Source organism: Cupressus sempervirens, chromosome 8 (genome assembly GCF_028749045.1).
Source record: "Cupressus sempervirens isolate cs-2001-9-10 chromosome 8, ASM2874904v1, whole genome shotgun sequence".
NCBI classification, from domain to species: Eukaryota; Viridiplantae; Streptophyta; class Pinopsida; order Cupressales; family Cupressaceae; genus Cupressus; species Cupressus sempervirens.
The window spans coordinates 14,113,780-14,257,958 of record NC_143125.1 but is presented as its reverse complement, the minus strand read 5'-3'; the positions used below and the strand labels follow the sequence as shown (position 1 = coordinate 14,257,958).

The 144,179-nt window shown below is 34.8% G+C and overlaps 1 pseudogene; it reads left to right on the top strand.

Annotated features, from left to right (window-relative positions):
* The first annotated feature begins 47,653 nt into the window (after positions 1–47,653).
* Positions 47,654–114,373, top strand: LOC149541340 (uncharacterized; annotated as a pseudogene).
* The last annotated feature ends 29,806 nt before the right edge of the window (positions 114,374–144,179 follow it).

Below are 144,179 nucleotides of genomic sequence, written 5' to 3'. Positions count from 1 at the left end.
TAATTATATTGCATTATTTTATTATTTTTATTTGTGAGACACTTAGGAGTTTGTGCAACCTTGTGATTTGTCATGTTGACAACACAGGAGTATGCACCTCTATTTGAGCACATGGTGTCTACAACACTATTTTGCGTGTCCCACCCTTGTAGGCTTATCCTCTCATCATCGCACTTACTTTTGTGCTTAATGGAGGATAATCCATATCTGGTGGACATGTGCTTGGTTGTATGACACATCATGATGCTAACTTCTATGCATTCTAGAAGCTCTCATGTAGCCTTTATATTCAAGAACTCCTAGTGTACTCTAAGCATCAATTATTGAATACATTGTTATTCTAATCATACTCTCTCCATTTTTGGTCTACAGTTGTGTTTGTGTTTGAGTTCTTAGTTCTTGGGTGAATTTTTCCCTTAGGAAAATTCTTACACTTTGCCTTAGGTGAATTCCTATTATGAAGAATAAGTTGTTTTCATTTGAGTCGATTGAAAGTCTAGCTAGTCTAACTAGCTATTTTCCCTCATTGATTACTCACTAGAAAAGTGAAAAAGTATTGAAGAAGGGATTTGTTTTCTCACTTTTCAAATTTTGCAATTTAGAAATTGGAGAGCTTTTCTGAAATCCTATTTCTGAAGGATTGGTTTTCTGTTTCTTGTGAGAGTTGTGAGCGTGGGATCTTTGTGAGGTCAGTCTTGTTGGATCTGGCTTAGGAACTATAGAACTTTCTGTTTCATGACTTCTAACAGTTTCAGTGGGTGATTTATTTTATTGTGCTGATTTTAGTTTCTACCCCTTTTGCTATCAGGTAGGGCTTTCCTATTTTCTTGTTTTTGCTTTATTTCAGCTTCTATTTTTGGTAGCAATTTGTTAGGAGGCTGAGAACTAGTCTTTCCCTCTATTTCTATTTTTTGGTTATGCATAGTTGGTTGGATATGAATATTTTCCCTATTTTTGGGATGGGGGTTTGGGGTTTCACATCATTCTACTGGCAGTCTTTGCATACAGTGTCTGAACCTAAATATTATTGGATTTTTAGGGTTTCTGTTGTAGACACCTAAAAACCTTTAGAAAATAAAGTATTTTTATTTTCTGAAAAAGTCCTGATGACATCATCATTTATTAATTAATTAATTTTTATGCCATTAAATCCCTTTATCTTAATTAAAAATATTTAATTAAGGAATCCCTCCCAAAAATGTTTAAATCTTATTTAAACATTATTTCTTTATTTATTAATTATTTAATTAATAAATTGACCAAAAAACCCAAAATAAATAAAAAATTTATTTTTTGCCCAAAACTTGGCCAATTTCCTTAAGACCACTAACCTCTTCCAAAATCTTCTAATCCTTCTTTAATTTTAATTAAAGGCTAATCCCATCATTTCCTACCCCTAATCCCAACTCAAAATATTTAATTAAGATTAAATATTAATCCTCATGTTTATTAAAAAAGTTTTAATAAATATCTCCTCAACCCAAACCCTTGAAATAAATAAAACTTTATTTATTTCCTAAAAATCTAATTTATCTTCATCCTAAGAAGTTCTAGACTCTTCTAGAAAGTCTTCATCCTCATCCTAGGAAATTCTAGACTATTCTAGAAAGTCTTTATCCTCATCCAAAGTCTAGACTCTTCTAGAAGATGTCTTTAAACCTAATCCTAATCCCCTCCTAACCTTGTCACATTCCCTAAACATGGGTTAAGAATTACTAACCCAAGCCAAAGTTAACAAATATCTCCTCCTTCACCCACCCTCATTAAATGCCATCCACTTGCCTATCCCTAAGCTAATCCTAAACCATCCTAATCCATCCTCTAATCATTTGCACAAGCCTAAGCAAGATTAAAACCCTCCTAATCAAGTCCAAGTCAAAATTGCTCTCATCACCCTCAAAATATCTCAACCATAAAACTTTATGAAGCCCACTAGGGCATAAATGACTCTTCCAAGCCCTTTTATTGCTCTTACAAGTAATTATGAGGGTCTTTATGAAGATTTTATCCCTTGAGCCTCCTTTTTTGACTCATCCTTCCCCTTTCCTCCATCCTCTCACCATGTGACATGTGTCACTCCTTGATTGGCTGTAAGGAAGCACAATCCATGTGCTCTCCTCTCATGCAATCTGAGCCCTCCATGAGCTTTTTCCCATCCTTGCATCTTAGCCCTCAATCCTTCAAGCCTCTTGCCTATATATTGATCCTTCCCCTTTGCAAAATAACACAATCCATGAAGTAAAGTCATAATGCCATTTTAAGAAGCCATTTTACATCAAAACCATACACTCACACCCAAATTCCAACTCCATTTAAAGCCATTTTTGAAGCATAAAGCTTGAGCATACATCCTATCTATTTAGACAAAGCTACTCAACAAGAGAGCTTCTTATTGAGAGAGTCCATTAATGGCTCATATTCTCAATTAAGAGCTCATCTTAGTCTATCTTGAAGTTTATGAATTTTGTTTAGTTTGTAGAAGCTTTATTTAAATTTGGTTTCTATTAGCATACTAACATTGCTCATATACATTTGTACTGAGAGACCAAATGGGTTTTAATTTCAAAGTTTTCCAATTTTTGGGGTTTTTACCTCATTTTGCATACCACCCTATTTTCTTGAGTTTTCTCGGCATGAGTTTGGTCATGGACCTGGATCATCCATTTGGATGTCAGTTAGACCTTTGCTACACTTTTATGTTGCATTGGGATGCATGTCACATCCATCCTCCTGAGACTATATTTGGTGGAGTGATTTTCTGTATTGTGTTCTCATCTAGTCCTTGTGTTATGATCTTCATGATGGTACTGTGCCACACACAAGTACGTGGGTGTACAATTGTCAGGTGACTTGCAAGGCCCAATATTCCATGGTATTTCCAAAATTTATGATCATTGGGGTTAGGTTGGGAATTTGCATGCCTACAGGCATTTATCAATGGATGAGCATGGCTAGGGTAGGGTAGAATATGGAGGGGGCTTCTATCTCACAGCCTAGTGATCATTGTGCCTAGAGGGTTGGCAGAGGAAGTTGCTAATCAAGTGATAACTAAATAAAATACTAGATGGTAATAAAACTTAAGATAATAAAATATGTGTGCGAGAGCCTTCCATTGAGAATATGAATTACATGACCCTAGCTTGGGCTTTTAGATGCCAAGCAACTCTCCATGATGTCATCCCCCACTTAGTAGCCTATTGAGTGTCTGACCAAGACCTGTAGTTTATGCATTATCTATGTTCTTGGTTTTAGTCATCATACTATTTGGCATGTGTGTTAGTCATGGACATTGTGCTTTATTTGTGTTTGTGATTGGATCATTATCTCCATTAGCATGGCGGGAGTGGACCTACAGGTTCCACATGGTTCGGACGTGTAGCTACCTATACCACTATTGGGGACCGGTGTACAGAGACAATCTACTATCCTAGTGTGCCCATTGTTGGATGTTTTTACATGGTACTTCGGGTTCTAGAGTATGCCTTCTTGTGATTTATGCTTTCATTGGAATGCTTGTATTTCATATTTAGATGATATTAGTTTATTGACACATTTCCTCTTTATGATGATTAGCATATGATAGATGATGTTATTTGTTTTGTAGGATTATCTTATGCTTTACTTCTAGCATGTTAGATTTCCTTATTCTTATGTTGTAGCATGTTTTAGTAGTGATGTCCTCATAAGATAGTACCAATGATCTATTTGATAGTTTGGGATGTTACATGCGAGGGATGGCTAAGGCCCATGATAGTCTTGTGATGCTATTATGTTTGGGAGGAACCATGTACTTAGTTTAGTGGTTTAGTTCATTACGATGTTGTTTTAGTTTATTACAATGTTATTTTAGTACACTGTGATGTTTCCTTTTGTACTTCCCCTTCACTGCTTGTTAGATGGTTAGATGTAGTTTTCATCTTTCAGTATTGTGTTCGAGTGTTTACACCTTGAATTGTGGATTTGGTACTCCCTGGTATGGAGGTTTTGAACTCTCTTTTACTCTCTAGTTTTTCCTTAGAGTTTTTCTTGTATTCCTAGGTGACCATGTGTTAGCATTAGGTGATACTATAAAGTGTCGCACACCCAAAAGAGATATGTTGTGCAATACCTAATTGTATTGCACGTCTCTTAGAGAAATGTCGTGCAATACTTTCCAATATCACACTCCCTTTGAAGAAGTGTCACACGATACTTGTAAAGTATCACATGCCCTTTATATAAGTATCATCCAAACCTTGAAAGTGTCACCCCCCTTCTTGAGAAAGGTTGTACAAATTGGAAAGTATCACATAGGGCTGATTTAAAGTATCACCTAGTATTTGCAAAAACCTATCTGAGTGAACAGTGGGCACTTTTCAGTTTGACCCAAACTTTTTAGGAAGTATTTTGGCTATCATCTTAGGTGCTCTTCAATCCTTTGGCATTGCATTTTGAATTTAGAATGTTTAGATTCGAATTTAACTGTGTGTTTTTCGTAGTTAGTTGTTTTGGTCAGTAGTGGCATTTGGAGATTCGTTGGTGTTGGGATGTTTGGTTAGTTTTCTATTGCGATCTTTGTGATCCTCATATGTTATATGTCATGTGCATCCATACTTTTGAAGAAAACATATTTGATGATAGACTCAATCTAATGACAGTAGCTACAAAGACCTTGATGATCAAGATGGATAAAGTGAGACTTTTGAAGAAAACATATTTGATGATTGAGATTATGAGATTCTTCAACATTAAGAGGGAGTATGACACTTTTTCTAAGGCAACACGAGAGCTTAAAAGATCAATACTCAAAGGGAGTCTAGAAATACATATTTATGACTGCATGATTTTGATGTGCCTACTCTTGAGTGCATCATGAGGAAGTATTGACTTATCAGTACAAAATCAAAAGTTTGATATCATACTTAGAGTGAGTTTGATAGGCATCCTTGGGTGAAGAGAGCTTCTAAGGAAGTAACTAAAGGACCTGACTTCCTAGGATCGATGTTTAAAGGGGAATTTTTGAGGTGCAATCTTTTGTAAATGATATCTTTTCTATGAGGAGAAGTTCTAAGTGAAATTCCTTTTAATGCATTCATTTTTGTGAGAAAGAATTGAGGTGAAAGCCTTTGTACCACTCTTTGACTTGGTTCATGATGGTTACTATTTTGTATATGATATGTAATGAAGGTGACAATCTTTTATTGACATATATAAACAGAAGGGAATCATTTTAAGATGACAATCTTATAAATGGTAGACTTGCTATCATGAAAGACTTCATTAAGTTGTTGTCCTAGAATGTTCAAAGTCATGATAACAAATGTATCATAATAGACTTCATTAATTTGTTATTACATAAATATTGAATTTTTGAAATTGTGTGTTATGAAAGGTGATGATCTTTCATATGTGTGAGATCACTATTGTAAGGTGATGACTTTATCAATAGTTGATCTATCTTCTAACACCAAAATGTGTTGGAGCAAGTGTTACATGGTTCTTTGGGCTAGATTTTGTCAGGCATCTTGATAACCAACTTATCATGGTTCTTTAGGCCAGGTTTTTCCAAACGCCTTGATAACCAAATCATCATGGTTCTTCCGACCAGATTTTTTCGGATACTATGAAAATAAATTGTTATGGTTCTTTAGGTCATATCTTGCCAAACACCATAACTTAAATCTTTCATAGACCACACTTAAAGTGGTATTTAAATCTTGTATTCTAATTGCTTCAATTCTTTTTTGCTAAAGAGGGAGTGTTGAGAATTTTATCCTTATAGTGAATTGAATATCATACTAAGATGATATCTCTACATATACTTGAGAGCATAATGTGTTCTATTACAAATCCTCCCTAGCTAAGAGGGAGTGTTAAGATTATAGCTACAGTTAGATTGATTTAATCATAAAAAACAATGTTGATATAATACATAATATATAATAATATTATAATAATTATATATATGTATGAATGCATGTATGTATGTATGTATAAAGTGGTATTTAAATCTTGCATTCAAATTGCTTCAATTCTTTTTTGCTAAAGAGGGAGTGTTGAGAATTTTATCCTTATAGTGAATTGAATATCATACTAAGATGATATCTCTGCATATACTTGAGAGCATAATGTGTTCCATTAAAAATCCTCCCTAGCTAAGAGGGAGTGTTAAGATTATAGCTACAGTTAGATTGATTTAATCATAAAAAAAAATGTTGATATAATACATAATATATAATAATATATAATAATATATATATATATATATATATATATATATATATATATATATATATATATATATATATATATATATATATATAGTATAATATAATACATATGTTATATTGTGATTTATATTGTTAAATAACAATGATTAATCATAGAGACATGTCTCCTACTCTTATATTTATAAGAAGTTGGGATCTGCATTTGTAACAAACCAATAACCATGGCAGTGTAATTACATTTGTAGAAATTGATCCATGTTACTTAACAAACTCTTGATTCTAGATTAGAGAGTTCACATGATATAGGATCTCTTGATAGGTTTCACTCTTTGGAGCATGAAGTTTGATTTGTGGAGTTGAAGCTATCATGTTTTTTTCCCAAGTTATGTAGATGGGAGTTTTGACATTTGGAGTGGTTAGTGCTCTTGGTATCAGGTACTTTGGTAGACTAACCATGGAGGTGCTGTTGAAAACTAAGAGGCTTGAGTGAGGCTATAGTTCTCATGGTTTAGATAATATTTTTAAAGAGATAGTTTCTCTTTGGAGGTTTCAACATGAAGTCTGAGGAGCCTATACCTATGGTTGGACATGAGTTCATTATAGACTAGTGGATATTGTTATTGGAGAAGAGTCATTGTGACTTGGTGTATCCTGGAGGAAAATTCTCACTTCCCACTCTTGGTCTAATTGAAAGATTTATCTCCTTGTGCATTTGCATTTAGGAGATGGTTGATATTGTTCTTAGTTTTGGAAATTTTTTACTTTGATCTTGTTTTTATAAGGGTTTTCATTGATGTTGTTTGGGTCTTGTAAATGCTCTCATATGGGGAGGTAAAGGGGATTATAATTGACATAGCTAAACACTTGGTGGTGTTGGTCGAAAGATGAGTTATGATATACATAGGTGTTTCTTCCAAGAAAGGAATTGGAAGAGGTCATGATATTTTGCAACACGCTGGTTGCAATTTGGAGATCAACTCAAGTTATTGCCACAACTATTTATATGTTTATTGGTAGATTGAGTCAACTTTTGGTTGACATTGCTCATACAATTTGAGTGGTAGTCTGAGCTCAATATTTTAGCATAGATATACCGATATTTTATAGTTGGTTGGATGTGATTAGACAATGGTTGTGGTTGCTATTATAAATGTGATGATTGTTGATTGATAACTTTCTTACCATGGGATTTGGTAAGGGAAAGCCGAGTTTGAGTGGGAGGTTGTTTAGATATGAGGTTACAACATGAGTTGAAATTCAAGAGGGAGGTTGTTGGATGTGAAGTCCAACTCTTCATTTCATGTTCCTTGACTTTTTTAATTTCCTATTTAACTCTTCATCTTATGTTGAAGACTATAGAATAAATACAAGGGCAAATCCATGTGTATGTAACTTGCACTGATTGAAGAAATAATTAGCTTTTCTCTCAGTGTGGGTGTAGCCACAACTTGTGGTGAACCATGACAAATCTTGTCTCTTGTCTCTATTTGTGTGTTCTCAATTTGTCTCTTAAAAATTAATTAACACTATTTGCAGGGGATACTTAAAGACAGAAAAAAGATTATTGTTAAGAATCTCTTTGTAACACAATCAACAAAAGCTATGGAAGAATTCCTTTCAAAAATTGAGATTGTTAGTGGCTCTCTGCATAGAAATCTCATTTTTTTGCTTGGGTGTTGTAGTGAGGGGCAGGAACAATTTCTAGATTACGAGTTTACTCCAAGAAGGAGTCTTGACAAGCATTTGTTTGGTAATGATTAATGAGTTCAACTCACTTCTTTAAAAAAATGATATCCAATTATAATATTTCACGCTTTCATTCCATGGTGACTGAAACTCTGGGAGTAAGTAGGAGAGGGGGGAATTTGTCTCAAATGGATAAATTATTTCAAAATATTAACAAACACAACTCATGGTCTTGTACCTTTGCATGAACATTCTCACTTTCCAATTGTACATAGAGATATCAAAACTCCCAACATTCTTCTTGATGAAAACCTGCAACCTAAAATAATAGATTTTGGACTAACCAAATATTTCCCAGAAGGCAAGACACATCTTACAACCACTGTTAGTAGAACCATGTAAGTCATTAACCAATTTACTTGTCCTTTGAAAATGCATTAAGTTTTCCTCTTGTCTAATTTAAGCTTGCTATATTTTAACCATCCTTTAAGATTGTTTTGCAATTTATGAAAAATAGTGTATCTTTAGGAACTACTAAAAGAAGCTAGCATTACAACACTCAACTATTATATAATCTCATAAACTCACATTAAATATAGTGGATATACTACTCCTAAATATTTGTGCATGGCCAATTAACAAAAAAAATAGATTTTTATAGATACGGAGTTGTTGTCCTAGATATCATGAGTGGAAAGGAGTGCAACAATATTGACTTCACATCCCTTGGACCTTCTTTTGCAATTGGTATGTATGCTTCTTAAATTTATACCCCAACATATGAAATGAAATGATATTCATTGTTCACAACCAGTCTAGTAGATATTTTGTAGAATCTATTGGAGTTGAAATCAAACATAAAAATATATAAATTATAAAGTTACTTTCTATAATATAAAAACTTATATATGCATCGACAAATAACTAAAATAGGCCAGAATGATCATACAAGAAGACCCACATTAGTATAGACAAATAGATCTTTAATCTGATTGTAGTGACCCATATTGAAAGAAATATAAGATTACCAATTTATTTTTGCCTACAATTTGATGCTGATCATGAAGGGGTAAGAGACATGTCCCTATGACCAAATCTACCAATGTCATTTAGAAAATGATTTGACATGAAAGCAAATGTTGATGTTATCCATTTGCATGAAACATTCTACGTTGATGTTAATATTTTTGGTTTCCTTGGTTCTCTTGCATCTTAATGATGAACCATGTAGTATGATCTCAAACGTTGATGGTAAAAAATTATTACACAATCGAACCTAGAAACAAGAATTCATTCTATTTGGAGTCAACACGAAAAGTTGCTGGCCTAATGAGCTTCAAGAGGGAAGCTAGCAAATAATGTTGTGTTTATTCTTTGAGATCAATTGAGTTCTTTAGTTATATTAATATTAAGTATCTAACATTATATTGAGCCCTGATCCTATTTCTCGTTTTGGTTCTATTTTTTTAAAACTATAGTAAACCCACATCTTTAGCTTCTCTACCTTTGTTCTTATTAATCCCAAAACTATTATTTTGTGATGGATTTGTTTCCTAGAAAAAGGGTGGGATTATGGAAAAATTCCCAAATACATGACAGTCCCAAGTGACTTTTCTGAGCTGAAATCAACTAATTTACCATTGACATTCATGGGAACAAGAAAATTCATCAACTAGTACGCCTATTGGATGTTGTGAAGAATGTATCATGATTGGATGTTGTGAAGAATGTATCATGGGTGACTGCCAACATAAATTAGCAAAAAGGTCTTCTTACAAATCTTGAAAATGAATTTTTCAGTATCATTAGTTTAAAGTGGATATGAAAATATTATCAAATAAGAAAAAGCAAAAATGGGAATAGGAATAGCTATTCCAATAATAGGTTTTTTTTGAATGGACGTATGCTCATTTTAGGGGCAAAATGAGAATATGTATTCCTATTCCTAGTTTTGATTGGGTGCACTGAACAAAGAATAGAAATCATATTCTAATTTCCTATTCCTATTATGGTTTTATTCCAACAACCAAACGAGACTTTAGTTTAGGATTTAGGATTTGGGGTTGGTATTTTAGATTAGGGCTTTCTATTTTAAAATTATGATTTAGTTTGAGATTTATGATTTTAGATTTAGTATTTGTGATTAGGTTTAATATTGGGCTTTAAGAATTATGGTTAGGATAGTTGTAGTATCTAGCTTCAAGTTTTTGAATTCTATATACCATTTTTTCCATCAATGTGATATGTCAAATAAATTATATAACTTATTTTCTTAACCTTGAAAATAACTTTCAACAAATCTGTCCTTCTACTAAAATTTGATGAATTTAATTAACTCATGTACCCAAATGGTCAGGTGCAAAAAATTACCTTTTTAACATATTACATTAAAAAAATGTATTCTCATAGAAAATTATTTTATTATCACTTTCTTAAATTATTTTATAAAATAAAATAAAGAAATTATTATTCTATACTCTATAAAAGAAAAATACATTTTTAAGATAAAATTATTTTACTATGGCATCCAACTTTTTAAATTTCATATGAAATTAATTTAAACTATTTTCTTGCTATTCCTACTATTGTGTGCAAATAAAATATGAAACATGACAAATTTTCTTCTATTCTATTTAAGAAATTTATTTTATTATTCATTCTAATTATGCAATCAAAATAAATCCATTCGCTTATAAAATAGGCAAATATGTTTTGTATCATGAAAATTATGAAATTTTATTCTATTAAACAATATAATAAGAATATTTTCATTTTATATTTGATTAAATAATGATACTTTCTAAATTAATTTTTTACCACTTCTAACTATTTTATTAGGTAAAGTAACTATATTATAAAATTAAAAAAATGTATTTAAAAAAATACTATTACAGATAACTGATCAAAGACATCTTTCATGTGATAAATTCTATAGTTCTCGACCATATACAATTGTGCGGTTTCGAGAATTCTTGGGTGAACAAAAATATTGTGCAATTTTGTGCATCGAAGGAACTACATTGAATGAGTCAAATATTGAATGAATATCTTTCTTCTCATTCGACACTTGCAAGTCAAAAAGTGTGGTGCATTTTCGTGCCTGCATAGGATTGTAGGATTGTTTGAAGCAAAGGGACTCCTTGTTACAATCTCGCAATGTTGTATATTTTTGTGCATTGAAGGAACTACATCAAATGAGTCAATTATAAAATGAATATCTTTCTTCTCATTTGACATTCATAGGTTGAAAACTATGGTGCATTTTCGTGCCTGTGTAGGATCGCAAGATAGTTTGAAGCAAAGGGACTCCTTGTTGCAATCTCACGATGTTGTCTACATCAAATGAGTCAAATATCAAATGAATATATTTCTTCTGATTTGACATTCATAGATCAAAAACTATGGTGCATTTTTGTGCTTGTGTAGGATTGCAGGATTTTTTGAAGCAAAGAGACTCCTTGTTGTGATCTCATGATGTTGTGCAGTTTCATACATTAAAGGAGCTACATAAAATGAGTCAAATATGGAATGAATATCTTTCTTCTCATTCAACATTCAAAGGTCAAAAAATGTGTTACATTTTTGTGCCTGTGTAGGATTGCAACATTGTTTGAAGTGAAGGGACTCCTTATTGCGATCTCGCTTCATGATGTTGTTCAATTTTTTGAGTTGAAGGGACTACACTAAATGAGTCAAATATCAAATGAATATCTTTCTGCTCATTTTCCATTCACAGGTCAAAAATTGTGGTGCATTTTTGTGCTTATGTAGGATTATAGGATTGTTTGAAGTGAAGGGACTTCTTGTTGTGATCTCATGATGTTGTGCATCAAAGGAACGATAAAATCTTCATACGATAAGCTACTCCTTCAATGTTGAAACACACAATTTAGTATAATAATTTTAAAATGAGAAAATAATAATAATATAAAATAATAATAAGTGAAAAAATTTAAAAATAATATAATTATAAAAGAAGGATTATCTTTTAGAACTAAATTATGCATTCTGCATGTGATGAATTTCAATCAGTCAAATTGGATAGATGAAGTTAGGTATGGTTAAATCGTGACAAAGAATTCTTTATTTACTCCATTTGTTATGTCAAAGATGGATGGTATGTATGTATATTTCTAGTTTTTTAGTACGGATGGACATGAGGATATTCATGTCCTTTTAAATAATACTACCTCCTTTCTTTTTATTATAAATTACTTTCTCCATGTGCCATGCTTTTACTCATCATTCTTGTAGCTATGTGATTATTATCGCTCCCAAAACTACTTTAGCCTTGGAGTGATGCTTCTTCTATATGCCCAAATATATTGTAATGTCACTTTTCAATCAAAATTCAACAAAAGCAAATTGTCACTTCTTCAACAATGATTTTGCCTAAGCTATTCTCCGCAAAGAACTCTGATTGCATTGTTGTATTTGAATAGTCTTTTTGTAAGAACTAGCCTTACAACAATATAGTCAAAGATAAAAAAATTTCTTAAAATGCAAAAAAACAATTCCACATCATTAAATGATGACATAAGATAAATCAAGCATCTAGTATATAAAAATGATTAATCAAAGTTAACAACTGTTAGCTCAAAGTACAACTCTTAATATAGTGTTGTTCATAAATAAGAGTACAATTAGACAATAAATAACTCATCATAAAATGAAGTGGCTGATTTTGATGAAAGAATCATTACATCATAAGAAGTGAGGTGCTAAAACACCATAATTATAAATCACATATTCTTCACAGATTTGAAGAATGATACATTACTAACTTAAGCAAGGAAACATAGAAGATGCTATGAATGTGGGCTAAAGTAGGCAACATAGCAAGCCAATAAATAATTGGGTTGATAACTTCTAGAACCTTGAATGGGCCAAAAAATCTTAGAGCAAGCTTAGAGCTCTTGCCTAATGAGATTGAACTTTTATGCGGTCTAACCCTTAGAAACACCTTATCTCTAATCTGGAACTATCAAAAAGTAAATTTCTTGTTTGCATAACTTTTCTATCGATCTGTTTCCTCTTTCAATTGAATGCGGATTAAGATCACCTCCTCTTCCATCTCCTTTATCATCTTAGAGCCCACAATAACCTTGTCCTCTACCTTATCCCAACTAATAAGAGTTTGATACTTCCATTTGTAAAGAGCTTCAAATGGAGCCATACCCAAAGAAGAATGATAAGAATTGTTATAGGAAAACTCCACTAATGGAAAATACTCCTCCCATTTGTACTACTGATCCATGTAGTACGTGCATAAAAAATCTTCAAGCACCTAATTCAACCTCTTAGTTTGCCCATCAGTCTCAAGGCAGTAAGCTATGCTAAAGTTCAGGCGTGTACCGAAAGAAGAGTTCAATGTTGTCCAAAACCTTGAAGTTATTTGGGTATCCCTATTAGAGATGATGGTTTCTAGAATACCATGCAGTCAAAAAATCTCTTGGGCAAACTTTCTTTCCAAAACTAGAGATCTATCCTTCAGATTGCTAGGAATGAAGTGGGAAACTTTAGTTAATTTGTTGACTACGACCAAGATGACATCATGCTTGCATCGAGTCGTGGGTAAACCTTTAACAAAGTCCATGCTAATAACCTACCATTTATACTATGGAATCTCATGTGGGTACAAAAGACCTAAAGGATGGACATGCTCAGCCTTAACATGCTGACATTTTAAACACTGGGCAACAAACTCTACCACATCCCATTTGAGTCCCAACCAGAAGTATAAAGGTCTCAAATCAGCCATCATCTTGTTTATCCCTAGGTGCCCTAAAAATGGAGTGCAATGCATCTCCTCAAGAACAACTTTCCACAACCCTTTCAATAGGGAACATAAATCTTGTTCTAGTACTTAAGCACACCATCATCATCAAAATAATAGTCATGAAAACAAGAATCAGAGGCATTAGTGTCCAAAACTGACTTCACTTATTCATAATGAGTATCTCTAGGAAGGTACTAAAGAATATACTCTCTCATACAAGTTCAAGATGAAGTGATTATGGTGATATGCCTCTTGTGTCTAAGTGCATCTGCTACCCCATTCTCTTTGCCTTTAATATACTCTATGCCAAAATTATACTCACTGAGGAATTCAAGCCACTGCCTCTATCTAGCATTTAGATTAGGTTGAGTGAAAATATATCTCAACCCCATATAATTAGTCTTAAGCTCAAATGGCTTTCCCAACAAGTAATGCCACCACATCTACAAAGCATGTACTATCATAGCAAATTCTAAATCACGAGGAGCATAATTTACTTCATGCAATTTGAGCTTCTTGGACTTATAAGAAACAACATTACTGTCCTGCATCAATACACCCCGAGCCCATCTCTAGAAGCATCTGTTGTGACAAAAAAATGTCCATTCGGTTCAAGTATAACCAAAATAGGAGCGGTAATTGTATATGTGAAAATGCGGCCTATGCTATCACACACACTTCAACACGGTCATTGCATGCAGATTCATCTCGAAATGAACATTGGATTGTTCTTCTGAAAATTGACTAGCAAAGCAACCTGTTGCCTTCTATCTAGAGGGAATTGCTTATCAAATATCCTCAGATCTGAGGTATTTAAGCAACCAGACCCTGTAAGAATGAAGGATTTAAGAAATGAAATTAATCTATATGAGTATGCAAATTAATCTAGAATGAAAGATGCATTGTAATCTAAGAACAAATAAAGCAAGCTAGATTAAGCATATGCATGATTAAACTAAAATGAGATTAAACTAAGAATGAGAATGTATGCAAGAAATGTAAGCAAACGTTAGCATGAATTTCAACAGCGATTCGATGCAAATTCTCCAAATTCATCCTCTCAAAATGAAGAGATGAGGGTCTCTTAAATAGACTCTCCTGGAATCCATCAACGGTTGAGATCGATTTAGATCAACGGTCAGGATTGAAGATGAGGTTCAGGCATAAAGGGAGATTCCCAAATTAAAGGGAGTTAACAGACTTAATTTGAGTAAAATAAGGAGTTAACTGTTTTAATTTGAGTAGAAAAAGGAGTTAACTGATTTAACTCATTTTTGATCAATAGTGAACTGGAAATTTCCCTTCTTGAACTGAAGAGAGATTTTGTTGAGATATTTAATTTAATAAAATGAGATATGCTGTCATAATTACTTTTTCTATTTAATTAAATAATCTTTAATTAATTAGAGACACTTTTATTTAATTAAATAACTTCATTTAATTAATTAGGAATGGCTTCCCATTTAATTAAATAACTTTGTTTAATTATTTAGAAGTAAGTACTCCATTTAATTAAATAATTTCTTTTAATTAATTAGAAATACATTTCCCATTTAATTAAATAATTACATTTAATTAATTAAAATAGTCGTATTTATTAAATTAAATAAATTTAATTCCATAGTACATTAGCCTTAGGATATAATTTAATTTAATTAAAGTATAAATACTTAATAATTAAATTAAATATTAATCAATAGGTTTAATGTGACTAATATGAGTAAATACTATAGGAATTAAATAATAAGCATGATGAATGTAGATTTAGGTTTTCTGCATTTGACAATTAAGTCAAGTAGTGAATAGCAGAATGGGAATTGCCTATTAGAATAGGACTTTGAAATTATCAGAAATAGACCAGAATTGGTATAATGGCAATGAGCCAATTTTGGGGTATTACAATAGTAAGCCTTTGTTTAAGAAATTGAAAGGATTTTTCACATGCTTCTGACCACTCAAATCTTTTACCCTTGTGCTGAAAAGATGTGATTGGTGTTGCTATGCTAGAAAATCGCTTAACGAATTTCCTATAATACCTAGCAAGACCCATAAAAATCCTAACTTCGCTTATGTTCTACAAAGTTGGCCATTCAAGGATGACTTTAATCTTTGCAGGGTTCACTGCTATGCTTTCAATTGATAAAGTATGCCCTAAGTAGTGGATCTCCTTCTGGTAAAATGGACACTTAGAGAGTTTCCCATACAACTTCCTCTCTCTCAAATGCTACAAGACTATGCATAAGTGCTCTTCGTACTCTTCTAAATTCTTGGAGTATATTAAAATATCATCAATAAATATCTCCATGAATTTATCAAGATAATCTCTAAATATGTTGTTCATCATGTTCATGAAAGAGACAAGTGCATCTTTCATTCCGATAGGTAAGAATAAAAATTCATAATGCCCATAACTTGATCTAAAATTTTTCTTATGTATGTCTTCCTCCTGAATTTGGAGTTGGTGATATCTAGATCTCAAATGAATTTTTGAGAATATAGTAGCTCCCTTCATTTGATCAAAAAGTTCATCAATTCTTGGAAGAGGATACTAATTCTTTATGGTATCAGAGTTGTGTTTTAACCCTAGGCCCTTCGACTACTGTGCTAACATGCACTAATGTGATCCAAGTGTTTGAGTTACCATCATGGCCACAAGAGCTAACTGTAGAGGTAGGTCCAAGAGTAGTGCACAAACTAAGGAACCTAATGAGAGGCTAGATCAGATTATGGGACTATTGACCCAATAGGGGGCTTTTTTGCAGTAACAAGGTTAAAGGATGGATAACTTAGAGCATGGGAAGCATGAACAAGATCAGTGCACTTGTTGGAAATAATCAAGACTAACAAGGTTACTAAGAGGGGAGGGGTGAATCAGTAACCCTAAAACTTTAATTCAATTCTGCATAATATCATATTTACCTTTCATTCATCTAATCTACTATATGCATGAAAAAATAAACATTTGTAACACATGAACACACTAATTTGGTGACCCAGAAACCTTCCAATTAGAAAGTAAAACTGGGGTGGGGATGATGCTCACAAAACTTCAATATTGCAATATAAAGTTGGCCGGTTAAGGCTTACAATGATCACTTCTAATGATCTTACCTATTAGGAGCAAGTAGGATTGCTAGATCCACCTTGTTAGTGTTAGAGTAAATAATTAATTATTAATTATTTATTCTATTACTTAAGCTTACTTAGGTTAATGCATATTTAGTATTTAATGCATGTAGTGGTTGTTGTTGACAACTCGGGAGTTTTCTCCTTTTTTAGCATATTCCACTTTTTGAGGATATGTGCTGAGTTGTCGTTTTTGTCCTCTACCTCCTTCCAGCTTGTTCTACAAGCTTCCATGAGGCCTTTTTAAACGGTCTCTCTCTCATTGTAAATCATTCCATTCACATAGCAATCTCATTTTCCTATTGTGAAATATTTTTCTCTTGCATTGTTTGCTTCATACTCTTGCTCTTTCGGTTTCTCTTCAGCAAGCTATTTGCATGCAGGTGATCTTGGCGACTGCGGAGTTGGATTTCATCAACTCCTACATGGTATCAGAGCCTCCCTGCTGCTTCTTGTTTGAAGGATTTGTGAAGCCGTGATTCGAAGTCACAAACCCTAGTTTGTTTGTGCATTTTTTCTTCAAATCAGGGCTAGAGCGAATTTTTGGAGCACTTTCAGCCCAAACGGGCATCACCATTGGATCCGGAAGGCCATTTATAGTCAAAATTCATATAAAACTTTCCATTTTTGGAGATAGAGCTCCGGAAGGCAAAAATTTTTTACATCGAAGCTTCTGTACGGACTGTACGGACGACTTGCGATTTTAAAATTTAAAAAAAAGAGGAGGCGCTCCGCCAGGGCACCACCGGCGGGCCAACCCGACACCGCCAGCACTCCGCCACCAGCACAGCACCACCGGCGGGCCAACCTGTTTTCGGCCGCCGCAGCGCCTCCGACAGGCCGCTCCGCCAGCGGCCCCTGCCGCGGTGCCACCCCCTCCTGTCCGCCGCCCGGGCGCAACAGCCTCCGCAGACAGCGGCGCCGCCGGGTTTTCCTCCCGGGCACCACCACCGGCGGGTGATATTCCTCCGACGCCGTCTCCAACTTTTCTGACCATGACGTCACTTTTCTGACGCTGACGTCTTTTCCAGTCAATGACGTCATTTTTCGGACAGTGACGTCTTTTTTCGGTAATCAGATTTTTTTTGCCGGCGACTGGTCTGTGACGGGCATACGGCCGTCAAATTTATGCCAGTGTCTGTAATTTTCCAGCAAGTGCATTTTTGGAGCAGCAGTCGGTTTTTTGGCTATAACTTGAGCATACGGAGGTCTTTTTCTGATCCGAAAGAAGCGTCGGAAAGCTGACTCAGAGACAGACACATTGGTGCTAGTTTCGCACGACTTTGAGTTCGTTTGAGCTTCCATTTTTTGTGTCAAAGTAGAGGCTTCTGTTTCCTATTCTGCATCAACAAATCCAGGTTCCTTTCCAGTTTTTGCTTTCCTTAGTTGTTTTTTTGTGGTATTTGAGAGATATTTTTGTATGTTTGTGGGGGGGTGTCTTTCTTTTCTGTAATTTACTTCAGTTAAGACCCTTCTACTTCCGTCTTCTTCTTTCTCTCAATGGCGGATCCATCTATATCCCGTCTCACACCACACAACTACCACACATGGAAGGCACAAATGACTAGACTTCTAATGTCAAGAGGTCTATGGTCTTGTCTGGATGAGCATCAGCGTAATCTCCAACGACCTTTTGAGATTCTACAACACAGGAACAAGATGGATGAAGCCATGGGGCTTATTGCACTCAACATTTCAGACAGCTTGTTGTTTCACTTGGATGGTTTGACTACTCCACGAGCTTATTGGCTAAGATTTCAAACTTTGTTTGGACAAGTAAATGAGTTTCGAGCACTTCAGCTAGATGCAGAATTGACTTCTTTGACACCTGATCACTTTCCCACCATTGAGGACTTCTTGATGAAGTTCAAATCTCTACGTACACTTTTGCAGGGATGTGGGAAGAACAAAACAGATGATGAGTGTATCTTTTTGGTACTCTCAAAGTTAAAGGGACAGTATCAGATCTTCTCTTCCACTTTCTACTCCACTATGGATGCCTTGGGTGATAGACATAGGATGCCTTCATTTGAGATATTTTGTAATCGGTTAACCCGTGAATAATCGAAGATTACTCAAATGGATTCACTTTCAAGTTCTCAGTCACAGGTATTGCTTTCCAAGGTTACACAGGAACAGAAGTTGAAGCAGCTATCAGATCCCTCTTCTACTAGTTCATCATCTTCTAACAAGAAGGAGAAAAAGAAGACCGCAACTCCTACCTGTTCCTATTGTGGGAAAGGATCTCATGATGAGGCACGTTGTTTTCAGAAGAGATGTGATGGCTATGAGAAACAGATTGCTGATTTGCACGCTCTCCTTCAGAAGAGCACTATTTCCTCTCCATCCTCTTCTACCTCACAAGGGTCTTCTTTTCAGGCTTCTTCCACCTCTTCAACATCTACATCAAATCTTGGAAAGGGTCATGCATTACAGGCTTCTATTGCATCTTCTTCACAGGTTCCTTGGATACTGGATTCAGGTGCTTCTCACCATATGACATCTTCTCAAGGTGTCTTCTCCACTCTTGAGGCTTCTCCTATTCCTCACATTCTCATGGGGAATAACACTGCATTACCAGTTTGTGGGAAAGGTTCAGTTCACATCCAAGATGGTATATTCAATGATGTATTGTATGTTCCATCTTTGTCTGCCAACCTTCTCTCAATTTCTCAGATTACACGCAGTGGATCAGGGAAGACAGTTGAGTTCACTACTGATTCAGTCTTCATTCGAGATCGTGCTACAGGAGATCTTATTGCTACAGGGGCAGTTGATCCTTCCACTCATCTCTATACCTTCTCACACTTTGGTCCACCATCTCCTTCGCAGGAGCATTGTGTGGTGCAGTCAGGACACTTGAACCTTTGTACTGTTCCTGAGATCCCTACTTTGACTGCCACACCACAACCAGATGAGGGCTTTTCCTCTCTACAAGATTCTCCTTCCGCTCTACCTGATCTTCCAGCTTCATTTATTGAGACTCCAGGTACACTTGTGGCCGACACTTCAGTGGACATTCATGACAATGTCATCGCACCTGCCTTGGGGATTCCCTTTTCGGTTCCTCATACATTCTCTTCTGGACATCAACTAGGCTTTCCAATTGCTCCTCTCACGCAGGGATTTCCTTGTTACATGCCTTTGTTCCTTCTGAATTGGATTTTCATTGGTTCGATCATTTCTACAGGAGCTCCATCATTATGGGGGGGGCTTGGTGTCTATTCTCTTGGGGGGGCTGGTTATACTTATGGTTTTGAGAGAGTCTCTTGAAACATTTCTGGCGGAAGTTGTCCTTGGGGGGATTGGTTGAGGCCTTCCTTCCTTCACTTCATGTTTTTTTAGCATGTTGTTTTTACCTCTTTTTTGGAGGAGGGTTTTTCCCACAGGGTTTTCCCTCTTTCTCCGTTTTACAGAGGTTGCATTGTACATGGGTACCTAACATGGCCTCGTTGCCGGGACCCATTATGCATTTCATCTTAGTTTTAGGAGCTTAAGGCATTCCCCTAAGTTGCACTTAAGGGGGGGTGTTAGAGTAAATAATTAATTATTAATTATTTATTCTATTACTTAAGCTTACTTAGGTTAATGCATATTTAGTATTTAATGCATGTAGTGGTTGTTGTTGACAACTCGGGAGTTTTCTCCTTTTTTAGCATATTCCACTTTTTGAGGATATGTGCTGAGTTGTCGTTTTTGTCCTCTACCTCCTTCCAGCTTGTTCTACAAGCTTCCATGAGGCCTTTTTAAACGGTCTCTCTCTCATTGTAAATCATTCCATTCACATAGCAATCTCATTTTCCTATTGTGAAATATTTTTCTCTTGCATTGTTTGCTTCATGCTCTTGCTCTTTCGATTTCTCTTCAGCAAGCTATTTGCATGCAGGTGATCTCGGCGACTGCGGAGTTGGATTTCATCAACTCCTACAGTTAGATGATTTACAAACATACAATGAAGTATGCACTCTGTTAGGAGATTTACAAAAGACTGTTAAGTCTACCCTGTTAAAGGATTTACAAACTAGTTCACCTATTAGGATGAAGCAGTGGATCTAGTTACAACTAATTGCTGATAAGATCCCTTGTGCTCTGATCACCTGATGTGATGGATATAGCTTTTCTGCATCAATTGTTGACCTTACTGTATTCCTCTGTTCTGTTGGTGATTCACTTTTCCTCTTCTCAAAATATTACAATATAACACCAACGATGATCAATATTTCATTATTTCAAATGATATATATCATTCCAATATTTACACTGGCAAGGTCAGCCAATCACAAGTGAAAAAACATTACTAAGTCGGCCAGATAGTAGAAAACTCAAGTTCCTCAAACTGACTTGGTGACCTTCTGATACTCAACATCCACTACAATACACTGCATTGTCATGCACTCGGTAAGAGTAGAGGCATGGTCCATACTAATCATTCTAAGTAGCTTGGAACTTGGTAACCATTGGTGACTCGGTGAATATTGTGTCACTTGGTAAAAACTGAATCCATTGATAACCTTCTTCACTTGGTAAACACTAATTCTTTCATTTACCTTGTTTACTCGATAAACACTGATTCCTTCATTTACCTTGTTTACATGGTAAACACTAAGTTCTTTTTTTACCTTGATCACTCGGTAAACACTAAGTTCTTTGTTTACCTTGATCACTTGGTAAATACTAAGTTCTTTGTTTACCTTGATCACTCGGTAAACACTAAGTTCTTTGTTTACCTTGATCACTCGGTAAATACTAAGTTCTTTGTTTACCTTGATCACTCAGTAAACACTAAGTTCTACTAATGACTCGATGAGCACTGACTGCTTGGTAAACACTGTGAAGCTTGGTAACCACTAACTGCTTGGAGAACACTGTTCTGCTTGGTAACCATTATGAACTCGGTAAATACTGCTGAACTACCCATATGCTCAGTTTCTAAAGGAATGCTCGGTATAAACTATAGACTGAGTGATGAGCTTGGTAAGCATTCAAAATTGAATAAGTGTTGTACCTAATGACAAATACATCATAATTCCAACAATCTCCCCCTTTCGCATTAGTGACAAAAACACTTATGAGCCAAAACTTATATACAATATCTGACATACTGATGACTGATTCTACTGAATATACATGACTTCCTTACATATAACTCCCCCATACAATATACACAAGGTATGAGTTATATGACTTTTATTCACAGTCTCTCTTTGTCCCTTTGTACATTTATCTCACCAATATTTCTTCCTGAGTATCTCTTTCTCCCCCTTTTTGAGAATAACGCCAAAGAATAAAATAATGTATTTACATAGAGACTCCAAAATGTGAGATAAACTCTGAATGTACTTGGAGAATGAGTTGCAGAGTCTTATCCTAGTTCTCTTGCAAGATTTTACATGTGGATAGATCTATTTGAACTTTTGCAGAGAGTTCAATCACATGGTCTACAACGGAGAAATTGTTGTCATGGATCAATGTTTTTGAATGGGCAATGTGCTTCTGCATTGTGTCCATGATGGGAAAGATCATATTCTGAATATCTAACAATGTAGATCGGATGCTTGACTCTTCTCTCAGCAATTCTGCTTGCTTCTCTGACAAAAATTTGATCCTGAGGTGATGAGATGAGGTTGAACAGGGGTCAAGCTTTAGGTGTTGTGTGCTTGCCTTCAGATCCTCATCTATCTTATTCAATTTCTCTCTTATTTTCTTAGTATACTTGGTAACATCACAAAGCTTAGCAAAAAGAGATGTTACATTATTAAAATAATTTTCAATGTTGGCCAAAACTGTGGTTAATTCAACCTGTTTTATTGCTATATGATGAGCAATGTGCTCAAGCACCTTATTATCAAACTTCTTTTCTGCCTTCTCTATCAACTTTTCTTGACCGGAAGTATCCTCATGGAATTTATTGACTGCCTCTTCTAATTGTAGCAAAATGTGTTGAGAAGTATCAACATCAACACCTATAGCCTTAGTAATTATATTTTTTGCTTCATCAATAATTTTAAACTCTCTATCTCTCTCATTCCCTAGTTGTTTCTGCTTTGCCTTCAGTTCTATGCGCTGACTGAGCAGTCTTAGTTCATCAATTGAAGCAGTATCTGTATCTATCTTGGGAATGACAATTTTAGTATCTAGGTCTACATCCTTATCAATTGTCTTGCCTATAAGTAGAAGTTTTAATGGAGTCTTTGGTTTTTCTACTGTACTAACATCTTTGTCTTTGAAAACAAAGACAATGGTTGATGAGGTTGGACTGGCTGTCAAAACTGGAATAGGACCAACTAAAGAAAGACTAAGAGAGGGGCTAAATGTATCCAAAATTAATATACTTCCTAGAATTGATGTGCATACTGGAATATTTACAATTGAAGAGCTTATTGGTGCAAAAATTGGTGCTAATGTAGCTAAAGTTGACAAAATTGGAGAGCAAATTGGAAAACTTACTGTACATACTATAGGAGGAATTGATACTTCTGATGTAGTGACTGCTGTAGTTGATGACTCAATAACTGAAGAATTTTCCTACATCTCAGTAGATGAAGTGCTTGGCACTTGCATTTGGAATACCTTTAGCTGGGAGGAGATTGGTGAAGATTGAGAAATTGATGTGGCAGTAGTGCTCACAATCTCACTAGTGGAAGCTGTCTCTATAGTAACAGATTTTGGTGGAGAGTGAGGAAGGGATGCAATAACTGCTATTGCAATTTTCACCAAATCATCTTCCTCCTTATCTTCCTCTTTAGCTTCTTCCTCCTTTTCTTCTTCCTCTTTATCTTCCATCAGTGCATGCAGTTCTCCTGGTGAGACTGTGATGGATGGAGTGCTATCAAGCTCATCATCATTTCTGCTGTCATCATCTTTAATTTCTACTCGGTCTTCACTGGGCTTATGTAGATGATAGATATTTTTCCACATGTTTGTAGCATCATTTACAACATGTTCAATGTCTTTAATCAAAATGAAATAGGTGTGGAATCTGATTATCATTTTACCTTCATGGCTTTTCATTTCAGTTTTTACTTCTGCTCCAATGAGACTTGGTCAGAGATTCTTTAGAGATTGCTCATAAGTATCTTTTACCATTTGGGTAGCTGACTCCCATCTTGGTTTCAATCTCTCCAGTAGTTCTTTTGATATTTGAGGGGCAATCTAGTTTGGGGATTATTTCCATTTACCCATCTTATTGAGTACCAGCTCCTCAATCTGCATTTTCTTAGCATTAGTTCTACTTTCAAATTTCAATGCTTTGAAATTTGTGATGCCAGCTCCTTCCTCCAATTGTTTGAGCCTTTTCTCGAATGAGGGTGCAGGCCTGACTAGTATAGGTTCCTACTTACCTTTCCTGGTTCTTCTGGAAAACACTGCAGTAGGCTTCTTCTTAGGTTTGGTAATGATTACCTTACCTTTCTTCTTTGGCTGTTCTTCTGCAGATTTTTCTTCTCCTTCTTCTTCTCCTCCTCCTTCTTCTCGTCCTTCTTCTTCACCTTCTTCATCTTCACCTTTTCCCTCAGTGAGCATAAGAGGACCTAGAAGTTTTTAATTTGGCTATTTTCCTCTTGCCCTTGCTTATGGCCCGTGGTAGCTTGATTTCAAGCTCAATTCTGGCCTTAGCTTCATCATAGGTTCCAAAAATTTGTTGCCTTGGGTCTACTGGCTCATTTACCAGTGATTCTATGATATCTCTGGTTTCATCAATATTTACCTCATAGGGAAGAGGTTTCACCCATGTAACTCGAGGTCTGACTGCCTGAATGTATACCTTGTCATAGTCAACCATGAAGCATACATCATCCTTATAATCTTCAACAAGCTTTGGAGGAATTTTGAATCTGTTATTCATTCTTTCCTTGAAGTCTTCAAAATAATTATCCATAATACTATCAAAATTTTCACCCATTTCTGCTACAAATTCATTTATTTGATACAAAACCGGAATATCTTTTCTCCATACAACTGTACCTTTTGAAGGGAAAACCTTTTTTACATAGAAAAATAAACAAACTAACAAAGAACAAAATTTACAAGAGTTGGTTTTGGAGGTCCTTATACTATCCATGTTCTTATTAAGTTGTTTCAACAACACATCTGCTAGGTCAAACTCCATGCTTTTCTTAACGACCTTATAGGCTAAGTCTACAGCCTCACAGGGAACGCTATTCAATTTGCTGGAAATATACATCTTATATGCAATTAAATAAATTCCAAATCTTAGCTCTGCATCAGATACATTGTTAGGTTTCAATCCTTTGCCATCCCATTTAGCTAGGGTTAGCTTCTGAAGTTCATCCCGACTTAGGGTTTTAGTGGTTTTGGATTTGCTTAACATAGGTAAACTCATGATCTTATGAATCATCTTCTTTATTATTAGGATGGGTTGCTCTAACCACATTTGACCATTATGCACATGGCTTAAAATGTATCTTATCCATTTCATTTGAAAGTTCCTTGGCAAGTGCGGGATATGGGTCAAACCTTTGGTTTCTAGATGTTTGAAGTCGGGTTTGAGGATTCCATCCACGCATAACTCGGCTAGGGAATTATCCATATCTAGTGTCCCTATCTCTTGAACAGTGCATTTAAAATGAGTATGAATGTCATTTATAAGTAGTACCTTTGGTGGAATCTTCGATTGGGCTCCATGTGGATCAAGCGATTCAGCTATGGCAGGAACGAGCTTGAAGCTAGGTGCTTTCCATTCTACTCCCTTTACAAGCATTTCAGAGCCTCTCTTTGCCTTGTTGTTGTTGGTGCGCAGATGCCATTGCTGCTCGGTGAGTGAATGATTTTGTTAAAGAAATTCTTCGCTAGAAAATCACTTCAAATCGCTTGAACTCACTTTTGCACTCTTGAAAACTTCTTGGCTCTGAATATTCTAAATTCGTGGTGAAAAATGAGATCAAATTCTACCTTTTTGATGAAAAATTTTCCATTAATGCTCAAGTACGAAGGTAGCTGGGATGAGCTAGGGTTTGTCACATAGTCACTGACTTACTTAGTAAACCTTGCAACTCAGTGAACAAGAAAAACCTTTCACATTACCGACCTAGCTCAGTTAAGTCTAAAACCAACCTAACTCGATAAATACATCACAGTGAACTATGTCTTATATCTGAAATACTGATTTGTCTTTTGCACTCCTTTATTCTAGAACTGCTTAGGATATTGCTTGAAGATGCAGTCCCTAATCCCCTTTTGATGAGTCTAATTAGAAGTGGAGTCACCCACTTCTTGAGTGACATTGCCATTATTTGAATTTTTTAGCTCGGTAGATTTTGGAATCCACTATTGTCTCATCTATTTTTGAATGTTGTCAGCTCTGGCTTTCTTTTCATCTTTAATTCTTCTTATATTCATGCAATTCTTGGATATATGATCAAGTTCGATACATGTATAACATCTTATAGTAGTATTCTTTTTTCTTAGGTGATGCCTTGCACAGTTTATTCTAATGTGTCCATATTCTCCACAATAGTGGCATCTGCACCAAGTATTGTAGTCCCAACCAAATATTGCTTTGATAACCTATTCTGCTGGATTGAATGCTTTTGATCTACACTCAGATGCCTTGTGACTTTGTTTCTTGCATTTGTGACATTTTCCCTCAAACTTTGGTTTCTCTTTGCATTCATTTGCTTTGTGACCATGTTGATTGCAATTGTAGCATTTACCATTGAATTTTCCTTTACCATTGCTCCAACATCTATTAGATGTATGACCTAACTTACCACAGTGATTGCAAGTAGGTCTTTGATACTTTTGGGTACCCTGTTTGGAAGATTCACCTTCTTCATTGTATCCAAGGCCTGCTTTACCTTTTTGTCTATGAAGATTCTGCTCATTTTGCAGATTCAATTGATCAATATCTACTTGAGATTTTATCATCCTTTCATTGACTTGTTTTTCAACATTTAAGTCATTTTTCAAACTTTCATTGATTTGTCTTTCAAATCTGAGATCACTTTGTAAGCTTGCATTGATTTGTCTTTCAGTGATTAAATCATTTCTCAATATTTCATTCTCAGATCTTAGATTCATAATTTCTTCATTTGCATCAGATAGTTGTCCTACAAGATCTTCATGCTGAAGGGATTGATTATTTCTTACCTCTAAGTCTTCATTTGCCTTGTTTCTCTATTCCAAAACTTCACATAGCCTGATGGATTGGATTTCTTGTTCTTTTTTTGGCTTTCTTACTTCTTCCTGCAGAGAACCATTCTTTGCTAGGAGTTCCTTGATTGCTTCAGTAGCTTCATTTGAACTGCTTGATGGTAAAAGGTCTTCAATCCTTTCTTCAATATACTGATGATCATTCATTTATCTTGCAAGTTCCTTCCTTCTTTTTAGAGATTGAGAAAGATGCTCCTTTGCTTCATTGAGTTGAGTCATGGCCATTTCTAGATCTAGCTTTTCATTCTCAATAGATTTGTCAAGTTTGGATATCTCCATTGTCCTTGATCTTTGATCAAGCTGTCAAACTTTATCCTAAGAACCACAAGGTTCTGATACCAATTGTTGGAAATAATCAAGACTAAAAAGGTTACTGAGAGGGGAGGGGTGAATCAGTAACCCTAAAACTTTAATTCAATTCTGCATAATGTCATATTTACCTTTCATTCATCTAATCTACTATATGCATGAAAAGATAAACATTTGTAACACATGAACACACTGATTTGGTGACCTAGAAACCTTCCAGTTAGAAAGTAAAATTGGGGTGGGGATGATGCCCACAAAACTTCAATATTGTAGTATAAATTGGTCGGTTAAGGCTTACAATGATCACTTCTGATGATCTGCCCTGTTAGGAGCAAGTAGGATTACTAGATCCACCTTGTTAGAGGATTTACAAACATACAATGAAGTATGCACTCTGTTAGGAGATTTACAAAAGACTGTTAAGTCTACCCTGTTAAAGGATTTACAAACTAGTTCACCTGTTAGGATGAAGCAGTGGATCTGGTTACAACTAATTGCTAATAAGATCCCTTGTGCTCTAATCACCTAATGTGATGGATATAGCTTTTCTACACCAATTGCTGACCTTACTGTATTCCTCTGTTTTGCTAGTGATTCACTTTTCCTCTTCTCAAAATATTGCAATACAACACCAACGATGATCAATATTTCATTATTTCAAATGATATATACCATTCCAATATTTACACTGGCAAGGTCAGCCAATCACAAGTGAACAAACATTACTGAGTCAACCAGATAGTAGAAAACTCGGGTTCCTCAAACTGACTTGGTGACCTTCTGATACTCAGCATCCACTACAATACACTGCATTGTCATGCACTCAGTAAGAGTAGAGGCACGATCCATACTAATCATTCTAAGTAGCTTGAAACTCGGTAACCATTGGTGACTCAGTGAATATTGTGTCACTTGGTAAAAACTGAATCCATTGATAACCTTCTTCACTCGGTAAACGCTGATTCCTTCATTTATCTTGATTACTTGGTAAACACTGATTCTTTCATTTACCTTGTTTACGTGGTAAACACTGATTCCTTCATTTACCTTGTTTACACGATAAACACTAAGTTCTTTGTTTACCTTGATCACTCGGTAAACACTAAGTTCTTTTTTTACCTTGATCACTCGATAAACACTAAGTTCTTTTTTTACCTTGATCACTCGGTAAACACTAAGTTCTTTGTTTACCTTGATCACTCAGTAAACACTAAGTTCTTTGTTTACCTTGATCACTCGGTAAACACTAAGTTCTACTAATGACTCGATGAGCATTGACTACTTGGTAAACACTGCGAAGGTCGGTAACCATTAACTACTTGGAGAACACTCTTCTGCTCGGTAACCATTATGAACTCAGTAAATACTGCTGAATTGCCCATATGCTCAGTTTCCAAAGGAATGCTCAGTATAAACTATAGACTGAGTGATGAGCTCAGTAAGCATTCAGAATCGAATAAGTGTTGTAACTAATGACAAATATATCATAATTCTGAAAACACTAAGGCCTTGGGTAATTAGGAAGAAGAACTAAGGAAGAAATGTAAGGATGAGTAGCTGGTTGAGGCTCTTAGGAGATTTAAAGTAGAGCAGAAGGCAAAAGCTAGCCATTGGTTTGCTCTCATTAATACTGACAGAGTATAGATAGCAACTGACTTGAGCAAAGATCTTAAGTTACACCATGCATGTTTCATAGCAGAGTTTCTAGGGAAGATGTTGAGGCATGGATTACTAGCATGGAGAAGTATTTCGTAGTTTGGAACTATATAGGGAAATCTAGAGCAGTTTCGGCCACATTTTAGCTGATGGGTGAGGTAGCTACTTGGTGGAAAAACATGATGGATAAAAAGCAATTTCAGCATGGGGAAGTAACATGGGAAGCATTTTTGCATCTTTTTCGCAAATGATGGTTACCACAACTATTCTATGACAAGAAATCATCAAATTTCTACAAGATAGTTTAGGGGAACATGAACATCACACAATATCATGAGCACTTTTTTCATTTGGTGAAGTATGTTCTATAGTACCAACATGATGAGCTATTCAGATACCAAAAATTTGTGATGGGTTTGAAACTTGAGATTTATAGTGAGGTTGAAATGTAGGAGCCTAAAACCATGGAATTTGCATTGCATAAGGCCCTTAAGCAAGAACATAGGTTGAAGGATATTTACTCATCTAAATCCTCCAACTAGAAATATAAAATAAAGTTCTAGGATAACAGGTCTTATCAAGATAATAGGGGATATAAGGATGACAGACGAAAGGGAAATAGAAAGAAACAAATCAGGAACATGAAGGATAAGGATTAGGCAAATTGTGACAGAAATAAGAACAAGGGAAATTGGAACAACAACAAAATCCAAAACAACATAAATGGAAATGGAAGGAATGTAAACAATAGGGGTGATTAGAACAAAAATGATGACAAGAGAGGCCCTAGGATAAGATACTTTGTATGTGGCAGTAACCACTTTGCCACCGAGGGTCTACAATAATCTTATAGGAAGGACTTTCCAACTCAGCACTACATTCATGCTGTAGTTGATCACAAACAAGAAAATTATCAAGCCACTCCTATATAGATGTATGGTACACTTTTTGGGTACCTTGTTTCCATTCTTAAAGATACTAGTGGTATTGAAAGCTTTGTAGATCCTAAGATAGTTGCTAAGATACCTATTAAAGCTGGTTTTATGGCTGAACCTTGGACTGTCGAATATGGTAACATGGCTAAATGTAGGGTAGAACAATGCTTATTTTGTAGTGAGTTGGAACTCCCTAGTTTTCAAATAGAGGTCAACCTGTATGTAGCGCCTTTGGGTTCATACAATATTATCCTAGGAATCAATTGGTTAAGTCATCATAAAGCTTTAGTAAACTGTTAGGACAAGATGATTGGATGCCTTGATGAAATAGGTCACTCCATGATTATAAATGGTGTCAAATGACCATTTGAATTGTGAAAAATTTTAGAAATGCAATTGAACAAAGCTAAGAGGAAGGGTTGCGAGTTATATGTTGCCCATGTCAAGCATCTGGAAGAGATTCCACCTCAATTTGAAGATCACCAAATATTATAGGAATTTAGAGATGGGTTTCCTGATGATTTTTCCAAACTACCCCCTAAGAGGGAGTTCAATTTTTCCATAGACCTTGTGCCAAGAGCAGAACCACAATCTAAGGTTCCCTATCGCATGAATTCCATGGAGATGTATGATTTCAACACTCAACTTTAGGAACTCTTGGATAAAGGCTTCATTTGACCTAGTGTATCAATGTGGAGAGCTCCTATAATCTTCGTCAAGAATAAGGATGGTACCTTAAGGTTTTGCATTGATTATTGCATGCTAAAGAAGGTGACCATAAAGAATTGGTATCCTCTTCCAAGAATTGATGAATTTTTTGATCAAATGAAGGGAGCTACCGTATTCTCAAAAATTGATTTGAGATCTAGATATCACCAAATTCAAATTTAGGATGAAGACATACCTAAGACAACTTTTAGATCAAGGTATGGGCATTATGAGTTTGTAGTCTTACCTTTTGGACTAACAAACACATTTTCACTTTCATGAACTTGACGAACATCGTATTCAAAGATTGTCTTGATAAATTTATGGAGATATTTATTGATGATATTTTAATATACTCCAAGAATTTAGAAGAGCATGAAGAGAACTTGTGCATAGTCTTGTAGTGTTTGAGAGAGAGGAAGTTGTATGTGAAACTCTCTAAGTGTTCATTTTATCAGAAGGAGATCCACTACTTGGGGCATATTTTATCAGCTGATGGCATAGCAGTGGACCTTGCAAAGATTAAAGCCATCCTTGAATGGCCAACTCCATAGAATGTAAGTGAAGTTAGAAGTTTTATGGGTCTTTTTGGGCATTACAAGAAATTCACTAAGGGATTTTCTAGCATAGCAACATCGATCGCATCTCTTCAGTGCAAGGGTAAAAGATTTGAGTGGTCAGAAGCATGTGAAAAAGCCTTTTAGCTGCTTAAGAAAAGGCTTACCACTCCTATTTTGGTTATACTAGAACCTAATGGACATTTTTTTGTCAAAACAAATGCTTTCAGAGATGGGCTTGGGGATGTATTGATGTAGGATGGTAAGGTTTTTACTTACGAGTCCAAGAAGCTCAAATTGCATGAGTGAATTATGCTTCAAATTCTTCAACAATACTGGGAATGAAACAAAACATAATGTATCCTATACTCAAAGTTTTGACAGGTTGAGAGAAGCACAACAAAATGCATCCATCCCCACCCTCCCTATTTGCCACATTATACCCTTCCATAAGGAATTAAACAACAAGACTTAGCCCATCATTTAGTTACAACTATCTATCTCAGAATCTACTTGTTCACATACAAGATAAGTAAATTATGATTTAAGATATCATTTATAGTAGAAACTTAAACATGTAAAGAATGTCAAACATCAAGTAAAATAAGGTATAGGAAACATCAAGTAACACAAAGCATAGGATCAACCTTCGATGCCACGTTAGTTCTAATAAGTAATAGAACTTATATTCTTATTCAGCCATTTACATAAGATAGAAAAATCTGCATAAATACTTTCACATTTCTAAGTTTATGAGAAAAAATAACTAACAATCAAGGAGCTTATGTACCGTGTAATCAGTAAATAACATAAATTGACTTTGTTAAAGTTCAATTACAATTCAACACCTATATATATATATAGATAGATAGAATAAATACAAATTTTCTATTACTCCATTGTGAAGTTTTGAATGTCTTCATATAAATAGACAACATGCACTGGTGAGATCTACACCATGCTTACTAAGAGTTCTACCCTGTTTAGACTTATGACAAGCATTTGCACACATTTGCATTTGGAGTCTTTGGTAGATATACATAAGGGTATACATTTCTCAAATTGGTAATTACAATAGATATAAAAAAATCAATTTAATATTAACAATCTAATTCATGCCTAATATGTAGAGGATGTTCATTAATAGTCTGATTGTAAGGACACCATTCATGACCTTTCCATGCACCCACTTGTTTAGATTCAAGAAAATTTTGAAGTCTAATACTTACCTTAAAATATTCTTAATGTTTTTTTACGACTTAGTAATAATGAAAAAGTTCCAACTAACCACATCAACTTCTTTTAAGTAGAGATGATAGTCTAATTTAAGGAGATCTACATATCTTCTTCAAGACAATAGCAGGCTTTTGTACGACTAAGAAATTCACCCAAATTCTATTCCTTACTAGCCCAAAATCCATCTTGGAAAGTTAATAAAATGAAATGTCCCTTTTCTGATTTTTCATGATATTTCAAGCCTCAAATCAGATCTTTAAAATCAAACAACTAATATCCCAAAGATCCACCAAATTCCTCAAGAAACCCCAAATCGAGTATGCTGAAAATAGTACTAAAAGCTTCACAACTTCACAAATTATTAATAAATCTGAAAATGGAAATTTTTACAAAAATTTCAGCAGCATAAAAGCCTACAAATTGACATTTCCAGATCCGTATAGCCTTTACACAACATCTCAAAAATGTAGGACAAAAACTATGCTCATCGGGCTCCCGAAATAGCACAAAATATGCTCGAAAACACCACAAAAAAACTATTAATCTATCTCAAAAGTTTAATCACATCCCAATACATATATTCAGCTCTATTTTAACATTTAAAATTCTGATATACAGCAGCAACCCAAACTGAGATGAAATACTCAACTGAAAATACCAAACTCATACAAAAAACACACCCAAAAACCCACAAATCTGCACTGTTTAGCACAAAGGCAAACTCTGTATGAGCATGCACATGGAATGGCTTCAAACTCCCATTATTAGCCTTCTTGGAAACCTACAAGATCCCATTCTTGGGTTTCCTTCTCCACAGGTTTGGCAGCCTCTGAAGAACAACAAAGAAATGAGCAAAAATCAAGTTCTGGAATGAGCCCAAAATGCCTCCAAACCCCCTTAAAAGAGGGCATAACCCTAACTCACATCCAAGAGGGGTTAATAAAATATAATTTAATAATAATTTTTATTTATTAGTCCATTTTTTCCCAAAGATTAGCCCCTTTTTTTTGAAACTTCACCTTTTTGGGGCCTGCCTGCCTTAGCAAAGTTTATTATTTTTTTGAATTATTTGAAAAGGGGACATGACAAGTCCTCCCCTCCCAAATATTGCTTGTCCTCAAGCAATGAAGGTTGGAATTCTCAAGAATATGTGCTCCTTCCCAAGTTGCATCCTCTAGTGGTAATCCTTTCCATTTGACCAAATGCTCTATGACGCTCCTGTTTCTCAATGTTTTCTCTCTTGTATCCAAAATCTCTTCTGGTATCAAAACTAATTTCCCTTCATCATCAAGAGGTGGTAATTCTGTAGATACTATGGTTTTCTGGCCTAGAACCTTCTTTAGGCAAGATACATGGAAAATATTATGTATTTTTCTGTTTGGTGGGAGCTCCAATTCATAAGCTACCTCTCCTACCTTCTTGATGATTTTATAAGGCCCATAGAACCTTGGCTTGAGTTTCTCTGCCCCACTCCTCTTCAAGGTTCTTTGCTTGTATGGCTGCAACATAACAAATACCAAATCTCCTACCTCAAAAGATCTTTCAATCCTTTTCCTATCAGCATATATCTTTTGTTGGTTCTGTGCGTGTTGTAGGTTATCCTTGAGGGACCTTATTATGTCTTGGCTTTGCTTGATGAAATCACTTGCTGCGAGTACTCTGCTATCGGAAAGTATTAGATCAACAAAAGAAAGGGCATCATAACCATAAAGAGTAAGAAAAGGAGGTATACCAATAGACATGTGATGAGATGTATTGTAACAATACTCCCCTAGGTGTAACCATTTCACCCAAGCATGTTGTTGATTTGAAACATAGTTCCTCAAATATCCCTCTATCCATTTATTAACTATCTCTGTTTGTCCATCTATTTGAGGGTGATAGCTAGTACTGGGAGTGAGTGTTGGAAATATTCAAGATATAACAGTTTACTGAGAGGGGAGGGGTGAATCAGTAAACATAAAATCTTAAATCAATTCATATTAACCAGTAAAATATTTAATCACCTAATCTGCAGTATGTAGACATTCATAACACATAAGCACAGAGATTTTGGTGACCCAGAAACCTTCCAAAATAGAAAGTAAAATTGGGGTGGGGATGAAACCCACAAATCTTCTTTACTGCAGTAGGAAGTTAGCCGGTTAAGGCATACAATGATCACTTCTGGTGATCTGCCCTGTTAGGAGCATAAAGGATTGTTATATCCACCTTGTTAAAGGATTTGAAACATACTTCATAAGTATGCACTCTGTTAGGAGATTTAGTACAAAGACTGTTAAGTCTACCCTGTTAAAGGATTTATAAAAACTGATTCACCTATTAGAATGAAATAGTGGATCTGAATACAACTGATTGCTGATAAGATCCGCTATGCTCAGATTGTCCTTGATATGACAGATAAAACATTTCTGCTCCAATGCTGACCTTGCTGAAAACCTTCAAAATTCAGCTTACATGCTTTCGCACACATTCTTCACATTACATTTAGAATGATACAATACATTACATATATATACCATCCAAGTTAAAATTACATGCAATGGTCGGCTGAATAAAAGTAGACAAAATTTAACTGAGTCAGCCAAATAGCAAAACAAACTCAGTAGAACAAACTTCTTTGTTTATCGACTGAGCTCGGTTAACACTGAGTCCTATGTTAACTGACCGAACTCGGTTAACACTGCATCCGTCTTTACTCGGTTAATATTGAGTTCTTAATTAACCGACCGAACTCGGTTAATGCTGAGTTCTTAGTTAACTGACTGAACTCGGTTAATACTAAGTTCTATGTTAACCGATCGAACTCGGTTAATACTATGAGAAAAGTGTTGTCACTAATGGCAAATAACTTTATGCCAACAATCTCCCCCTTTGGCATTAGTGACAAAAACAATTATGTATCAAAGTTTATGTATAGAAATTGACATACATTTCAAAAAGTTTCCAAAATTGTAGATCTTATTAGATGTATGTCTCCCCCATACAATATGCACAGTATTTACAGATCAATACATATATCTTTGCACGGATAGCTCTGAAGTTCTGAAGTTCTATCTCCCCCTTTTTGACAATAATGCCAAATAACATATATTTACACTGGGATTTCAAAATGAGAGAGAAATTCTAAATGTACCTTGAGAATAAGAGCCAAAGTCTTATCCCAATTTTCTTGCAAAATTTTGCTGGAGGAGAGTGCAATTTGAATTTCTGCAGAAAGTTCAATCATATGATCTGCAACTGAGAAATTGTTGTCATGAATCAATGTTCTGGAATGAGCAATATGCTTTTGCATTGAAGTCATGACAGGAAGAATCATATTCTGGATATCTATGAGAGTAGACCTGATTCTTGCTTCCTCTCTCAGCAATTCTGCCTGTTTCTCTGACAAAAATCTTATTTTATGATGATGGGATGAACTTGTACTGAGGTCAGATTGCAGCACTTGGGCACTGACCTTCATATCCTCATCAATTTTATTCAACTTTTCTTTTATATCCTTGGTATACTTAGTAACATCACAGAGTTTTCCAAAAAGTGAAGTTACATTATTAAAAGAATTCTCAAAATTATTCAAAATTGTAGACAATTCTACCTAATTTAATGCAATATGCTGAGCAATGTGCTCAAGCACCTTATTGTCAAATTTCTTCTCTGCCTTTTCAATCAACTTTTCTTGGCCGGAGGTATCCTCATTGAATTTGTTTACAGCCTCTTCCAACTGAATCAAAATGTGTTGATTAGAATCTACTTCAACACCTATAGCCTCTGTTATAATATTTTTAGCACTCTTAATGATGCTATATTCTAGATCTCTTTCATGCTGTAGCTGTTTCTGCCTAGCCTTCTGCTCTAATAGCTGACTGAGCATTCTCATTTCATCAACTGATGCTGTATCAAGATCTATTTTAGGAAGGATAATGTCCTTATCCAAATCAATTTCCTCATCCAGTGTCTTGCTGGAAAACATGTATCTTTTTGCTTTTCCAGCAAAGACTTCATCTTGACCCCTGTGAACTGAGACTATAGTTGATGAGGCAGGGCTGGCTGATAAGACTGGAATAGGACTATGTAAAGGAAGACTAAGAGATGTGCAAATGGTATCAAAAATTGATGTTGCTGTACAGGATGGAGTGGAAGAGCTAATAGTTGCCAAAACTTGATTAAGAGAAGTCAAAATTGTAGTATCTGTAGGTACACTTATTATACATTCTGCAGTAGAGGTTGATGTGCATGATGAACTTACTGCAGAGACTGATGGAGACTCGGTTAATGAAGGTGGCTGCAGCTCGGTTAATGAAGTGATTGGCACTTGCATAGATGGTACACGGAGCTGAGAGGACTTACCAGTAGAAGCTATTTCCATAGTTGATGTAACTATTTTGGATGGAGAGTGTGGAAGAGATGCAATGACTTCAGCTACAATTTGTACTGGATCTTCTTCCACCTTTGCTTGTTCATCTTCTTTCTCCTCCATTTCTTTTTCAGCTTCTTCTTCCTCTAATTCTTTCTCAGCCTCTTCTTCCACTTCTAACATGATTGAATGAAGATCCCCTCGAATATCTTCAATATCATCATCATCTTCATCATCATCACTGTTGTCAATGTCCTTGATTTCAACAGTATCATCACTGGATTTGTGTAGATGATAGATGTTTTTCCACATGTTTGTTGCATCATTTACCACATGCTCAATGTCTTTGACAAGTATCAAACAGGTGTGGAATCTAATCATCATATTGCCTTCATGATCTTTTAGTGATGCTTTCACTTCAGCATTAGTGAAGCTCGGCAGGAGATTCTTTAGTGTCTGCTCATAGATGTCTTTTACAGTCTTGGTTGCAGCTTCCCATCTGATTTGCAACCTCTCCAATAGTTCTTTGGAGATCTGGGAGGCTATCTGGTCTAATGAGTATTTCCATTTACCCATCTTGTTCAGTACCAGTTCCTCAATCTGCATCTTTTCTTGTTTTGTTCTGGTTTCAAACTTCAATGCTTTGAAGTTTGTGAAGCTAGCACCTGCTTCTAATTGCTTCAATCTATCCTCAAATGTGAGTGGAGGCTTAACAAGTATAGGTTCTTTCTTTGCTTATCTTGTTCTCCTGGAGAAGATTGTAGAGGCTTGCCTTTTAGGTTTTGTGATGATCACCTTGCCTTTCTTTTGTTGAGGCTCCTTTTCCTTGTCTGACTCAGTTTCCTCTTCTTCTTCTTCGTCTTCTCCTTTGCCTTCTGTTATCATAAGAGAGCCAACTTCTGTCTTCAGTTGGGCTATCCTTCTCTTTCCTTTGCTAATGGCCTGAGGGATTTTAATTTGGAGCTCAATTCTGGCCTTAGCTTGATCATATGTTCCAAAAATTGGTTGCCTTGGGTCTACTGGTTCATTCACCAGTGCTTCTATGATATCCCTGGCTTCGTCAATTTTTACCTCATAGGGAAGAGGTTTCACCCATGCTACTCGAGGCCTGGCTGCCTGAATGTATACCTTGTCGCAATCTGCCATGAAGCATATGTCTTCCTTGTATTCTTCAACCAGTTTGGGTGGAATTCGGAACCTATGATTCATCTTTTCCTTAAATTCTTCAAAATAGTTATCCAAAATACTATCAAAATTTTCACCTAGTTCTGCAATGAACTCGTTTATCTGATAAAGAATTGGTATATCTTTTCTCCATACTACTGATCCCTTTGATGGAAAAGATTTCTGAATATAGAAGAATAAACAAATCAAAAGCGAACCGAATTTGCAGGGATTGTTCTTGGAGGTTCTAATGCTTTCCATATTCTTATTGAATTGGGATAAAAGTAATTCTGATAAATCAAATTCTAAATTCTTCTTCACTATTTTGTACGCCAGATCCACAGCTTCACAGGGTACACTGTTTGGACGGCTTGAACTATAGATTTTGTGAGCAATGATGTGAATTCCAAATCTCAATTCGACGTCAGCTACAGTATTCAACTTAAGTCCCCTACCATCCCATTCTGCTTGGGTCAGTTTCTGCAATTCCTCCCGACCTAGGGTTTTGGTAGACTTGGCTTTGCTCAGCATGGGGAGTCCAGTAATTTTGTTAATCATTTTCTTTGTGATGAGCACTGGTTGCTCTAACCACAATTGGCCATTGTGAACTCGACTGAGTACATACCTAACCCATTTAACTTGAAATTTCCTTGGCAAGTGCGAAATGTGGGTTAACCCTTTTGTTTCAAGATGCTTATGTTCGGGTTTTAGGTTTCCATCTATGCTCATTTCACCTAGGGCATTATCAATTTCTAGGTTTCCAAGTTCTTGAATAGAGCATTTAAAATGAGATCTTATATCATTGACAAGAAGTACCTTTGAAGGAATTTGAGATTGGGCACCATTAGGGTCCAGTGATTCTACAATAGCTGGTGCTAATTTGAAGTTCGGCGCCTTCCATTCCTCTCCTCTAACCAGCATTTTTGAGCCTTTCTTAGTCTTAGAGCTTCCACTTCCGAATGCCATTGTTACTTGGTAGGTGTAGAAAATTTTTGAATTGATTCTTTCGCTCTTTTGAAAAATTCGCTCGGAAATGTCTTAAGCTCGCTCTGAAATTGCAGAAAATACCTTAGCTCTTTGTTCGCAGTAAAAATTTAGATCAAATTTTGCCCCTTTTGATAGCAAATTTGCCATAAATGTTTTGGTACGATGGCAGAAGAAATGACAGGTTGTCATCCACTAGCTCGGTAGATATTATCAACTCGGCGATCGAAAGAAAATATTGAAGTACCGACCTTACTTGGTTAGGTCACGAACCGACCTTGCTCGGTTGACACAACATGGTCAATGAAACTTAGTTGTGACTGACCGAACTCGGCAAAGTCTCTTACCGACTCAACTCGGTAACTGCTACTCGGTTAATGAAGCTTTGTTACATCCAACCAAACTTGGTAAAGTATTGAACCGTCCTGGAGTCAGAGTGTATCTACAATACTAATTTGATCCATCTTCTTCCTTTGGAGCTGCATAGGATAAATTTTGGAAGATGCAGTTCCAATGTTTCTTATATGAATACTAATTGGAAATGGTAGAGTCACCCACCTCTTGAGTGACACTCCTATCTGACTTATCTTGTTCGGTAGATTTTGGAATCCATTGCTGCTTCATTTGCTTTCGAATGTTATCTGCTTTGATTTTCTTTTCATCTTCAATTCTTTTGATATTCATGCAATTTTTGGCTATATGACTGAGTTCTGTACATGTATAGCACCTTACAGTTGTGTCCTTTTTCCTTAGGTGATGTCTGGCACAATTCATGCAAGTATGTCCATACTCTCCATAATAGTGACATCTGCACCAGGTGTTGTAGTCCCATCCGAATATGGCTTTGACAAGTTGTTCAGCTGGATTGAATGATTTGGATTTGCACTGGAATGCCTTGTGACCATGCTTTTTGCATTTGTAACAATTGCCTTCAAATTTTGGTTTTTCTTTACACTCATTTGCCTTGTGACCATGCTGATTGCAGTTGAAGCACTTACCATTGAATTTTGCTTTCCCATTGCTCTAGCATTTGTTTGATGTATGACCTATCTTGCCACAATGATTACAAGTGGATCTTTTATTCCTTTGTTCACCTTGCTTGGAGGATTCACCAGCTTCTTTGTATCCAAGACCAGCTTTGCTTGTTTATTTTTGAAGATTCTGCTCATTCAATTGATTTACGTCTACCTGAGATTTCATCATCCTTTCATTGACTTGCCTTTCAGAGATTAGGTCATTTTCCAAGCTTTCATTGATTTGTCTTTCTGATCTCAAGTCATTCTGTAGACTTTCATTGATTTGCTTTTCAATGTTCAAATCATTCCTTATTCTTTCATTTTGTGCTCTGAGAATCCTGATTTCTTCATTTGCATTGGTGAGTTGGTCTATGAGATCTTCATACTGATGAGTTTGATTGCGGATTTCATGACTTCTATCTTCCAGTTCTTCTTGTGCTTTGTTTCTTTGATCCAAAGCTTCACATAGCTTGATTGACTGTATTTCTTGTTCTCTCTTAAGCTTTCTTACCTCTTCTTGCAGAGATCCATTCTTTTCTAGAAGTTCTTTGATTGCTTGGTCAGCTTCTTCTGAATTGCTTGATGGTAACAGGTCTTCAATCTTCACTTCAACATACTGATGATCATTCATTTGTTATGCAAGATCCTTTCTTCTTTTTAGGGATTGAGAAAGATGTTCCTTTGCTTCTTTAAGTTGAACCATGGCCATTTCAAGATCTAACTTTTCATTTTCTATAACTTTCTCCAATCTGAATATCTCCATTGACTTTGATCTTTGCTCAAGCTGTCAAGCTTTGTCCTGAGAACCAAGTTAGCTCTGATACCAATTGTTGGAAATATTCAAGATATAACAGTTTACTGAGAGGGGAGGGGTGAATCAGTAAACATAAAATCTTAAATCAATTCATATTAACCAGTAAAATATTTAATCACCTAATCTGCAGTATGTAGACATTCATAACACATAAGCACAGAGATTTTGGTGACCCAAAAACCTTCCAAAATAGAAAGTAAAACTGGGGTGGGGATGAAACCCACAAATCTTCTTTACTGCAGTAGGAAGTTAGCCGGTTAAGGCATACAATGATCACTTCTAGTGATCTGCCCTGTTAGGAGCATAAAGGATTGTTATATCCACCTTGTTAAAGGATTTGAAACATACTTCATAAGTATGCACTCTGTTAGGAGATTTAGTACAAAGACTGTTAAGTCTACCCTGTTAAAGGATTTATAAAAACTGATTCACCTGTTAGAATGAAACAGTGGATCTAAATACAACTGATTGCTGATAAGATCCGCTATGCTCAGATTGTCCTTGATATGACAGATAAAACATTTCTGCTCCAATGCTGACCTTGCTGAAAACCTTCAAAATTCAGCTTACATGCTTTCGCACACATTCTTCACATTACATTTAGAATGATACAATACATTACATATATATATCATCCAAGTTAAAATTACATGCAATGGTCGGCTGAATAAAAGTAGACAAAATTTAACTGAGTCGGCCAAATAGCAAAACAATCTCGGTAGAACAAACTTCTTTGTTTATCGACTGAGCTCGGTTAACACTGAGTCCTATGTTAACTGACTGAACTCGGTTAACACTGCATCCATCTTTACTCGGTTAATATTGAGTTCTTAATTAACTGACCAAACTTGATTAATGCTGAGTTCTTAGTTAACCGACTGAACTCGGTTAATACTAAGTTCTATGTTAACCGACCGAACTCGGTTAATACTGTGAGAAAAGTGTTGTCACTAATGGCAAATAACTTTATGCCAACAGTGAGTTTAGTTCCTGCCAAATGAAAGAGCTCCTTCCAAAAAGAGCTGAGGAATCTACTGTCCCGGTCACTAACAATGTTTCTAGGCAAACCATGTAATCTAAAAATTTCCTTGAAGAACAATTCGGCCACTTGTGATGCCTTGAAATCAGATGTGATAGGAAAGAAATGTGCATACTTAGTTAGTCTATCTACCACCACATATATGCAATCCTTACCTTGAACCTTGGGCAAACCAGTGATGAAGTCCATGGAAATACTTTCCCATTTTTGTTCAGGAATAGGAAGTGGCTGCAACAACCCTGCAGGAAAATTTTGCTCACTCTTGCTTTGTTGGCATACCATACATTCGTTAATGTGTTTAAGAACATCCTCCTTCATACCCTTCCATGAAAATTGCTCTCGAATTTGCCTGTATGTCTTGAAGTATCCATGATGACCAGTCAAAGGTGTGTCATGAAAGGCCCTCAATATCCTCTCCTTAGTTTTTGATCCTGGCACTAAGAAGATCCTGTTCTTGTAATAAATCAATTCATCAAAAACCCGAGGCTATTATGGTCTGTCTTTACAATGAATCTCCCACATACCAAATATTGTCTAAACTTATGAAGTGCATGCATGATTGCCAACATTTCCTTATCATAGATGGAGTAAACTTTCTCTGATTGATTTAATTTTCTACTCTCAAATGCTATTGGATGTCCCCTTTGAGTTAGGACAACCCCTATACCTTCTCCAAAAGCATCACATTCAACAACAAAAGGTAAAGAGAAATATGGAATTGCAAGCACAGGGCATGAACTCATTACCTCCTTAAGCTTATCAAATGTTTTTTGTGCCTCTTCTGTCCAAACAAAAGCTCCTTTCTTTGTCAAATCAGTCAAGGGGGAAGCAAGTTGAGAAAATCCCTTGACAAATCTCCTATAGTAGCTACACAACCTAAAGAAACCTCTCAACTGTGTAAGATTAGTTTGTGGAGGCCAATCCAAAATTGCCTGGATTTTTTGTTGATCAACCTGTACTCCTTTAGAACTTATAATATGTCCCAAATATAGGATCTCTGTCAAACCAAACTCACATTTAGATAGCTTAGCATAGAAGGATTGCTGCTCCAAGATTCCCAAAACAGTGTCTATGTGCTTTAGATGCTCTTCCCATGTTTTACAGTATATCAAGATATCATCAAAAAATACCAAAACAAATTTTTAAAGATGCTGGTTGAATACCTTATTTGTACAAGATTGGAATGTTGTAGGTGCATTAGTGAGTCCAAATGGCATAACAAGAAATTCAAAGTGCCCATAGTGACATCTGAAAGCAGTCTTTTCCACATCTTCACTCCTCATTCGGATTTGATGGTACCCTGATCTTAAGTCAATTTTTGAGAAATATACAGCACCATGTAACTCATCAATGAGTTCATCTATGCATGGTATAGGATACCTATTTTTTATGGTCTTCTTGTTTAGAGCCCTGTAGTCTATACACATTCTCATTGTACCATCCTTTTTCTTGACAAGTACCACAGATGATGCAAATGGACTAGAGCTAGGCCTTATGAATCCCATGTCCAAGAGTTCTTTAATAGTTTTTTCAATTTCTTCCTTATAACCTCTTGGATGGCGGTATGGGGTTGTTATAACTGGTTTGGCACCCTGTTCTAACTCTATAACATGCTCAAAACCTCTATCTGGTGGTAATCCTGGAGGCAAATCATTGAAAACTATACTATGCTTATCAAGAATATTTTGAATTTCAAAATGGAAATTACCTTGATTCTTTGGAGAGCTTGTTGGTTGGATTATGACTCCTGCTGCCCATGTTTCTTGTCCTCGTTGAAAAGTCCTCTCCATCCTCTTTGCAGAGACCGCCTTAGGTGCTCCATTCGATAAACCTCTCAATATGACTTCTTTCCCATTGGAATGAAATTTAAACTCCATAGTTTGATGGTTCATGTAATAACCTCCGATAGAGTGCAACCATTGAACACCCAATACAAGATCTATCTCCCCAATACCAACCACATAGAAGTCATCACATAACTCATAATCTCCTAAGGTCATCTTGAGTTGTTTCACCACCCGTGTGCAAGGCATAGTGAATCCATCAGCTACCATAACATTGAATCCCTCAAAATCTTCTGCTTTAAGCCCTCTTTTCATGACAAATCCCTCATCAATAAAATTGTGAGTTGCCCCACTATCAAGAAGAACTGTCAACCTTTGCCCTGCTAGTACCCCTCGAATTCGAAAGGGATGGTATCTTGGGACTCCTGATAATGCTGCTAAAGTGCCACCCTTGCTGGTTTCTTTTTCTTTATCTTCTTTTACCTCCTCCTTAGTATCATGAAATTCCTCATGCTCATCTGAATCAGATTCTGAAGCAACTTCAATATAGTGCACTTGACCTTTTCCCAAACATCTGTGTCCTGGAGCCCATGGTTCTCTACAAGTAAAACAAAGCTTTTTCCTTCGTAATTCACTCCTAGTCTCTTCATCTACCTTATTTTTTACCACATTTATCACATCTTTTGGTGGTAGTGTTGGGAAAGTCTTTTTTTGAAAATTTCCCTTATGTTGCCAAAGATTTGGGGGTTTTTGATTAGTGATTGATTTCATAGGCACACAAGTTTCAAGTTGCAAGCTTCTTTTGATAGCTTCCTGTAAGGTTGAGGGTGAGAAAGCCTTAACCAAAACCTTAATAGAATATTCTAAACCATCAAGAAAAAGATAAAAAATCCTCTTTTCACTCATATCAGGTACCATAATAGACACTTTTTGAAACTCTTCTATATACTCATTAACTGATTTGGTTTGCTTCAACTTTGACAATTCTTTAAAGTACTCTTCATCATCCTTGAGGTCAAATTTGTCTATCACTCTTTGACTAAAATCATCAAATGTAGATACTTGATCATGACCTTGAGTAGTCATTCCATGATACCACCAATCAGAGGCTGCATCTTCCAAGTGTAGACTTGCAAATTGAACAACATCACTCTCCTTCATGGGGTTAAGTGTGAAGAAAGTCTGTAATTTTTGTAGCCATGCTCTGGCTGAAATTTTGTTTGTTCCATCAAAGGTAGGTGCTGTAAACTTGCTTATTTTATTTTTGAGCTCTCTTCCACTTATGTCATTCTCCCTCCTATTCTCTTTCTTGGACATCAAAGTGTTCATCATATCCACATATTCTCTAAAAGGAACCGAACTACGAAAGTCATCATCTAAGCCATTATAAGTAGCTTTTAATGTAATCAAGTTACCTGTAACCTCTTCCATGGGATTAATGGCTGGATTTGGTACTGGTGGCTCGTCTGTAGGCAAGAAAATAGTTTTAGTTGATTTAGATGGTGTGGATTTCAGATTTCTTGGCTCCTCTGAAGTGCTCCCTTTCTCATTAATAGATGCAACTCCTTGTAGTTTTTCTGTCAATATTCGCAAGGCCTCTCTAGTTTCTGCTAAACTATCTGCTGTTTGTTTCTGAGTATTTTGGATCTCTTGGAAAAATTTCTTTGCCATCTCATTTGGATCAGCCATACTTTTCCCTTCCTTGGATTTTGTACTTTTACTTCCAATTGGAGGTTTGATCAAAATTTTTTTATTCTTTTCTCGCTGCAAATATCTTTTTTCTCTTTCACTTAGTTGCATGCGACCATAAATTTTGACATGCAACTGATTAGAAGCAACATGCAACCATAGAATATGACATGCAAGATCTGGGTAGTTGTCAAAACTGACATGCAAGATCTGGGTAGTTGTCAAAACTGACATGCAAGATCTGGGTAGTTGTTAAAGCTGACATGCAAACTTCTACAAACCCTCAGGCTGGCAAGATCATGGCTCTGATACCACTAAAATGTCCCTTTTCTGATTTTTCATGATATTTCAAGCCTCAAATCAGATCTTTAAAATCAAACAACTAATATCCCAAAGATCCACCAAATTCCTCAAGAAACCCCAAATCGGGTATGCTGAAAATAGTGCTAAAAGCTTCACAACTTCACAAATTATTAATAAATCTGAAAATGGAAATTTTTACAGCAATTTCAGCAGTATAACAGCCTACAAATTGAAATTTCCAGATCTGTATAGCCTTTACACAACAACTCAAAAATGTAGGACAAAAACTATGCTCATCGAGCTCCCGAAATAGCACAAAATATGCCGAAAACACCACAAAAAAACTAATAATCTATCTCAAAAGTTTAATCACATCCCAATACATATATTCAACTCTATTTTAACATTTAAAAGTCTGATATACAGCAGCAACCCAAACTGAGATGAAATACTCAACTGAAAACACCAAACTCATACAAAAAACACACCCAAAAACCCACAAATCTACACTGTTTAGCACAAAGGCAAACTCTGTATGAGCATGCACATGGAATGGATTCAAACTCCTGTTCTTAGCCTTCTTGGAAATCTACAAACTCCCATTCTTGGGTCTCCTTCTCCACAGGTTTGGCAGCCTCTGAAGAACAACAAAGAAATGAGCAAAAATCAAGTTCTGGAATGAGCCCAAAATGCCTCCAAACCCCCTTAAAAGAGGGCATAACCCTAACTCACGTCTAAGAGGGGTTAATAAAATATAATTTAATAATAATTTTTATTTATTAGTCCATTGTTTTCCAAATATTAGCCCCTTTTTGCTGAAACTTCACCTTTTTAGGGCCTGCCTGCCTTAGCAAAGTTTATTATTTTTTTAATTATTTGAAAAGGGGACATGACATAAAAATGAAAAAAGACAAGAACATTCCACTCATAGTTTGAAAAGAGAGAGAATTGAAAAATAAGTTATCGATTATCAAGTAAGTCAATAGTTGCACTCAGCCTCCTACTCTCTTAATTAAATCCAAAGTATGTTAATTAAGGAGAATGTCTTAGTTTAGTCTAAAGAAAACCAAAAACTTTGAGATAGAATATACAGATGGTAGACTCAATAAATAACTCTTTGCTTTCAAAAAAACCAAATTTGAATTAGGAAGCAAACACTACATTCTTTAAAATTTCCTAAGCAAAACAGAGTTTTGAAAAAAAGGAGTGATTGAATATGGATAGAGAGCTTGGTACTCGTTATGTAAAAATCTAAGCTCTTTAGTTACTTATCCAGCCACCATTGGTCTCCTTTTTCCTCCCTTCTTGCCGTCAATCTCCAACTCATTCTTCTAATTCCCTTTTTAACAAAGCATGGTTCACACAAAGTGATGGTTTGTGTTTCCCCACTCCCCCTCTACTACCATCTTTTCCTCCAACTCCCATTCTCGCTCCCCTCTCTTTTAGAATTCAGGTTGAATGTTTAATAAATATCCTCTTCACTCCCTTCATGCTTCTCCCATAACATTAATTGTACTCAATGTCATTCTGGAAATATAAAAGAATCCCATATATATATATATATATTAGCACAAAAATATATACCACTATCTTGTTAAAATTTATGAACAACATTTAAGTAAAATAGGTTTTGTACATCTGCATAATTATTTATGGAACATTATATATAAAAGAAAAAGAATACTTAAAACACTGACATTCTCTTTCATTTTTTTAACATAACATTATTGAATTAAAAAAAAAAACATTAACATTTCCTTAAAAAAATCTTTTAAAACTTCTACATGGTGTGTGGGTCGCTAAGGATGATCCATCCATCCCCTTCTGAGAGGCTAAACCTCAATCAAACTCTCATCTCATCGATCCTACATTCCCTCAAACACTCGCAAATAAAATTGAGTCAATTTTTGATAAAGATAACTAATCAAAATCTTAAGCATCGTAATAAAAAAATGTAATAATTTATGCATGAATACCCATAATGCATCATAATCACGAAACGTAACTTATAACATCATCATCTAAAAGTCCATTTCATCATCATAATTTTTTTTTAATAAGCCTAATCATGTTTAACATTAATAACATCATGATAAAATTTCAATGGATTAATTCAAGACCTAAGTTGCGAAAGAATGGGGAGTGGAGCGTGCGGAGGAAGGGGGTATGGGTCTTTGAATCAGCAGCTAGGTGGGAATTGGGAGAACACGGGCGTTGGGGGGCAATCTGTAGCTACAAGGCAGGAATCAGAGGTGAATGATGCAGACGCCTCAAAGGATGGGGACCCACGGGAGTTGCTGCCTCACCCAGGTGAGAAGATTCCTCCCCTTCACTCGGGTGGTAGGCCAGCTGGGGCCTGGGGATGCTGGTCAAACCTTTTTGGAGTAAAACCATCAGGTAAGTTGACTTTCTCGAAAGTCATTGATAAATCAGACAAGGAGAAGGGTATCTTTGCTCTGGAAGTTCCTTGAGAAATTATAGACCACAATATCCTCAGTATGGAAAATACTCTGGTGGGAAAATTTATAGGGCCAAGGCCCAACATAGATGTTGTGAGGGTTTTTTCTAGAAACAAATGGGATTTAAAGGGGCATGTAGAGGTGACAACAATGGCTAAAGGTTTCATGACTTTTGAGTTTTCTTGCTCGGAAGACTTTTCTAGAATCATGTGCACAGGGAACTGCTCTTTGGGGAGATCTACCTTAATCTTGCAGAAATGGTCTTCCAATCTGGACTTGAATAATGATTTCTTATCCTAGGCTCTAGTTTGGATTAGACTCCCAGAATTGCCCATGGAATACTGGCATGAGGATTTCTTTGATGGCATCGCCAGGTCTTTTGGAGAGCTTCTTTCCATTGATCCTATAACGACAGCTAAGAAGAGACTCACCTATGCAAGGATATGTGTAGGAGTGACTGAAGGACAGGATATGCCTCAAGTTATAGAATTTCAATCTTGATTGGGAAGCAGAATCCAAAAGATTGACTATGAAAGTGTGCCTTTTGCGTGCTTCCATTGTAAGAAGGCAAACCACAAGGCTGGATTCTGCCCACTATTCAAAGGAAAGGGAATGGGGGGAAAGCCCTGCCCTCAAGGTGGGAAGAAAGCTGCTCATGTTCCCAAAAAGATTTGGAAGAAGAAAGAAATACAAGTCAAGAAAAATAGAGAGGCTGAAGGAAAAGCTAATCACCAAGCTGAACCCCGGGACCTCCAGGTTGTAGTGGAAGCACTAGAAGGAGAAGGGAATGAGACAACTGAGGACAAAAATAACCCTTCCCATGTGAAGAAAACCAAGGATAATCTCGAAGAGGCAAGTATTATGGAGTCTCAAATCCCTGACAGATCTGAGGAGGTAGATCCGAACCTTTCCTCTGTCCCGAACTCTGTGGAGGAACAAAAGGAAGGGGAACCAATGTCTCAAAACTCCACAAACATGGTTAGTAGGGAACCCCCTATGATAGTGAATAGAATCTTAGAATGGCCATCTGCTTCCACATCAGAACAATTGGCCAGGATAGATACTTTGTTTGATCTATGTAAAGATGAAGAAGAGCCACCCTGGATAGAAGTCAGAAGGAGAAAGAAGAAGAATAGCTGGGACCCCTCTCCTGCCTCTCCTACTTCAACTAGAAGCAAGGCCAAGGCAGATCTTGGTCATAAAACCAACCCAGTGGGAAGGAAAAATGAGAATGAAATTAGGAAGGAGGAAGCAAGAAGAAACATCATGGATGGAACACAACGCACCATCCAGGAAGCTTGCTCATCAATTAAAGCATGAAGATCCTCTCATGGAATATTCATGGACTCCATGGAATCCACAATCAAGAAGTTGTAAGGAATATGATAAGGGATCAAAGGCCTAATATATTTCTTATTTAGGAAACGAAAATGAAGAAAGAAAATCTGGAAAATATTAGATTCAACAGCAACATGAATGGAATTGCGTCAAATTCAAAAGGAGCATCTGGAGGGCTGCTGCTATTATTCAATAACAAACATTTCAATATTGTGCCTGAGTATGATGAGGATAACATCCTCTTTTGTAGAGTTCAACATTTGCAAACTAATGATTGCTGGTTTTTAGTGAACATTTATGCTCCCAACAACAAGAGAGATAGAAAAAATTACTGGGTCAAAGTTGGAAAGTTGGTGCATACCAATGACATTAAGAAAGGCATAATCCTAGGAGACTTCAACTCTCCACTGGAGGACAAGGAGAAGATGGGAGGATTGCCCCCGGATTAGGAAAGTAAGTAGGATCTTTCTAATTTCATCAATGACCTAGCCCTAATGGATTTGGAGCTCTCGGGGGGTACCTTTACTTGGTCTAACAAGAGAGTTGGTCAGGACTGCATTCAAGTCAGATTGGACAGAGCTTTAATCTCCCTCGATTGGTTGCACTCTTTTAGCTGTAGATTATCTCTGCTTCCTAGAGTGGGTTCTGACCACTCCCCCATTTCTCTTGCGATGTCCCCTCTTGAGCCTAGGAGAAATTTCCCTTTTAGGTTCGAGAAAATGTGGACTACTCACCCCAACTTATTTGATAATGTCAAAAGATGGTGGGGGATTGGTGTTGATGGCTCAGCCATGTTCAGAGTCACCAGAAAGCTCAGCAATGTGAAGAAGATGGTAAAAATTTGGAACAAGTCTAATTTTGGCCATATTTTCCATGATAAGGAGGAGTTGTCAGACAATCTATCTGTTATCCAAGATAGTATACAAAAGGAAGGATATAATGAGAGTAATAGGGAGGCTGAGCTATTGATCCTGTCAGATCTTCACAACTTAATCAATAGGGAGGAAAATTTTTGGAGGCAAAAATCTCGAATCACATGGCTTAAGGATGGAGATCGAAACAGGAAGTTCATCTCTCCACCCTAAAACATAGGGCTAACAACAGGATCTCTGGAATCAGGAAGGGGCAGGTGTTGCTGTCTGAAGATCCAGATATCTCGGCTGAAGCGGTTTCCTTCTTCTCTTCTCTTCTCTTCGAGGACCCCTTGCTTTCCAAGGAGGACCAAGAGGATATCATCTCTTGTATTCCTCAAATTATTCAACCTCACCAAAATAAACTTCTCTATGCTATTCCTAATGCTTTGGAAGTTAGAGAGGCCCTTTTCTCCCTACCTGGTGATAAATCTCCTGGTCCAGACGAGTTTCCTACCTTTTTCTTTCAAATGTACTAGCCGATGGTCATGGGGGATGTGGTCAAGGTAGTTCAAGAGTTCTTCGGAGCTAGAAGTATTCTTAAGGAGATAAATTCTACCTTCTTGGTTCTCACCCCTAAATCCCCAGGGGCTGACTCTTTCGACAAGTTCAAGCCTATCAGTTTGTGCAACTCTTTCTACAAGATCATCTCTAAAGTTCTCACTTCCAGAATGCTTAAAATCTTGCATCTGATCATATTGCGACAACAATCTGGCTTTTTTCTTGGGAGACAAATCTTGGACTAAGTGCTGATGGTTCATGAGGTTATTCATTCATTAGAAGCTTCCACGCAGGAAGGTATGTTGCTCAAACTGGATCTTTCAAAAGCCTATGATTGGGTGGACTGGTCCTTTCTTGGGAAGGTTCTTCAGGCCTTTGGTTTTGACAATAAAGTGTGTAAACTCATTTCTCAATTGGTGACTACCTTCTCTCTTGCTATTATGATTAATGGAGCCCCCTCTGATTTCGTTAAACCTTCTAAAGGTCTCAGGCAGGGAGACCCCCTCTCTCCTATCCTCTTCATTAATTTAGCTGAATGCATTGGGAGGCTTATTGAACGTAAAAAGTTTGAAGGAAGTCTTAAAGGGATTAAGCCTTCTTCGAGAAATGCCCCCTTCACTCATCAGCAATTTGTGGATGATACTATAATGGGGGGGGGGGGGGGGGGGAAGCTTCTGTGAAAGAAGCTAAGACTTTGAAAGAGGTTCTTGATACTTACTCCAGAGGGACTGGACAACTGATTAACTGGAACAAAAGCTCGACCTTCTTTGTTAACACCCTTGTAGTCAGACAAAGGAAAATTGCCAAAATCCTTGGTTGTGGGGTGGGCTCTCTCCCCTCATCCTATGTAGGGCTCCCCTTGGGCTCCTCTCCCCCTGACTCTTTCTGGAATGGAATTCTAGACAGATTCAACAAGAAGATGGTTGGATGGAAAGGTGCCTCTCTCAGCCAGGCTGGGAAATGTTTACTGGTCAAATCCACTCTTTAGAACCTTCCCATTTATGCTTTGAGCCTCTTTGGAATTCCTGTGAAATTTGCAGAGAAAATGGAGAAAATCCAAAGAGATTTTCTATGGACCAGACTTGAAGGAAAGAAAAGGTACCCTCTTGTTGCATGGGAGAAGGTCTGCCTCCCCAAGAGGTATGGTGGTCTGAGCATCAGAAAGCTTACCCATCTCAATAAGGTGCTTCTTGCAAAACAAATCTGGAAAATCTTCAATAACACTAGTGAATGGAGAGACATTCTGGAAAATAAATACCTCAGAAGACCTTCTCTTCATTTTACTTTATTCAATGAGGACATCCCTAAAGGGTCGACTATTTGGAATGGTATCCTGAAGGCCAAGGACCTGGCTAAGGCGAGGGTCTCTTGGAAACTAGGCAATGGAGAGGATATTCAGTTTTGGTCTGACAGGTCGTTATGTCAAGGCCCTCTTTCTAACAACACAGTATTTGAGAGATGGGTGCAAGAATGCACGGAGCTATTTGGGTTTAAAGTAAGCAATTACAGGGTTGGTTAGGAATGGAGAGACCTTTCCCTCATTTTCGAGGATTTGAAACCAATAATGACTATGCTTAACTCTTCGATCCCTAGTAATAATAATGGTGAGTTGGTCTGGAGGGATAATCCCAATGGAAGTTATTCTGTTTCTTCTGGCTACAACTCTCTCTAGGGTTTAAAGGAGAAACCCCCTTGGGTGGATGCCTGGCTCACATGCCTCACTCCAAAGATCAATATATTTTATTGGCTAGCCCTTCAGAACAAAATCCTATTGCAAGATAATCTCATGAAGAGAGGCCATGTTATGCCCGCTCTGTAAAAACCAGTCTGAGTCGGGAAATCATATCTTCATTCAATGTGACTTTGCTAGGGAGGTGTGGAGTTCTCTTAATCAGAATATGGAGATTCTCTGGTGCTGGCCGGATAACCTTATAGACTTTTTTAGTCATTGGAAAAGCTTGTGTAAAATTGTTGGCCGACAAGATAATTATGCCTGGTTTTTGCCTCACTTTTGCTGGAGCATCTGGAAGGAAAGGAACAATAGAATTTTTAGGGACAAAGAGGAGCTGACAATAATTGTGGGAAGGAAGATTTTGAAAAACATAAAAGAAAACGTTCAAGTGATGAAGGAGGGTGAAGTTGATATAGGGGACAGGAAGAAGGTTAAAGAAAAAGACAGGAATCCCAAAAGACAGGATGCCAGATAGATTCTACCCCCGAAAGGGTGGTCAAAAGCCAACTTCGATGGCGCTTCTAAGGGCAACCCAGGCCCCTTTGGAAGTGGTGGAATTATAAGAAATAGTTTTGGGGAGGGGATTACGACCTTTTCTCTCCCGCTTGGTACCTAGACCAACCATTTGGTTGAAGCCAAAGCTGTGTGCAGTGTGGTAAAGCTGGCTTTTGAAGCTGGCATTTCCAAACTTTGGCTTGAAGGGGACTCCAAAAACATATTTAACAACATTAATGCTATCTCCCCCACCTTGTGGTCAATTGCAAATATAATTGATTAGACACATGCCACCCTCACAAAATTTGAGAAGGTCCATGTCACTCATGCGTTTAGAGAGGCAAACCCAGTTGCTGATTGGTTCGCTAACAAAGGGGTGGGAGAAAACAAAGAGATGACCTGGCATTCCAAAAAAGAATTTTTGATGGAGGCTAAGTCACTAATCGAGTTGGAGAAAATCCATAGAAGTATGGGTCAATCTAACTATTATCATGTTTAATAAAGAAAGATCAGATGTTGGTATGAGCCATAATAATTTTCTTGGTTGTCGTAATCTCAAGGGATTTTTTTTATTATTTTGACACGTTTGGAGGATCATTATCATTTTCACTTGCTATTGTTTCAGAGAGGCAAAGGATCATGAACCCAATAATAGAAATAGAGCCAAAATCTTGGCTGGAAAAAATTTGTAGAGATTGGGGCTCATGAGAATAGTTGAAGAAAAAATGGATGTCATGACTGGAGAACAGAGCAGAAAGGAACCGGTGGGTGAAGTGGAGAAGTGGAAGAATATGGGCAAAGTCTGGAAAAAATTGGAAAAGGGCAGGGTTGCTAATTTTTTTGAGAAACTCCGTGGTTTTGACCCTGAGGTCACCAACAAAATGGTGAACTCATGGAACAATGGCAAGGTCAAGGTGAATGGGGTTGCTTTTCAAATCAAAGAGGAGGTGGTTGCACAGGTCACTGGTATCCCTATGGAGGGTTTTAAATTCTACAGGGACAAGAAACTTTCATCCAATGCAGTCAAGGAGTTCGTGAAAATTTTTGCAGAGATGAACAAGCTGGAAAAAAAAGAGTCTTTCTATGTGACGGAGACTATAAAGAAGTTCTAGAGGTATGTTTTATATGCCCTCATTGATTATGTTACCCTGGACCCTAAGTTTGATTGGGTCAGAACTCACTATTTTGTGATTTTAAATCATTTTTGTCATAAGAGTAGAATTTCCATTCCCTTTTACCTTCTTACTTCTATGAACAAGGCTATCTCTAGTTTCAAGAAGAAAGCCACTGTTAACCCTACTTTGCATGAGGGTTTATTGCTCCTCCATGAGCATTTTAGAGCTCAGTCTATATGCAAAAACCCTCCTCAAGTTGAGGATGTTGACAAAGGCAGCTCCAACTCTTCTTCAGACTCTGATGACATTGAGAGCATTAGCTCAGAGGAGGAGAATGTTACCTTAGGAAAGAAGAATAAAGGTCAAGGTAGGAAACAGTCCACAACTACAACTCCCAGAAGGAAAAGCCCTAGGGATCACGACCAAGCTCAAGCAAAAGAGAGTTATGCTGAGGAGGAGGAGGAAATGGATACAGAAGATTCTAACAATGAGTCAAAGGAGGAGTTGGAAGAGGAGAAACCTGGGAAAAAATAGAAGAGCGAGGTAGCAAGAGTTGAGGAGACTAGAAATCAGAGGACGGATGCTATTCCTCTTCCCCTCTCCCTTGTCTAGTCTCAGCCTCCTTCAGAGGAAAAAGTGAATGTCATCACTGGTGAGAATGAGGGGGAAGTGCAGGTCAATAATAGAAGAAAGGCTTGGAAAAATTTCAATGTGAGGACTGCTACTATGGGGATTTTTAGGGAAGTTATGAACCCTCAGATCCTGGTGGACAATCTGGAGGAGCCTAGGCTCAATGAGCTCATAGACCCAGCTATCCTGGCCATTTCAGACAACACAAGGGAGACAAGAATGAACCTTTTGAATAATGCCCGCAGTAGTATGATTGACAACTTCAGATCAATCAAATGGCTCTTCCATGAGCTGGAGGAAGTTAGAGAAAAGGTATCCCAAATGGAAAGTACTAAGAAAAAGACTGCTATTGACAGCCAGGAGGACCAGGATAATAGAGAAAGCTTAAATGAAAGGAGAATTAGAAATCTTGAAAACTACAACCACAACCTGGCAAGTCAGATGATTTCTCTCCTGAGTTCGATGAATGACAACATCCAATCCCTAGCTGGTAAACTTAAGGACAGGGGCTTCCTGGTGGAGGAGGGAGGATAGAACATGGAGAAGGCTAGGACAAATGATGACAAGGCCACAACTAGTACGTTCTCTAGTATGGATCAGGGCATGGAGAAGGTCCAAGATCAAATGGCTAAGGAGAAACAAAAGATAGTCGAGGCAGCTTAGACTATGCAGGAAATGGAGAAGATTACTGAAGACTAGTTTTCTTATCTTTTGTATTTTCATCTTTTTGGCTTTTGGATTTTGGACAGGCTTTCTATAGTCTATTTTAGTTAGTTTGTTTTCTGGCCTTTCTATGGGCCTTTGTTATGAGCTGGGCCTTCAGGCTTTTTTCAGTTGTTGGACCTCTGTTTTGGCTGGGCTTCTTTTGCTTATTATCAGCCTTGTTTTTTGTAAAACTTATGGGTTTCAGGATCCCTTAAAACCTGTTTATCTTATCAAAAAAATTTCAATGGATTAATTATTCATTTAAATCATGCTAATTAACACATCAAATTGTAGAAGTTAACTTATTCGTTAATTAATCCAAATTTAAATCAAAGTTTGACCAGGTCAAAATAACAAGTTTGCAACATGATTGCCACATAGACAAAAACAACGAAAGTCTCAAGATAGGTCATGATACTTTCTAGTATGGATAATGAGGGAGATGCACACCATTCATGAAGACAAAGGTAACAAATGAGATTATTTCAATTGAGCCTTTTTGAACCCTTGATTTTCCAAATCATCTCATATATGGTCGTGGTCATTTGGCAGTAGTAAGGATTTGGTTTTACATAGTATAGACAGGTGTTCAAAATTAAAATGAGTATGAAAAGAAATATATTCTAAAAATGGATTACACACCATGATATATTTTCCCTCTTCCTCATTCTTTACTTCACTTCCCTAGAAATCATGACCACCTTGTACTGTTGGGCCCATTGTGTTTGCTTAGACTTTGCCCAATAATGTGGTTTGATCCACTCACTTTTCTATAATGTACCAACTTTGATGGGAACAAAAGATAAAGTACATCCTTTAGTTCCATTTATTGTTGTGAATTTGATGTCTTTAACTTCTCTCAGTATATGTATTCCTTTCTTCATGGGTTCAAATAAATCTTCGTATTGGTCTTCGATTATTTAGCGTATTCAAAGTAGAATTGCTTCTTGGAAAGTTAGATGGTTGTCATTGGGGTGAAGAATTTTGTTAATCAAATTAGTTCTAGTTGCAATTCCTAATTATTTCATTGCTGTTCTCAAGATCCCACCTAAAGTGTTACTTACAATTCAAAAATTGATTAACGGTTTCCTTTGGTTAGGTAATATGAATGAATCTCATAAGATTCCACTTATTTCATTACAAGATATGTCACAGACTTCAAGTGTTGGAGAGGCAAGAATTCTTGATCTTTCTATTAGAAATGAAGTATTTGGTGGGAAATTGATTTGGCACATGTATTGTAAGTTTCAGTCTATGTGGTGCAAAATTATGCAGCAAAATATCTAGATAACAATGATCCTTCTAGAATCCTTATTATTTCAAATCCTCCTAAAGGCTTGGTCATTTGGGATTTCATGATAGCTTCGCACAAAATCATAGTAGACTACATCTCTTAGGAAGTAAATAATGGCTTAAGTATTAATTTTTGGAACGATTCCTAGAATGGTCAAATTCCACTTTCTAAGAGTGGAATCTCATTGAATGTTATCCAAGTTGTTGAGCTTCATTGGGGATCCCAATTTAATCATTATGTGGAATATGTCTATGAATTTTCAAAGAAAATAGTTTGGAAGGATCCTAATAAATTACCTCTGTCACCGTAGGATATCATTCAATTTCAAAATATTTTGAATTCAAGGCAAGTCTTTCTTTCTGAAGCCCATGATCAGATTTTTTGGGTTCCAGCTAAGGATGGAAATTATTTAGTGAAAGAGGGGTACAAAATTTTAAAACAGAATGGTTTGAATAAACCTCCTTCCAGAGCTTTTTCATTTTATTGGAATTTGATTGTTCTTCCTAAAGCAGGTTGTTTCTCATGGCTAGCACTTAAAGACAGAATTTTAACCAGTGACAGATTGAATAGACTACATATTGCTCCTCCTTTTAAATGTGTTCTTTGTGAGGAACAAGAAGAAACTGTGGATCACCTATTTGTTACATGTTCATTTTCTTATCAATGTTGGTGCTTCATTTTGAGTGAACTTAATTACCTTACTCCTTTGCCAAACAATCTTTGGGATCTCTTTCAAGCCTGGCCACTTCTTTATCAAAAAACACTATTTGCAAATCTTTGGAAATGCATACTAGCCTTGGTAGTTTGGGCTATCTGGTGGGAATGTAATAAGCATATTTTCAGAAAGGAATCCCTAACATTAGACATTTTTTTGATTGGTATTGAAAAATCAATCTCGGAAGTGACTAATTCTAGTCTAAAAGTGATTAAATTCAACCCGATTGTGACCCATTGGGATTCCCAAATTGTCCAACAATGGAAAAAATTATTCATACCAAATGGGTGGAAAATTAGCCACTCACCCACATATCTCTTACCTAGAGAGAATTTTTGGAGACCCCCTTCATATGGTTTTTGGAAGTTGAATTTTGATGGAGCTTCAAGAGGAAATCTAGGTCCATTGAGTTTTGGAGCATGTATTAGAAATCCCTCTGGTTAGGTTGTGGCTATCACAGTTTCTCCTTTGCCCATTGATACTAATAACATAGTGGAGGCTCATGCCTTATTGGATGGGCTTATTTTAGCTAAACAAGACTATTTCCATAGGTTACATATAGAAGGGGATTCTTCAGTTATTATTGATGCTTGTATCCATAGGCGCATCATTTCTTGGAAGCTAAAATATGTTCTTAACCAAATTTGGAGACTTCTCGATGAATGTTTAGATATTTTCATTTCGCATATTTATCGAGAAGGGAATAAAGTTGTAGATTTTTTATCAAATTTGGGTTGTGATGGGGTTACTACGTCTACTTTTCATCCTTTACGTTTTATTGAGAAATACAAGGTTCTACAAAATCTCATTCAAGATGACTTGGAAGCCTCTATCCACTTAGCATCTAAAGTTCATGCTTCAGGTGCCGAGTAGATGCCGAGTCCAGTAAGAAGAAAATTGATGCTGAGTAATGCAGATTAATATCAAATGCCGATAAAGTCTTTAGGTGCTAAGTTGAGCAAGTTATACTCTAGTGCCGAGTAAGCTATGTTCTAGTGCTAAGTAAAGCAGAACTATATTAGGTGCCGAGTTGGTCAGTTTACATAGTTGGTTGCTGAGTTCATAAAAAAGATAATTGTAGTGGAGTAATACTGATAAGTATCAAATGCCTACATTCAGGTGATGAGTGAAGTAGAATTGTATTAGGTGCCAAATTGTCCAAAAAACATAGCTGATCCTATTCTAGTTTAAATATGATATATGCTGAGTAAAAATAACAAGTGTCGAGAATGTTTGATATCCTTTAGGTGTCGAGAGAGTCTTTAGGTGCTAAGCTAAGAAAGTTATATTCTGGTGCCGAGTAAGCTACAAGCTGGCGCCAGTAAAGCAGAATTGTATCAGGTGCCGAGTTGGTCAGTACACATAGTTGGTTGTTGAGTTCAACAAGAAGGTAATTGAAGTGGAGTAATTCTGATAAGCATCAGATGCCTATGTTCAGGTGCTGAGTGAAGCATAATTGTATTAGGTGCCGAATTGTCTAGAAAGCATAGCTGATCCTATTCTAGTTTGAATGTGATATATGCCGAGTGAAAATAATAGATGTTGAGAGGTACTGAGTTAAGGTGTCAAATTTAGTAGGATTATTTCAGGTACCAAGTAGAGTTCTTGGTTGTCGAATTCAACAAGAAGGTAATTGAAGCAGAGTATTGCTGATTTAGGTGCCGAGTGAAGCAGAATGATATAAGGCGCCAAGTTAAGGTGCCAAGTTTAGAAGGATTGTTTCATGTGCTGAGCAGAGTAGATTTTTTAGATCCCGAGTCAAGGTCATATGTATTAGGTGTCGAGTTGCTTGGAAATAGAGTACGATTTAAAGCTCGTTAATGTCGTATGATTTTATCAGAAGCATTTATGATGACATGACATGCACATTATATTTTGAGTCTTTCAAATTTGATTATTCTTTGACGACATTTAATTTCTATTTTTGTGATTCGATTTCCTCATGTGGCTAAATCTGAGTCATTAAAATGCATCGTCATTAGTACTTTTTTTGGCTCTTTCAAGGACATTTTTTGTGTGAGCATAGATGGCTTATATCATGTTGCACTATGTAATTTATTGCTTGAGGAATAACATCTTCAATTACACATATATGCAAGAGCTCAATTTTGTGATCTGTGCTCATGTTTGTGTTACAAGATGAGTTTTGGGTGGGGTATAGCTCTGGCTTGTGAAATGTGTCACAAACAACATTTTTCCATCATGCCAAAGAATTTTTGTATATGCTTGCCACTGGCATTGGAGGAAACTGTGTTACCGAGTATTATTTTGGATGAGGTGTTGGATAAAATATTTTTAATTTCTTCACTAACAGTCCGAAGAGCTATTTGGCATATCATTGGTCTCTATTTTCCTACCCGTCTCAGCTCTTTTCAATTTTCCTTTCCAATGCTATGGATCTCCTGCAGTCTCCTAAAATGCTTCAAGCTTTGGCCCATAAGATGATGGGTAAGGCTATGATTGATTTATAGAAGGAATCTAATGTTTCAAACTCTAGGGATATGAATGTCGCTTTTGTGCAGCCGATTGAACAGAATTTTTGGGATTTAATTGATGAGGTTAACTCAGATTTGGATTGGATTCATGGCACTTCAAAGTTTTGTTCTGGCTAGGGCCATATTCCTGGTGGACTTGGGTCAATTGAAGGTGGTTTTGTGTCTGATTGGGAAGATTTGTAAGATAAGTGCTAAGTGCTAATTGCTAGGATAAGTTTGTCATGAAGATAGTGCTTGGAAAAGTCCAAAGAAATCATTGTCAAGGTACTCTCTAGTTCACCGTTGGGTGGTAGTTGATACACCCCTTGTAATTATTTGCTTAAACTATATAAATCTATGTATATATTAAGGATGATGCTGGGTTTTCTTCACTGATTCTTCCCTAGTTGACCTCATTGAATCGAACTTAATAAAATATTGTAGTGGCTTGCCACTTTTGCCTAAAAAAAAAAAAACTTCTCTTAGATTTTATGTTGGTGGACTTTAATCCCGATTACTATTTCTTTGTGCTCCACAGACTACAACTTTGGTGAGTGGCATCTGTAAAGTTTGGAATTCATGTTATTTTTGTATTTTGGGCTACTTGCCATGTTTGTACTGATGAAGCCATCTTTTTTCTTTTTTTTCTTAGTTACATTTGCATAAGGCTCTAATACCACGTTAATTTTTTGAGATCACTGCAAATGTAATATCATTGCCATTTAATTTAGATATGTATTTTTCAAATGACAATGATCTCTTTCTATTTGTATAAAAAATAAACCAAGAGGATACATGTCCCTTTATGGGACATGTCTATTCATTAATATAATGATAATGAGTAGATACTGGAATTCAAGCCCTTCTTCCTTTCACTCTCTATTTTTTTATGCACATTCGCCTAGTTTTTGTATGACATTTTGGGTAGATATACTTGTGGCGGTAAATCTATGTACTCTCAAAGATTAAAATCTTGCACGATTTCAAATGGATTCTATACTCTTTTTAGGGTTTTTGTATTTTTTTAATGGTTTAAATCTTGATCTATCTATTAAATATTTAATGAAAACTTTTTTTTTCATCGACTCAGAAAATGCAAAGTCAAAATTTAATGGATTGAGATAATTGCATCGGTTGATGACATGATCCACTAAATTTTATAAAACATCTTACATTTATTTTTATTCGAGATTTGTCAACACATAACACATTTTTAAATTAGATAAGTTGGAAATATTTATTGTTGGAAATATTTATTAATAGAAATTCAAAATCTAAGTTTTTGGTGTGGATTGATATGATATTGAGTTGAATTCAGATTTAGCTTAAGTTAAAATCCAAATAATGGTTGTTGACTTGAATTGATTTAAATTTTTAACAAAGATATTTTTATTGAATTGTTGGTCAACATTGTTCATTATTAGACTTGAGTTTTAGTTGAATTAGATATGCAATTTCACTTCTTTACTAACTTTTCAATAAATTTTATAAAATATGTTACATTTATTTTTATGCAAGATTTGTCAACACATAACACATTTTTCAATTAGATAAGTTGGAAATATTTATTGATAGAAATTCAAAATCTAAATTTTTGGTGTGGATTGTTATGATATTGAGTTGAATTCAGATTTAGCTTCAGTTAAAATCCAAATAATGGTTGTTGACTTGACTTGATTTAATTTTTTAATAAAGACAGTCAATAGTGTTCATTATTGGAGTTGAGTTTTAATTGAATTAGATTTGCAATTTCACTTCCTCACTAACTTTGCAATAAATATATGTATTATGTTCCACTGATGACATAAAATAATGTTAAATCCGATATGCAACATTTAAAGAAATACACAATATTCTATTTTAAAAAAATTAATTCAAATTTATATAAAATTTCATCTTCATAATTTATATTGCACTTCCTCCACAACATTAAATGATATGTTGTGTTTCATTTATCAATTTGACAAAACTAGTAAGATAATCGACACAACTATGAAGAAATATAAATTACAAAAGAAACAAGTGCCATGTAGTGGCTTGCATTTGCCTTAATTATAATAGTTTAAGATTAAAAATTAAAATTTTTAATAAGAGTTCTAAAGATAATATTTAATAGAATTTAATTAATATTTGATTGATATAAAAAAAATCATTTAAACCACACACACACACACACACACACACACACACACACACACACACACACACACACACACACACACACACATTTAAATATAGAAAAACAATTTTTTTTAATATATCAAATTAAATTAAAATAAATATTCAAAAATTAAAGCGTAAAATTAAAAATAAGAACATTTGAAACAGTAAAATATGGATAAGTTACATTGGCATAATGAAGAACAAGTAAAAGAAGTTGAATCTTTTTTCCATCGCATTGTGCATGCATGGAATCCAAGGGCATGTGGCACTGAAAAAATATGCAGGTATTTCTACACTAGGTTTCATTATGTAGACATTTCTATAAATATTTTTTCATAATCCTTATATTTTTGCTGTCATCTTTTTGTCCTCCTTTTAAAAGTCTTTGTTTTCATCAAGCCATTTTAGAATTTTGCTCACCATATGTATCTCAAAAATACAAGCCAAATACTAGAAATGAATATGGACCAAGATTACGAAGAAATATTGAATACCGTATAATGATATACAATATGTAAAGAGGGAGCATGTTTTAGAAAAAAAAGGGAAAAACGAAATGCAGGTACTATCTATTTCATTTTTTTAAAATAAAACTATTACAATGAAATATTTATTGTGTTGTAACTATTTGCACTTAAATTGTAGGTATAATGCTCCTTGGTCACTAAACATAAATGGATCAAAATTGTATGAGGATGCAAAATGTGGAGGAAAAAAATTTGAACCTCAAAGGAATGATGATAGAGTCAACTCTCATAATCGTTACATTTTGCAATTATGGAGAACAAATATAGTCTGGCAACTAGTTTTGACTACACATGTTGTTATTAAGTATATTGCAAAATATGCATCAAAAGCAGAGAAATGTTCTGAGACCTACCATCAAATCTTGACACAGTCGGCATATATAGAGAATCCTAATGACTTTGCATCCAAATTCTACAAAAAACCTTTAACTAAAACTATTATTGAAAGAGATGTTGGAGCTTAGGAAACATGTCACATGCTCCTAGAACTTCCATTGGTGGAATGCAGTAGAAGATTTGTTAATCTGAATATTTCCTGAAAAATATTCAAACCTGTTAAGACAAAGAATGAAGATTATATTGAAGAGAAAACATAATCATTCATATATTCATATAGAAGAAAACCTGTTTCTATAGACTCCATCTCTTTGATTGATGTCAGTAAAGCATGGACATTTAATAAAAATAGAAAGAAATATAATAAGTGGGAACGTAGAAAAAAGTTGTAATTGTCAGAGTCTATCCAAGATTTATTTCAATTCTACCATGTGTATTAGACAAGTTTGTTGATTTTTTATTTTTTTCTAGATTTGTTATTATATAAACCATTCCATGACATTCATGTTGATATTGGCGATGATAATATCACAATAGTCTCAAACTAGGAGTCACTAGAGTATGTTCCATGACATGTTGAACCAATAGTGGATGTAGAAAGTAGTGATAGTAGTTTTGAATCTAGATGTGAGAACAATGTAATGAGTCCTCATAACGTTATAGATTAGGAATGGGAAGCAATCTCATGGATGAATCGTGGTCAAATAATGGAGATTTCTGAAGTTAACATGCTAGGAAGAAGGGATATGGATAGGCAACATAGTTGGTTAGAACAATACATGTCAGATGAATATACTTCAGAAGCAATCAATTTTATTTGTAGAATGAGAGAAAATGGATGCACTATAAATCTTCAACATGAACAAGAAATAAATAGCAGTAAATTGGGTGGAAAAAAAATAAGGCATTTGATGTTATTGTGATACACTATATAATGGTGGTGATAATGTAGCACCCTTGCATATGATAATTTAGGGTACAATTGGTACAAGAAAGTCATATTTGATTGGTGCAATCAATAAATTTTTAAAATATTCTACATTCCCTAACCATCGTCCACTATTAATACTAGCATCGACATGAGTGACTGCATACAATATAGGTGGTTCAACTATACATTCCAAATTGAAGATTCAAGTAAATAATTTTAGATAGTTGGAAGTGACATGTTTGACAAGTTTCCAAGAAGAACTAAGTCAAATAAGATATATATTAATAGATGAAATGAACTTTCTTGGGGAGAAGTTGCTTGAGAATATAGACTATAGACTTCATCAAGCATTTCCTCAAAATTATAATCTTTTGGAGGTATTCTTATTTCAAATTTAGAATTGATGTACTAGAGCAAAAAAAATTTAGCATGAATATATTTTTTTATTCCTTAATTGCTAGTAAATATTTGATATAATTTTTTAGGTATCTTAGTGATTTTGGTTGGTGACCTTGGCCAACTCCCTCCTATAAAATACAGGGTAGCATATGATAGTAGGAGACATGCAAAAATACTATGGGAAGACTTCAAGATTGTGATTACATTGGAAAACATTTATAGACAAGATGGAGAGAATCTAGATCAAAATAAGTTTTGTTAGTTGTGCTGGAGCTTCAAAACTACTGAGCAACAAAATGCTCAATACCAAAATGATATCACTCACACAACCTAAGGATTAACCAATTCCTATTCACAATTATATGTGCAAACCATTTGGATCCAACTTCAACAAAACCAAGGGTGGTTTTCTACTCTTTAGGCTCTACAAAACCAAGGTGGGTATACCCAGGGATGATTCAAGACTTAGAAGATACTATATGAGAATTATTTTAGTTTCATTCTGATTCTCATTTTAGATCCTCAAGTACATGCATAATTTTGACATTTTAATAAACACATCCCATATAACAGATTTGGCCAAAATTCTTCTATAGACTTGCATGTGCTCTTAGCAATAGTGGCTAACTAAAGCTAAAACATCCCATGCAAACAAGTATCGACCAACTTTGAAAATCTTCAGGAAATAAAAGTAAAGTTGATTATAATTCTGCATTTGAAACCCATTTATGACATATTTCTCTTCTAGCTGAATCAACTTGACCAGTGCCTAATCCATTAGGGTTCAGAGTCTACTACAAATCCATTGATCTGATTTGTTGCCTTACAACAAATATCATCAGCAATTCTTACCAGACTTTATCATTCAAAACATCCTTCCTAATACTGTAGTAACCTTATCAAATTCATCAAAGCTTTTACTTAATCCATTGAACTAATACTAGTGATGAATAGATATACAACCCAAAAGGATTGCAATCAATTGCACAAGCTTTAACTCACACAATATCAAGATGACTAAGTAACCAAAAAGGGGACAAAATTCAAAAAGAACTGATATGGCGACAACTCATAATTTGTATTCATTTTCTTTGAAAATTGTATACACTTGTAGTAAAACTTAGAATGACCTTAGGAAGAAACACAAAGATCATTCTATATTAATGTATTCTCATAAACTAATAGAGAAAATACATCATAAAACTTGCTCCAAATATTGTACCGAAAACAAACTAAGTATATCACCTAAAGCATTAGAAGTCAGACCCTCACATTACCTTGAAAACTCATTTATATAGGCATGAGTTGCAACAAGAAAATGGCAAATGTGATTGACAGGTGTCCTTCAAAATATTCTTACATACACCTATCACAAGAAGACAAAACTATGAATAACAAAAAGATTGGTACATTGAAAATCCTTTTGTGGGTCCCTTTCTATTATTCCACTTGGAAAGACAAAAAATACTATGATCAGATTCTTTTATCATTCTAGTTCCTTGGGGTAGGTGGCCATCAAGTTTGAAAGTGATGAGTCATCTCCAGTTATTTGAGGATTCTCTTTTCTTTATCTTCAACTGCATGGGTGAATTTTGTTTTTGCACCTTCTTCTTCCTCATCATCTTCTACCTCATCATGCTCTATAGACATAAATTTATCTTTCCACTCATTGGAGGTAGTGTCATCAGGCCAATCAAAACTGAAGACCTCTCTTTGCACAGTTATTAAGGAATTTGCAATTGCCTCTATATCTGCAAGATCTTTTTTGATGGTGTTATAGAACAACTGTATTTTTACCAACTCCTCATTTGTCATTGCCCATAATAGATGGCCTAGTTCATTTATAACTTTATTCATTCTTTCAAAAAATATCTCATCCAACTCCCTCTTCCATTCTCCCTTTTCCTCTACTTTATCAATTGTTTTTAAAGCATAATAAAGCATAATGGAATAAATTAAATTTATCTACAAAATACTTGGAAAAAAAAATAGTTAATCTTCTTTGGAAAGAATCTTGTTTATCATCAAAACCTTGCAATTTATTTAAAAAATCAAAGATCTTTTCTATCTGATGACATGTCAGTTGAATAACAGATATTCACATAGCAGTGATATCTTCATTTCTTTCTGTCCATTTCTGTACAATGGGTTTGAATACAACTTCATTTCCTTTTAACTCATCCCTATTAGCAAATCAAAAAATGATGGCCATTCAATTCTATCTACTAAATACTTGATACCTTGCCTCAATTTTTCTTCATATTGATTATTAAGTTCTACATGCAATGCATATAACTTATTTTTCTCCTCTTCAAAATCTTCTGTAGTATAGAACTAAGGCCTTTCTAGGGTATCTAGTATCTCAATAACTAGTGTTGATTTAAAAGGCTCAACAAGTGGCCGTGGGGGGTATGCAATCCTGGGTTTACTAGATTCTCCTAATTTTCTTTTCCTAAGAATCTTCTCCATTCGAGTCACTTTATTTTCTAATGACGATATTTGCATACCCCTCTCCTTATATGCTTTCAAAACTTCTTCAAACCAAGCATTGAGTTGGGAAAATCTATCTTCTTCTTGGCCAGACACCACATTGCCAAATTTTAGCATTTCTAATGCCATTCCCATTATTTGTTTACTACCTACTTCACTAGCCCTGAACACTCTCAATGCACTAGTATGCTCTGCAGTAGAAATCTCATGCATTCTGGTATTGTTCCTTTTTTCCATAGACCAAATAATAAGGGCTTGGTGGTCATCACTAAATTTTACTCCTTTGTGAACCTGTAATATCTCTTCCTTAGTCCTTAATTGAACATCCCTCTATTTCCTTACTAAATAAAAAATAATGGCATTTACTATATCCCATTCTGGCAGAAGGAGGACTCCTAACTATTTAACTATCTGCCTCCTAGATTTAGGTGTAAATTGAGCAAAGTCATTCAAAAATTTAGACTTTACCTCTTCCTTAATAGCAAATTTAGGTTTGTCTGGCTATTTTGCCTTTATCTTCTCACAATTTTTCTCAAAATTTCCCATGTTTAATCTCCAAAAAAATTGGGCAAAAGCCCTAGATTTTACAAAATTCTCATCATTAATAATTTTTTCTGAGGCTTGGGCAACTATGGGATCAATCTCTTTACCTTGATAATCAGCCACAATGAGATCCAATGAAGGTGCAGGTGGTTCTTGAGGCTCTCCAATCTCCAAATCTGTGGAAGTAACAATTACATCTCCCTCTCCACCAATTTTTCTAAGCTGTTCCCTTAGAGATGTTTCATCATCAATTATGATTGGGGATTGGCTTGGGGAATATTGCTTCACTTGGGAAGAAGACCCTTGTTCTAATCTTTGTCTTTTTGGAGCATTAGATATAGATGGGCTTCCTGGGTCTAGTCTCTACTGAAGAGGAACCTATTGCACATTCCGAATCATCACATATCCCACCCTTTTCTACAAGGTATATTGGCCAGGGGCCACTACATTTCTATTGTTGATCCTCCTTTGCACCTCAGCAACCTTGTCAGGATATGTCTCAACATACATGGCCTTCTTCTCATTCATATTTTGGATAATCACAACAAAATTATTCATTAATGCTTGCATCTTAGCTCCCCAATATTTTTTTATCTTTCAATGGGTCCTACTGGGGTCAAAAGCATTAATAAATTCCAGGGTCTTGCTAAATACTATCCATTTCTCCTTTCTCAGTTCTTTCTCTTGCAAAGTAAAAACATTTCTGATCACATCCTCTGGGTAGTAAACTTGTTGCACCATTCAAGAAGCTTTCACCCTCTCTCTTAAGAGGTCATAGAATCCTTCAGGATCAATAAATTTGGCATGAGATTCTGCCATGTTATATCTATCTAGAAACAAATTTAGATGCTTCCACCCTTTTCTCACAAAGACAAAATCATGTACCACAGTAACAATTGGAAAAAAGGTACCCTTCTTAGGAAACTCCCTGTCATCTATAGTGCTTATTTTCCATAACAAATCAACTATTCTTATCTTCAAAGGCACATGAAATGGCAGCACATGTGGCTTTCCCAAAAAACCATATACTCTTATTACTGTTGAAACATTATAAGGGATTGTATCCCCCCAATTATGACTAACCAAAAGCCCTATTGCATAGTCCTTAGGTCTGACCATTTCTAATAATGCTTGTGGAATTCTAGGGCTATCCCCTCTCAAAATTAATCTAAGCTTTGATGCAAAGTATCTATCAAACCTCACATAACTGGAATCCGTAGCCTCTGAAGTCATATCCACACTCCATAACTACACCAAATTCCTCTCTCCATCCTTGGTTGTGTCTAGCTCCATACCCTTGGAGAAAAAGGTAAATCCCTTGTACGAGCATACATACATAAGTAATGAATACCAATAGAATAGTTTGCCCACTTTTCCTTGTGTTATCTCCACCAAACCATTGTGAATTTCCTTTGCAATAAAAGTAGCAAAATCTAGAATTGTGCTCATCCTGAATTGAAGAGTTTGAGCCATAACAAGGACAATTGAGCCTGGGATTTGATTAGCTTCATCCATCCCAAAAATTTTGCAAATAGAAAAATATAATGCCTAAGTCCTAATGTTAAAATGTCTTCTCAGTAGTGGCTCTGGGGTGCTGGCAGTAATCACAGACAAAGTACCAATTTTAGTAGCATGTTCTTGCAGTGGCCCTCTGCTTAAGTAAATCCTTTGTGCATCATACCTTGCTTGAAGGTCATCCATATCAATAGTTTCTTGCATAACATGGTTAGGGTTGAGATTTTAAACCTCACTAATTAATTCAAGGAAAACCCTAAAAAGATTTACTCCAGCATGGTTCTTTACCCACCCTGTAATTGGATCATATTTTTTGGCTAAATCCATCAATAAATCACTATCAAAGAAAACTATGGGGACTATTAATTTCCCAATATCAAACTCCCAGACATTTCTCATAGGGGTATCTAGTTTGCATTCTAAAAACCATTTCTTGAACAACTCCAAACCCCCCATGAAAGCCTGGGCATCTCTTACCCAATTTGCTTTGTCAGAAAAACCTTCTACTATAGCTACCCTAGGGTGTTTTGGAATGAGTTCCCTTCCCTTATTTATTTCATGTACTGATAAAGGGAATTGTTCAAGAAAACCATCGTGCACAAAACATTTCAGATAATCTATTTGTCTAGTGAATTCTTTTCGAGGAGGCATTTTGAATAAACCCTAGAAATTTTATAACAAAAGATACTTGATTTTCAAAGAAACACAGAGTACTTACCCACTAAATTTTCACTTCCACACTATGTGATTTCTTCTGCAACTTATTGGATTGATAGATAAAGTTTCCTTGCCTTGTCTCTAAAAATTTTGTATGCTCTGATATTCTTTTTGCACTTTGGTGATTCATTAATGGTGAGATCATGAATTTTTTTCATGCATTGAAATCGCACGAATGAACTTTGAGCCATATTTACTCTCAGTAATCATTACCTCCAAATTGCAACTAGATTTGAATCCTATCCATAGATTTTCACCAAATTGGATGGCTTTGATTTAAAAAATAATGAACTTTATGGCTTTAAAAACAAGGTCATGTGTCGCAATACCACTTACCCACATACCTTAAATTTCTTGCACCTTAGAATTATGGGGAAGCACCACTCATCGATCAAGATAAGATCAATGATTAGATAGATCTACAATTGAACAAAGTCTAGTTAGCTATGCTGACCAATAGGAATCCTTTATATGAGTTTGTGCCCCTTGACAACTTCCATGCCAGTAGGTCCCATATCTTTTTCTGAGTGAGCAGGTGCTTGACGTCATTCTTTCCATGTCTCAAGTTGGTGCATCCCCACTTTCCTTATTAGACGAGCATCTTCAAATTGTGGGCCTATGCCCATCATTGATCAAAGACAATATCCATGGTGTAAAAAAAAAACTATGCACGTTATGATTATAGCATCCACTTGGACCACTGGAATGACTCCTCTCAACCCTCATGCTCTATACATTTGACTATTACATTAATTTCTAAGATTTTTGCGTTTGTAGCATAAGTACTCTTAGCTAAGCACATGTGATAGACAACATGGTGTGACTCAACATTCTTCCCTAATTTTGGCCCCACTATGACACGTGGCACAAAGGCACATACCTGCATTTCTTATTAGATGAGCATCTTTAAAATGTGGGCTTGTGCTAACCCTTGGTCTTTAAAGATCTATGGTTGATAAAGCTTCGCTCCCATCTGGTAGACAAGATTCTTCAGTGGCACATCTGGCAGTACATATTAGCAATAATCTTACAGCATGGCACATCGTAGCACACACTAGAGATTCTTGACCCCACCTTGCTATGTATCAAAAAATTGCTTGCCCACTTTATTTATGTTTTGTGTAGCTTGAAAATGTGGGCTTGCACTGGCCTTTGATCTTTGGTAGATCAACGGCCACAGAATCATGTGTCTTAAAAACCTACTTTGATCAAATTCACAAATAAAATACTACCCTCCAGTCCAACTCATCTAACATTTTCCATGGAAGACGTCTCAATCATCATCCTTGGAAATGGTGGGCCCATGCTGTTAGATTGTGCTATGTGTCCTATTTACGCTCCCTACATTATTTAATTCTTGAGCATCTCCTTCTTGTGGGAAAGCCCTAGCCCTTGATTTAAATGAAATCAATGGTTAATGAATCTTGATGATAAAAGAATACCTCTGTTAGTAACTCAACCAATGACATTGTAGGAATTCCAAAATGTGCATGAAAAGTACCGACAAGTTTGCAAAAGGTTCTGACAACTTGTGACTCATTACAAACTTTACGGCTCACTAAAACTTAAAAAGGGCAAGGGCTACATGCCACCAAAGTGCATGCTTGCATTATTTAAAAACCTTGCATCTCAAAATTGTGGGAATGTGATACTCGTTGATCTGAAAAGATCAACAATCATATAAAATTGGTATCACAAGGGGTATTTCTTAATAAAATGATCAAGCAATTTGCAGGCAAAGCATGGCCACGTAAGGTTTAAACAAGATTTTAATGAAGTCATGCTTGTGCAAGCCTCTCCTTAGGGTAAAAGTAATATGCCTTAAGAGCATTTTTTAAAAATATTATTTTCAAGGGCTTCCAAGACTAAGGTAAAATGTAATAAGGCATTAGGGTTTTCACATTTAGGGTTTTTCAACTGATTGCTCTGATGACAAACCTTGAGTAACTGATAAAATTCCAACAACACAAAGACTAGGACATGAACTAGGGCAATCTAAGAAATCTGAAAAATACAACGAAAAAACCCTAAATTGCATAATATAATGCCCACAAATGATTTTTCACTAATTTTTCAAATTTTTCTCTGTACCGTGAAAATCAGACCAACAAGTTGCTCACAAATATTAGAGATGCTCAACCAACAATTAAGGATTGGAAATTACTAATGTCATGAACAACATGCAATATTCCAACATTTTCAAAAGAAGATTTTGACAACAATGTTCACTTATGTCTACAAAATGATAATGCTCACAAAAATAATCGAAGAAAACTCCATTCTCTTCAAGAACCAATTGTGCATGTAATTGCTACAAAGTTGTCAAATTATAGTTTGGCAGATGATAATTGTGATGATGAACTTGATATTGAATTATTGCTTTCAAGGAGATCAAGAGTTATGCTCACATCAAACTTGTGGATAGAAGCATGCCTTGTAAATGGAGCTTTAGGTTATGTTGAGGAAATAGTCTACAACCCAAGTAGTGCACCACCTCAACTACCATTGTATGTCATGGTAAAATTTGATTTCTACTCTAGCTTTCCATTTAGTAATGAACATCCTAAAATAGTACCTGTTAGTGCTATACAAAGAGGTTCTACCACTCAGATGCTATTGAGATTGGCATGGGCACTGACAATACATAAATCACATGGTTTGACACTTGAAAAGCATCAATTGATTTCAGACCAAGAAAAAGAATAGGAATGACGTTTGTTGCAATTTCTTGTGTAAAAGTCACAACTAGGTCTAAGGATAATGCCACCATTTTCTTTTGATCGTATGAGAAAATGAAGAATGGAAAACAACTAGAAAAAAGAAAAGCTGAAGGCTTTAGAAATAAAGCATCATGATTGTACAATTTAATAACGTCCCTTCTACAACTATTAAATAATATGCATTTGTATATAGACATGTCATAAACATAGGACTTATTCTATTTGAGCAAAGAACAATAAAAAAAAAATTGGACATAAAATTGATAGAACAAATATGTTATTACTTTGATGTTCATCATTCTCAATGCAAGTTGTACTTCTTCTATAATTTCTTTCTTCTTTTATAAAACAAAAAAAAGTTGGTAAAAATTTACCAAAAAAAAGAATTTGGAAAGTTTAATATTCTCATTCAATATATATTTTTATTATTGTTAATCAATTATTTTTAATTAATATGTTATTGCAACTTAACATGATTCAATAAATATTATTTATAGAATATATATAAAATATAATTTGTCTCTTTTAATATTTTTAAATTATTTTTTTAGATATTAGAAGCGAAAAAATATTGAGGCAAATAACGATTAAAGTTGATGACACATATCATCATTTTGATCTTCAAACAATACATGCTCAAGAAAGAACAAATTATTTGTCTTGTAAAAGACATCTTTGAGAGGCAGGGTTGTTGAAATTTTATCCACCAGCTCTTCAAAATTTTGGTCACTTCTACCAAGATCCTATTTTTTTGCAATTGGTTTGTTGTGAAGACTGTGACCCTGTAGAAATTTATTTTGTTCCTCTAAAGGTTTGGATTGAGCACTCTCCTTATCCAATGGACTCTACATAAAATGGTCCTATTTGGTTGGAAAAAATGCTTCAGTCTCCACAAACTATTACTTAAGATCTAGCAAATTATCATTATCATGGGTGGATTTTTAGATTGCATTTCAATGGATTATAGAACATCTTATGGAATCAAGTTGTGGTAGATAGATGGGGACCTCAAGGGGTCTTCTTGACTCTATCGATCCATGAAAGAATAAGGAAGATTGTTGTAGAGAAAATATCAACATGGACACAAACTACTTGTGATTTTCAAAGAATAAGGAGAGGAGGTGTAAACACGTGGTATTTGTGATGTAGAACTTATGAGCATCTCTATTGGTTTGATATTTTGGATCCTATGGACTCTATTTCATTTCAACAAAACATTTTTCATTTCCATGATGATAGTGATTGTATTTAGAATATTTAACTCTTTGTTACGTTCCAAAAATAACATAACTTTCAAGTACTATAAAATTGGTGAACATTCCAACTTTATTTATATGAATTATATATAAAGTTTAGTAAAAATAGTATAGTTTACATTCACATATTTAATATGTCACTTTTATTTTTATAAATATATGATTTATATCCTTTTGGGTATAACAATTTGATATATGGTAAGTTTTAACATTTTTTATTTCACATTAAAATATTAAATATATGTTTCTAATTGTTTTGGAATTTGTTATTAATTGTTGAAAATTTTATACGTTGCATTAATTATCAAAATAGTTTTCTGTTATCTTTTGAGTTGACATATGTTATAGTTTGTCTTTTTAGTTGACCTATGTTATACATTACATTCATTTTTCTCAAATATATAATTTACATATACTTTTTCCTTCATTTATGTCTCTAACTCAATATGGTTATTTTTTTCCTTCTTGTCATTTGGTTTTCAGGTATATTTGTATTATATATTTGTTTCCTTCTATAAAATATATGTAATAATAGAACCTAATTCTTTCTTCAAATATTTGCATTTTTAGGAAAGATTAAAAAATGGATTTATCAGACAATGAATCTAAAATTATTGCACCAAGTCCTATTGTTTGTTTAAACTCGGATGGCTACCCTCAAACACCAATTGATAAATGTGAAAAGTTTGTACTGTAATGTTGTTACCAAATGATTCAACATTTTGAATCTACAACATTGTCAGTAAATTATGTTTCAAATAATGGTATTCTACAAGTGTAGATTATTTTGGATAAGGTACGAGAGATGTTTAATCAAGTATTTCAGTTTCCAAAATATTTGGAAGAAGTGCAACATGATCATAATGAAAATGAAGGCGCAACACTATTCTCATTGGTGACTATTTTATAAGGTTAGTGCATCGTAACAATTAGTTTGTATCGTAACTTTTTGTTAATGGACTTGTTTACGATTATGTTTACAATTGGTATACATACTTGATAGAAAAGGTCACTTTATTGAAGTATATATACATAATCAATCACATTTATGTTTTGTATTATATGTTAGACTGTCGTATGGCTTGAATTTGAAACATGTATGTGTTTTTATATATTTCATTATTAGTAATTTTTATAGTTAATAGTAGTGTATTAAAGAGATATAGATTTGTTAATACAAGTTAAAAAAATCATATTATTGTTTATAACAAATATAAATAAGCTTTAGAATTAACTTTCATAATGAAGATATTTGTTTTGATTAAGTAAAAACAGGTTTTAAAGGACCCGAAACCTTTTACAGAGTAAAAAATAGGTTTCATAATGAGGATATTTGGTATTCAAGAGGAAGATATGGTTATAAATGAAGCAAAAAAGATAAAGTACAAACAAAGGAGTGAGATGAAAGATATTTGTTAATAACATAGGAATATAAAACTGATTGGATTCTAATCTTTTGCCAAACTAGCTATACAAATATTTCTGGACTATAGATCTAACATGCAACCAAAATAAACCCTTATTCATTTTAGATCATGATTAACCTCATACAACATATCTATAAGAAACATATATGTAACCCTAATTTTAAATTTGAACATTTACTATTGAGAGCTTACACAGACAATCAACCTGTGAATAATTAATTAACCAAAATAAAGGTAAATTCTATTTGAAGAGAAATGCTAATGGGAAACTATATTTAGCCTTCCATCTAATTGGAGCTCCAAACCCAACTATCTAATTTTACAATATATTAAACAAAATGTAGTTCTATACCAAATAGAAGTCTAAGTGTTAGTAAAATTAAATATTAACTGCATCAATTACTTAATTTATTTTTTACAAAATTATTACACAAACTATAACAAAATAGTACTAAAAAGAAAATATATTTTTGTTCCTAACTAAAGACTACCTATAATTAAAAAATATATATCTAGATATGATAGACTAATAAAATAAAATAAAAAATTATTGTCCAGCAAATTATTAATCTAATGTTAAATATTAGATTTAGTTGAAGACTTACTTTTAAGAAAATTGTATCATGATAAATTTTCCTAATAACTCTAGATGCTACAAATAAGTATCTATATTACAAAACAAAAATCCCAACCACCACAACACCTTTATCTCTAATATTTCTTCTCAAACATACACGAATCTCACCTCTTTGAATCACAAAGCTCATGAAATACACCAATTTGAGAGTTCCAAAACACCAAAACACTTGTAGAACTTCTCTATAGATGACACAATACAAATGTATACACACTCGTCATATTCTAATTTTTGTTGGCTTATATTCTAATGAGTGAGCTATATAAATGATGTCACATATGTACATGTAGATTTCTCTAAGAAATTTGGAATTAAGGTGGATTGAACAACAACTTCATATTTTAGATGTTCATATATGATGTCACATATGTACATGCATATTGCTCTAAGGAATTGTGAGTTAAGGTGGATTGACCAACAATTTCAGATTTGAGATGTTCATTTCTCTGATTTAGTGACACCATTAAATAATTTGGTATTTTACTAAGTTAATTAATGTATTTTAGATGGACTTTTATTAAACATACATTTGTAATTTTAGTTTGCATTCTATAACTGAGTAGTTATGCATATCATTAATAAAAAAATTAACTACTTAAATGTATGGCTTACTTGGTAATGCTAAATTTACTCATGGCTATAATTGTCATCGCACCACTTATATATATATATAGGTTTCTTCTTTTATTAAATTCCATATTATGTCTTTTCAAAATCATCTAGTGATTATTTTCCAACTTACACAAACAATACCATAGGTCTACAATTCAAAATAGGCATCTCACATTTGTTCACTTTAAATGTTTTTTTGGAGAGTGGCTATTGAAAAAAAAAGATTGTTCTATTTATATTTCATTATAAAATATTATTAAATTTATTCTCTTTTCTTGTACATTACATTTAATGCATGAACTACTTCTCTTCCAACTATCAACTTATGACACATCAACATATTAGTAGCTATGAATTCAATTACTTTGCAATTTACCATCTATTAAATAAACATGAACAACTTCTTTTCATAATCTTTTACACTATTCTTACCAATTTCAGACCTTGATCCACATTGGGTTGTTACCATTGTCATGGTGTTCCAAAGAGCACTAAATCAAACTTCTAAGAATAGTCTTCACACATTAAAAGCACCTCTTGGTATCTATGTACAATTCCACCACTCAAAATCTCAACTCAAAACATACCACACTAAAGGCATGAACTTTGGTGCTTGTGCCCCTTGTTCAAATTATTGGAGTTGAGTTTTAATTGAATTAGATTTGCAATTTCAGTTCTTTACTAACTTTGCAATAAATATATGTATTATGTTCCATTGATGACATAAAATAATGTTAAATCCTATTTGCAACATTTAAATAAATACATAATATTCTATTTAAAAAAAAATATATTCAAATTTATATCAAATTTCATCCTTATAATTTATATAGCATTTCCTCCACAACATTGAATGATATGTTGTGTTTCATTTATCAATGTAGCAAAACTAGTAAGATATTTGACACATATTTGAAGAAATATAAATTACAAAAGGAATAAGTGCCTTGTATTTGCCTTAATTATAATAGTTTAAGATTAAAAAATTAAAAAGAGTTTTAAAGATAAAATTTAATAGAATTTAATTAATATTTGATTAAGATAAAAAATATCATTTAAACCATATATATATGCATGCAATGCATGTATGTATGTATATATGTATGTATATGTATTTAATTACAAAAGGAATAAGTGCCTTGTATTTGCTTTAATTATAATAGTTTAAGATTAAAAAATAAAAAAAAGTTTTAAAAATAATATTTAATAGAATTTAATTAATATTTGATTAAGATAAAAAATATCATTTAAACCATGTGTGTGTGTGTGTGTGTGTGTGTGTGTGTGTGTGTGTGTGTGTGTGTGTGTGCGTGCGTGCGTGCGTGCGTGCGCGCGTGCGCGTGCGTGTGTGTGTGTATTTAATTACAAAAGGAATAAGTGCCTTGTATTTGCTTTAATTATAATAGTTTAAGATTAAAAAATTAAAAAGAGTTTTAAAGATAATATTTAATAGAATTTAATTAATATTTGATTAAGATAAAAAATATCATTTAAAGCCCACACACACATATATATAAATATAGAAAAATAATATTTTTATAAAAAAATTATAATTTATTTTTTTAAATATATCAAATTAAATTAAAATAAGCATTAACAAATCAAAAATAAAAAATAAAAACAAAAACATTTGAAGTAGGAAAAATTAATAACTAATTCAAGCACAAGTGATTAGGCTAAATTGATATGACATGAAAGAAAAGAATTTTATTTAGTGTATTCTATTTGTTAATGAATATTTATTTTTTTATCATATGTTACTATTATAAATGAAAAACTATTATTAATTAATATGTTTTATGGGGTTCATATATGTTACTATTAGAAATACTTTCGATTAATTTGGTACCTCCTTTTATTTTTTTGATATCACTATAGTTAATAAAAAGAATCTAACATATAAACATTAGAAAAATCAAAACTAGGGCCAACTCCCTAGTTTTGGTCACTTTATATTTCAAAAATATTAGAAAAATTAAAAATTAAAAATAAAAATAAAAATACTTCATTTCATTCGTAGCTTGTAGTTGCCATAATTTTAATAATTTAATTAGGTAGAATACTAAATAATTTTATTAAAAATATAAATTTAATAACTATAATAAAAAATTAAATTGGTTGTAATCATAATTTAATTAAGATTTTAAAATAAATTATTATATTTTAAATGAATTATTTCAAATATTTTATTTTTTTAGTTAAGAAATTTTTAAAACCAAATCTTCACTTTAATAATAAACTAAATGAAATATAGTATGCAAATTGGGTAAGAAAGTACACATTTACCAATTAATATTTTCATATATTTTCATAAAATGTTTTAAATATTTTATTTTTATAATTAGAAAAATGTTTAAACCAAATGATTTATTCACTTTACTATTAAACTAACGGACAAATAATTCCTAACAAAATAAAATACTAACTATAAATTTTTTTAAAATTTAAAATTTAAATTGTAATTCTTGAAAAAAAAAAACTAATGCAAATTAAGTATAAAGAATAAGTACATGTGTATCAATATTTTCATATTTTTGCATGGAACTTTGTTTTATATTTTCAGCATTCTAAAATATTGTTGAAGTTGAAGTAAAATAATTTTTGTGAGTGTAGAAATTAAAAAATGCTCATGTATACTTAGGAAGAATAAAAAATCAAAATAAAAAATAGAAAACACCTTCATTATTATATAATCTAATATATATTTAATTTCTTATATACTTTTAAAAATTTCTTATTATTTATTAAAAATGAATAACTTAGTTTTACATAAACAATTATTAGTTCCTCCATGGCACCATACTACAACATTTATTGAATGCAACTTTTTAATTTGATTCTCCAATCAAAGTAATTTATTTTTCAAGAAATTTATGAAACTATATAGTTTTAATTTATATTAGTTTTTTCAAAATTCAAGATAAATTATTTATCTACAATCTCATTGACTAATGTATGCTACAGTAGTGTTTCACTTCTAATTTTTTATTCACAAAAATAAAAAATCACTTTAAAAATATTCCACTATTGTGAAAATGACAAGTGACTTACATTAAAATACAAATAATAAATATGTACCAACCACCTCAAAATGTCTATGAATATCTTCAAATTCTTTAATAAGAGATGATATTCAATTAAATATATAAACCTTTCCAATTTTTTTAAATTAAAACCATCTACATTAAAATAATACATATCTAGCAACCATCTGACAATGTCTATGAATATCTTCAAATTCTTTAATAAGAAATGATATTTACTAGATGAATGCCTTTTATTTGTTAGAAATGCTTTAGAATAATTGAGGGCGGGGGGGGGGGGGGGGGGGGGGGGTGGAGGTGGGTGGGGTGAATCAGTTATTCATGGTCCAAATGTCCAATTAAAACTTTTTCATTAAGTAAAGCGAGCCTATTAAATTGTTCATTCATCCAAGCTTAAGCTTTCCTACTTAGCAAGTTACTGTAAATCAACATGCAAGCATAACACATGAAATATCAACACATAACATAGTGATTTACGTGGAAACCCAATTTGGGAAACACCACCAGTAAAATGCTACTCAATTCTCACTCTTCAGAAGTGATGCCCTGTTAAAGGCTACAACACACTGTTAAATGTGACATGGTTAAAGGAATTATCCACCCTGTTAGAAGTGGGCCTGGTTAGAGGACTTTAGAACATTCACTTGGAATGCCACATTGTTAAAAGATTTACAAATGGTTGTTAAACCATCCTAAGTCCATAGGATTTTACCCTAGATTGCACAATTGTTAGAGAGTAACAACAAGAGCTTTTGACCTGATACAACTCACAACTTAACTTGCAAATTTCAGATCGTAGTTTAGCTCTTCACAATTTGCCTAGGTTTCAGTCTCTGCAGCTCTGAAAGCTTGTTCTCCTTTCAAGCTTTGTCTCCCTGTGTCTTTATACTCAATGTACCAGTGCAATCTTCTTTTCGACCACTTATCGAAGCATAGTCTTTGTTCTTTGTTCTTCCTTCTCCTCTTGATGTCTTCTCCTTGACACCTTTCAACCACTTTGCAATTTGGCACCCTAGCAAGTCTTACTTCTTGGCCCGTGACTCCTTAAATAGAAGTCTGGAATTCCTTTTCTTACTCGAATCTTCCCTTCTTTAATTTCAGTTCAAATGGATTAGGTAGGATTCATTGAACTTAACCCATCTCTTGTTCCTTCTAGAAACATCATGAAGAATCCTCTTGAATTCACTCAAAAGCATTTTACCTAAAATTCTATGCCACAAGCTTGTCATCCTTATCCTCCATTTAGTTCACAAAATTCAAGGTAATAAACTTTTTGGCTTAGATCTGGCAAATCTTTGACTTTTCCAATAATGCAACAACTCGACACTATTGAAATTCTAGTGCTCAACACATATTGTGTTACTCAGCACTAACTATGTTTTATTGACACTCGATACCTACTGTGGATTCACTCGGCATCCACTAAGTTTTACTGATGCTTGACACCTGTTACTTTTCTCAGCTCCTTCTGTATCACTCGACACACACTAGATTTTGTTTTTTCTTGGCATTAACTGAAGATCTTCTGGGCTTGAACTAGCTTGCTCGGCACTCACTAATGAACTTAGTTAAGCTTTGCAGACATCTTTGTTGCAACTTATTCTTCTAGTGTTTCTAAGTGTGGCCAGCCTCTGTATCTTCAAGTATATTATCAATACATCATTTTACCATTTTCTTAACTGATTCTTGCACTTCATTACAAAACCATAACTCAACCTTTCCCTTAGGCACTCTTGTTAAATCTTGTTGATTAAATCCTCTTCATCAATCAACTAAGTGATAGTGCTTAGATCTTATAAGCAATTGTCATTCCAACAAATAGCAGGTTTGACATCAATGACAAAACAATGATTGAAAACATTCTTTATCAACCATCTTCCTTCTTTACAATCAATCTTCTTCATTCTTCAACAATGATCTTTTCAATCAGATTTCCAACATTATTTTCAAACCTTTTTTTTATTCTTGAAGGAATTAAAAAAAAAAACTACAAATCCTTTATATTAGTTTGCTTATGAATATTTGCATAGATTCTTAAAAAATATTAGTAGTTCCTTTAGGTTATTTATCTAATTTGTTTAGAATTTAATTAAGATCTAATTTTAATAATTTTATTAGATTTTATCAGGATATTTTATAATTTAATCTAAAATTTAAGTTTAAATTAATAGAAAGAAAATAGATTTGTGAATAATCATTTAAAAAAAAAAATTGATTACATTTATACTTGCAATATAATATATTTATTTTAAAATTAAAATAAGCATACACTTAAGCAAGTTTATAAAAAATGTCAAATTTTTAATGTAAATATATTATTAAAAGTAGTTATGTTATTAATTAAGCCGATAGGCTTCTCCTATGGAGCGATAGCTCTAAAATATTTTTTTTTTGTCTTACGTAGAATCATTTGTCTCACATAATAAATACTCAACTAGGTCAAAATTAGATATGCAATCTAGGTCAAAATCAAATATGTAGAATTGCCAGCAAGAACTTCAGCTTTGCCTTTTCTCGATCTTCAATCTTCCCCACGCCATACAAGACAATACATTTCTACTACTGAATTGAAGGGGTCTTTGACACCACACAATGTCGCTGCTACAATACTGTGTTTCCCTAGCATAACAGTTCGACGTGGCTTTCTGCCCTTATTTTTGTGTTGCTTTTATTCTTCCTCCCTCTGCTATGTATGCAATTTTCATAGGCTAATTAATAGGCAAAAAATTGATTGGCACTGGTTTCAGGGAGCGGAGGAAGCACGAGCATGAATTGAACCGAATCACCCAACGCGATACTAGTAGCATAGCATAACTGAGAGCAATGAGACTGACCAAGTGATGGACCTATAACACATGTGGAGGCATCTCTATGTGTTTATTAATGCAGAAAGAGAAGATGCGTTGGGAGTGTGCTTCCCACCCAAAACACAACTCTGCATTAAAATTGAACTTTGCAGCCAACTAGCCATAGATGGTGGATAGTGTTGGTGCCGTAGCTAATGCATTAAACCGGCACAAGAATGAAACTCTTTAATTGCATGGTTGTATCTCAAGAATTGCATTATTCGGGTCAAGTAGTTGTGATTGAGCCAATCCTGGAATCATGGGAGGAAAGGGTAGGGGAATGAGACCGAACGCAAGCAAGTGGGACAGAGAAATTAATCACTAGTAGAAGATCCTCCCTCTACTATGTACACAATTTTTATTTAAACAACATGTATTAATGGGTAAGTGCACCAAGTTGTGGTGCCAAAAGGGAGGTATCAGTGAACACCTTTTTTCTGAAATCAACAATTTTTGAACTTCAACAATAATTTGAAGATAGTTACGCTTAAAATTTTAAGATATGACAAAAACACAAGTAGTAGTCCTTTGAATCTAGTTTCTAAACTACTAATTATTTTTCAAAATGGTTTAGTTTTAGGTCCTCAAAAATTGGGGCCATAGAAAGTGTTACAGTTTATTCCAAAAAAACATAACACAGTACAAAGTGTGGCCCCCCTAAAATTTTAACTTTTTTTTGAAATTCTTTAATCACTTTGGTCAAAAGTTACTTAACACTATGTAGTTTATCCCAACTTTTTGGGTAATTTTATAATTTGTACATTTTTTTTAATAATTTTTTTAACTAGACACATCCCAAAAACATGAAATATCTATGTGCTCCCCCTAGCAATGATTGAAAACTAATCTAAAATCAAAACTTCTTTTTTTCAAAGTGTGCAGAATGGAGTCTAGTTTCTAAAAAACTAAGTTGTTGCAAAATTTGATGAACGAGCTAAAATCTACAACCCAATTAGTACATGTTGGTTTTTGGCAAAAAATGGACATACATTCAAAATAAATTATAGATGAAAGGCTTGAAATAGTTCAAATTAAAAATAAATTATATGGTTATATAGCTAACACAGAGACCTACAATGTCATGTAACCTAATCTTATCGATGCTCAACCATGAGGAATCTTGAAGGAGAGCACACAAGAAAAATCATTCATTTTTTGTATGTTTGCAGCAAAACATGTCTCAAATCAGTTTATAGACTCCAAACCTTTGGGTTGGATCTCCAAGACAAAACCAAGCCTTAGGCTTGGTCTAATGCAAATCTTTGAATAACATGTATGCCCTATAGCATGTGCACACTATTTAAAGCTTTTTGAATTTGGGTCTCAATAGCGTGTGCGCGCTATAGTGCACACACACTATTGAGACCTAAATAGTGCATAGAGAGGGAAGAAGAGATGTAAAGCAAGAGCGAGAGAGAGAGGGGCAAGGGATGGCTGTTTGTGTGTGTGTGTGTGTGTGAGAGAGAGAGAGAGAGAGAGAGAGAGAGAGAGAGAGAGAGAGAGAGAGAGAGAGAGAGTAGGAGATGGGAGAGGGGAGAGAGAGAGAGAGAGAGATTAGGGGATGGGAGAGAGAGGAAGTGATAGAGCATACGAGATGGGAGAGAGAGGAAGTATGAGGGAGAGTAGGGGTGGCAAAGAGAGAGTATAGGATGGGAGAGAGAGTAAGTGTGAGAGAGTGACCAGGGGTGGCAAAGAGAGTATGGGATGACAGAGAGAGAATAGGCAATGGGAGAGGGAGTGAGAGAGGGAGAGATAGAGAGGAGGATGAGAGTGTGTGTGAGAGAGAGTAGGGCATGGGAGAGAGTGTGTGAGAGAGAGAAAGTAGGGGATGGGAGAGGGAAGAGAGAGAGTAGGGGATGAGGGAGAGAGAGTAGAGAGTGAGAGAGTGAGAGAGAGACTGTAGGTGGTGGAAGAGGGAGTGGGAGAGGGAGAGAAAGGGGCGATGGGAGTGTGTGTGTGAGATCTAGACAGTAGGGGATGAGAGAGGAGAGAGAGTAGGTGGTGGGAGAGGGAGTGGGAGAGGGAGAGAGGGGGAAATGGAAATGTGTGTAAGAGAAAGAGAGTAGGGGATGGGAGAGAGAGAAAGTTTTAGAGAGAGTAGGGGTGGTAGAGAGAGAGTATAGGATGGGAGAGAGAGATTGAGAGTAGGGAATGGGATGGGGGAGAGAGAGAGAGCAAGTGGTGGGAGATGGAGTGGGAGAGGGAGAGTGAGAGAGAGGAGGATGGGAGTGCATGTGTGTAAAAGAGAGAGAGTAGGGAATGGGAGAGGGAGGAGAGAGAGTAGCTTGAGAGAGAGAGTATGGGATGGGAGAGAGAGAGAGAGAGAGTAGGTGGTGGGAGAGGGAGTGGGAGAGGGAGAGAGAGGAGGGATGGAAATATGTGTAAGAGAGAGAGTAGGGGATGGGAGAGAGTGAAAATGTGAGAGAGAGTAGGGGGTAGCAGAGAGAGAGTAGAGAGGGAGAGAGTGAGAGTGAGAGAGAGAGAGAGTAAGAGTGAGAGTGAGAGAGAGTAGGCAGTGGGAGAGAGAGTGAGAGACAAAGTAGGGGATGGGAGAGGAGAGAGAGGGGGGATCGGTGTGTGTGTGAAAGAGAGAGAGTAGGGAATGGGAGAGGGGAGAGAGAGATAGAGAGAGAGAGTAGGGGATGGGAGAGAAAGAGAGTAGGTGGTGGGAGAGGGAGTGGGAGAGGGAGAGAGAGAGGGGGATGGGAGTGTGTGTAAGAGAGAGAGTAGGGGATGGGAGAGAGTGTGAGAGTGAGAGAGTAGGGGTGGTAGAGAGAGAGTGAGAGTAGGGGATGAGAGAGAGAGTAGAGAGGGAGAGAGTGAGAGAGATAGTAGGTAGTGGTAGAGGGAGTGGGAGGGAGAGAGGGGGGATGGAAGTGTGCATGAGAGGTCTAGAGAGTAGGGGATGGGAGAGGAGAGAGAGGGGGGATGGGAGTGTGTATTTGTGAAAGAGAGATTTTAGGGGATGGGAGAGGGGAGAGAGAGAGTAGGGGATGGGGGGAGAGAGAGTTGGCAGTGGGAGAGGGAGTGGGAGAGAGAGAGAGAGAGAGAGAGAGAGAGAGAGAGAGAGAGAGGGGGGGGAATGGGAATGTGTGTAAGAGAGATAGAGTAGGGGATGGAAGAGAGTGTGAGAGTGTGAGTGAGAGTAGGGGGTGGTAGAGAGCTCATATGGAATGGGAGAGAGAGAGTGAGAGTCGGGGATGTGAGTGAGTGTGAGAGAGAGAGTAGAGAGGGAGAGAGTACTTGAGAGAGAGAGATAGTAGGCAGTGGGAGAGGATATGGGAGAGGAGGAGAGAGAGGGGGGATGGGAGTGTGTGTGAAAAATCTAGAGAGTAGGGGATGGGAGAGGAGAGAGAGAGGGGGGATGGGAGTGTGTGTGTCTGTGAAAGAGAGAGAGAGAGTAGGGGATGGAGGAGAGAGAATAGGTAGTGGGAGAGGGAGAGAGAGAGGGGGAATGGGAATGAGTGTAAGAGAGAGAGAGTAGGGAAAGGGAGAGTGTGTGAGAGAGAGTTGGGGATGGGAGAGAGAGAGTAAGAGTAGGGGATGGGAGAGAGAGAGTAGAGAGGGAGAGAGACAGTGAGAGAGAGAGATAGTAGGTTGTGGGAGAGGGAGAGAGAGGGGGGATGAGAGTGTGTGTGAGAGATCTAGAGAGTGGGGGATGGGAGAGGAGAGAGAGAGGGGGATGAGAGTGTGTATCATTAAAGAGAGAGTTTAGGGGATGGGAGAGGGGAGAGAGTGTATCCCGAGAGAGAGAGAGAGAGTAGAAAATGATAGAGAGAGACTAGGTGTGGGAGAGGGAGTGAGAAAGGAAGAGAGGGGGGATGACAGCGTGTGTAAGAGAGAGAGTAGGGGCTGGGAGAGAGTGTGAGAGAGTAGGGGGTGGCAGAGAGAGAGAGAATAGGATGGGAGAGAGAGAGTGAGAGTAGGGGATGGGAGAGAGTGTGAAAGAGAGTAGGGGGATGGGAGAGAGAGTGAGAGTAGGGGATGGAAGAGAGAGAGAGTAGAGAGGGAGAGAGAGTGAGAGAGAGATAGTAGGCAATGGAAGAGGGAGTAGGAGAGGGAGAGAGAGGGGGGATGGGACAGTGTGTAAGAGAGAGAGTAGGGGATGAGAGAGAGTTTGAGAGAGTGAGAGAGAGTATGGGGTGGCAGAGAGAGAGAATGGGATGAGAGAGAGTGATATTAGGTTATGGGAGAGAGTGTGAGAGAGAGTAGGGGGATGGGAGAGAGAGTGAGAGTAGGGGATGGGAGAGAGAGTAGAGAGGGAGAGGGAGAGTGAGAGAGAGAGAGAGAGAGATTGTAGGCAATGGGAGAGGGAGTGGGAGAGGGAGAGAGAGAGGGGGGATGGGAGTGTGTGTGAGAGATCTAGAGAGTAGAGGATGGGAGCAGAGAGAGGGTGAGAAAGAGTAGGTGGTGGGAGAGGGAGAGAGAGAGTAGGGGATGGGGGGGGGAGAGAGAGAGAGAGAGAGAGAGAGAGAGAGAGAGAGAGAGAGAGAGAGAGAGAGAGAGAGTAGGGGATGGGAGAGGGAGAGAGAGTAGCCCGAGAGAGAGGGGGATGGGAGTGTGTCAGCTAGAGAAAGTAGGGGATGGGAGAGGAGAAAGGGTGAGAGAGAGTAGGCAGTGGGAGAAGGAGAGAGAGTAGGGGATGAGAGAGGAGAGAGAGAGCGAGAGAGAGTAGGGGATGGGAGAGGATAGAGAGTGAGAGAGTAGGGGATGGAAGAGAGAGTGAGAGAGAGTAGGCAATGAGAGAGGGAGTAGGAGAGGAAGAGTGAGAGAGAGTAGGCAATGGGAGAGGGAGTAGGAGAGGAAGAGTGAGATAGAGAGTAGGGGGTGAGAGAGGAGAGAGAGAATGAGAGAGAGTAGGGGATGGGAGAGGAGAGAGAGAGTAGGGGATGGGGGATGATGGGATAGGGAGAGATGTGTCTTGATATAGTGCATACGCACTATAGTGCATATGCGCTTTATAGTGCATACACACTATGTCAAATCACCCAAAAATGGTCACAAAGCAAGTTTAGGTTCCATTTCATCCATTCTCTACTTTTTGTCTATTGTGCATTCTATTGTTCAGATAGAAAACATGAGTTTCAAGCTGTTGGAAGTTAGCAAACACTATTTGAAGATTTTTTGAAGCTAGCAAACACCAAATTCAATCATTGGATATGCTATTTGAAGGCTTTTTGAATATTTCTATAGAAAAGGTTAGTGAAATCCTTTTTAAATATTGTTTGTTGATATATAGAGACAAATTTGATTATAATTTGACATGTTGTTTAATATATAGTGAATTCACTGAAATTTGTATGTTTGAATGAATTGTTATTTGGAAATGGTTAGAAATTTGGCAAGTTGTTTGATATATATATTGTATTCATTGAAATAATTATAATTTTTATATGTATTTGAATGATTTGTAATTTACAAATTGTAAGTAATTTAAATATTTGAATAATTTGACATGTAGAAATCATCATCATGCCAAGGAAGAAACCAAAAACTCAAAGAAATGAATATAGGGAGAGAGATTTGGTAATTAAAAGAGATAAAATGAAACTACTACATGAAAAAAGAAAATTTCAAAGCAATAATGAAGAATTGACTTTCGAAGAGGATCAAAAACCACCAATACAAAGAAACAAAGAGGAAGAATTGGAAAGACAAAGAGAACAAATGAAACTGTTACGCTCAAGAAGACAATTGAATTGTGAAGCTACACCATCTTCCAATGTTGGAGTCATATCATCCTCTCATGTTGAAGAGACACTAATTTGTAGATCTAATGATGTACACACTCCATCATGTCATGTTGAAGGCACAACATCAAAATATCAAGTAGGTGATATTCCATCTTTTTCATCTTATTGCCAAGGCACATCATCTTTGCTTCAAGGTACGCAAAACACTCAACCTTATGTTGATGTTCAAAATGTTGAGGAAATGGAAGAGATTATAACACCTTCTAGAATTCATTTTAGAAGACCAAAATATTTGATTGATATTGATACTAACATTTTGAAATCAATTCCTGACAAGATTAGCAATAGTACTTGTAAAGAAAAGTTAATTGTATGTGAAGATTATTCTTTGAAGAATTAAATATTATAGGTTAATGCCAATTATTTGTTAAAATAATGAAGAATTTGAAATTTAGGCCTATCATGAAGATATGGATGATTCAAATGAAAAAACATTGTAAAGAATCTAATGAGTGCTTATGGAAAAGTGGGTTCTAAATCACGCACCAAAGATAGTAATATCACAAGATGAGTACCTACATCGACAATAGTAAGTACCCAAATGAAGAAATCTTGACTCATGAGAAAGACAAGTAAAATATTGAAAATTAGTAGAGGTACTCCAAGGAGAGCCATGCTAAGGCATGAGAGATTGGAAGATCCAACAAAAAATGAGTTATGGACATTTAACGGTAGACTACCATGAAAGGATAAAGAAATTAGTGAAGCTTTCAAATCATTGATCGAAGATTTTTGAAAAAATAACACACGTGTTTCCCCTAATCAAAGAGATGTTGTAAGAAGGAGGATTGGTAGCCAAAATCACAACCCACATGCGAAATTTTTTTTGGACTCAACTCAGACACAATTTTTTGTAAAATTTATTGGTATGTATCCTCAAATTCGAATAAGTCAAAGATTTTTTGAGATGGGTGAACCTTTTTATGTTAAGATAAATCACACACATACAACTTGTTGTAGGATACATATTGAATTTTCTAACCATTTTGATGTTTTTAGGCATATATGTGTGTTTTTGCATTTTAAGTTTGTTTTGCAGGATTGTGACATGAATGAGCCACCAAGATCTTCAAGGGAATTCATATCCAACATTTTATATGAAATAGGGGATGACCAACAATTTTAAAAGACATCATGCTTGGATGGTACATGCTTATTTTGTGGTTCTTTGCAACTTTTATCAACTTGCAAACATATGGATAATACACATGCAATTGGAAATGAAATAGTAGATTATGGAAAATTTAGGACAGTGACATATTCTCTAAAAGATGGGAAACAAGTTAAAAGATGTGATTTAGTCATTGAAAAGATTCTAGTGTATGAGTTCATGAATATTTTTTGTGAAAAGATTATTTATGAGTATACATAGAGCTCAATGGCTGGATTTGCAATTCAAGTTGTGCAATGATACATTTTCACTGGATACTATTATTTCAGTTGTAGACTTCGTAGAGAACTACACACTACAACTACAAAATGAGGTGCAAGAAAAGTATTATACTTCTCAAAAGGTTTTCATATTTGTTCACATAACATTCATGCATTCACCTACAAGTACAGAGGATGACAAGACAATTTTGAGGGAGTACCATTTTTACATCAGCGATGATCGATCACATTCTACAGAGTTTGTACAGGGTTGTTTTCAACTATTTTATGGAGATTTGGCTAACAAGGGCATAACATATCATTAGTACATTATTTGGTCAAACAATTATGCATATCAATTCAAGAATGCATGAATGTTATATTGGTTGAGCAGGATGCAAAAGTTGTGTAGAATTCAATATATGTGGAATTTCATAAAGGCTCGTCATGGATAGGGAGAGCATGATGGTGTAAGCGCATGCATCAAAAGAGCCTTAGCTCGTGAAGAATTAAAGTAAAAATATGGAGCAATATTGACAAATGAAAAGTCCATCATCCAATGGTGTAATGCTACAATGGGTCCAAGTAAGGAAGGTGAGTCTACAGTTCATAGATTTTTTTGGTTGATAGATAATACTAACATTGCACCATATGAGGATTGTTGCACTCTAACAGGATCTAGTGAGTTGCACTCTTTTAGAAGCTCTGATATAGGTTCATGGAGTATCCACACAAAAAATGGCATGCTATTGTCAATCATGTGTAGAGGAAAATTGGGATGAGTGTGAGTCAACTGAATGGGTGGACAAATGGGATATACAGGTTTTGGACCCAATTGACACCTATCGTCCCTCACAAGCACTGGAAATGGTAGATATGGATTCATCTATTGACTTTGACCACTTGTCTAATCTAGTGCAACTTGGTAATATATATATTTATATATCCTTGTAATTTGAATATGTAACTTTATAACTTTTACCTAAGTATTTTTTGAATTAATGATCGCATTTTGTACATTTGTCAATGTAGGCCATGTTTTTGCTGTTATTGCACTTGGAGACAATGAAGAAGGGACAAATCATTATTTGTGTAATTGTGTCCAAGCTAAACAAGAATTGGATCACTTGGTTATAGATGGTGAAGGTTTAGAGTACCATGTCGGTGCAGTGGTTGTAACCAACACATGGCTTAGACAATATTCTATGAAGAACCCTAACTTGTGGTTATTCAAAGATTGGTAAATAGAGAGGAAGATTCTTCATTATTCAAACCTTTTTGTAGTTGGAATAATAAAATGGGAAGTATACTTCTAATAGGGGGTGGGGGGCGAGGGGTGAATCAAAAGTATCACACTTTTAACCTTAAAAACTTTTAACTGAAAATAAATTGTATGCTTTGTTCTAATCAACTAGATATGCAATTGTTGCTCTGCTCCTCTAAATCTTTCACACTTCCCACTGAATTTTTCTATAGTTTTCCTAGTCATTGTTCTCATCCACACATACAATGGGTTCTCATCCTCCTTTTAAATATTTTGAAGACTTAGAGTTAGGTATAGATCTACGATCCATATTGAATCTTTAATTCCTACTTATTCCTTGAACTTTTCTTATTGGTTGCATGCCTTCTCCATTTTTCTTATTGGTTGTATGCTGGTTGCATAGGAAATATAAAAGATTCATTCTTTTCTTTAATATCTTTCAAGATCCTTCCATGTTGGCTCAAAAAATGGTTTACATCTGAGTTTGTGAAGGCACAAACTCATATGTTGATTCTGTGTTACTTAGCACATACTGGATTACTGGTGCTCGACACATGTATGATTCTACTTTGCTTGGTACTTATAGCATTTTGACTTTCTCGAAATCAACTGTGACTCAACACCTATATATCACTCTGCTCATATGATTCACTTTGCACCTAAAGTCACTATGTACTTGATCTTCACTCAGCACCTGTTGGAATCTTGGCTTGACACATATTGTAGCTTGGCATATATAGTTTACTTAGCTTCTATATAAAAATTGGTTAAGTGTGTTGACACTCAATTTTCAAAACCAATCTGAAACCAACAATCTCCCCCTTTGACATGAGCGTCAAAAACACTTAACTAAGCATTATTTATTTGACCTTATGAGTACATTATCCAATCTATTCGACATATATACAAAATTTCAAAAACTTGTTCAAAATTTTGTAAGGAATAATATATCTTAAAAATTCTTATAACTCCCCCTGAGTTTATGTGCCATTTCATTCCTGTAACCAAAATTCTATGCTGAACTTATCTGATACTCTTTACCTTTTCCCTATTTATGTACTTTGTACCTGTGTTGTCTTCCATACAATTCCCAAAACATTGTATCTCCCCCACATTATGTCTAATATCTTATCTCCCCTTTTTGGCTATCTACAATCTTTCACCTTTATTCTCTGAAAGAATGAATGAAATACAAGTATTCTCCCCCTTTGTTATATCTCCCTCTTTATTTTATTTCTCCCCTTTTTTGATACTTATGTCAAAGGGTGCTAAGGAGTAATACCATATTTCACCAAAAATGTATTGTTTACCTCCATAATCATTTTTAGAGCTACATCCCAATTCTCCAAAGCAATTTCTAGTGACTTATGTTGGATGGTAGTCTCTATAGCAAGATGTACAAGTCCATCTAATGTAGAAAGATTAAGATCTTTCTTTAAAATAGTTTCAGCATAGACTTTCTCTTTATGGAGTACTCCCAAATGTGGGGTTATGGAAGATTGAATCTGCATTAATTTGGCCTTTATATTGGCCTCTTCACTTGTAAGTGTAGCTAACTCCTTTTGGGTGTGAATTGATTGGGAAAAATGCTTCTCACTCTTAGATAGATCTTTTGGTAGCTGCATGCTAGAAATCTTTAGATTTCTCTCCAAGCTCAGTATTCTTTGACCTATCTCTTGTGTGAAATTGGAAAAATCACATAGCTTGTTGTACAATGAGAAGATATTCTCAAGTACAATATTGACCTTTTCAATCTTCTTGGCCAATTCCAATTGTTGAAGTGCTATGCCACTGGATATTTTCTCATTCACCTTTCCTTGAAATTTGCTCTCAGGCCATTCCATGAGTTTCACTTTTGTTTCCTAGTCTTCACTTGTCACCTAGTCAACAATATCTAATAATTGTTCCATTATAGGCTTTTTCTGATCTGGTGATTGCAAGCTAAAGGCATCCATAAAGATGTCCTTAATCACATGCAATGCTTGCTTGTGTTTATACTTCTTCATAAGTATTTCCTACCTCTTTCTCCTATTCAATGCATCCTACATCTCTGTGATTTTCTCAATGCTAATTGTCTTGGAGTCATAAGTAGGTATGACAACGTCTTCATCTAACTCAGGGTCTCCATAGTGAAGTACCTTATCCACTTTGGTTGAGCTCGAGCCTAGTGTAGATGTTTGCAAAGGTATTGCATCAGTGCTCGACTTTTGAAGAGTTTTTGTAGGAGTGCTTGTTTTTGGTAACTCTAGCAATGTTTGTATTGTGGCCTACTCCTCATCTTTTTATGTGTCCTCCTTGTCTTCTTTAGATTTCCCTTGATCAATGACAACAATTAGTGGGGGTGTACCTATTATCTATACTATAGGATCAGATGTAGCAATCTGTCCTATTTACTCTATGTCTTTCTCTACCTCTACACTTGGCTTTTGCACTGTGGTATCAACTGTTGCAATCTGTGATGGTGGTGGAAGCATTAGGAGTTTAGTTCTAGTAGCTATAGAGATGGAAGGTGGTTCTTGTGGTTTCACCTTGTCTCTTATTAGTTCTGATACTACCTTTTGTAGCTCATCTACACTCACCAATATAGGATTTGTGCATAATTGTGCCTATCAAGTTGATTGGTGAAGGATCTTCTTGAGGTCCTCTATAGTTAGTGGATTGATGTTCTGACATGATTTGTCAGTAACATCCTTTATAGTAATAGTGTCTATAGGTGTGATGGTTACATGAGGAGGGCTAGGGGGTGGCAATTGTGTGTCTTGCACACTCTAGTCTTGTTGCTACTCCTACTCAGCTGTTGCCATTTGATCTTCTTTTTGTGTCTCCTCCTCTTCACCTTTTTCTTTCTCCTCTTCATCTTTCTTCTCTTCTTCTTTCTCTTTTTCTTTCTTCTCTTTTTCTCTCTTTTCTTTTTCTTTCTTTTCTATTTCCTTTTCCTCTTTTTATTGCTTTTCCTTCTCTTTCTTCTTCTCACTAGCCTCAGCCTTATTTGTTTCTACATTTGTCTCTTTTTCTCCATCCTTGTCATCAGTTATGTTATATATTGATTTCCATAATCTTATTGATTTTTGGACAACTTCTTCAATTTTACTTTTTAGGATGCTAAAGGCTTTATACTTTGGTGCAAATTTGCCACCATGTTTCTTGTTAGCCTTAATTATTTGACCTCTAGTCAAATCAGGCATCAGTTGTGCCAGTGTTGATTCTCTTATTCCCTTCTCCATTTTCAAAAAATAATTCTATTTTTTTTCAATAGTCTCATATAACTCCCTAGGCATAGTATTATCTAACTCAAGATGTGTATTCTTAAATTCTGTCATCATGGCATACACTGACTCCTCTACTTTATTCTCATCCTCTCTACTTAATTTCTTAAAATGAACATTTTTCAAATCAGTAAAATTTGCATTCTTAACATTATCATAGATTTTATTTATATGTGACTTAGGAGGATGTTTTACCACTTTATACTAGCTGATGTCTTTTGATTTAGTCTTCTTGTCATCATTAGAATCTGATTGTGCTACATACTTTCTCCTTTTCTTTTGCACTTCACTAGTCTGCTCAATGGCCTTCTTCTTTTCTTTCTCTTTCTCCTTGGCCTTTTGAGTAGAGGCCCTTGTAGTGGTTCTTGTCAGTAGTGTTGGCTTGGCTTGTGTAGTTTCTATAGCCTTCTTTGCTTTAGGTTGGGCTGGAGGCTGAATTTTAGCCTTTCTTTTCTTAGACTCGACTTGTGTTGGTGCTTCCTCGGCTTCTTCTTCCTCTGCACCTTCCTCCTTATCTTCACCTAAGCCTTGAGTTAATTCCATTGGGCCTTGCCCTTGTTCTTCTTCTTCACTCTCACCTTATTCTTCCTCTTTATCCTCTGCACTTGCTGCCCCTTCAATCTCTGCACCAAATTTCTTCTTTATTTTCTTCACTAGTTTATCTTTCTTCTTTAAGGTGGAGGTTGTTTTTAGTTCCATATCTACCTTGGAACACACAAAATCATATGTTCCAAAGTGAGGTGCCTCCTTATCAATTTCTTATGCAAGAAATGTTGTGATTGCTACTGAAGCTTCATCAATGTTTATTTCATAACCTAATGGCCTTAGCCATCTAACTCTTGGAACTATTGCTTACATGTAGGTGTACTCAATATCAACTAAAAACAAGATGTCATTGACATGTTGTTCCACTAGGGAAACATGTATTCTCAGTCTTTTTTTCATGGATTTCTTAAAATCCTCAAAATAAATTGTCATAACAGAGTCAAAGTTGTCTCCCATTTGTTCAATATACTCATTGATTTGAGTAATGGCTGATTTTTCTGATCTCCAGTTAATTTTACCAAAAGATGGGAATTCTTCAAAAGCATAGAAAAATATGCAGACAAGAACTGAACCAAACTTACATTGGTCACCTTTAGATCTTCTTATTGCTCCAAGATTCTCCATGATTTGCTACAACATCAATTCTAACAGATCATATGTATGATCTTTCTTGACAAGCTTGTAGGATACATCCACAACAATACATGATACACTATTCAGTCTACTAGATTGATAAAACTTGTGAGAAATGACTCTCACTACAAAATCTAGAAGGGGATCTATGATTCTGTCAATGGTCATGCCTCTTTTATTCCATTTAGCCCCTATTTTTCTTTCAATAACTTCTTTTGAGTCATTATGCAAGGTCTTGGGCTGATCTAGGGTTGGAAAGCCTATAACCCTATGCACTATCCTCTTTGTTATTTTGATGGGGCCTCCTTCTAGCCACAAACATCCATTGTGTATTCTATTGAGAATAATTATGATCCACTCAGTTTTAAAACGTGTCGGGTAAACTAGGGCATGGATTAAACCCTTTTTCTCAACTATCTAAAATTCATCCTTCAATATTTTGTTATCACACAATTTATCATATGCTTGAAAAATTTCAAGGCCTCCTATTGCACCTATCTTGCAATTGTAGCACTTCCTCACATCCTGTACCATAACAACTTTTGGCGAAATAATGGAGAGTGCACCAACAGGGTTATTTTTATAGGCAACTTTTGGGATTGACCTAAACTCAAGTTGTTTGACCTCATTACTAACCAATTGGACCTCATGACCTTCCTTATCCTTTGGGTTTTTAGAACTAGAAGCCATTTCACTGATCTAGGGTTTTAAAAGATTTAAAATTTAACACTATGCAACTCGACACTTGAAAAATACCTTAGATCAAAGAAATTTGTGTTTGATTGTTGTTGAAATTCATGCAAATGGCTTCAATGCTATTCTTTGATCTCTTCTACGCTCTTCTTGTCTTTTCTCTATGTTTGAATGGTGTGAAATGATCAAAAATCAACCTTACACCTTTCAAAACCTAGCATTAAATGCTTAGTGCATACAACTATACACTTGGGTCTTGAAGGTTTCAACATGACTCGACTTTCATTGGTTTTCCAATACTCAGCACTAACTAGATTTCCACTTTACTCGGCTTCCATTGGCATTTCTCAACTTGGCACTAACTATTAACTCGGTTGCTACTGGTTACTCAGCATCCATTGGAGCTTTACTCGGCATCTAAGTACAGCTCGACAACACTTGTTGAAATTTTAAGTTTTGACTTTGCGTCTTGATTCATGCTATTTTCTTCTTTGTAGTGCTTGTTTGTCTTGAGATTGATGTTTGATATAGCTTTGCATATCAGTCCCATATGCCCTTCTTTTGCTTAGTTGGATGAGGTATGACCACTTGACCTATTAGGTGAAGTGATCCCTTTATTTGATGTGTTGTCCCCATCCCTACTCTTCCATATCTTATTCATTTCTCCTTTGATTTGTTCAACATCTACCTTCCCTTTTCTTCTGTTGACTTCTGACTTGGGTGCCTTTGACTTTGTTGAGCAATTCTGGCTGATATGACATGTCTTCAAGCAACTGAAACATGTGGTTTGACTTAACCATTTCCTATAGTTCCCTCTAAAATGTTTCCTTATGCAATTTTCAAGAATTTTTCCATATTCCTGACAGTAGTGACAACTATACCTGGTATTATAGTCCCAATTATAGTGATGACCATGGTTACCTTCTCTTGTTGACTAGTTTAATGTCCACATAGGCTTTGATCTGCACTCAATGTTCTATGTCCATATTTCTTGCAATTGTAGCAATGACCATCAAATCTTGGTGTTCTTATAGTCCTTGTCTTGCATTCATGTGCTTGATGCCCTTGATTCTTGCACTTATGATAGTAGCTTGCATTCTTAGGCTTATGATGCTAATTTTTCTTCTTACTCCTACATACATTAGCAATGTGTCCCTTTTTATCATAGAAATGACAAGTGGGTTTAGTGTTCTTACCTTTGTTACTCCTTTCTTCTATAGTCTTGGATGATTCTCCTTGTTTGGTGTTGGTGTAACCACATCCTAAAGTATCATTACTGGCCCTTGGTAATTTTAGTAGCTACTCAAAGTACTTGATAGCCTCATTGGGTTTTTTGAAACTTTCTACAACTTCCTTCTCTCTTCTCAGGTCATCTTTTAGTTGTCCATTCTGTATCTTTAGTGTAGAGATCTCAATGTCTTTCATATTCAACTCATGATGTGCATTCAGCATCTGACTTAGCATGTCAAGCTGCATGTTTGAGATTCTTTCAAACTCAATTTTCTTTTCCTCTAGTCTATTGGTAAGATTTCTTTTTTCATCTTCTAGCATAACCTTGTCTTCAATAACTCTCTTCTTCTATTCAGTTACTTTACAAAGCATTATGGCTTGTGATTCTTGTTCAAGCTTGAGTATTCTAATTTCTTCTGCTCGAGCTTTTTTCTTCTCCATCAATTCTACTATTGCTGCATCAAACTCTTTGGAATCTCCATTAGCAAACACTTTTGTGGTATCAATATCCTTGTAGTGTATTTCATTCTTAGCTATGGCTATATCCTTCCTTCCTTTCAAGGATTTTCTCAATTCTTCTCTGGCTTCTTCCAAGTTGTGTAGAGCAAGTTGTACATCAATCACCTGATTCTCTATTATCTTCCCAAGCTTGAAGACTTCCATCTTCAGATATTTTCTTTAAGTTGTTAGGCTCCTCCTTGTGAGAATTGATCTCTGATGCCAATTGTTGGAATAATCAAATGGGAAGTATACTTCTAAGAGGGAGGGGGGGGGGGGGGTGAATCAGAAGTATCACACTTTTAACTAAAAATAAATTGCATGCATGTGAACATATTAAATAAACATGAAGTAAACACATGCATCAAGAACACATAACACCAAATTTTGGTAACCCAGAAACCCTCCAAAATGAGAAGGTAAAACTGGGGTGGGGATGATACCCACAAAATCACTGCAACAATAATGTTTGACGACTTCTGATGGTCTACCTTGTTAAAGGCTTTACATTGTTTCAATAGTGACCTAATTAAAAGATTTACAAACACTTTACATGGAGTGTCACCCTATTAAATGATTTTATCACCTCTTCAAAGGATCTACAACCTAGCTATTAAGCTAACCTATCAACATAGGATTTTCCTTTTCTAATACAATTTCTAGAGAGTATTAGATTCATAAACCTAATTTCTTACAAGCTCAAATTGCTAATTTCAAGGACTAGTTCTACTCATTTTGATCATGATCCTCTGAGATCTGATATCTATTTGTATCCCTTGCCTTGTTCTGATCAACTGGATATTCAATTGTTGCTCTATTCCTCTAAATCTTTGACACTTCCCACTGAATTTTGCTATAGTTTTCCCATTCGCTATTCTCATCCACACATATAATGGGTTCTCATCCTCCTTTTAAAGATTTCAAAGACTTAGAGTTAGGTATGGATCTATGATCCATATTAAATCTTTAATTCCCACTCATTCCTTGCACTTTTCTTATTGGTTGCATGCCTTATCCATTTTTCTTATTGGTTGCATGCTGATTGCATAGGAAATATAAAAGATTCATTCTTTTCTTTAATATCCTCCGAGATCCTTCCATGTCAGCTCAAAAAATGGTTTACATCTAAGCTTGTGAAGGCACAAACTCATATGTTGATTCTGTGTTATTGGACACATACTAGATTACTAGTGCTCGACACATGTATGATTCTGCTTTGCTCGACACCTATAGCACTCTGACTTTCTTGGCATCAACAGTGACTTGGCACCTATATATCACTCGGCTCATATGATTCACTCGGCACCTAAAGTCACTTAGTACTTAATCTTCACTCAGCACCTAAAAATTGCTCGACACCTAAAGTTCACTCAACACCTATTGGAATCTTGGCTTGGCACATACTGTAGCTCAACATATATAGTGTACTAAACTTCTATATGAAAATTGGTTAAGTATGTTGATACTCAATTGTCAAAACCAATCTAAGACCAGAAGTTGTCGCATCAAATGTCCACTTGATAAAATATGGTGAAAAACCACATAATAAGATTCTTTGGAAAGTTTATGAGTCAGACCATGAGGCAATACTTGAGACATTAAAATGTAGAGCAGATCCAATTGACTCATTAGATTGAATAGGGAGAGAGTGAGAGAGAGAAAGAGTAATCAATTGGATCCAAATACAATGTTTCAACCTCTCCCCCAAGACTATCCACATGAAAAGGTGGGTATTGTTATTATGTGTAAGTGATGAGATGATTTTAAATCACATATTTTATGTTTTGATTTGTTTAGAATCTAGATACATTATTTGAATTTATATTAGATTCTTTAATAGGACCCATTTTCAGATTAGTCATTTGAATAAGTGAAAGTTTAGAATTTTTTGTTTAGATCAAAATGTAAGAAAAGAACATGAAAATTATTAGAATGTGAATGCTTTGTGATGTAAAGTCATGATTGTGTGCATGGAACTAGAAACTTCAAACTAGGGAAAGCAAGGATACAATGGGAGAAGTTTCCAAGACTCATCAAGCCATTCAGTAAGCCACTTGATCATTGCTAGAAGCTAAAACAAATAATTCTTTGCATTTGGAACATTGTTACCAATAATGATATTATGACTAACATGTTTTTATCTTTTATTTGTTTTTTCATCTATAATCATTTTAGATAAACTACAAAACAAATTTATATCCAAATCATAAACTTATAAAACCCATCTTATAATTTTTTCAGATGTTGTCTATTTGGAAGTATTAAGACCAAAGTGTATGATCTTTGGTTCAATCCTAATCACAAGAACTAGTAACTAAGTGTTCTTATACACATCATGCATATGCATTATTAATAGTGATCACAGGGTCTTTACTTACAACAATAATTTCATCATTCATTTTTCTATTTCATTATTCTTATAGAATCAGTATAGGCATTAGGCCTAGAGTCATTTCTTATCTACACACCACAACTTCCACAATCCTATCTAGTGGAGCTCCTATTTCAACCAATTCAATATTTTTCCTTATATTTCTTTCAGTTCACTGATAATCATTAACATTCAATGTAAGAGATTCAAGATGACTTTTTTGATCATCCATATCATACATCCTCTACTTTTAATTTTATCTTTTCTTTTAGGTGTTTCCAAACGATTTATAGAATTATTACTTTGAATTTGTAGCATTACATTCTTCTAAACTTGCAAACTATCATCAATCATCCCAAAATTTTCCATCAAAATAGATTTAGGATATCATCGCTTCCTACTTCTTCATCCTTATGCTTGGGCTCCCTACATGTAGGCCTAGGGTAAAGAATAATAGGGGTAGAAAAGAACTAGACTGACATAGAAAAATTTGCCCCCCACACCCCTGACTATTGAACTCAATCTATAACCCACCACTTCCTCTGTATTCATGCATTGAAAACTACAGAATAAGAATTCTATTGAAATTTGCAAGAGAATCTCCAGAGAGCAACCTCTAATTTGAAAAATAAGCTATCTAAAGGTATGCTTATTTTGATTCTTTCTATTTTTTTTTCCAAAATGTTCTTACGAGGGTTGATTGATCCTCATAATTTAGATATTTGGTATAGTTATTCCTCAAACTCTAGCATTAAGCTCCATTGTGATGCATTATAATCTGTTATCCCAATGTGATCTTAGATCGATCGATATGTATCCTCATTTTATTCTTTTCCTTTTGTACGTAGATGCATGTATTTGAAAGATGTAATATAAGCTCAAGGCGTTGGATCATATGAAGAATTCTTTCCCCCTTTAAATTGACAAATTAATCTTATGAATCATTTGAAGAGGACACTGAATTGCTTATGATCATCTAAGGTCTAAAATCTGTTGGGTGATGTGACGCGCTCCCCTACCCACAGGTGGTTAATTATGTGGTGTTCCATGTTCACTAACAGTCATATCTCCCCGGTGCCTTCCCGACCCGTGTAAGCGCCTGGTATGCGCGTCGAGGGGGAGATTGTTGGGTGATGCGACGCGCTCCCCTACCCACAGGTGGTTAATTATGTGGTGTTCCATGTTCACTAACAGTCATGGCTTTTGGTGCAACGACAAATGGGACCTACAAAATCAAGTCATCCAGATTATGTTTTTTGATTGAATCCTAGACTGCATATTGTTATTAAATTGTCATAAAGTCATGCATCTAGGTTTGAACCTTAGTGATTTTGATGATTAATGTGTCAAATTACAATTTACCATTAAACTATACCATAGTTTAAATCAATGGCAGTGGCTAATTTTTTTAAAAAGCTCTTCACCCTTTGTAAAATTAAATCTGTTACCTTAACTAGTCTTCACTCTTAGTCAACTATGGGTTAAATTGAAATTGGGTTTTGCTTTCCCATCTTTTTCTGTTTGCAAGTTTGTGTTTTCTTTAATGACAAGTATTTCCATCAAAAGGGTAGAATTTGATTTCATTTTTCACCGCAACTTAAGAATACTCAGAGCTAAAAGATTTCCAGTTGCACGCCAGTGATTCGAAGCATTTTGAAGAAAATTTCCTGTGAAGAATTTGTTTGAAGAATTTATCATCCACCAAGTAGCAATGGAATTTGCAAGCACCAGTAGCAGCAAGGCGAAGAGGGGTTCTAAAATGCTCGTGAAAGGAGTCAAATGGAAAGCCCTAAAATTCAAACTTGTGCTTGCAATTGCTAAATCACTTGATCCACTCGGAGCTCAATCAAAAATTCCACCTAAGGTACTCCTTATTAATGATATTCGAGATCATTTCAAATGCACTATTCAATAAATTGGTACATTAGATATGGACAATGCCCTAGGTCAATTATGTGTCGATGGAGCCCTAAAACCTAAGCATAAGCACTTAGAAGAAAAAGGCTTGACCCACATTACGCACCTACCAAGGAACTTCCAAGTCAAATGGGTGAGATATGTTCTGAGCCGTGTACACAATGGTCAGTTGTGGTTGGAGCAACCCGTATTCATAACCAAGAAGATGATTCATAAGATCATAGGTTTGCCTATGCTTAGCAAAGCCAAAACCACTAAAACCCTAGGTTGGGATGAGTTGCAGAAGAAAACCCTAGTAGGATGGGATGGAAGAGGACTGAAGCTTAACAATATATCTGACATGGAACTCAAATTTGGCATTTATGTTATTGCATATAAACTATACAATTCCAGCAGATTGAATAGTTTACCATGTGAGGCTGTAGATTTAGCATTTAAGGTAGTAAAGAAAAATCTAGAATATGACTTGGTAGACTTACTGTTGAAACAGTTAAACAAGAATATGGAAAGCATAAGGACCTTAAGGAATAGCCCTTGAAAATTTGGCTCATTTTTAATTTTCTTATACTTCTATGTACAAAAATTCTTTCCATCAAAAGGAATAGTAGTATGGAGAAAAGACATTCCTATTCTATATCAGATTAATGAGTTTATAGCAGAAATGGGTGAAAATTATTACAAAGTCATGGATAACTATTTTGAAGACTTCAAGGAAAGGATGAATAATAGGTTCAGAATTCCTCCTAAGCTTGTTGAGGATTATAAAGATGATGTATGCTTCATGGTTGACTATGATAAAGTGTAGATACAGGCAGTCATACCCCAAGTGGCATGGGTAAAACCATTACCTTATAAATTAAATATTGATGAAGCAAGAGACATCATTGAGGCACTGGTGAATGAACCAGCTATTCCTAACATCCCTACCTTTGGAACTTATGAGGAAGCTAAGGCCAGAATTGAGCTTGAAATCAAGCTACCACAGGCCATAAGCAAAGGCAAGAGGAAGATAGCCAAATTGAAAACTGCAACCGGTCCTCTCATGCTAACAGAAGGTAAATGTGAGGACAAGGAATATGATGAAGAAGAATAAAAAGATGAACAAAAATCTAAAGAAGAACCTCTGAAGAAGAAAGGAAAGGCAATAATTACCAAACTTAAGAAGAAGCCTACTACAGTATTCACCAGAACAACCAAAAAAGGTAAGCAGGAACCTATATTGGTCAGGCCTGCACCCACATTTGAGAAAAGGCTCAAACAATTGGAAGGAGCAGGCATCACAAATTTCAAGGCATTGAAATTTGAAATAAGAACAGATGCTAAGAAAATGCAGATTGAGGAATTGGTACTCAGCAAGATGGGTAAATGGAAATACTCCCCGGACCAGCTTGCCTCCCAAATCTCAAAAGAACTACTGGAAAGATTGCAACTAAGATGGGAGTCAGCCACCCAAATGGTAAAAGACATCTATGAGCAATCCCTGAAGAATCTTCAACCAAGTCTCACTGGAGCAGAAATGAAGACTACAATGAAAAACCATGAAGGTAAAATGATGATTAGATTCCACACATGTTTGATTTTAATTAAAGACATTGAGAATGTTGTAAATGGTGCAACAAACATATGGAAAGACATTTATCATCTGCATAAGCCCAGTGAAGACCCAGTAGAAATCAAGGATGATGACAACAGTGATGGTGATGATTTTTATAGCACTCCATCCATTACAGTCTCACTAGGAGAGCTGCATGCATTAATGGAAGAAGACAAGGAGGAAGAAGCTGAAGAGGAAGATAAGGAGGAAGATGATCGAGTAAAAATTACAGCAACAGTGAGTGCATCCCTTCCTGACTCTCCACCAAAAACTATTTCATCCACTAAGGAGATAGCTTCTACAAGTGAGATTGTGAGCACAATTGCCACATCAATTGTTCAATCTTCACTGGCCTCCTCCCAGCTCTAGGTATCTGAGACAAATGTGCCAAGCACTTCATCTACCGAGCTGACTGTTACTTCTTTAGCTACCAAGCCAGCCTCCTTAGCTCCATCATCTTCAGTCAGTATATCAGTAAGTTCCACAATTTTGTCAGTTCCAATTTGTTCTACAAATTTTTCAGCATTATCTGCATCTACTTCAAATCCAGTTAGTTCAGATACTGCATTACCAAGTGTATCATCATTTATGGGAAGTATTCCAATTTTTGATTCGGTAAATACTTCTATTGGCATTCAAACCTCAAGTCTTGTCCCAATATTTACTGCTAGTCCTTCCATCTCTACTATTGTGTCTATTCCTAAGGTTAAACCAGTCATCATTGAAGTCAAAAAAAAGCATCCATTAAGACTTATAATCACTGGAAAGGAAATTCCAGAAGATATTGACTTAGACACAGAGATAGTGATTCCAAAGATTGACTATGAAAATGCTACCATTGAAGAGATGATGTATGCAAGTCAGCTAATAGAGATGAAGGCTATGCAGAAGTAGTTAAGCTCTAAAAGTGATAAGGAATACAAAATAATTGAGAACACCAAGAATATAATTACAGATGCTATAGGTGTTGAAGTAGATTCTACTCAACACATTTTGATTCAGTTAGAAGAGGCTATAAATAAATTCAATGAGGACACCTCTGGTCAAGAAAAATTGATTGAAAAGGCTGAAAGAAAATTTGATAATAAGGTCCGTGAGCACATTGCAATAAAACAGGTAGAATCGTCCACAATTTTGGTCAATCTTGAAAGTTCTTTTAATAATGTAACTTCACTTTTTGCCAAAATTTGTGATGTTACCGAGTACACCAAGGAGATCAAAGAAAAAATGAATAAAATTGATGAGGATATGAAGGTCAGTGCCCAAATGCTACAACTTGACCCCGATTCAAGTTCATCCCTTCATCTCAGAATCAGATTTTTTTTAGAAAAGCAGGCAAAATTTTTGAGAGAGGAAGTAAGGATCAGGTCTACCTTGATTGACATTCGGAATATGATCCTTCCTATCATGGACACAATGCAAAAACACATTGTATACTCCAAAATATTGATCCATGACAACAATTTTTCAGTTGCAGATCATGTGATTGAACTTTCAGCTGAAGTTCAAATAGCACTCTCCAGCTGCAAAATTTTGCAAGAAAATTGGGATAAGACTTTCGCTCTTATTCTCAACGTACATTCTGAGTCTATCTCTCATTTTGGTGTTTCTGTGTAAATACATATTGTGTAATTTGGAATTATTCTCAAAAAGGGGGAGATATATGTAAATAAGGAAGCCATGTGTAAATATAGAGATACTTGTAAATACTCTGTGCATATTGTATGGGGGAGATATATGTAAATCAACATGACAAATTTCACACATAAGTTTTGGCTCATAAGTGTTTTTGTCACTAATGCCAAAGGGGGAGATTGTTGGAATTATGGTATATTTGTCATTAGTGCAAACACTTATTCAATTCTGAATGCTTATCTAGCTCATCACTTAGTCTATAGTGTATACCGAGCATTAAGTGGTTACCTTATAAGTTTAGCAGGTAAACAGTTCTCATCGAGCATTCCAAAGGATACCGAGTGAATGAGAAGTTCAACAGTGTTTACCGAGTGAAAAAGGTAAGCAAAGGACTTTGTGTTTACTGAGTGAAAAAGGTAAACAAAGGACTCAGTGTTTATCGAGTGAAAAAGGTAAACAAAGGACTCAGTGTTTACCAAGTGAAAAAGGTAAACAAAGGACTCATTGTTTTCCGAGTGAAAAAGGTAAATGAAGGACTCAGTGTTCACCGAGCAAATCAAGGTAAACAAAGAAGTTAGTTTCTACCGAGTGACACTATATCTACTGAGTTACCAATGGTTATCGAGTTCCAAGCAATGTTGTGTGGCTAGTATGAACCGAGCCTCTACTCCTACCGAGTGCATGACATTGCCGAGAAATGTAGTGGATGTCGAGTATCAGAAGGTCACCGAGTCAACTTGAGGAACCTGAGTTTTTTACTATCTGGCCGACTTAGTAATGTTTTGTTCACTTGTGTTTTGGCTGACCTTGTAATTGTAAATATTGGAATGGTATATATGTAATGTATGATATCATTTGCAGTATGGGAATATATGAAAATATTTGAAGAGATTGATGTTCGCATGTAAAGAAGGTATTGAAAATCAGTAGTAGAGTAAAAGGGATTAAGCAAGGTCAACATAGGAGCAGAAAAGTTATATCTATCACATTAGGTGATCAATGCAAAATGGATCTTATCAACAAATAGTTGTAAGCAGATCCACTACTTCATCCTAATAGGTGAATCAATTTATAAATCCTTTAATAGAGTAGACTTAACAGTCTTTTTGTAAATCTCCTTACAGAGTGCATACTTCACTGTATGTTTGGAAATCCTCTAACAAGGTGGATCTAGCAGTCCTACTTGCTCCTAATAGGGCAGATCACTAGAAGTGATCATTGTAAGCCTTAATAGGCCAACTTTATACTACAGTATTGAAGTTTTGTGGGCATCATCCCCACCCCAGTTTTACTTTCTATTTGGAAGGTTTCTGGGTCACCAAATCTCTATATACATCTACAATGAATGTTTAATCTTTCAGTTATGCAGTAGATTAGATGAATGAATGGTGAATGGTTAAAATGCTGAATTGTTTAAAAGTTATATAAGTTACTGATTCACCCCTCCCCTCTCAGTAACCTATCTTATCCTGAATATTTCCAACACTTTCAGTTGGTCATGCAAATTAATTGAAACATTAAAAATACAAGTTGTCCCTAGTAGTGCTCTCACCATTTCCTCACATTTTGTTTAAAGTTCTCACTACTTACTGTGTAAAAGTGGAGCTAAATCATTGTCCCATTTGTTATTGCAAAAAATTGTTGTTATGGGCAGAATTGTATACCTGATGGACACAAATGGGGAGTTGAGAAATTCATTCAACAATGGATGGGATCGACTATTGTCCAAGCATCCTATACCATTCTACTATTGTTTTGGTTTGTTTCTTATGTTTTGATTCAATTTCTCAAATAGGTTGTCTAGTTATCCGTTATTTGTTATTGATTGTTGCAGATCATAAACTTAGAATTACATTTTGTTTTTTAAAATTATATCTTTTCTTGCACACAATTTGAATAATCCAACTCAATTCAAAATGTAGGAGTTTTTGATTTTTTTTCATAATTCTAGGTATTGGAGGTCTAATAGTGCATTGTTCATCAGTCAACGATAATGATCCATGTATTGCAAGATGCCACAATTTTTGTTATTGTTAGAAAGGTTAATCTTTCCTTGGATGTATTAATTAGGATATTCCAAGGACCCCTAAATGTAGTTTGTCCTATTGTATACATGTGGAGGACATGTCATTGTTTGTCCTTTATTCCACATGTAAGGACAACTCTTTTTTATTCCTTTATTTAGTTTATCCTCCTTAAGAGGATTGTGGGACTTTGCACACACCTATTATGAATGTGGCATTCATAGAAATGGGAGTTACAAATGCAACTCCTTTCTCATCTCTATATAAGAGATGCTCCTCATTCTTTCTTCTTCACTCTTAGCGCTTGATGTTATTGTATTGAGCTATTTTTGCTCCAACACACTCTCTCTCTCTTCTCTAGGCATTTGCCTTCATTCATAATACTCACAAGGGGTTTTCTTTGCTTTCCCCTTATAAATCCTTGTCTCCATTGTTGAACCATCTTGGTGCATGCTCTTGGATTTTGCTTATCTTATGGTAACATTGTTTCACACTTAACTTACTTGGATTGTTTCTCATTCCTTGCTCAATCTTATCATTTCTTACATGGTATTAGAGCTTGGCTATCTAATCCTTGTTTTAAGTTTTGTGTTGAAGGTTGCCATTCATTGGAGCACACCTTATTTGGAGACGTCATTGAGAGAAGAAGTTTGTGTTGCAATTTTCTGCTAGTCTAAAATCTTTTGTGTGCAGGTTTTTAGTGTATCATTTTTTTTATCATTGCTTACTAACCCTCTTTGGAAGGCTTGCCACCAAAGGGTTTTCCTATAAAAATTTCAAATTTTTTTTCTTGTTTTGGAAGGTGAGCCGCCAAAAAAAGAAATATTACTTCATATTACTCATTTATTATAAAGTTGTGCATTTCCTTTAAAAAAAATTATTTCTCTAATATTATTCTTGTAGGGGATTCTTAAATACCCTAAGTGTTACTTTTAATCCTTCATACAAAAGGTTCATTAAACCCATTTATAGTTCTTTTAAAATTTAACTTATATTTTAATCATTATCTCTTTTGAAATTTACAATATATCTCTTTTAAAATTTAAAACTTTATTCTAAAAATTTATCTCTTTTAGAAAGAAAATCTTTGAGATTTAAAAAAAAAAATATATTCCCATTCTTTCCTTACCTTCATTTAGTTTGTTTTAGTATCTGTCCATATTATATCTATAGATTGATTGTTGTTTCTAAAAAATCTCATTCTTTAAGTTTTTAAAAAAAAAACTCTAATTAGCAACCCGTATTTTCACATTAATTCTTGCATGAGTTTTTTTTTCCTTGCACGCTGCGTACGCGATTAGGGTTTCCTCCAATTCTAAATCGTTTACATTCAAATCTGTAATTTTCTCTGCTTGTTGATAGAACAGACCTCTTGCTTTTATTAGTGGTATAAAGAAAATGATCAATCCCACAGCGCACTTCGCGTAGGCAACGAGCAGCTACGTCTTCACGCGTTATTCTCCTCTCGTTCAGATCTCTGAAACTACAGCAGGAGGTCAAGAGTACCGCTGGTGGATAGGGCAACCCGAGTTTATAATTCAGGTCACAAGGGTCGCCAACATCCGCCAGATTTTTTCGTGCCTCTCTCACCCCTCCGATTTTTTCCATCAAGAAATTTCCTCAAATGGTAGCAGATTTGGTCTTTTGGGTAGCTAATTTGGTCTTTTGGGTAGCGGATTTTCTTACTCCAACAGATTTTTTGCATATTATCTGCTGCATTCACAGCCCAAAATCCAAGTAATACATTGCGATTTGTAGCAAGTGCAGAGGCGAGGGTTTGTTTGGGTTAAGTTTCAGTGCTACGCTTACGCGCACAGACATTTGACATGTTGTCTATTGTTAGCATTATGTTTGTTTGATTGTGGGTGGCCAAAGAAGACATTTTTTTTCAAAATAAGATTTTTTTTAGGTTGTTTCAGTTTCTTAGCTTTGTTAAGGAATATTGTTTATTTTTAGCAATCCTGAGTTGATGCATGCGACGCTTTTTGATACATGTCACTTTCATTATTATTTTTTCCGAAGATTCATTTTTAACTTTGTTCCAAGTGTTGCATCTTAAACGTTTTGGGTGCTATTTTTATCATCAGAAGCGTTTGAATTTTGTTTCCCTCTTGAATGCAATTGTGTTGCCTTCAATCATTGTTTTTATTTGGCATATCATTAGGTATCATTAATATAGGCATCCTAAATATAGAAAATTATATTCGTTGTCTTTTTTAGGCTATTATCATCCTAATAACACTTCTGCAGGATTCTGTTTCAGGTTTATCCTTGTACTACCATTTTGTTGCAGAATTATTATTATTTTTTGTTCAATTTCATCATCACATTTTTTTATTCAAGTTAACGTATAAGTCATATTTCTATTAGGTGGGGCATTTTTGTTCATAAAAATGTCAACCTTAATTCTAGAAATAAAACTTAGTTATTCTAATTATCATTCCTGGAAAACTCATATCTCATTCATTTTTCGTTTTAAACACCTCTTCGAAATAGCCACTGATCCCTCTCTTGAACCTGGTTCAGCGGCTACCCAAGACGAAAAAGATACTTGGAAATCTAAAAATGAAGAAGCTTTAGGTTAAATTGGTATTTCCATTATTCCAGATTTATATGTGTTAATTGCTCACTATTCTAAAGCTCATGATGCATGGTCCATCTTGCAAACCAAGTATGACAGTGGAGATGAATACCGCAAAATACAGTTGCAAGATCAACTTGAAGATCTTAGGTATGCAAATTTTAAGAGTATGGATGAAATTCTGTTAAAATTTGACTCTCTTAAAAGCCAAATTATTGCCTTAGGTGTTCAATTAGAGGACATTCGTTTAATTCATCTTATTCTTAAAAAGTGTCTTCCTAGACAGTTTCAACAGTTTATAACTAATATTCATGAATAGCTTGCTATTCCTACTTTAACTTCTCAGTTAACTTATGTTATTTTTCAAACTTTATTAAGACAGGAAGAAGCTAAGCTAATTTAGTTTGGTACCCTTAAATCAACTGAACATGCATTTGTGTCTAGAAATTCAAATAATAATTTTCGTTCCAATAATAATAATAACAACAACAAACAATATAATACTAATTCAAATAATTCCAACAATAAATTTCATGCGAAATATAACAATAATAACAATCATCATAATAACAATCATAATACTAATAATCAAAGGAATCATTCCAATTCCAAACCTCATTGTTCTTAATGTGGCAAAGATGGTCATATTGTCAATAACTGTTTTAAAAAGCAAAATGATAAAAAACCTATGAACAACAGTAACAATAATCAAAAATCAAATCATAAAAATGGTAACTCTACTGGTTCTAATTTTCGTCATGCTTTTACTTGTAGCTTTAATCTTTGTAGACCTTTAGAATGGATTGTTGACAGTGGTGCATCACAACATGTAACTTCTCATAAAGGAATTTTTGATTCTCTACAACCTGATATTGCTAACATTCCTATTCAGTTAGCTAATAATTAGACTTGTAAAGTTGAAGGTTTAGGTGATGTAACTATTCCTAATGGTAAATTGCATGATGTATTATATGTACTTGATTTGAAAACTAATTTGCTTTCTGTTTCACAGTTATGTCAGGACTATAAAGTTGAATTCTACAAAGATACATGTTATGTCATAGATCCTCAAAATCAAAAAGTGATTGCTCACACTAAAATGGATAATGACAATTTGTTTAAATTCCATGAATTTTCTAGTTCATGATATTCGTTACATACTTCTATTGATTTCAATATATGGCATGAAAGACTTGGCCATTTAAATTCAGATTATATTACTTTCATGCAAAAGCACAATATGGTTGATGGCTTGCCTCACATTATTCCTTCTAAGATTGCCTGTACAGGTTGTATGAGTGGTGAGATGCATAGGGAGCCCTTTCCTAGTGGAAAATCATGGTGGGCAACTCATAAGTTGCATCTTGTCCATAGTGACCTATTGGGCCCCATGGAGAATAACTCCATCCAAGGTTCTCAGTATGCACTTACCTTTGTTGATGATTTTTCTAGACGAACTTGGATCTATTTTTTGCATAGCAAGGATCAAGTTCTTGATATATTCATTGAATTTCAGTTATATGTTGAGAGGCAATCTGGTTTTAAACTTAAAATTGTTAGAATTGATAATGGAAAGGAATATGTGAATAATGCTTTTCACTCTTATTTGAAATCATGTGGAATTAAACACGATCTTACTATTCCTTATACACCACAACAAAATGGTGTGGTGGAAAGAAAGCATTGGACCATTGTTGAAATGGCTAGAAGCATGTTGCATGCTAAGAATTTGCATTATAAATTTTGGGCTGAAGCCATGTTTGGTGCAACTTATATTCTTAATAGGACTCCTACCAAAGCTCTCAAGGTTATTACTCCAGAAGAGGCTTGGTCTGGTGGGAAACCTAATTTACATCATTTGTGGATTTTTGTATCTATTGCTTATGTTCATACTCCTAAACAGAAAAGGCATAAATTAGATGCTAAGTCATCTCCTTATATGTTTGTTGGTTATGATGAAAACACTAAGGGTTATCATGTTTATGATTCCACTACTAACAAAGTTCAAGTTGCTAGAGATGTTTGTATTGCAGAAAATGGAGTCCATGACTGTTCTACTACACATGATGGACAATTCAGTGGCACTAAAATTGTGCTGGTGGAGGACCAATCTCCTTCTCTTAACCCTACTCCTCCTCTTAACCCTTCAACTCAAGTTCCACCTATTATTTCTGCTCCTACAAGTCATGATATTCAAGTAGCTACTAATGATGCTTTTATTGCTAATGATTCTTACTCTAGTGATAATTCTATTGCAACTAAACGTAAACCTAAATGGGCTCAAAACTTAATCAATGAAGGTGATGATTACATTTCTAGATTTGGTGGAATTAAACATAGAAGGATTAATTATTGTAATTATGCTTTGATGACTACTATTATGAATTCTAATGATCCTAAGTCCTTTGATCAAGCTAACTCTCAACCTCATTGGCAGAAAGCCATGCAAGAGGAATATGACTCTTTAATTGCTAATCAAACTTGGGACTTAGTCAAGTTACCTCATGGCAAGAATATAGTTTCATGTAAATGGTTATACAAAAAAAAATTGAATACTAATAATGAAATTAGTAAATTTAAGGCGAGACTAGTTGCTAGAGTTTTTTCACAAATTGAAGGATTAGACTATAATGAAACTTTTGCTCCTGTTGCTAAAATGCCTACTATCAAATTAGTTCTTGCTTTAGCATCTAAAATGAATTGGCCCATTCATCAAATGGATGTTAAAAGTGCCTTCTTAAATGGTGATTTACATGAATAAATCTATATGGATCAACCTCCTGGATTTGTTAAGAAAGGTAGTGAAAATCTAGTTTGCAAATTGAACAAATCTATCTATGGTCTTAAACAATCACCTAGAGAATGGTATTCTAAAATTAATTCTTTCTTTATTTCTCAAGGTTTTGCTAGAAGTAAGAATGATCCTAATTTGTATATTAAACATACTAACGATGATATTATCATTGTTATTGTTTATGTAGATGATCTAATTCTCACTTCTAGTTCAGATGCTTTGATTTTTGATATCAAGTTTCAACTTAAATAGAAATTTCAGATGACTGATTTAGGTATCTTACATTACTTCTTAGGTATGCAAATTTGCCAAACTCCTAAGGGTATCTTTCTTTCTCAAAGCAAGTATTCTTATGATCTTTTAGAAAAATTTAAGATGAATGAATCTAACCATGTTTCAATTCCATGTGAACTAGGAACTAAATTACTGGCTGATATGAATACTCCTTTTGTTGATGGAACTTTGTATACACAATTGGTAGGAAGTTTAAATTATTTAACTCTTACTAGACCTGATATTGCTTATAGTGTTGGTTTAGTTTCTCGATTTATGTCTAAACCTCAACAAACTCATTTTAAAGTTGCTAAATGAATCTTAAGGTACATTAAAGGAACTATTAATATGGGATTATTTTATGATGCAAATTCTGACTTTATTTTACATGGCTATACTGATTCCGATTTAGGTGGAGATCCCAATGATGGGAAATCCACTTGTGGGTATTGTTTCTTTATTGGTTCAGGTCCAATTTCTTGGAAAAGCAAAAAAGAACACTCTATTTCCCTTTTCTCAACTGAAGCTGAATACAAAGGTTCTACCAATGCAGCTAAGGAAGCTTTATGGATTAGAAGACTTCTTGATGATTTGGGTCTACCTCAACAATCACCTACACCTATACATTGTGACAATTAAAGTGCTATTGCCTTGGCAAAGAATCCAATTTATCACGCACGAACCAAACATATTTCACTTCAACATCACTTCATTCAAGAACAAGTTGAAGACAAGCAAATTACTCTTCTTTATTGTAAAGGAGAAGATCAAGTGGATGATATTTTAACCAAACCACTTTCTAAAGAGAGATTTCAGTTCCATTGTAAAAATTTGGGTTTACAACCCGTTGATGTAAACTCCCCAAGTAAAGATTAAGGGGGGGTGTTAGAAAGGTTAATCTTTCCTTGGATGTATTAATTGGGATATTCCAAGGATCCCTAAATGTAGTTTGTCCTATTGTATACATGTGGAGGACATCCCATTGTTTGTCCTTTATTCCACATGTAAGGACAACTCTTTTTAATTCCTTTATTTAGTTTATCCTCCTTAAGAGGATTGTGACACTTTGCACACACCTATTATGAATGTGGCATTCATAGAAATGGGAGTTACAAATGCAACTCCTTTCTCATCTCTATATAAGAGATGCTCCTCATTCTTTCTTCTTCACTCTTAGCACTTGATGTTATTGTATTGAGCTATTTTTGCTCCAACTCTCTCTCTCTCTCTCTCTCTCTCTCTCTCTCTCTCTCTCTCTCTCTCTTCCTCTCTCTCTTCTCTTGGCATTTGCCTTCATTCATAATAATCACAAGGGGTTTTCTTTTCTTTCCCCTTATAAATCCTTGTCTACATTGTTGAACCATCTTGGTGCATGCTCTTGGATTTTGCTTATCTTATGGTAACATTGTTTCACACTTAACTTACTTGGATTGTTTCTCGTTCCTTGCTCAATCTTATCATTTCTTACAGTTATCGATGGGGTATTTTGGATTATTTCCCAGCATCCACGGAAGCTTCTGGTGCACTCCTGGTTATTTGTGTAATTATTGTTTCAATCCTTGGCATTTCTTATGGGCTACTAGCAGCAACAATGGCAATTCAAAGGATATGGCAAAGACACTATCACATATTGACAAAGAAGGAACTCACAAAAGTGGTTTTTAAAACTCGTTTTAGACTTTGAGATCTACAAGAAAAATAATTATCTACATTCATCTTTATTATTTCCAGTTTCTATTTATCTTTTATTTATTTACTTTTGCATTGTATTTTATTTTTATTTTTAGGAATATGTTGTTGAAGACCTGCATGGACACTACATGCCTTCTAAGCTAGAACTAGAACATGAAGAATGCTTGAAAGCCTTGAAGCCCCTATAGATCCATTTGAAAACCAATATGGTGTGTGTACTAGTTTGATATTTTATTTTCTTCCTTGACCTTTCTAGTAATTGGAAAAAGTATCTTCAGATATGTAAATGTCTATGCCTATCAAGCATGCATAAGTTCACACTTATCGTAGGCCCAAGAATGGACTACTCTATCATTGTAAGTTAATTTCAACTATTCAATTTCTCTTATAGGTTACTGGTTTCATATTTACCTTCATTGGAACCATAGACCAAGGCAATGTGGCAGTATTAGTTTTGATATTGAGTCTTCACCATTGCATTGCTAACATTGGCAACCAAGGCATGGTACTTCTAATCTATTTACTTCTGTAGCTATTTATTCCATCTATTGATTGTCATTGTAGCTAATGAGAGTATATGGAGCATTGATGTGGTCACTTGAAAATTTTCTAAATACATTGAAAGTGATGTGGGTATATATTGGGTAGGTTTAACTTATGCTTTGAATAGTAAAGAACTTTCCAGAATCACCCTATAAGCTGATTGGTCATATTGTAGCCTAATAGAGTCTAGTATAGAGGGTTGTGCCCTCATGAGATTACATTTATTTGGTTCTATTCCTTCTTACAATTTTTATTGCCTTATGTGTTTTGGGTTCAAGTTTGAAAACAAGACACTCTCATGTGTCCTTTCTTAAATTATTAATGCAGTGTCACAGAAAATAATTCTTTTCAAATCAGTTTCTTTCTAGAGTTGATCAATATGAAATATAGTTAGTATATTCTAAAACAAGTAAGAGAACCTAGAAATGATTTATCCATGATCATCATGAGATGACCATCTCAAAAGTGTTTATTGATCTCATTTTCCTAGCTACAAGACTAATACTCTTAATTTTCTTCCAAACCATGGTTGCTTATAATAGATACCCAAGAATAATTGCAATCATTGCATTCCAATTTGTTGGACTTTGAATAATAAATTATTATCATAAAGTTGGAATGTTGGAAAGGGCTTGATTATGTATATTCATCCCAAGTGTGTTCCATGAGGTTTGTACTATTGTAACATTTTAAGATTTAATTTTGTGGATTTGTCCCTCGTGTTGTACATGATAGGTTTGTTCAAGTGACATATGATGAGGTTGTTTGTACAACATAATGATTGAGTTGATGTGATTTATCAAGTAAAGGGCTATTTAATGTAGCTATTTAAATCATGCATATTTCATGGCCATTTCCCTCTATTTTGCAGTCCTTTTGCACAACACTATTTCTAACATGGTGTCAGTTGTTCAAGTTGATGAATAATCACAATATCCATGACTGTACAACAAGTGTGTGTGTTGGCCAACAATTGGAACATTTGTGGTTTCAGGATACACTCTTTATAAACCTCTTTCATAATTTTTGGATATAAGCTAGTCTCTGTGCATGTAGCCTCATTCCATCAACCCCCTTTGTCCAAGTGCTTCTTCTTTGCTATACTCTCTTACTATTTGTGCATGTTGCTTGAAGCATTGCCCAAGCTTTGTTACCCTTTTTGTGCGTGTTGCTAAAAGTACTGTCCAAACATTTCTATTTCTGCACCAAAGTACCCAACTACCTTTTTATGTCTCTTACAAATGAGTAGAATAAGTGCAATTTTATTTTTAATTTGGTTATAAAAAATCACAATGAATCCAATGTTCTTTCTTTTTCATTCTTTTGGGATTTTTTTCTCAAAAACTATAAAATCCCCATGTATCATAAATGATTGTTATAGTGCTTTTTCTTTATAAAAATGCATTGCAATAAAGTGCCACTGACTACATTCTTCTGAGTTAGTTTTGATTAGGAATGCATCAATGTTTTTGATTGTGCAAACAGGGGAAGTTGTTAATCCTTAGACTTGTAAAATATCATCACACAAGCATTTTGTAATCAAATAACTTAAATGGAGTTCCAAGGGTGTTGGCATTAGTGGAAGAGATCAAGTGCTTAGTTCTAGTTCATGGTTTGCTTCACCTGAGGATACAAGGCATAGATGTCGTGGTGATGGTGGGTCAATAGTGGACACGACATCTGAGAAGCAGACTGTGATTAGTAAGGTCCGTTACTCTCCAACAAGTGCCCTCTTGAAAGGTGAACTTGTTATATCATTACATGAAAAAAGTCAACTAGGATACCATGTATCTAGACAAAGAGGTCTAGGTGGTGGTTGGTATCTACACACCATGTCCAATGTTACTAAGTGAGATCTTGCTACCCAATTTCTTGTTGTTTTCCAAAGGAAGGCAAGTGGATACAATAAATTTTCCAATAGAACTTCAAATTTTCCCAAGTTTAATCCTTCAAATTAGTAACCATTTACAACATGTACATATATATAATGTACTAATTTTCTCTAAAAAAATTCATACCTTGGTTGATCTTGTGTTTATGTTCTCACAAGTTGGCTTAGTCATATGTAGTTGACCTTTGCATCCTATTTTTCTTCCTGAAACTTTCTTCTTGTTCATGCTTGGGCACGTAGGTTCATTGAAAACCTTATGATTAGTATTAATCATGAGTCCATCCACCCCAACTTTCTTATCAGCAATGAGATCTTGAATGAGGTATTTAAGTTTCATATAATTTGATGTAGAGTGCAACAATGGAAGCACAACCTTAAGACCCAACCCCCAAAAAAAAACTCAAGATTTTCAAAGGATTGAAGAATTGGTTTGTTTCACTTCAATAGGTGTATACCTTTGCAAGGAGCTTCTATGAGGGTTTTCAGACTCACCATACACAAGTATGACACAAAGCAATTTGACCCAAATCAAGTCTTTAAGGAAAAGTTCCCTTAATTTGGGTAAAATAGAGATTTTACGGTTCTAAGCCTCAAAACTTCCAAAAAAGGCTAGAAACTAATTACTCACAACCCAACTAAGCAAAATCCACCATTCGTTGCACTCCCAACAACCCACAACACAAATTGCAAGGAAGGACCTAGAATCCTATTAGGTCTCCAATCCTTAATTTTTGCCACTAACTTCAAAACTTCCCAAAAGACTTAAGGAACAAATAAAACTTTTAGATACCTTTTTTAATTTCTCTCAAACCCCAACGTTGCAGAGATTGACTCCATTCCAGCATATCATAACCTTGACTAAGTCCACATGCCTAATTAGCTAGGTTAGGCTTGGGTTTCAAAGCAAGAGGTTAGGAATGGGTGCATAGAACCAAAAATCCACTTCCATGGTGTTATATAAGTAAAAAAGGGACAACTATTTTGATCACCAAGTCCTTAAAGTCTCTCCATCTATTTATCTAATCTAGTCTCCTCAAAACTAGTCAAATACATGGTGATATTTGACCTAGGGCTTCCTCCCAAAATTCAATGCCTTCAATTCTTGTTCCAAAACTAAAAAAATATTATATTACACATCCCTAACTTTCCTCATACAAGTGGAGAAGAAATTCCATTGGTGGATCAGCAAGTTAGGGCCATTTGAATGCCAAAACCCTAAAATTGAGGGTTTCTCAAACCGGCAAGCTTATAAATTCTGTTACTTTTGAAAGAAAAAAGGATTAAAAAATTCAAACCACCACCAAAAGACTTCAAACACTTAGCATAAACTTTTAGATCAGAAAGGTCATCATCCACCCCTTATTATTTCGTACTATACTTGCAAAATGTCAAGAAATTGCACTGAAATAGGTATATTTTATTGATTTGAAAGAAAGTTTACAATTAGATCTTCCCTCTCTATCCATTTTTGAATGTATCAAGCCTAAATAGGTTGCTTCCAATAGTTCCACTCAACCATCAAATGGTTTGAGCCATTGGGACTCCTAAACCAAAAAGTTTCTTAGCAAATTATAAAAGTTGCTGACAACTTTTAAGCAACTTTTGCTACTATAGCAAGAAATGTTGCATTTAAACTTGATTAACACTTAGAAACCTTGTTAAGCTTCCAAACCCCTAAGAAACACCTAGAAAAACATGAAGCATAATTGCATGAAGCATTTATCTTTTTCTTATATCTAGTTGTAACTAGCATGAAAGAAGATAGAATAATTCAATAGGATAACTATAATAGACTTGATTTTCAAACTAGGTTAGTAATCTTTCTACTTTTCCAAAGTGATGATGTAAAAAGAGAAAAAATGCATAAAATGTTGTCCTCTTACATTTTTCTCCACATTTTTCCATAACATCAAGAAAATAAATTGAATATTAGGATACCCATTTTTCTCCTCTACAACATATCAAAAGATGAGGTATGGCTATTTTGGACCAAGTCTCTGCTATTACACTATGGGGAACTTTTAGGCATAAAAATGAGCAATATAGGTGATTTTTCAAGGAAAAAATGATTTTTATGTTTCTTAGAAGGTTATAATGGTCCTTAGGGTCATTAAGTTAAGTTTTAGGCATCTAGGAGTTAAGATGTCAAAAATTACAAAAAATTACAAAAGTTGTCAAAGCAAAATTGCAAAAATGCTGACAACTTTGTAGGAGTTTGGAAATTGGTAAAGGGATGAGCATTTGGAAATAATTTATTTTATTTTTGTCAAACCTTTTCCAAGTCGTAGAAGTGGAATCAAGTGAAAAATATAAAAATTGCACTTTTTGTGCAAAGTTACGTTGTTGAAAGTTGTAAAAGTTACTCAAATTTGCAACTTAGTGGAAAAAGGGTCATGGGATTGAACTATCTATTCTATTAGCTCTGGGTGGCTAGGCAAACCCTATTCCCAAGCTCATCCCATCCTATTGAGTGCTTGAACAATCTCGGGCACGCCGAACAGAAACGTCCCTAAGGGTCACTAAATGCCATAGGGCAGCAATCTTTGACGGGGCATATCTTGGAGCTTGTGCAAGGTATGGATGTGATTCTAGTTCCTATAGGACCATGTTGTGGAGACCTACAATAACCTCTCTCACTTTTTGGAGATCTTACTCCATTTTGATTTTGTGATGCCATCTTGAGTAATGCTGAAACTTGTAGTGTTGGCCAGTACAAAGTTGCCAACTGCCAAATCTCTCTCACCTTTCGTCCTAGGATTGAACTATTTGTTCTGTTAGCTCTAGGTGGCCAGGTAAACCCTATCCCCAAGCTCATCCTATCTTTTTGAGCACTCGAACATTCTTGGGCACGTCGAACCAAAATGTCCCTAAGGGTCACTAAATGTCATAGGGCAACGATCTTTGAAAATATCATAGAGAAAACATGGTGTGATGTGTAGAAGGAGAAGATTCTAAAAGGTTCATAACTTTTCCTCCTCGTCATAACTCATGATCTTAAGGGTTTATTAGAGGTAGACTTTAATATGGGACATATTCTAATGTGCCATAGGTTTATAAGATTGTGTTGAAACTATCAAAACAATGATAGAGATCACTATTTTGCATCATTATGAGGGGTTTTCAAGGATCTTATCTTATGTAATATCTTATTTGTGAATAGAAAAGAAAACATTCACTACCTCTTGCATTATCATTCAAAAATACCAATCACATTAACATGCTCCTAAATGATATATTTGTAAACTGTGATGTTTTTTAGTTCATTGTCTTATATGGAATGATGGTTTGGATCCTTTAAAGAAGTGTGCTTTTGATAGTTGTGGGTACATGTGACCCTCACCAATATATGATAGTTTCATGAGAGACAATAAAAAAAGAAGTCAAAGTAAATAGATATATAAAGTACAAAAGTATATGGTGTAGGAGCACCCTTCCAAGGCTCCCACCATTTTATTTTGGTGTGATAAACTTCTCTTTAGAAGTATGTGAATACAATAAGATCATATAGCTCATGCTTCTATGTTCAAGCTAGGATAGGTTTTGAAGTTTCCTCTTTCATCTTTGTTGGGAATGGTATCTTGACCTTTAGTTGGAATCATTCTAAGTTCTTTATGTTTCCATGTTGGTGAAAGGTTGAGTTAGGAGTTTCTATTACATTTTGCGCATATGTATGCATTAGAAGACCTCACAAGCTGGATTATTTGCTTAAAAGGCCAAAATTCTTAGACAATACAATATTTTGCAAAAGTTGTCACCATATGCTATAGATGGAATCAAGAGCTTGGAGGTCTTAGATTTAGAAATTTGTGCATGTTTTTTCAACAATAATATTGATTTTTGCCTTGTTTTGAAGAAATTTTACATTGTTATTGTGATTTGGTTGGATGATATACTTTTTGTATTGTATATTCTTCATTATTCATGCATTAGATCAGATCTATAATCAAGTTTTATAAGGTTTTGTAAATTTCTTTAAAGTTCATTGTTTGCTATCCAATTTTGAGTTCTCAATAATGAACGAGCTGTAGCTCTTGTTTCCATCATGGGATTTCCATGGCCTTTTGGATTCCATGATTACAGACCCTAATGTGTAACATATTGTAAGCAAGGGCCCAGAACATGCATGCAAACATTTGTTTGACAAAGCCCTAGGCGAGCTAGGCAATGCCCAACTAGGAGCTGTTAGAATTGCTTTTAGAATAACTGAGTAGGGTGGGGGGTGAATCAGTTATTTAAGGTCCAAATGTCCTATTCAAACTTTTCACTAAGCATAGTGAATCCATTCGACTATTCATTCATCCAAGCTTTAACTTATCTAATCAGCAAGTTACTGTAAATCAACATGCAAGTATAACACATAAGAAATCAACACATGACACAATGATTTACGTAGAAACCCAATTTGGAAAAAACCACCAGTAACATGCTACTCAATTTTCACCCTTATGAAGTGATGCCCTATGAAAGGCCTACCCTGTTAAAGGCTTACAACACACTGTTAAATGTGACCTTGCTAGAGGATTTAACCACTCTATTAGAGGTGGGCCTAGTTAGAGGACTTTAGAACATTTACTTGGAATGCCACCCTGTTAAAGGATTTACAAATTTTTGTTAGGCCAACCTAAGTCAATAGGATTTTTAGATCTAATACAATTGCTAGAGAGTATTAGAAAAATCTTGACTTGACAACAACATACAACTTATCTTGCAAATCTCAGATCACTTCTCAGCTCATACCCTTGCGTGGCCTTCAATGTCTGCAACTCTTAACAACTTTCCCTTTGTTTCAAGCTCTATCTCCTTGAGTTTCCATACTCAATGTACTAGTGCAATCATATCTTCATGACCACTCGTAGAAGCAGAGCCTCTATGCTCTTCCTTCTCCTAGATGTCTCCTTTTTGACACCCTTCTAACCACTTTGTAGATTTGGCATTTTAGCAGCAACAGTATCAATAGCTCTCTGCTTCTTGGTCTATGACTTCTTAAATAGAAGTCTTGGGGTTCCTTTTCCTGCTTGATTCTTCCATTTTTCAATTTCAATTCACATGGATTAGGTAGGATTCATTGCATCTAACCCATATTCTATTTCCTTCAGAATTTGCTCAAAAATGGTTTACATAGGATTCTGTGCCAACAACTCATCATCCTTATCTTCCAATTTGTTCACAAAATTCAATGCAACCACTATGTTAGCTTAGATGTGGCAAATCTTCATCATTTGAAATAATGCAGTAGCTTGACACTATTGAAATATTGGTGCTTGGCACATACTATGTTACTCGGCATCAATTGTGTTTTTCCTGATGCTGGGCACCTGAAGATCACTCAGCACCAACTAATTTTTTTTTGATGCTCAACACTTGATCTTCACTCAACTCATGAAGATCACTTAGCACACACTAGAAATTTCTTTTACTTGGTTTCTATTAAGAATTTTATTGGCTTCAACTAACTTTCTCGGCACCCATTCATGATATTAGTTTAAGCTTTGCAGTCAACCTTATTACAACTTCTTCCTCCAATAATTCTAAGTGTGACCAACCTCTGTGTCTTTGAGTATGTCATCAATACATTACTTATCCACTATCTTAATTGATCCTTGCACTTTATTACAACATCATAACTCATCCTTTCCCTTAGGTGCTCTTGTTACATCTTGTTGATCAAATCCTCTTCATCAATCAACTAAGTGATAGTACTTGGATCTTATAGGCAAATTTCATCTCTACAAATAGTAGGTTTGACATCAATGACAAAAAAATGATTGATAACAGTCTTTTACAACAATCTTCCTTCTTTGATCTTCAAAAACAATGAGCTTTTCAATCAGATTTCTAACAATCTCCCTCTTTGGCATTGATGACAAACCAAACTGATCAACCATCAGACTAAAATATTCAACCAAAAGCTTACTAGGTTAGAATAGGAAGTCAAATGCCAAAAAGTAAATTGTAAAATCACATCTCCTTCTACTATTCTGATTGCTTCATTTTAGCTTCTCCCTCTTTGTTGTTGTATCCTTGCTCTTTGTCTTTCTTGCTCAACTTCTCCTATTCTGATTAACATCTGACAACTTCTCCCTCTAAACATCTTCTTCCTCTTTTTTTATTCTTTCTCTTCAATAGTTGTTGATTATTTTTTTACTTCTCCCTCTTTGACAACAATGCCAAAGACATATTAGCATCTTAATATGTGGATGTAGCTCTTACAGGTTCATTCAATTTCTCCCTCTGTCACCTTGCTTGTGACTATTTTGAAATTTCAGCACTTCTACTACTTTAGGCATGGATTCCAAAGTGCTTTTGTGAAGATATCAACAATCTATTCCTTTGAGCTAACATATTCCATCTTCACTTGTTTTTCTTCCACCAACTCTCTTACATAGTGATACTTGATTGCAATATGCTTAGTTTTAGCATGTATTATTGGATTCTTTGATATATTGATGGCACTTGTATTATCACAATAAAGTGTTTTCCTTCGTATCTTGCAAAAAATGTTTGATCCATACAATATTGGTGCAGTTTATAACAGCTGCCACATATTTAGCTTCAACAGTAGACTATGAGGTGCAACTTTGTTTTTTGCTTGTCCATGTAATCAACCTTTTTCCTAAGAAAAGTGCTTCTCCACTGGTTCTTTTTCTATCATCAATGTTACCTCCCCAATCTACATTAGTGTAAGCTTTCAGTACAAACTTCTCATTCCTCTTGTGGTATAAAACAAAGTCATAAGTTCCTTTCAGGTATCTCAATATTCTCTTCACTACCATTAAGCATTTTTCTCTTGGATTGGCAGAAAATCTTGCTACTATTCCAACAGCTAATGCAGTGTTTGGTCTACTATGTACAACATATTGTAGCTTTCCAATCATTGACCTATACAGTGTCTGATTTACTTCAAAATACTCATCATTCTTGGATAGTTTATGGCCTATTGCCATTGGTGTGCTGACTAGTTTTGAGTCTTCTAGCCCAAATGTTTTGAGTACTTCCTTGATGTATTTGGATTGGGTCACAAATATGCCATGCTTCAACTAATGTACTTGTAATCTAACAAAGAATTTTATTTCTCCAAACATTGACATCTCAAATTCATGCTTTATTTGATTAGCAAAATCTTTGCATAAAATATCTTTTCCTCTAAATATAATATCATCAACAAAGATTTCTGATATCAAAATGCCTTTACCTTCCTCAGCTTCGATGTACAAATTTCTACTATCATCTATTCTTTCAAATCCTATTTTCACAAGATATTTGTGCAACCTCTCATACCATGCTCTAGGAGCTTGCTTCAATTGATAAAGCGCTTTGTGTAGCTTGCAGACCATGTCCTTGTTTTTCTCATCAACAAATCCCTTTGGTTTTTCTATGTAGACTTCCTTTTCTAGTTACCATTCAACTTCACATCCATCTAGTAGACTTTGAAACCTTTATATGTAGCATATGCAAGTAATGTTCTTACTCGTTCCATTCTTGCAATAGGGGCAAATGTCTCTCCATAATCTAGTCCTTCTTCTTGCGCATAGCCTTAGCAAACTAATTTTTCTTTGTTTCTTTTTATCTCACCATTCTCATCAAGTTTGTTTCTAAACACCCATTTTGTACCAATCACATTCTTATCAGCTGGTCTAGGAACTAGAGACCATGTTTTTTTTTTCTCAATCTGATTTGTCTCTTCTTTCATAGCCTTATACCAGTCATCATCTTGTAGTGCATCTTTCACTATTTTGGGTTCAACCTTGCTCAGTAGACATGATTCATTCCTCAGTCTATTCCTTGTCATTGGTCTGCCATCCTTGTCACCAATGATTTGATCTATAGGGTGATGTCTTCTTACATACTTGGCTAGTTTGGGTTTAGTCCTTTTTTCCATGTTTTCCCCTTTAGCTTTAGAGTCATTTCATTCTTCTTCATCTAGCATTTCATCATTCCTTTCTTGCATACTATTTTTAGAATCATAATGTGCATTTTCTACATTCTGCAACTTGGCTTCTGAATGTAGCTTGACATTCACTAGTTGAGACTCGACATATACTAAAGTTTGTTGTTGATTCCCGACTTGATTGAAAGCATTGTCTTCAATTGTCATTCCTTCATAGAAGTATACAAAGGATCTATAATCCTTTTTTTGCTTTGATTCATCAACCTGAACTTCAGCTTACATTTGCACTCTCCACAACTTTGTTAGTGTTAACATTCAAACACTTATATGCCTTACTTCTAGTGGAGTATCCAAGAAATATGCCTTCATCACTTTTTGCATCAAACTTGCCATTTCTAGTATCTTTTAGAATATAGCATTTACAACCAAATACTTTGAAATTTTTAATATTAGGTGAATGACCATACCATAATTCAAAAAGTGTTGCATTTTTACATTTCTTGACTTGAACTCTATTTAGTGTGTAGACTGTAGTACTTACATCTTCTCTCCAATAGTTTAGTGCAACATTTTTCTCCATCGTCAAGGTTCTAGCATAGTCAATCACTGACCTATTCCTCCTTTCAACAATACCATTCTATGGTGGAGTTCTTGGTGTTGATGTTTGCCTTTTGATACCTTTGTCATTGCAGAATATTTCAAACTCTCTTGATGTGAACTCACTCCTCTTTCTGACCTTAGGCATTTTAGATTCTTTCATGTTTCCTTCTCAACTCTAGCCAAATACCACTTGAACATTTTAAATGCATTAGATTTTTCTTTAGGAACATAGCAGTCATCATCCTAGAATAATCATCTACAAAAAGCATTATGTATCTGTCTCCTAAGTAGCTTTGCACTTCTATTGGGCCACATAAGTCTGTATGGACCAACTCTAGTACTTCTTTGGAAGTGTGTATTTTTCTTTTGAAACTAGACTTAGTCATCTTCCCTAGTTTACATTGTTTGCACATTGTGTTTTCAGGTTTCTTAAACATGGGAAATCCTCTGACTTTCTTTTTCTTGCTGATGCTAATCAAATTATCAAAGCTAACATGACACAGCTTTTTATGCCACAACCACACATCATCAATCTAAAACCAAGACATGTTGCATCTTTCATATCTAAACAAAATAGATTACTCCTAGTTTGTTCACCTTTTCCTATCAAATTTCCATCAGTGTCATAGATCTTGGTAGTTTTGTTTCCAAATTCAACTTTGCAACCTACATTGCCTAACTGTGATACACTCAACAAGTTGTAATTCAATCCTTCAACATAGTATGCATTATCACATGAAATTTTCTTTGTAAGTTTGATAGAGCCTTTTCCTTTAATTTGACATGGGGAATCATTACCAAATCTAACACTATTTCCATCATATTGAGTAAAGGTAATGAACTTACTTTTATCTCCTGTCATGTGATGTGAGCATCCACTGTCTATGATCCACTTGTCATTGTTGTTCACACAGGTAAACAATGTTGTTGCTTCATCTTTATCTTTGTTTGATTCATCCTTCATGGCTACATAGACTACTTCATCATCATTCTCATCAGAGTCTTCTTCAACAATGTAGCATCTCTTGCCTTTCTCCTTGTGATCTTTGCTATCATTTTCTCTTTTGTTCCTGAACTTTTTTCCTTCTTTGTAGTTCTTCTTCCATGGACATCTTGTAGCTATATGACCTACTTCATTGCAATTGAAACATATGATAGAGAGCTTACCTTTGAATTAGCCTTTACCTCTATGGAATCTCCTAGCCAGTAGTGCTTCTAATTGTTCCACATCTTCTGCATCTGTGCTGCTATCACTAGATGCATGTTTTCCTTTTACTTCTTCTCTTAATTGATGTGTCCTCCTCAGTATCTTTTATTTTTATCTTGGCCTTGAAAGAAAATTCAAGATTCTTAGGCTTTTAGTTATCAAAATTGGATAGCTCAAATGTATTAAGTCTTCCAACTACTCCTTCAAAGGTTAGTGTGTTCCCTTGTACACACCTCAACTCTTGGATGGCTGAAACTCTTATAGCATAGATAGGGAGCAAAGTTCTTAAGTATTTTCTGATGGATTTTTCTTCTTCCAATTTTCCACCTAGACTTCTTATTGTACTCACCACTTCATTCATTCTTGCAGCACACTAAGCGACATTTTCACCTTCCTCCATCTTTATGTTATCAAACTTTCCTCTTAAGCTTTCTCTCTTTGCTCTCTGGACATTTTGATCTCCTCCATAGACTTATGATAAGGTTTTCCATATTTTGAATGTAGTGTTACAATATTTGATGTCATCATATTCTGCATAGCTAAGTGCAGATGCAATCTCTAACATTGCTTGGTTATGCTCCTTTTTGTTCAAGTCATCTGCAGTGAGAGGTCCTACAGGAGTTACATGTTTTGTTCCAATTGAGGTTTGTGCATAGTCACCTATTGATCTAAGGTGCAATTTCATCAAACTTTTCCATGTAGCAAAGTTATCCTTGTTAAGCTTGGGATCTTCTCTCTTGGACTCTTGATCTTTCTACTTCTAGTACCTTGAAACTAAATCAACATATGACTCTTATACCAATTGTTAGAATTGCTTTTAGAATAACTGAGGGATGGGGGTGGGGGGGTGGGGGGTGAATTAGTTATTCAAGGGTGGTTAAATCCTCTAACAAGGTCACATATAATAGTGTGTTGTAAGCCTTTAATAGGGCAGGCCTTTCACAAGGCATCACTTTAGAAGGGTAAAAATTGAGTAGCATGTTATTGGTGGTTTTTCCCAGATTGGGTTTCCACGTAAATCACTATGTCATGTGTTGATTTTTTATGTGTTATACTTGCATGTTAATTTACAGTAACTTGTTGTTTAATTAGTTATAGTGAATCCATTTGATGATTCATTCATCTAAGCTTTAACTTATCTAATCAACAAGTTACCTGTAAAATTTTGCAAGAGAATTGGGATAAGACTTTGGCCCTTATTCTCAAGGTACACTATGAGTTTATCTCCCATTTTGGTGTCTCTGTGTAAATATATATTGTTTAATTTGACATTATTGTCAAAAAGGGGGAGATAGAGTACCAAAGAAGAGATAGAGATATTTGTAAATACTTTGTGCATATTGTATGGGGGAGATATATGTAAATCAATACATCAAACTTTGCACATAAGTTTTGGCTCATAAGTATTTTTGTCACTAATGCCAAAGGGGAAGATTGTTGGAATTATGATATATTTGTCATTAGTGCAAACACTTATTCAATTTTGAATGCTTATCCAGCTCATCACTTAGTCTACAGTGTATACCAAGCATTTAGTGGTTACCTTATAAGTTCAGTAGGCAAACAGTTCTCATCGAGCATTCCAGAGCATACCGAGTGAATGAGAAGTTCAACAGTGTTTACTGAGTGAAAGATGTAAATGAAGGACTCAGTGTTTATTGAGTGAAAAAGGTAAATGAAGGACTCAATATTTATCGAGTAAAGCAAGGTAAATGAAGAAGTTAATTTCTACCGAGTGACATTATATCTACCGAGTCACCAATGGTTACCAAGTTTTGAGCAATGTTGTGTGGCTAGTATGAATTGAGCCTCTACTCCTAGCGAGTGCATGACAATGCTGAGTAATGTAGTGGATGCCGAGTATCAGAAGGTCACCGAGTTAGTTCAGTGAACCCGAGTTATTTACTATTGGGTCGACTCAGTAATGTTTTGTTCACTTGTGTTTTGGTCGACCTTGTAATTGTAAATATTGGAATGGTATCTATGTAATGTATGATATCATTTGCAGTATGGTGTGTATGAAAACATAAAGAGAGTGATGTTCGCATGTGAAGAAGGTATTGCTATATTTTGAGAAAAGTGAAAGAAAATCAGCACCAAAGTAAAAGGAATATAACAAATTCAACATAGGAGCAGAAAAGTTATATCTATCACATTAGGTGATCAATGCAAAAAGGATCTTATCAGGAAAATGTTGTAAATTGATCCACTGCTTCATCCTAATAGGTGAATCAGTTTATAAATCCTTTAACAGGGTAGACTTAACAGTCTTTTTGTAAATCTCCTAACAGAGTGCATACTTCACTGTATGTTTGTAAATCCTCTAACAAGGTGGATCTAGTAGTCCTACTTGCTCCTAATAGGGCAGATCACCAGAAGTGATCATTGCAAGCTTTAACAAACCAACTTTATGCTATAGTATTGAAGTTTTGTGGGTATCATCCCCACCCCAGTTTTACTTTCTATTTGGAAGGTTTCTGGGTCACCAAATCTCTGTGTACATGTGTAATGAATGTTTGATCTTTCATTTATGCAGTAGATTAGATGAATGAATGGTGAATGGTTAAAATGCTGAATTGTTTGAAAGTCTTATAGGTTACTGATTCACCCCTCCCCTCTTAGTAACCTATCGTGTCCTGAATATTTCCAACAGAATCCATTTGACTATTCATTCATCCAAGCTTTAACTTATCTAATCAACAAGTTACTGTAAATTAACATGCAAGTATAACACATAAGAAACCAACACATGACATAGTGATTTACGTGGAAACCCAATCTGGGAAAAACCACCAGTAACATGCTAATAAATTTTTACCCTTCTAAAGTGATGCCTTGTGAAAGGCTTGCCCTATTAAAGTCTTACAACACACTATTAGATGTGACCTTGTTAGAGGATTTAACCACCCTGTTAGAAGTGGGCCTAGTTAGAGGACTTTAGAACATTTACTTGGAATGCCACCCTGTTAAAGGATTTACAAATGGCTATTAGGCCAACCTAAGTCCATAGGATTTTTAGATCTAATACAATTGCTAGAGAGTATTAGAAAAATCTTGACCTGACTACAACATACAACTTATCTTGCAGATCTCAGATCACTTCTTAGCTCATACCCTTGCCTGGCCTTCAATCTCTACAACTCTTAATAGCTTGGCCTTTCTTTCAAGCTTTGTCTCCTTGAGTCTCCATACTCAATGTACTAGTACAATCATCTCTTCATGACCACTCATAGAAGTAGAGCCTCTATGCTCTTCCTTCTCCTAGATGTCTCCTTCTTGACACCCTTCTAACCACTTTGTATATTTGGCACTTCACCAGCAACAGTATTAACAGCTCTTTGCTTCCTGGTCTATGAATTCTTAAATAGAAGTCTTGGGGTTCCTTTTCTCGATCAATTCTTCCATTTTTTAATTTCAATTTACATGGATTAGGTAGGATTCATTGTATCTAACCCATATTTTATTTCCTCTAGAAACTTCTTGAATAATCCTTTAGAATTCACTCAAAAATGGTTTACATAAGATTCTGTGCCAATAACTCATCATCCTTATCTTCCAATTCATTCACAAAATTCAATGCAACCACTATGTTGGCTTAGATTTGGCAAATCTTCATCATTTGAAATAATGCAGTAGCTTGGCACATACTGTGTTACTCAGCATCAACTGTGTTTTTCCTGATGCTCAACACCTAAAGATCACTTGGCACCAACTAATTTTTTTTGATGCTCGACACCTGATCTTCACTTGGCTCATGAAGATCACTTAGAACACACTAGAAATTTTTTTTACTCAGCTTCTATTGAGAATTTTCTCGGCTTCAACTAACTTGCTCAACACCCACTCATGATATTAGTTTAAGCTTTGCAGTCAACCTTGTTACAACTACTTCCTCCAATAATTCTAAGTGTGACCAACCTATGTGTCTTTGAGTATGTCATCAATACATTACTTATCCACTATCTTAAATGATCCTTGCACTTCATTACAACATCATAACTCAACCTTTCCCTTAGGTGCTCTTGTTACATTTTGTTGATCAAATCCTCTTCATCAATCAACTAAGTGATAGTACTTGGATCTTATAAGAAAATGTCATCCCTAAAAATAGCAGGTTTGACATCAATGAAAAAAAAATGATTGAAAATAGTCTTTTACAACAATCTTCCTTCTTTGATCTTCAACAACAATGAGCTTTTCAATCAGATTTCTAACAAGAGCAATCATCAAAGAAGTAGTTCTCAAGAGCAAAGTAGAAAGATTCAAGACTTTCCCTTTGGAGGGATTCAAGAGGGATATAAGAAGGTTATTTTTTGAAGAGGAGAATTTTATATGAGTTGAATAAGGTGTTCAAAAGTTGAGGACAATAGGCAGCCCTCAAAACCCCCAAAACCCCCCAAAACCCTCATTTTTTTTGCATTATTGTTGTACAACTTTTTGGTGGCCTAAAAGCTCAAAAATATTTGAGTATGGACTATGTGAAACAAATTTTCTTAAGGCCAGGTCTAATGAATCCCTAAGGGTAATAAGTTATTAGCCTTATAAATTTGGGTGGAGGCCTAATTAGGGGCTCTTCTAGTAGCCTTTTTGTGAAGAAACCAAAAAAATGGGTATGAACCCATTGTTACCATCCGTTCGAGCATACTAAAAGTGTTCTAATAGCACCTTAAAACTCATCAAAACCTTGGTTGGACTAGGGATTATTGTGGAACCCTAGTAGACCTATATATGTATTTTGGAAGAATTGCACTCCTAGGAGGATAAGTGAGTCATGGAGCAAGTTTTGATCAATTCACTAGGTGGGAAGGTTAGGGAAGGTTAGGGGATGTGCTAAGTTGTAGGAAATCCTATAGACCAAGTTAGGTGTTAGGAGAACACCAAGATCCTAGCGTGGATTAGTGGCATAGATTGGGTAGTCTACCCTAAACTTTCCCATCAAAAAGTATATTTTAGAATGGCAATTAGTAAATAGACTCTGCACAATGCATTGAGGATAGTTTTCCAAAGAGAGAGTCAAGAAACTCATACGATATATGCAAATAAAGATTAGATAATGGTAAATAAATATCAAAGTAGAGAACATTTTTTGAATATGATAGGGAATGACTATGTTTTTGTGTTACATTCCAAGTAATGATTAGTTGGGATGTATGTCATAGACTAAGGGAGATGATATTTATGAAGGGTTTCAGATAAAAGGCTACTATAATTGTCAAAAAAATGTTAATGATAATCAATGCATAAGGTAAACACATTATGAAGGAATGAGATCAAAGGAAAATATTCAAGGCAACAATAGTGAGTGTGATGAACAAGATTTTAAATCTTTGTAGTAGTATAACTATCAACATCTCTAGAAAAACTCTTAAATCTTTATCAAAATGCTAATTTCCATGAAAACAATGACATGGTATTAAACTTAATTTTCGTGTTCATTTCTAGGGCTTTGTGGTAGGGTTAAAGAAAGTGGAATCGTTTCCTAAGTAGATAGAATAAGTAAAAGAATGTCAAGTGGAAAAGTATGATCATGACAATCTTTAAAATCATTTTAACTTTTCTTTCAACTAAGCACAACAATAATGCTTGGTCCAAACAAGTGAAAAAGTAAATATGAGAAGCCTATGTAGTAGTTATGTGCAAATGGAATAGAGGTGTCCAATTGAGATCAATGATTGATTAAAGTATAATGAAAAACCTCTTAAAAGCTAGTTTACTACTATATCACATAGATTATAGTCATATGGTAAGAAGCATGGAGAACCTTTATGGTAGATGTATATAAGAACTAATTTAATGGATCATATGATAGCAAATTTAACAAAAAAAAGACATAGTGAGACAACAATCTTAATAAATCTAGTAACCACGTGTAATAGAATAGAAGACATTTAGTACTATTTATAGTAGGAGTAATAAATTAAAATGTTTCAAGGATATTTTAACAAAACACCTAGTTTTGTACATGCAAGATGACTCACAATCAAATACTACCAAGTTGTAAAGTTGTGAGTTAGTTCATAAAGGGATAACCATGAAGGAACAATCACAGTTCTAAAGCTATGAAGAGGAGCTCCAAATGCCATTTAGGTGGTGGTAGGTTGGTAGTTTGAGGAAAATTATTATCTACTCCTATTTTTTCAATGTTGAACTCTATTAGAATAAATTTACAAGTTTCACCTAGCATGAACTGAGAATTCAACAAAGGCTTCCAAATATTTTTGCATACATGTCAGTGCACTAGTGATATATGGTGATTTTGAGGCTACACTATATCAATATATTATTATATTTTTATGATGAATGGTGATCTAATTATTAAGAACCTAGCAAATCTAGAGGTCCAAAGATGTACAATTCTCATAGCATTAAGGATAAGACATTGAAATAGTGAGGTTTTCCCTTTGGAGAATGTGACAGGTATAACATTATGGCAATAGTAGTGTTAAAGAAGATGAAAATAGGTGCTCCAAAATTCATGAGCTAAATGAGCAAAGGGATTACAAAAGATGTATTATATTATGAAAGCAAGGGCCCTGAAAGTGAGTGCAAAGAATTCTTTGATCAAGCCCTAGGCGAGCTAGGCAATGCCCGGCTAGGGACTATTAGCAAAAAAAGAGCTCTTGAGAGAAAAGCTTGAAGAATGAAGAATTTCACTTCTAATTAATTGAAGAGAGGTATGAGGAGGTTCTAACTTGTGGAGGAGGAGTCCTGATGAAGTGTGGAAGGTGTCTTAAAAGTGGGCATAACAAGCAGCCAAGAAAGCCCTACCAAACTCTCAATTTTACTATTTTTGTTGTATGGTCTGTATACACCTTGAGACCCTAAAAATTATTTATTATGGGTCCTATGTATCAATTTTTCTTACAGCCAGAGGTGTTGAAACTCTAAGAAAAAGTGATGCAGCAGTACGCAGTAGAAGTCTTCAAACATCAAGGAATTGTGGAAATGCTCAAATTCCCTCAACATCCAAGGTGAAGGCTCCTAGTGCCAAATACCTATCATAGGTATGGATATGGGCTTAATGGAAGGTTATCACAACACCACAAGACAAGGTAACCTAATCACTAGGTCTACCCAAGTACCAAGCACCAAAAACTCAATATGCACTACTAGATTCCCTTAGCCAAAAGAGGGATCAAACCCCAAAAACTCAATACAAAGACCAGGGGTGGTCTAAAATAATTGATATGGCCTATTTAGGTCCTAAAAAACATTAATACATGATTCATTTCATCAAAGACAACTTATAGTATGAAGCTACTTTGAAAAACCACTAAATTGGCTTGTAGCCCTCCTAGAATGAGGAAGAGGTGTAAATTTGGATTCTTCCAAAGGACATGGCGACTTGACCAATGATTTGGATACCATTTTTGGTCTTATGAAACATGCCAAAGTTCCCAAGCATGGAGAAGAATGGAGGTTGTTGCTGTTGCAACATTAGACCGGATTTGAAGGCCTAATTAGGGCTCTATTTGCACTGTAGGTACACTTTCTACAAAGAGAAAATACAATCAAATAATTATTACATGTGGGGGAATGTAAATGAGACAAAATTCTAGGATCTTGGCCTCTAGTGAACCCAATAACTCAATCTAGAAGGACTATTGTAAATGTTGATTTGGTGTACTCTTCATGAAGCACACTTAGGGTATGGCAGAAAACTCACCTCCTTGCATCTTTTGTAAAAAAAATTGCAGAATATTAAAGTAAATTATTACACCTTGTATTCCACCAAAGGGCATCAATTTTCCATGGTAGAATATGCCAAAATAACCCAGCCCTAGCAAGTTGCTGATTTGTAGGCTGATTTTTGGGCAGCCAGCAATAAAAATTGAATAACTTTCAAAATATGAAGAGTTCGAACATGAGACTTGTTGAAAAATGAAATAGATAAAATTCTCCAACTTTTAGATCCACTGATACATATCCAATCATCTATTCACATCCATACTAGGGTTTGTAACACGTGTTTATGCAAGGAAAAATGTTGATTTTATTGCTTTCAATGCCAAAATTACATATCTGTCCTATCACCCACCTATAAGGGCTTATATAGAATTATCCCAATGTTTATATGAGTGGTTTTAACCAACTAGATGTTTGGGAGATTTTACAAGTTTTAGCAACTTTTAAAGAAGTTGCTCAAAGTTGCTTTGATAACTTTTAGAGCAATTTTTGCATATCTAGTGACCAAAATTGGTCCTAACCTTATTTTTATAATCCTTAAAGGATGTTAACATGAAAAAAGTGAAAAAAATGTAAATACATATGCCTCAGATCATTAATGACCAATAATTAGACAAGGGCTTATAAAATGCCAATCTTGTAACTATGGCCTTACAATGAGATCCAATGTTAAATCTATTATTCCTAAGCATGACTAAAGGCCACAAGGACCTTAGTTTGAAATATTTATGGTGCTTGTTAAAGGTAGAGTGGGTGCTCTTGCACCACAAAGGAGCTATTGGCCCTAGAAATCCGGGTGGAGGCCTAATTAGGGGCTCTCCTTGTAGCCCTTTTGTGAAGAAACCTTGAAATTGGGTACAAACCCATTGTTGTTATCCATTCAAGCATAGTACAAGTGTTCCAATAACACCTTAGGAAATCATAGAAACCTTTTTTAGACTGGGGAGTGCTATGGTACCCTAGTAGACCTATAAAACCTTTGGAGGGATATTGTTCCTAGAAAAGTAAGGGAGTGATGTTGCAAGTTTGGATCAGTTAACCTAGTGAGGAGGTTGGGCAAGGTTGGTGGATCATATAGACCACATAGGTGTACAAAAAACACCAAGATCCACATATAATATACAAGGTTGCATGGGGACGAGGGTACTTGGGGTACTTAGGGTATGTGTATGGGTACTGGTATGGGTACAACTATTTTTTATAATAGGGGATGAAGTTACTCGGGTATGTCAAACTTTATTTTTAATTATACTTTTATATTTATAGAAAACTTGAATTTATGAGTCATGACAATGATTTTTCAAATCAAGAATAGTGATAAAGTTTGCAAATGTAATGTATTATTTTCAGTTTCAAATTTGTTATATGTTTGTAATAATAATTTATGATAAATATTTAGATGCATAACATAGAAAGTAGGCTTTAAACATAAACAAGAAGATCATAAATCATATGACAATGACATAGTGCAAATGATAAATTTATGGCTTTAACATTGATAAATTTTATTGTTGATCAATATTGTATCAAAAATTCAAACTGATTAGGTATTGAATTAAGCTTGATAAACAAATAACAGAGAAGGAAAACTTTAAACATGAACAAGATCATAAATCATATGATGATGACATATTGGAAATGATAAACTTATGCTTAAACAGTGATAAAGGTTATTGTTAATCAATATTCTATCAAAGTTTCAAAATTATTAGGTATTGAATTAAGCTTGATAAGCGACGAGTTGATACACAAACAAAAAACCCAAAAAAAATCCAAAATCTCAATCAAGGTGCTTAGCTATGATGCTCTCCATCGAGTACCCAGTACTTGGGTATGTGGGCACAAGTAGTAGGGGTGTGGGCACAAGTACCCATGCAACCTCATAATATATTATGATAACCAATAATGTCATACATGAACAAACATATAATATACTATGATAATCAATAATTTCATACATGAACGAACATATAATATATTATGTTAACTAATAATGTCATACATGAAGGAACATATAATATATTATGATAACCAATAATGTCATACATGAACAAACATATAATATAAAATGATAACCAATAATTTCATACATTAACAAACACATAATATATTATGATAACCAATAAAGTCATACATGAATAAACATATCATATATTAACCAATAATGTCATGCATCAAATAAATGTCATACATCAAATATAAAATATCATATATACATCAAATGTATATCGAATGTCCACTAACATAAAATACAACATATATGTCCCCTGATGCCTATACATGTATGTCTATCAACTATATCTTCTCCTTCCCATGAGAGGAAGGAAACAAATCTCTAGAGGTCGTTGGTCATCATGTGGAGGGAGACAGTGGCAATGATGGGGTCTTCCTCACACGCTCGCTCGTCCTCTTGTTGAGCCTCTTCTCTAGCTCAAGTTGATACAAAAAAATTAGATATGAATCAATAATTATTATAAATTGAAAACAAATATATGTACACACAAAATTAATTATTTTCTTACCACCATCATATAGTTGCTCTACGAGTCCACCTTGAAGCCTCATGGACGATCGGGTGTGATAAGACCCTACAACAATTGAATCAATATAATCAATTATAAATGAAATTAGAAATTTCAATATTAACTATTATAAAAAACAACTAAAACCAAGAAAATTCTTTCATACCTCAATCAATGGTTGTGAACTAGCCATAGCTGCAACCACTCCATGATCGACGGACTGCCGAAGATGAGGAGTCTCAGATGTCAAGAGCTGCATGTCATACAATACACATTAAATGTAACATGAAACATGAAACAAATATAATCAACTAAATTAAATTGACATGAAACAAATGTACCTCTATGAAGCTCGTATCATGTATAGGCTCAGAGTCCATAGTGAATGTCGACGGTCCTGTAGAGAACTGATGCACATGCATAATTTTTTTTGTCAATCCTTCATATGATTACTTAATAAATATGTGTATTAATTTAAATGATTAAATTGATACATATCTTTAGACTCATTGACAGGATGAAAAATGGGGCCGGGAGATCGCTACTAGTGTTGCCAACACTCTAACCCTAAATTTTGAACAATGTCAATACATGCTAATTAAATAGTCATTCACTATACATATGAAATGTGATCAAATTAGTTTATTATAATTGTAATTTACCTATGTGTCAATGCCAAATGTCTCATTCAGGAACTGATCAGTCACTAGGCCATCATCTACACCATCTTCAACATGACTACCAAATGTGCATAAGGATCCGCATGATGTGCACGTGTGACCGTGACATGTAGAAGGCTCCTCCTCAACTAATGGACTCATGCAATGAATGAGGGTCTATGTCAAAGCACTAATAGTCCCTAGAGTGCTGGCCTCTACATGTTCCTTCACAACTGAAGGAATAGTCACATGCTCACCCTGTGGCTTGACCATAGGTTCTCTAACTACATTAGGGTCACGACGTGCCCTCGACCTCTCAAATGATGACCCCCCAACTCTACCTTGATAGTCTAATATATCAAAATAATTGGGGATCTCCTCAAGGAAAAACTCACAATACATTTTCCTTAAGAAATACATTGAGACCTCTTGATTATTGCAAGGAGGGGCATCAAAAACCATCCACCATCTATCCCAAAAATTATTTCTAATACCATCATGTATGCACCAATGGATGGGGAATCGTTTAGTACTCTCTCTAATAGTATCTTGTTCACTAGGCTTTCTAAATAATGCACAAATCCTACCTTTTGGTATATCTTTTTTTTTAACATCTTGATATGATAATTTATTTGCATAATATCTTTTTTGTTCATCTGTCTTAACCCACCAAACATCTAACTGACCACTAACAGAAACTACGTGGGTCTTAATGGACTCGAGGGAGGATGTCAATTGAGCTCTGATTGGATTGGTTTTTCCACAAGCTTTCAACCTACCAATGAGTGCTTCTAATTCATTTTTGCCTCTTTCTATTTCATTTAAAATGTTTTCTTGTGTGCCAAGAGGAGGTCTTACAATTGGTTCAGGTTGCAGAAGTTGTTGTTCTTGTTGTGGAGGGTTTTGGTTTGGATCTTGTTGAGGGTTTTGGTTTTGATCTTCTTGTGGATTTTCTAGTTCATTATTCACATTTCCTAATAAGAAATCAATTGAAATCTAAATAAATAAACATTACTTTAAAGAAAAATTTAAAAAAACCTACAAAACAATATTAAAAACATATAAAACAATGCAAAAAGAAGGTTAGACAACATATGGCATGCTCGTGATCTCGAACTTTGATGGTGGGTGAACCCACAATAATGGGTTCCACTTTAGTGGGATGAACAAAAATGAAAAAAATTGCAAAATGAGAAATTGAGTTTACCATATGTTCGCGCGAACACTTATTGTGTTCGCGCAAACTTTTTTTTTAATCATGTTCGCGCGAACATATGTGATAAATATGTTCGCACAAACATGATTTGCATGTTCGCGCGAACATACGTTCATGCAAACATGGTAAATGTGTTCGCACGAACGCCATGTTCGCACGAACATGCAAAATCACAAAAATTTTAACCTTTTTTTCATTTTTTTTTGCTCTTTTGACTGCCATAATTGCAGGAGAATGATCTCCTACTGTAAAATAAAAAATGTCAAAATGTGTTGCTTGGAGCAAGCTTTCCAATGACTATAATTTTATTACATAATTTAATCATTAAGACTTTCAAATATGAGTTTAACTCGTTATAAGTTCATTACCAGTTGACTTTGACACCTCAGGAAAATTAGTAAATTAGGTCAATTTTTTTTTGAAAAATATGGAGGAATTGGCTTATTGAGATACCTTTCTATTCAAAAGGAAAAAATGGTTTATGATAAATTTACTTCAAATTATCTGTGTCAAACGGAACGTATGTCTGAATTACGGTTCATGTCACTTCAAAACTTCATAAACTATACAATATTCAACCAAAATAAATCAAACCAAATCCATCCTCTAGATATTGATGTTACAAATCTAACGTCGAAAGAATTACTTCATTATCATTTTTAGAAAAAAAGGTATGTGTGTCAAACGCACTGTCACTTTTTAAAATATTGAATTTTATTATGTACCACTTTTCAGAGGAGATAAAAAAAATTGACAATTTTTTTTTTTTTAGATTAAAAAAGTAGGAACAAATTACTCAAAATCACTAGTTTATGTCATCTTGAAATTATTTATAGTTTTGGAGATATAGTCACTTGAAGGTGATGTTTGTTGCAAAAATATTGATTTCAGTGTCAAAATTGGTCAAAAAGTGGAACCCATTATTGCGGGATCACCCTGGTGAGGAGGTATATTTGCAAGGCAGGTGGAAAAAACCTTCTATTATCTCAATCTGCGTACGCGCTGTGAGGACGGGAAGTAGGAAAATAGAGAAAAGATGAATGGGTTGCGGGTATGTAGCCCATTTATAATATTTTGAATTTTTATAAAGCACATACACACTATAGCACGTACGCACTATAATGCGTACGTGCTATGGCTCAGGATACCCAAGCCATAGCGTGTGCGCACTATAGTGCATACGAACTACTAGAAACTAGAAAAAAAAGAAGGTGTCACCTTTTTGGCACCACAACGTGGTGCACTTACCCTACTGCGAAATGAGAATATGTGTTGGGAGTGTTCTACCCACCCAAAACTCAATCCTCATTAAAATTGAACTCTGCAACTAAATTACCATTTCCATGAGTATCTTCGAATGCATGCATACGTATGACCAAGGTGTGTGCATGATCTGAGGAACAACTGCCTAGCCGAGCTTAGTGTTTTAAACATTGGGTAGTTGACTATGTCTAAAAATGTTGTCTTGCTTTTGGAATGCCACAACCACCGTTGGAATACTTCAAACTTGGTATTGGTTCATTTTATTTATATCAATGCTACATATGACTTTTTACTGCAATTTGCATGCACAAAAGATGGAAGGCTTGACATTTCACCAAATTATGTTTATAGATAAGCAACATAAATACAAATAGCATTGACATAGTTTTATTGTATACCAGTTTGCATCAATACTCTTCCGTATACTTATACCTTGTAGGTATTGAACTAATATCTACTTTTTGCATCCTTTTTTTCACAGATTAGTTAAATAGCAGCTTATTTGTTATTTCTACTCATCACTATGCACATTCAATGTTATTTCTTTTTGTCTAATTGATTATTTTTCCATCGACAATGGAAACTGACTAAGAAATGCCCATCATTATGTGTATTTTGTGTTTAAAGGTGTGTGTAGTTCAAATGTTTTGCTTGTTTCAGCGACCCAACATTGGATCAAAACCTCAATATAGCCTTTCAAAGTTGTCTACACTCGTAGGTAAAACTTTATTTTGAATAATAAGTCATATTTTTTACTACATTACAACAACACATTTCAAATGCTCTTATTGCTACACTTTTCCACTTAATCCTTATGTTTTATATTTTAGCTATATTTTTATTGACAAATTTAACAAGTGAGTTTAAGTCATTTTAATTTTTCTAAGTGATTAAGTTTTTAAATCATATTGATATATATTTTTAGTATTATAATAATTAGGCATATCAAATAAAATAGGTATGTATGAATTTTATAAAAAAAAATTAAGAGTCACTTTAGTAAATTCAATGATCTCTTTAGATATTATATTTTTAAATATGAAAAATATTCATATAACGATCAATGAATTTATTTTTGTTTTCAAGAAATAATATAATAAATAAATAAATGGAGCATATTTATTTTCAAGAAACCAAACACAATGAATGAAGCAATTTTACTAACATTTACAAAATCTAATGATTTAACGAATCAAGAGACAAAATGAAAGTTGAAATTGTTTAGTATTGACTTAAGATATTATAGATTGGTTTTCTTTTTTTAAATTTTTTTTTCATTCATAGCTCTACATATATTATCCTAATAAATAATCTTAATCTAAATAACAACTTGAGATTGATTGAATAGTCATTTTTTAATAAATACAGACAATTGTGTAATCTAGTTGTTCGCTTTTATAATTGTGAACATCTCTTTTAATTGAATCATCTATTTTACGAAAGATGATAGACAATTATGTAATCTACTTGTTCACTTTGACAATTTAAATTTGATTAAAGTATACTTACTCTCATTTTTTTTTGTGTTTACAATGTTAGACAACTAACTTATCTTAACTAATTAATGAATAGTAAAGTTTACATTTTATGTTAAAAACAACTCTATATTTATTATTATTTTAATATAATTAGGTATTTACCTTTCAACATAGATATGAATGTTAATTTTGTTTTATATTTGTTATTAGATAATTTAGATAAATATGTAATGGTTTAAAAAACAAGTCATATTATAATATTGTTCAAATACTATATTAAAATATAATTAAATTAAATTTCTATTTTAAATATAGGTTACTTAATATTTTTATTATTTAATACTTTTGATTACTATTATAATTTCTCATTCAAAATCAATAACTAATTATCTTTCTTGCATAAATTTAAAATCATAATTTTTAAAAGCTTCTTAAAAATTTTAGGTAATGAATGTATTTATTTGATGCTTAATGGGTTTGAAATCTAGATTTTTAATTATTTATATATGCTACGTTTAATTATTATTATTATGTACTCAAATAATGACGCATAATTTACATTTGTATTTGTTTATACTTTTTTTTTTTAATAGGTATAATTATTTTTATTTTTATCAAGTACAATTTAACTTTTTTTTTAGCATAATTATTTTTTTATTACCAAGTATAAGATTATTTTTCCCTTGTGCATTAAAGGATTATACCTATCAACAATAAGTTTTTTATTTATATTTTTAAAAATTTATAGCTAATTAAAGAATTTCACATTTCAGTTGACAATAATAGTTTTTGCACCTTATAAATAGGGCACCACACTTATCTAAAAGTACACATTTTAATTCAATACTTATATTTGCTATAAAAAAATTACTTACTATTAAGTTCATATATCTATTATTGGCATTGTTGGGGTGTGCTTAGAAATATATATAATTTAGCTACGGGTAAATGATGTTTTTAGAGGAAGCAAGGTTGGTTAGGCATGTTTATCTTCATATCTTAGGTTCACTAAGTTTTTTATATTACAACATTTGATTGTGGGGATTAGAAGTAGGTATCTCAAAAATGCTATTATTTCATTGTACAATTTTATTTTCATATACATCTATATATAGTTTAAATCATTTTTTATATTATAATTATGTATATATAACACTTCATGAACCCAAAATTTTGTACAATTTATTTTCTATCATATATTTAACATAGTGAGTATTCTATAGGTCATGGCACATAATCCAATTGAAGAAAAAATTATTGACATATCAAGTAGCATAAGTATTCCACATTCATCATCTGCTTCAAACTCATCCATCAACTACGAAGGGTCTCCAAAAACAGAGATTGAACACTACGCAAGTTCAATTAATCTGGCTTCTGATATTAATGTTCAACAATTGAAAGTTATATGTCGAAATACATGTGATGTCAAAGAAAGTGAAGTGTTGGCTATAAACGAGATGCTAGGAAAAATCCATATCCATTATGATATATTCACTAGATTCTATACTTTTTTGAGAGAAATGCACGCTGATGAATTCTATCAATAGGGCAATGCTCCATTCATTCGTCATGCATTCCAGGACTACCTCAACCACACTTAGCTATTTGTTATGGATACTATACCCTATGTAGCCTTGAATTAGATGTTGGACATTGTAGAACATATGACGTATATTCACTTCTAAATGTTGTAATTTTTTTACCTACTTGATTGTCCTATTTCACTTCTTACATATTCTAATTTTTGTTTTGCACACACTTAATAAAGTATGTAATTTGATAACTAGAGATACTTCATCAAGTGTAATGTATATAATTAAAAAAAAACCTCCTTTGTCAAATGCTTTCATTATTTATTTATTGTTTTTCTAACATTACGACTATTTGAACAAATTTTCATTACCTAAACAACCTACATGAGTACACCCTATCAATACAGGTGTACATGGCAAGTGGTAGCTACTTATTGTACTTAAATAAAATTTAATAATATATTATATTATTTTGCATTATAAACTTTTAAAACTATAAAGTAAATGATACTGTACATTTAATACTATAGTTTTTATCTATTACAAAGTATAATTTTCTATTTTCCATTTTTTTTAATAGAATTGTCATATTTTCAAGAAGTTACATTTATCTCTATCCCTCATTGTATATTCTACATAATAAAATTGATCTACTCAAAAAAATTACAAGCATTACTATTACTTATTAGATCATTCAAAATAATACTCTTTAGACCTATTTTTTTGTACCATTCAAATTAATTAGTCTAATCTATTTTTTGTCATACTTATTTGTTCTTTGTGTTTGTTTTATAATTTGTTTAATTGAAGTCTTCATTTTAAAAAAAAACTATTACACAACTTCTTTAGTTATAAGTTAAAGTACATTTATTCCACGCCAAATTTGGATATTCATTAAACATTTTATTAATGTTATGCCAATTTCTCTACTTTTAAAGTATTTCTTTACAAACTAATACTATTAAGCTAAACCATCATAGCTCAAGTTCCACAAATGTTTTTCCATTTATATTTATTATCTAACTTTGTTTTCCCTCCTGTTGTATTGTAGGATTTACTGTACATGTCATTTACAAGTTCTACATCATACTTTCATCTACTTGTTTCTTGAAGGTGCCTCTTTATATCTTTTGCTCTGCTTTTTCCTTACAAATTACGTTAGCCCAACTTATTACTTATTTATTATAAGTGTTTACACAAGGTTTAATTTTTCAACAATTTTCAAGCATGCTATTAAATATATGACAACCTATAATTTTTCTATTGCCTTTCCTTTCATAGTCTTCTACTTATACAATACTATTGCTTATGGTTCTATATTCAAACAAACATGTATTCCTTGCTTTACATTTTTTCTTTTATGCTCTTTAGTATATAATTCATTTTTTCTATCTATTCTAAACAAATCTTAACACCTATCAACTAATAATACGGAATTTATGAAACCATTTAGTTATGGCTTCATCTCTCATAGAAGATGCCATTAAACTTCTCAATAGTCGCAAC